General features: G+C 43.0%; 1 protein-coding gene across 2 annotated transcripts; it reads left to right on the forward strand.

The window, feature by feature from the left end:
• The first annotated feature begins 42,577 nt into the window (after positions 1 to 42,577).
• On the forward strand, positions 42,578 to 120,795 carry ITGA6 (integrin subunit alpha 6). Of its 2 annotated transcripts, XM_082629992.1 has the most exons (26): positions 42,578 to 42,970; positions 80,209 to 80,333; positions 81,743 to 81,822; positions 83,230 to 83,485; positions 85,112 to 85,243; positions 88,373 to 88,583; positions 89,290 to 89,483; positions 89,628 to 89,716; positions 90,432 to 90,550; positions 95,635 to 95,733; positions 95,983 to 96,044; positions 100,369 to 100,529; positions 100,695 to 100,838; positions 102,248 to 102,363; positions 102,481 to 102,670; positions 102,759 to 102,842; positions 102,940 to 103,019; positions 103,170 to 103,247; positions 103,335 to 103,437; positions 104,832 to 105,005; positions 105,395 to 105,493; positions 105,594 to 105,704; positions 105,802 to 105,900; positions 112,603 to 112,728; positions 115,862 to 115,991; positions 118,166 to 120,795. In XM_082629992.1, exons 1-25 carry the CDS (start codon positions 42,789 to 42,791, stop codon positions 115,967 to 115,969), a joined length of 3,222 nt encoding a protein of 1,073 aa, XP_082486118.1. In that variant the 5' UTR covers positions 42,578 to 42,788; the 3' UTR covers positions 115,970 to 115,991; positions 118,166 to 120,795. The 2 variants fall into 2 exon arrangements, with proteins under 2 accessions (XP_082486118.1, XP_082486119.1); XM_082629993.1 differs by lacking the exon at positions 115,862 to 115,991.
• Positions 120,796 to 134,296: the final 13,501 nt, after the last annotated feature.

A 134,296-nucleotide genomic window follows, 5' to 3' on the forward strand; every position in this document is an offset into this window, starting at 1 on the left:
GGAACAGCTGCCTGGACAAACATAGCTTCGCATCCAGGCTCACCACTGTTCTCTCCTGCCTGTTGACCAGAAAATAATTCATCTACCTGCTGTCCAGTACAATAAACCAGGCAGACAGGATTCCTTGCAGATAATTCCCTAAGATAGTCCATACTATGTTTGGAATCAGGAACATGAAGGCGAGAGGAAGGGAGTGAGTGAAGGCACAGGAGTGGAAGGGGGCTGGTAACCAGGGCCCTGTGTAAGGCAAATCACATGGTATCATGTGATAGTAAAAAGAGTTCCCATTAGCTGTTCTTATGCCCTGTCTCTAACGTCCCAGAGGTTTCCTCTAACCTAAAATTTTAGTCTTGAGGACCATTTGTTTGCTTCTTAGAATTAGGAAGTAGGAGAGAGAATGGTGGCGAGATCTTTCCCCATTGCCACCTCTCTCTCTCTTTATACATATATATGTGTGTGTATGTATACATATGTATGCATGTACATGCATACACACATATGTGTATGCAAATACACATGCATACACAAACCTACACTTGTGTGTATATATGTGTAAGTCCTGATATCAGCGTGTTTCTGACCATGTTTTGCTTTTAACAGATATTTCTCTGGATCTCTGCTTGCAGAACACTGTATTATGCTTTTGAATTGTGACCTAAGTTCTGTGATCTTTCACCTCCGTGTTTATTTTGAGCCACTGATCCTTGGCATTAAGTTTTACATATTCTACATTTTAAATTCCATCAGTTTGTTCCGTGTCACAGAACTTGTTTGGGTCCGACACCCGTAAAGATAACGTTTACTTTACAATAGAGTAAATTCTGTTTCCTTGTTGACTCACTTTGAGCCCTAGAGAGTGGAATGCCTTGCTCTCACAGGCTGCCTGATAAGCATCAGAGTCGCCCTATTTGACTAGGAGGATGGGGGGCAGACACAAGAGGAATATGGTACTTAAGCTGTGATGGTGGAGTCAAGTCCTTCCCTCAGCTCAAACTGAGAGACAGTTCTCTGTGAGAAAATGCAGGGGTAGAAATTTTCAGTGAGATCCAGAGGAAGAGGAGGCAAGTTCATGAACCGCAAGTGCTCGGGAGGGACAGACAGAACTGCGGTTTGAAGGAGTTGGGCCCGAGACCAGGGGTCCTTGGGTGGGAGCCAACGGATGTGACCGCTCCTTTCACCAGCTGGGGAGGCCAGTGTCCACTCCTAGGTCAAGTACTTCCTATGACCAGTGCCCTGCGATGGCACCATCTTTGAATCCCTAGAAGTCCTGCTTCTGGAATGGCTGCCCAGTTGCCTACAGCCTTGAGCATTTCCTTACCTGCCTTGAAGAGGTAACCCGAACCCCATCATTTTTCACTCTTTACAGCCTTGTTTCTGAAGTAATGGAGACGAAGCTAGGAAATGTGTGCGGCTGACATGGTGCCAGAGGGTCTCCATAGCTATGAGCTTCTTTGTCTAGACTAACAGACACCACTACCCCTCCCCTGAGGCCCGAGATAGTCCTGAAGTCCAAATGGCTGGGCTCCTAAGAGACAGCTCCCAGGGACTGAGCCGTTCAGGAGAATTCAGACGCGGCAATGAGCAGAGACCCCTAAGTTTGTTAACAGCCTACGAGGTAAAGGCTGCTCATTCCCAGCTACAACTTTCCCGTATCCACTGGCCTTTAAAAACTAACAGATGAAACTCAAATAGCGGGGCTCTTTCATGCCACAGTCCCCCAAAGCCCTGAAAGCCTTGCATGAAGTTTTCCCTGCTGGTGGATTTTGTGCCTGGAGGTGATGCCCCTAGCGTGCGTCATCTGCGATTTCTATTTAAAGGCAAATCCCGGACAGAGGAATGTTTGTCGTAAATTATTACAGCAATGTGACACATGGCTTTTCTGCCACTAAGGTCACTCTGCCATAGGTCTCTCGCTTCCTCCTCAATTGCCGTTCATTCCAGGAGGCTTCCTCAATTTCAGCAATTCTTGTGGTGCAGAACTGCCCGCCCAGCCATTCATCACTGGTAATAACCAGGAGAGCTGTGATCTTTTACATCTCCACACAATGGTCTGAGTCTTGGAAGGCTTCCTAAACTCCCCGGCCCCCTCTGCCTGGCTACGGCCTCTGTTCCTTTCCAAGTGCGACAGACTGAGTTCAGAGGCTGGGCGCTCCCTCTCCTAGAATCCCGTAGATCGACCGTTGAACAGGTTCATTAACGCAAGAGGGAAGAGATATGGGAACATATGTATATGTATAACTGATTCACTTTGTTCTAAAGCAGAGACTAACACAGCATTGTAAAGCAATTATACTCCAATAAAGATGTAAAAAAAAAAACCAAAAAAACCCCATAGCAATCACAGGAAAGAAAAAAGGCTGGGCTATTCCAGTGAATGCTGAGCCTTGTTCTAAATCCTCACAGAGAATCTTTTTTTTTTTCTTTACCATTGCATTTTTTAAATGTATTTATTTATTTATTTATATTGGAGTATAGTTGATTAACAGTGTTGTGTTAGTTTCAGGTGTACAGCAAAGTGATTCATATATATATATATATATATATACTTTTTCAGATTATTTTCCCGTGTAGTTTATTACAAAATATTGACTATAGTCCCCTGCACTCTACAGTAGGTCCCTGTTGTTTATCTATTAGTAGTATGTATATGTTACCCCCAACTTCCTAATTTATCCCTCCCCACCCCACTTTCCCCTTTGGTAACTGTAAGTTTGTTTTCTATGTCTGTGAGTCTGTTTCTGTTTTGTAAATAAGTTCATTTGTATCATTTTTGTTTAGATTCCACATAGAAGTGATATCATATATTAGTCTTTCTCTGTCTGACTTACTTCACTTAGCATGATAATCTCACATAGAATCTTGATAAACTCGTGAGCGAGAGATTTGAGGCACTGCTCTGCAAAAGAATTTCAGAAAGCCAGAAGCATGGAATGGAGCCATCAGGACAGAAAGTCATGCGTTGCAAAGCCCTACTACAATAAGCTCTGCTCTGGGGAGAGCTCTTAACTGAAAAAATAGCACACAGCCGTCATTCCAACTCCATTCCAACTCCATTCTAGCAGGTGAAAGCACTTAAAAATTTTGAATGGAAGCAAGAATTCCTTTTCTCCCCATCTGTGGTTCCCGTTACTTATTCTCTCAGGACTCAATGCCTTTCTCCAGCCCTATCTTTTGGAGCCAGAGGATCTTCCTGCATCTTGTAGACATTTCCCTCATTTTTGATGGACCCACCCAGGCTTTGAGAGTGGGAAGCAGGGTGTGTCCATTAAATACAATCTCCCAGGGGATGCATTTCTTGAGGAAGCAGGCCTGCATGTGCCTGCATCTATTCCAGTTCTTTCCATGGATGTATCCTGCCTGTGAGTGGCTTTCCAGACAGTCACCCTCCGCCAGCTTGCACGGTGGCCTGTGAGGTGTTGCCTGCTAGATCCAGGACTCCACGGTAGTCCACAGCCAACAGAGAGGTCGGGACATGTAGGGTCTGGACAATGGACCATCCTGAACTTATAATTACATTTTGGGAACAAAAACTGTGCATAGAGATTTAAGAGTTCAGCATTCAGGTAAAAGACCAACGATGCTATGGGAGAGGGAGTGCTGCTTTGTCCCCACCTACCTTTTTGGGCGACAAATTCCAGAAAACTTCTGCAATTGCTTATTTAAAAAGTCAACCAGAAAAAAAAAGTCTAAAACATTTCCCTTTGCTGGCTACTTTCTCATAAATGAGTGCACTTACAAGCACTAGACCTGGAACATAAAACCAAAACCAACAAACCAATCACCTTTCCCTCCTTTGTGACTGCACAAAATCAAACACGCTAATAAGGTGCATTTTTCCTTTTCAAGTTACCCTGTTTCTTTCTCTTTACAATTTATTTTGGTAATGAGTTGCTGCAAAGAAATTTAACGGTAGATGTACTGATCTTCCCTCCTTAGCACCCTGGCTTCTTTTGATCAAAGAGCAAACTAGGTACCCACATAAGAGAGGAGCACCTGAGAAGCTGCCCGCACCCGCGCCCGCGGAGGTCGCCCGTCACATGCTCCTTACTCAGAGGGAAGAAGAGTTGCCATTTGTTAGTGGCTAAAAGTCATGCTCAGCTCATGCTCTGGGTCCCTCAAGTCACAGTACGAGGGGTTGTCATGGGGGCAGGTAGAGGAGGGCTGAGCCAAGTGACTTTGGCATTTGGAAGTGACCAAGGTGGCGCTCTCTCTTGGAAGCCCAGTGAGATGGCACAGTTTGGAGGTACGGGGGCTGGGGAGGGGCAGGCTCAGGTCTGCAGATGCTGTGGGAACATGCCTTCCCGTCGCTGGGCCTCCTAAAGGGCTGCCAGGCAGGGCTGACTTGTGCGACTCCAGGGGCCCCATTCACCCTGGAGCTGTGTAACGCTGGCTCCTGTGGCTTCTCAGCCTTGCCGCCCGAGGGGAAGAGGTGACAGGGGCTGGGCAGACCTATGACTCCATCCCTACTCCACCTGCCTGTCCCAGCGCCCTTCCATTCAGAGTCATGTGGCAGATTGTGCCAGGGTCCATCTCTGAGGGCCACAAGGTGCCCCACGTGGGAGAGAGTCTCTTCCTGCTTTGGAGATCCTCTCTGGCTGCCTCAGGTAATGGCAATGTTGTAAGGACAGACATCGATACAGAGATGGGGATCCCACAAGGGCCCAGACTAGAGGACAGAGGTCCTCATGGAAGAGGGCATAGAGTTCAGGAACTGGAAGGATCTGAGGTGTCTCTGGCGCCTGTTCTGCTGCTCCCTCAGGGCGACATTGGGAATCCACAAAGAGTCATGGTTGCAGAGCTCTTCTCGTCTTTCCTCGGATTTTCCCAGCATCTACCTGCCACCTGCATGGTGTTCCTGTACATCTTTTTTTCTGCCTCAGGGACTTCTGCTGGCCCCAGCTCAGGGGTACTCATGACCTCTGTTAACCCCTGACTCTGGTTCACTTGTGGACTCTCACTGCTTACCTGCCAATCAGTGCTCTTGTATCTCATCGTCAAGATGCTCCAAGAGACAGAATCTGACTGGCCCAGGTGTATCACCAACAATCCTCCGGGCAGAGGCTTCCATGCTGGGTCACCCACCCGTCTGTGGCCTGCCTGCCTAGTCCTGTCCCCTAGCCTGGCAGGGGATGGGGGTCGGGGGGCGTGGGGTTCCCCAGTGGAAGACTGTGGCTTGCAGCACTTGATAGTTCCCTCCGGAATGTAGGATAAAATGTGAAAAGGAAGAAAAGGAAATTTTCTATGATTCCACAACAACCTGAAAGTACCCCTGATGCTGAGGCATCTTGGGAGCCTGCTCTTAGTAGGGTCCCTAGAACACATATGGCATTTCTACCAACAGCAGAGCCTGCAGGTTGCTGGCCTGAAAGCAACAGCCAGGCCATTATCTATCTGCCTGCCGTTTTGTAAAAGCAAAAAACAAAAAACCAAACAAAAACGCCCCCCACCCCCCAAAACCTTCGCTCAAGGCTGTGAATACTAAAATTTGCCAGAGGAAGTTGGTGGGAACTGCATTACTTAAATCCTTTCAAATTGCCTGAATAAGACACTTCACTCAGACCTAAGGAGAATAGACTGGCGCTGACCCTGCAGGGCATCCATAAGATGATCTCAGAAGTTATTTTCCTGTGTCTGGTTTCTATGAAGGAGAAAGACTGGAGCTGAACCAATGAAACAAAGAAGTAAGTTCATACCCCCTCCCACCCCCAAGCCCTTTAATCTTCAGTTGAGTTTTGATTCCAGACTGTCTCCACCAAAGAATTTTTAAAAGCGTCCACGCATCATGTCATCCTAAAATACTGTAAGATCATCCTTTCCACTTTGAAGAGAGAATTCGTTTCAAACAGCCGTTCTTTTTTTTCGTTTCTTCTTCCATAATTACTGCAAATGTCATCATGAGTGGACTCTGAATAATTCTCCAGATTCTCTCTGATGCCTCAACAGGCCCTCCACCTTACGACCGTCAAATTGAGCAAAATGTGCCCTTGCACGACTTTACCGCATCTGTTATGAAGTAACATTTGTTTGCTCTTTGAGATCCAAATAATCATGGGGCAGCTTCTCAGGCAATAGCTAGAATCTGAAAAAGTAAAAGCAGAAGGAAGTAGACATCTCTTGCAGGAGGTGTAGCTTTCTTTTTTTCTTCTTTTAGTCATTCTTTGTTTAGAAAGCAGATAAGGAGGTATTATTTATTGAGAAGGAAGTGTGTGCATTTGCTACCGTGGTAACTTATGTTACTATTGGCACTGTCCAGGCCAGTTAAGGTCCTTTCATAATGCTCATTTTCTTTCTAGGGGCTGGGAAAGCCACTCAAGTCAGAGACAGATAAGTATCTTCCAAGCCGTGAGCATCGGCCTTCGAATGTCCCTCTGTTGACTTTCCTGGAAGTCTTACTGGGCACGGTGGAGTTGCATTTACTCCCAGCCTCTGGGAGGAGCCTGCACCCTGGATGGCGCCCGGCTCTAATACTGGGCAAGGAGACCTCCTCTAGCAGGGGTCAGCCTTGCCATCACACCCTTCTGCACCTGCTGCCCTGCCCTCTGCAGTTACGTTTTAAGCCTCACTTGTTTCGTTCTATGGAGATCTTCCTTCCCTTTGCCCCTGGTCCCTGCTCTCATACCTCTTTGATGCTAAAACTTCTGGTCTGCTGATACCTATGAGTTTATCCATCTGCCCATCTACCCAGACACCTACCCATCTATCCATCCATCTGTCCATTTATTACCTTCCTACTACATACCAGGTGCTGTATTTGGTGTAGGGGATACTGAGATGAATAGGACATGGTTTCTGCCCTCAAGGGACTTATAGTTAATGGACCAGGCAGACAAATAAAAGGCCAGTGATTTTATATGTGGACATATAAAAGTCACATCATATGAAAGAATGACAATGAAATATTTCATGCCCACTCCTGCTGTGCAGAGCCCCAGTTTTCTGCCCCGCTAACTTCAACCAAGTTGTTGAAATCCTTCCAGGGATATGTGCCACCCAGGTGTCTGGGTCGGGTGGGCATACGGTGGATGCCTTCTGGACCTGGGGACTCTGGCTGAAGTGGTAAGTATACAGAGTCACTCCAGCAGGGTCCCGTGGGGCTGTGTCCTACTCCTGGTACACCGGCAAACACACTTTCATTCTTTTCAACTCTCATTCCTACAACTGTGGGTTAATCCTCCCAGGCTACTGTACTATCTGTGATGTGTGCCAATTCTGCTGATCTGGATACTTCACTGTTTCCTCAGCCACTTCTTTGGAGGTGGCATGAGGCACCCTAAAACTTGCATTCCAAATCCTGTGTGAGTCATTTCCATTGCCTCTTGGGAGGCCCAACGCCATCATTTCACACTTTATCGCCCGTGATGGATATTCACTGTCGCGTAAAATGGTGGGTCTGAAGAGAGGCCACATCAGGTTCAAAAGTGATTGTGTAACTCAGGGGAGTGTAGCTGACTGCTAGTGACTCAGGGCCTGAAGAAAATACACACGAATGGAGGGTGTCTAGTGGATATATCTTGTAGGTGTTCAACGCTTACCTTCATCTGGTATGCGCTGGGACACCTACACTGTTGGTTAATAGCTGGTATATTTCTGATCAGTTGGTGTCCATGCCATACAGATTGGAACCATTTCGATGATCAATAGTGTTAATGTAAATAAGTACTTCATGGGATAGTTTTGAATGAAGAATGCCTGTATCTTATGTATAATCAATCACATATATGAGGTCTGAGATTTTAAAAGCATTTTCTGAGCCCCATTAACCTTTCCTTGGAAATTTCTCAGAATGACCTCCTGGGGTAAGCAACGGGGCCAGGCAGGCAGGCCCTGGGTCTCCTTCCTTCTCCTGCCCGCACTTCACCTGCTCTGAGGTTTTGCATTAGGTTCTGAGTTAAGATTTCTTTTGAAGAAATTAGAAATAAGGCTGAAACCCTTTGAGACATACGATCCCAATACTCTGGTGGTAGTTCTGAGTTAAGATTTCTTTTGAAGAAATTAAAAATAAGGCTGAAACCCTTTGAGACATACGATCCCAATACTCTGGTGGTATTTCTATGGAGGCCATGGGGGGTGTATGGGGAAGGGCACCTAATCCAGTCTTGGGGTGAGGCATGGATTAGGGAAAGCATTCCATAAAAAGTGATTTCTGAGTGTGTGTAGGGTGGGGTAGGGCGATTATGTATCTTCTAGGCAGAGGTAGCAACACATGTGAAGTCCCAGAAGGAAGGCAAAGAGAGTTTAACTTCTTCAGAAAAGGTGCAAGGTGTTCAATATGGCTGGAGCGTTTGGTTTAAGATGAGACTGAAGAGCTGCCTGCCTGCCTATTCCACCTTGGTAGTTTCACATCCTTCAACCAATGCTCTGGACCCAGGCAGTGCCTCCCAAACTCCTGAACGTCAAGCCTAGTGAGGGCACCATCTGTTCCTCCCTGTACTCTGAGCACTGCAGAACTTTGACCCGACCACATTCTCAGAACCTGCTTCCCACGTGACTCAGTCTGAAAGACCAGACGCTGAATCCAGTTAGCTCACCTGTACATTTGGTTTTTTTGAAGTCTGCATACACCCATCAACTTTCCAGATTCCTGAGCCCAATCAAGCCTGGCACTTGATTTGTCTAAGCCAAGTGCTGAATTTCCACTGGCCATGACCTAGTTTTCTGACTCTCATTTGGTTTCTTAGTTGAGTCTTTGGATAAGAATGTTGCAATGGAACAATACAGTGATCTTCTGAATGCTCAACACCCTACAGCAAGAAGGGGCAGCCCCTTTAGGAAGCCAGCCTTTGGTTTCCTGAAGTCTAGCCAACCCTCGACAAATATGGTGCTTTCCCTCCAGTTTGCTAAGATGTCTTTAGTACCAAATGGTAGTCCAGCCTATGACACTTTAGATTAAAATCAAGTCTTTCGTTTGTGGGAAATGTTCTATTCTCTTTTCTTCACATTGAACTTCTCTTAGTCAAAGGGGATCTCCAGGTTGTGAGAATTGAAAATGCCAGCAATTTCTTCTCCTTGTGCAGAGTTGAGCACCGGGTGGGTGCCAGCAAGGGAACTTTGGGTTTGTCAAAATCAAAGAGCTCGGTTCAAAGTCTTTAAGGAACACTTTCTAGTGAAGAAACCATCACGTCCTACACTGCTTATTATGGTCTCCAAATTGTTGATTGTGACAAAGCAAGTTTTGTGTACAGGAAGCAACCACTTCCCTTCTCCCTTTGGAGAACCTAAAAAAAATTTTGATCTTAGATAAGAAGCCATAAATAATTAGATAAACAATTACTCAGCCTTTACCTTTTTTTCTTTTAATCCTATAATGGTACTTTAGCAATAACATCAAACACCACTCTTCCTCTTCAGTTTTCAGAGTGAATAAAAATAGGAATAGAATTTAAATAAGTACTTGGTTTTTAAGACTTTTGTTAGTTCTGAGAGGATACTGTTATTGATCCATTGCTAGCTCCTAATTTGCTAACCATGCATGACTACACAACTGAATGCAAGTTTTCCCTAAGCAGAGAATAAGACCATTTTTACAGTATGCCACAGGGGACATAAATTTCCCAGTATATGAAGTGCTTAGATTAAAATTATGCCTTTAGATGTGAACCATAGCTCCAACAGTTAGTTTTAACTATCTAAACTTTAACTTCTCCCAAGCCATAAAGAAGTTAAAAGCCAGGTCACTCTCTAAACAGAGGCTGGGCTTTCCAATATACTGTTATCTTTTATGGGAAGAAAAGTGTTGGCAAAGCTCCATAAATGTTAAGCTGGTTTATCCTATGTAGCTTTCTGGGGAAGACAGGAATAAAAATATGACCCATCAATGTGAACAATAAATATTTGCCATCAGGCTTCCCTAGTGGCACAGTGGTTGAGAGTCCACCTGCCGATGCAGGGGACACGGGTTCGCGCCCTGGTCCGGGAAGATCCCACATGCCGCGAAGTGGCTGGGCCCGTGAGCCATGGCCGCTGAGCCTGTGCGTCCGGTGCCTGTGCTCCGCAACGGGAGAGGGCACAACAGTGAGAGGCCCGCGTACTGCAAAAAAAAAAAAAAAAATTTGCCATGTACTTAGTGATAGGTTAGACATTTACTATTTGGAAATATTCTGGAAAAAAAAGTAGAAGTCATTTTAGCATGGAGAATATGACTATCCATTAACATGTGAAAAGAATTTCCAGGATTTGAAATCACTCAAAACAATTGATTTAATATTTAACATTGGCATTTTATGTATTTTTACTATTTTATAACCATGGCAATACCTGTTTGTAATTTGAATGGTATAATATTGGATAATATGCTCTGACCAGTAAAGCCTATTTCCTGAAAGTTTTCAAGGCGGAAGCTTCATTTAATGCTCTAAAGTAGTTGTGTCATTGTACCTTTTATTTTATTCAGCCTATTTGCCTCGCAAATAGTAGAACTGATTGCCACCCTCCTCTATGCCTCCCTATGATGCTTTTGTCATTCATCCATTCACTCTACTTAAATCATTCATTATTCATTCATTCTACTTAACAGCTGTTGAGCACCTACAGTTGCCAAGCTACTCAGCAAGGTGCAAGGGCCCAAAATGAGTAGGACCGGGTCTTTGCCCTCCAGGAGTAAAAAGCAAGTGGAACGGCAGTGTGTGACCTGCTCTGACTCAAGTGGTAACGAGGGAGGGGTTGGGTCTAGACAGGAGGCTGGTCTACACAGTTCTACTCCATGCAGGATCTCCCACGGAAGACGGACAAGAGGGTGTCATGAAAGAGTCCTGCGCTGGGAATTAGAAGACTTGGGTCTGGCTCCTCGTCCAGCTACTTCCTAGATTTGTGATCCTGAGCAATTCACTTCAACTCCCTGAGTTTTCTAACCTGCGAAATAGAAATAATAATAGCGGCTCACTCATCACACGGAATGGTGGTTTTAAGGTTCAAATGAGCTAATGCCTATAATTGTATTATATAATGTTATTTACATTTTGTATGTTTCATATTATGGGCACTACTTATTATTGTGACTGCTTCTGGACTCCATAATGAGACAGGGGGATGAAGAATTTGGAGAGGACTCGGAAGAGATGGATACGAAGGTAAAAAAAAGAATAAAATGGGAAAGCTGAGATAATTGGGCAGTGAACACAAGAGGGGCTCCAGGTGTTTCCTGTATTTACCAAGAGCCAGACAAGAAGAAATGGATTTAAGTTGCAGCATGAGGGATTTAGGTTAGGAATGAGGATGCTTTTATTTTCTCTAAAGAGCTGTTAAAAGACTAAAATGGCCAGTGAAAGAAGGTTCTGGTTCTCCTCCTCTGGGAGTCTTTAAAAATAGAAAGAACAGAACCATCTTACAGTGGGTCAATCATCAATGCAGAGGATCCAAACAGAGTTTAAGTACAAGAAGTGCCCTGGTAATGCTTGGAACATGCACAACTTTAAATTATTCCTTTGGGGGAGAACCAGAATCTGGAGAACTACGTCAGGGCCCCACTTACCTTCTGGACGAAGTGGATGGAAAAGACCTGCTTTCTCTTCTGCAGACTTGTTTCTCTTATTCTTTGTTCCTTACTTTGTATAACTGCAGATGTTTCACACCTATACAGCCTGAGGGCCATGAAAGTCATTTGCTTCAGGACCAACCAAGCAGGCACCTGGTTTCTCTTAAGCACTTGGGTTGACCCTCATTCTTCGTGGAATTCTCTGTTTTCATCCCAATGCCACGTGGAGTGCTGTACAGGCCTAGTGGACACTGGATTAACCCAAGCCACTAAGTTACAGCCCTCACCTCAGTGGAGTATATTTCAGGGATTCCTGATATGTGGCTGGCAGGAAACGAGCTACATTGGGACCTAAAGACCGTACTTAACTTGGCTATTTTCCAGGCTCTATAAAGTGAATAAAATGAAACCGAATCTTTAAAGCAACCAGGTACAGACCTAGTCCAGGCAGAAAGCAAGGAACAGTCTGCATCACTGGCGCAAACATTTTTCAAAGAAACCAATTGTCCTATTGGAGTTCTTCTGAAATGTTCTTGAACCCACACCATGATTAAACTTGGCTTTCATTCCCAAAAGAAATGAGAGCCTGGGGGCTTCCCTGGTGGTGCAGTGGTTGAGAGTCCGCCTGCCGATGCAGGGGACACGGGTTCGTGCCCCGGTCCGGGAGGATCCCACATGCCGCGGAGCGGCTGGGCCCGTGAGCCATGGCTGCTGAGCCTGCGCGTCCAGAGGCTGCAAATGAGCAGCGGTCTATGGTGGGTTTGCCTCTCTGGCTGTGGGTTCACCCTGCCATTCCTTCTTGCCCGGTCCTCCCTTAGCTCTGGGAGGAAGGATTCAGCACCAGACAAGGCTCCAATGGGTCCTCTACTTTCCATGAGTGATATTTGTCATTCCTGAAATCGCAGTTCTTTCTAAAATGTATTTCCCATCAGATTACACCATAGCTTGGAGCTGCAGTGATGCTTTCTTTTCCCTTTCATGGTTGGAGTCTGCCTCCGTATTTGTGTAGTCAACAGGGAAAATGGCAGAAGTAGGAGGGAGTTTCTGTTATAGCTGTCTATTTTTAGTGGCTCATAAACTTCCCAATATTCCTTTGGCCTGAGGCTACACATGCTTGGTCTCAGCCTAAAGGGAAGTTATCTTGGAAAGTTTGAGTAAAATTCTCTCCATTGCTGCTTGGTCTGGGTAAGGGAGATAGAAAAAAGTGGGCTTTTGGAAAATCAGGTCAGTAACTTTGGGGCTGGAGTGGAATTGGCCGCAGGAATTCTACGTGGTCCATCCTCCCCCTGTCCCCCATTAGAGGTGGGGTTGCTGGACTGAACACTTGGTGGGGCCCTTTCCTAGGCTGCTTCTTATCACAGGAAAGTGGCCACGCCATTGCCCCTGAGTTAAGGGCAAATAGCAGGGCAGTCAATGGGCCTCACTGTGGTATGAAAGAAAAAACTAGATCAGAACTAAGGAGACTCACAATTTGCCTCTTACTATTTGTGTGGCCTTGGACAAATCTAGTCCCTTCCATGGAGTTCAGTTCCCTTCTCTATAAGATGAAGTAGGCCAGCTCTCATTTCTAATTCTGCTCTGGAATAAGGGGATAGAAATATATTTTTCCTTGGAATGAAAGTACTCAAATAACTGGGGGAAAATGATCTTCATCCTTTAGGGGAGCTGCTGGTAAGAAGCCACTGAGACCAAAGGCTTTTCCTGTAGCTCATATTTGGGAGAATAAAAATTTGAGGCTCTGGAGTACAAATATATAGCGGATTTCTTGTTTGTAGAGGGTGGAGATGTAGGAAAGATATAAACAAAAATGAAGTGATGATTTTTTAAAATGTTCATTCCATGTAGTTCCCCAGAAGTGAAACTATTTATCCATCAAAGCAGATGAAAGCCAAGGTCAACTCTCTTTCCTTCAAAAATATGAAAAATTTCATTTGTTTATTTATTCATCTATTTATTTCTTCAACTAATATTTACTGAATGCCCACTAATTTTTACCCTTCCCTCATGGAGTGGGAAAGGAAATGGACAGGGGGAGGGAAAGGTGAGGATAAAAAAACTGGCTGACATCTGGTCGCAGAAGGTGGGCTTGGGGCCTCGGGAGTGCACTGAATATAAGAATGGTATCCTCAGGGGGGACCTAGAGCATCACTGAGCAAACAGAGTGTCCAGATGCCTAAACTGTATGTTTGTGCTTCCCACATGCTTCCGGGTTTCAGAGGCAAATCCCCCTCTCTGGCTGGCAGAGACGCCAGGGCTCTGCATTCAGAGGCAATTGGCAGGATGCCATAACACCTACATCAACCTTCTCGCTTCCTTGCTCCATCATCCATTCCCATGGGAAGCTCTGAGTTCCCACATGTCCTCAGCCAGGAAGGTCAGCGTGGACACATCTGTGTGCATCTCAGGGTGGGGCTGATAAGCACCAGCTGCTGGACCTTACTTGGCCCAGAGTACCACATCCCCTTCCATATCAGCTACCGCAGCAAAACCGCAGACCCCAGTCTACTGATCAGAGCCAGCTTTTATTTTTATTTTTTTTAAGTTTTATTTATTTTTGGCTGCATTGGGTCTTCGTTGCTGTGTGTGGGCTTTCTCTAGTTGTGGTCAGCAGGGACTACTCTTCGTTTGCGGTGTGCAGGCTTCTCTTGTTGCGGAGCATGGTCTCTAGTCGTGAGGCTTCAGTAGTTGCAGCATGCGGGGTCAGTAGTTGTGGCACGTGGGCCCCTAGAGCGCGCAGGCTTCAGTTAGTTGCGGTGTGTGGGCTCAACAGTTGTGGCATGCGGGCTGTAGGGCAGGTGGGCTTCAGTAGTTGTGGCGCGAGGGCTCAGCGGTTGTGGCTCGCGGGCTTAGTTGCTCCACGGCATGTGGGATCATCTTCCTGGACCAGGGATCGAACTTGTGTCCCCTGCATTGGCAGGTGGATTCTTAACCACTGCACCACCAGGGAAGTCCTCAGAGCTAGCTTTTAAGAAGGGCAAAGAGAAATAGCACAAGGAGCTTGATTGGGTTTCTTGCCAACCAGGCGAGACCAGGTGTTGGTACTGCTGCTGGTGGGTGTGGCAGAGGGGGAATGGTGGCACCTGTTTTCTGCGGCTTTGACATAAAACCAAGAGAAAGGAATACCTATACTCTCACCAACTGAGAAGGTAATACCAGAGCACAGAGCAGTCCTTCTCAAGCTTTTACGTGCATACAAATCACCTGGGGATCTTGCTAGAAGGGAGGTTCTGAATCAGCAGGCCTGAGATGGGGCCTGAGAATTTCCATGTGTAACAAGCTCCTGGGTGATGTCTACACAGCTGGTCCATGAACCACACTTTGAACAGCAAGGCTTTATTTTAGTCTCCCAGCACTCCTCAGAGGTAGCAACATGAACATGAACCAAGCTAGACCAATACTATATCAACACAAGTCAAGGGGTGGCGCATGGGCCAGTCAGAGTTTTGCCTTGTTTTAAAAACTGAAGGTTGAGGGTTCAATATAGACCCAAGGAAAGGAAGCCCTCCCCTTTCTAGTTGCTAAAGTGTGAGCCGGAGCTGCTACTGGCAATGAATCTCACCTCACAGAGGAAGGGGTCTGAGAAGATGCAGCAGAGGGGTGTGAAAGTGAGCAGGGGAACAGAGGAGATCTGTGTTCAATGTCCTGGTTCCAGTTGTCCCTAAGGTGGCTCCCCCGGCCCTTCCTGTGGTTTCCTTGGTGAGCCTGCAAATTACCCTCTGTTGCTTAAACCGGTGGTTTTCCACCTTGTACCCACTGGAATCTGATGCTGGCGACCCTCATCTGGGGATTATGATTCAGTCGGTCTGGGACAGAATTTGGGCATAGGTAATTTCTAAAGGTCCCTGAGTGATTCTAATGTGCTGCCAGGATGGAGACCCACTGTCTTTTTTTTTTAATTGAAGTATAGTTGATGTACAATGTTGTATTAATTTCTGCTGTACAGCAAAGTGATTCAGCTCTACGTATATATACATCCTTTTTAAAATATATTCTCTTCCAGTATGGTTTATCATAGGATATTGAATATAGTTCCCTGGGCTATACAGTAGGACTTTGTTGTTATCCATTCTATATATAATGGTATGGATCTGTTAACCCCAAACTCCCACTCCATCCCTCCCTCGCCCTTGGCAACCGCAAGTCTGTTCTCTATGAGACCCACTCTCTTAATGCTCATTCAAGTTGGGTACGTGTCAGCAGCACCTGAGAGAATCCTAATATGGGTTCTTAGGAACTACTGAGCAAGAAAGCTGGGACAGACTCCTGGGAGGACAGCATCTACAGAGGGCCTGAAGAAAGGGAGGTTGAGGACTACACTCTGGCCTTTGGTGACCTCTCTGCTCCCTAAGCTCTGTGAGTGCCATGGGATACCATCTCTGAATTATGTGTAGTACTTAGTCTTGTTTTGGTTTTTAATTGTTGCCAAGTGTTAGCTCTCGTTCCAGATTGTATGCTCCTCCAGGGCAGGGATGGCATCTGATGCCTCTTTCATTTCTTCCAAAGCACCAACCACTGTACATGCACTTACTAACATTCCCAAACACGAGGTGATAAATGGATATCCAAGCATGTGCCATGGTTGGCCTCATGCTTCAAACCCAAGTCTCCCCAACTTCCTCCTTGACTGTGAAGAATTCCTAAGGCTGTTCACCATGTTCTCAGCATGTGTTTTGGAGGTAGGGAGGGGAAGTGCTTATGTTATAGTCCAGACCCACATCTTAGCCCAGAGTGGATGGAACGTGCCAGAAGTGAGGGATCAAGGGGTTTGCGAACTCTCTTGCCACTTCAGGTTCAACAACTTGTTCTCTTGAAATGGAAAGTTTTGTGGGGGATTTTTGTTGTTGTTTTTTTTGCCCCAAGGTCAGGCCCTTTTCTCAGAAATGCAGCTGCCTGTGGAAAACTGACACTCCCTAATGGGCCCTTAACAGCTGTCAGCAATAGTAATTATTCTGCAGGCTTCTTGCTAAATACCAGCGGTGGTCTCTGCTGGGGCGGGGAGCACATGCACACTGGAGGTGGCGGGAGCTCCGCGAGCTCTTTGGGTGGCATCCTCTCCGCTCCTTGGGGAGGACTTGGCCTGGGCGGCTTCCAAGTGGACCTTCCACTGTGGAGGTGAGGAGATGGGGGAGTGCGTGCAGTGTTCTCAGGCTGAGCCTTAAGGCTGTTCTCCTGGAATCAAAGAACCTGAAGCACAGTAAGGGAGTGAGCTAATAACTAGGAAGAGACACCAGGCTTGCCAAAAAAAAAAAAAAAAAAAAGTACACGGAAGCTTGTTAATATATAGAAAACCTTTCACAAATGTAAATTTTATCATCCTTTCTCCTTCAGTATCATTGTCTGAGTGAGAGACATAACATATACAAGACACTTTTTGACCAAAGCCCTCAGTGAGGACTCCAGAGCTCCGTTGGGGTCTTCTAGGCTATTTTCTATCACCAACCTCCTGACAATTCAGCTAGTTGGTCTGGGCCTCAGAGTCCTCACGTCTGGATGTCTAGTTGTTCTAGCAACAACATTTTTACAACTGGACAAATTATTCATTGGGTAAGGCATGGACGGTCAATAGTCTTCAAATAACGTGTGGGAAAATAATTACAATTATTGGCAAGAATAGGAAGGGGCTATTCCCAAGTGACTTGAATCGTTTGGGTGTCAGTTCTTTATTTTGTGGAGCCATGGCCCAAATAAAGGGCTAATTGGGGAGGACTTGTAGCTCCCTTGTAGCCTTAGTGTATTATATGGCTCCTCTTTGGCTTAGTGAGATAGAGAATTCATGTTTTTAACTCATTTGAGAATTTCTGCTGTGCTCTGTTCCTCCCTTCTCCTTTCCTCGGTCTCAATGACTTTCAGGGATGCTCTTTACCAGAACACCTGGGAAAGGCACGTGGGTGGGGGATGTCCTAGACCAGTCAGCTGCTGCTTACAGCACATGCTAGAAGGGCTTTAAGCAAACAGTGCAGGATGCCTATCCAGAGGGTGCCCCTCCCAGGCCATTCCATAGAGCTGGAGTCCAGCCAGTTCTTCCCAGCTGGCTCTGAAATCCGACGCCTCAATGATTGATTTCACCATCTGACTCCGAAAGACTTGCTCGCTGGGGTAAAAGGGACATCTCTCAAGAGTGTGATAATCCACACTTCCTGATAAGGTTTCTAAACACCAGCTTCCCAGTTTTTTTCTCACTTGGTTGTAGATTTTCTCTTGATCATCTGAAAACATCATTCAATGTTATGAAGTGGGTGTTGTACTTTTTTGTTCCTAGAACGTGAAAGATCGAGAATACGCAGTTTGGATTCTTCATGCCCACTTACTGTGTTCCTCTCTGTTGCCACATATCAGGATGTATTGTAATTATTTGTGTACGTCTTCATTTAACAATGATCTCTTCATGGGTGAGAGCTGGACCGTATTTATTCTCGTACATCCAGCAACTAACAACACATGGTTCTTAGAACACAGTAGGTGTTAACTAAATGTTTTTTGAATGGCTGCTTTGCATGAACTACATGAGGGCATTTTGGTGATTTCCAGGATGAGAGGAGACCATCAAAAGTCAAAATATAAAAAACTGCATGGTTTTAAGGTATCAGTAGGGGAAATATATTTGACTGTGAGTTCAGAGCCTGAGATAACTTTTGATGTCAGTATAATCCGATTATTGGCTAAATCGGTTTTCTGTCTTATGAATGACTCCAAAATCTCCTAAGATAACATGAAATTCTACGAGGCCTTAAATATATAGAAGTAAAAATCCTGTATCTTCATTTATCCATTCATAAGTCTTTGTCAAATGAATGAAAAAATGTCTCTTAATAAACAGAAGATATGTAAATTCCCTTTAATTTTCTTTAAACGCCATTATTAAAAAAAACCTCTACCTTTAAATGAGTTAATATATATAAACCTGGTATGATGTGTGGCACATAAATGTCAGCTATCTTGGTTATTTTAATGTGGGTAGTGAAGTGGCATGCTTCCCCCTTCAGTACAAATCACAGCTAATGCCAAGAACTTCCCCACCCTTATGTTATATTAAAAGCAAATTAAAAATAATTTTTGGAAAATCCTATAGCTAAATATACAGAATAATTTCTTGTATCCGAAGCCCTTTTTGTTTTGGAGTCTTTTTTTCTTTGGGAATGCCTCGATATAGCAAAGCCAGAAATACATCTTCAGTTTGCAGATGAAAAACTGGATGGGTTAGGAGCAGAATTTGGCTAGATCTCAGGTCCCAGCCTGTCTTCAGCGACCTCTGAGTCGGTAGCCCATTAGTTTTTTCCGTTTTACTCCTACCTCATTCCCTTTGCTTTGCATGGAGCCTGGTGAGGACAATCCTATACCTGGCCTACTTGGCCCCAAAGGCTCCTAGAAAATGGGGCTGGAGTGAAGGATGGAGGAAAGAGGGAAAATGGGGGAAACTGGGGAATTTCATTACTTACTGGTGTCTTCAAAATTCCTGGGAGGATTTGGTTAATTCCATCAGGTCATCACTGTTCAAGAGGGTCTGATGCTGTTTTTAATAACCCTGGTGAGCGAGGCCTTCTTATAGGACACACAGCCTCCTCACCCTCTACCCAAGCCCTCTCCCTATCTCAGTAGCAAGACTGGGTTCCACGCTCCACACCAGCTTTCCCTCCTCTCTGCAAGCGTCCATAGGTGGAGGGTGCACCTCCCTTCCTTTCTCCCTCTCTCTATAGGAAGCAAAGTTTGTAGGTACAGTTTCTGGCTTCACGTTATCCTGTTGTCCCCAAATATGGGCACATGAGTCATGCCCATTTGGAGGACTGTTTTACTGTTTGGGACAGGAAGACAGACAGGAGATGACAAAGCTTACGAGATGCACAGAACCCCCATCTCCGGAGCAAGGCTGGAGTTAAAGGGAGGTGAGTGAGGCTGAGTCACGCAAGGGCAGGGTCTGATCCAGTCTTTATTTAAAATCGGGATATTTTGTTTACCCTGGATTTTTTTGCATTAAAATTACAATTGCCTTGATTACTGACTTCTTTGCCCCCCATCCCCCTTACATTTTGACTGAGTCAGCAGTATTTTAATCACCAAGACTGTCCGAGGAGTTAGCTGTTGAACTGTTCCTTGAAGGTCTCAGAGCATATCGAGGTCCTGGCACTTCTGTCATGTCACAGAGCACCTTGTCTTCTGAGTTAACACAGATACATAACCATGCCCTGCGCAGGGTGGGAACTCAACAAGTACAGCTTCCCTTTCTTTTAATTGAGTGTGAAAGCATGTCAAAGCTAGAGGGGATCTTCTCCGCCATAACTAACACGTTTCAAATGAATGTGGTAGGTGAGCCTGTCTGCGATCTATTCTCCACTGAAACGGAAGGGTTGTTTTTACTTCAGAGGGGAGGAAGCTGTTTGCTTCCTCCTTTGGGCTCCCACAGCACTTTGTTTCTCCCGGATGACACCTCTTGCCCTGCTCACTTTCACATGTCTGTCTCCCCAGACTGTGCATCTTTCTACGTGGGGATGCCTTCTGTTTCCTCCCAACATCAAGCCCAGTGCCTGGCCCCGGACCTGCTCAATGTTTCTGAAGTGAAGGAATCCATTAGGCAGATTTTCTGACTCACAAAATATTTTTGGGAGATACTTTAGTGCAGTGCTTTTTGTTGGCATAAATTTTTGGTACCAGGAATTCTGTAATAAATCAGAACCAAGTGCTTTCTGTGAATGCTCTCTGGCTTTCACTTCCAATATTTCCATTGGTGAGAGTTCAATGTAAGATCTAGCCCTTTAGGGACGTTCTTAGGAACTGGCCAGAACGCCTGTCACTTAAAACCATTATTTTAGTGCCTGAAAATTTACTTGAATTAATCAGGAACTTTTCGGTTGCAAGCAACAGACTCCAACTTAAACTGGCTCAAGCAAAAATGGGAATTAGCTCAAATAACACAGAGGCCCAGGGATGGAGAGGCTGAAATGATGTAATCTAGACTCCATCTCTCACTGGTGAAGGTGGTTTTCAGCATCTCAAAGTTCACATGCAACCTGCTCCCAACTCTCAATGAGGAAGAGTTCCTTCCTTTGAACTCCATCAGGAAAGTGCTGGCAGAGACTGCCTGGCTGAGCCTAGATCACTTGCTCACCTGTGAACCCATCCCTGGGGCCTGAGAGAATGGGCTACCTTCACAGGCCTGGGTCATATTCCCATACCCGTGGCAAAGGGAGGACCAGCCGGTCAGGTCCACCTGAACCACATGGCCTGGGAGGCTCCGTTACAGAAGAATGGGGGTGGGTCAGGGCAGGCAGAAGCAACAGATGCCTGCTATACTTGTTACACTGGATTTACTCATTTTCCATTTATTTTTCCATTCAGTCTTATTATCTTATCTTTAGTTAAGTTGTGAAATAGATTATTTTATTTTATTTGTTTGTTTGTTTATTCATTTATTTTTGGCTGCGTTGGGTCTTCATTGCTGTGCTCAGGCTTTCTCTAGTTGTGGCGAGCAGGGGCTACTCTTTGTTGCGGTGCAAGGGTTTCTCATTGTGGTGGCTTCTCTTGTTGCAGAGCATGGGCTCCAGGCACGCAGGCTTCAGTGGTTGTGGCACAGGGGCTCATTGTGGCACACAGGCTCAGTGGCCATGGCTCACGGGCTTAGTTGCTCCGTGGCATGTGGGATCTTCCCAGACCAGGGCTCGAACCCGTGTCTCCTGCATTGGCAGGCAGATTCTTAACCGCGGCGCCACCAGGGAAGTCCCTGAAATAGATTATCATTGGAGCAGTTTTATGGTTCGATCTTTACCTTTTTTCTCTTTTTTTTCCTTTGGGAAATGTTTTCAGGCCTTTCCTGAGGTAGCCTGTTTTCTTGTTTCCCACTCTCCATCCTCCGTCTGCTTTCCTTTATTTACCAGTCTCTCCCTTTTAGTGCTTGGCTCAGCGTTAGTCTTCATCATCCAGGACCTACCTTGGGCTTCTGGTTATAAACAGCAGTGTCGTGTGTGTGTGTGTGTGTGCGTGTGCGTGTGCGTGTGTGTGTTGTTTCCAGTCCTGACTATCTTCAAATGTCACTTCTGATGGCTTCTAGATGGTTTCAACAAGCAGGCTGTCTCATTTCACAGGGCCTGACTCTGATAAGCCCCACGGGGTGCTCACGGGGGTGTTTGGTGAAGGCATGCCGATTCTCCTGGTTATGCACCGCGCTCTCACTCCACCGAGCATTTGTGCTGTCATCTCTGTCTGAAATGACCTTGCCTGGCCAATTTCTACTTGTCCTTCAAGTGTCTAATCAAGCATCACTTCCTGATTTTCGGGAAGCCCCCTGGCCATCCAGACTGGGCTAGGGACAAGGTTCTTTCCTAATCAGCTGGTATAGCCATTTATGGAGCCAATCGTTCACGGCTGGAGTCAGTTCTGATTGGTCAGTTGCATATCTTGAATCACTATGGTTGGACCTCCTTCTCTGAGTTCTACTCTATCCCTTATATATCCCTATTATACCCTGTATCACATTGCTCTATATTCATCTATTTATCTTGCTCTCCTAGTAGATGGTGAGCAACTTGAAAACCAGGACTGTCTTTTTGTGTGTGTGTGTGTGTGTGTGTGTGGTACGCGGGCCTCTCACTGTTGTGGCCTCTCCCATTGTGGAGCACAGGCTCCGGACGCGCAGGCTCGGTGGCCATGGCCCATGAGCCCAGCTGCTCTGTGGCATGTGGGATCTTCCCGGACCGGGGCACGAACCCGTGTCCCCTGCATCAGTAGGCGGACCCTCAACCACTGCGCCACCAGGGAAGCCCCCCAGGACTGTCTTTTAACTCTATTCCTAGTGTTGGGAACAAACTAGGCCTTTGATAAATCTTTGGAGAATGACCTAACCCCTCCACTCAGGATCTCTTAAGCTCTGCCATGGGTCCCCGCTGTCCTCAGGGCTCACATCTATTAGAGCACCACTGCTATTTGTTTATGTCTCATTTCCCCTATGACATTGTAAAGTTCCTGGGCTAACCAACTGTGTCTTCATTCACTTTTGTTATCTGGTGCCTAGTCCACCACCTGGCATATAGAGTAGGTGCTAAATAAGTGTAGAAAAATATTTTAAACTCTAATTTAAAAGTTTCAAAGTGGCAGTGTATTATATACCTTGTTTTTTTAAATCTACTAAAGTGCCTGGCTAGTTTCATAAAAACTGAACCATGTGATTTTTGTCAACACTTGGTTTGGATATTCCTTAGATGTCCTCAGATACCAGACTGTTAAGTAGCATGACTAGACTTTTGTTACTCTTGATATTAGGATGAGAACAAACTCTGAGACAGTGATCATAATCTGGGTATTCTGTGCATCCCATCGTCTTACTTACATCCTGAAGCGTGTCTTTATTAGGCATCTGGCAGACGGGGCCCAAGCCTCTGGAAGTGAATGGGCTAGAGTTTGTGTCCAAAACTGAAGGTAGGGTTGGCATCAAGTCCACACAGGTAGAGGGAGAGCAAGAACTGGATTGCATGTAGAGAATCCAGAGGGCAAAGAAGCTAGAGAGACCCCTGAAAGGAGGTACTGGAAAGACTTCAGAGGCAATGGGATGCAGCAAGGACCTCGTTGCTGCAAACCTACAGTTGGGTCTGTGGGTGGAGAGGCATTATTTGGGGCAATGGGTGAGCTCTGAAAGAGGCGGAAGATGTTGGATTCTTGGTTTATGCAGTGGCGAGCTTGAGGGCCACCACAAACACACCATGTGTGTCAGAAGACACAATGTAGACAGAACACCCTGGATGAGTGTACCCTGAATTGGTCTTAGCCAGGGGGCCTGTGGGGCGTGATGTGGTGGAGGAGAAATGGGGTTTTTGCTCTCCTCTGTGTTCTGAGCAGCTCAGACTCGGACAGCAAAAGCTCTTCCTCATCCTAGAATGAGGACAAATCAGCTTAAATAAATATGATTAATAATATGTCAGAAGAGGGCTTCCCTGGTGGCGCAGTGGTTGAGAGTCTGCCTGCCGATGCAGGGGACACGGGTTCGTGCCCTGGTCCGGGAAGATCCCACATGCCGCGGAGCGGCTGGGCCCGTGAGCCATGGCCGCTGAGCCTGCGCGTCTGGAGCCTGTGCTCCGCAGCGGGAGAGGCCACAGCAGTGAGAGGCGCGCGTGCCGAAAAAAAAAAAAAAAAAAATATGTCAGAAGAGTCCAGATAAAGGAGCTCAGACCCAACCCTGGTTACTCAGGCCATGATTCACACTGGCTCAATGGCTGTGCTGGATAAATGAGGGGAGACAAGGATGAAACTCCAGGGAAGAGAAAATGGTAAAACTCGCTTCTACGTTTTTATAATACCAGTCAGGTGGGGCAGGATTAGGTATGGAGAAAACAGGCTCGATCCACTTTCCTCTTGGGAAGGAGACACTTTCTTTCCTAGCCAGCTTACGTCAGAGTAGAAGATGAGGATTTGATAAAACAATGTCTTTATTTCCTATGTATATTTCTTTGTTCCAAAAAGAGCTCTAATGTGTTTTCATGTTGGGTTCAAAGAAAAGATTGTCCTGGAAAATCACAGCTCCTTTGGAAGGACAACTGGGATGTGAAAGCCCTTCTGCTAAACCTTCACCCTGTTAAACTGAGAACTGAATGCTCTGGCTCAGGTGGTTTTTAATTAAAGCAATTTATATTCAAAGAATGTGCACACATGCAGGCTCACACAAAATCAATGAAGTCAAGAGAGGAAACAGAAAAAAAACTGATGTAACCAAGAAGTACTTACAAGGAAGGGCAAAAGAAATTTTTTTGGATTTAATTTCTGTTTAAAGTATTTGCACACCTTGCCTTATTTCAGCCAAAATCCTAAATGTGCTGCACAGTATTTACTATTCTCCCCCTTCCTTGCTGCCCCCCCCTTACAAAATGAGGCTGAGTTTCATCCTAGATTGGGCATGGCTTCTTATTTTTCTTACATTTAAACAAGTACGCAGTTTGAGTGATTAATAGAGCACGTGGAATAATTCGCTGCCACTCTCCTTCCATCAGCTCAACGGGAGTGAGGTATTAATGAGAATGTCCACTTAAACAAGCTGCACAGTTTTGTCATTTCCATGAGGTTTGCTGGCATTTGAATATGACCTCACATTCTTTTATGAAATACATTAATGTAATCAAATAGTTGCGTTGGTTTTTTTCTGGAGGCAGAAGGAGAAAAATGTCAAACTCTCATTGTTCACTGTTTCTAACAGACCTCTTTTGTATAAATGCTATGACTTTCCCGCACAAAGTTCCAAACTGCAGATAATAGCTTAAAAGGCTATCTGAACCCATTCTGTTATGTAGATGAAAGGAAGTCTTTACAATTAATCTATGGCATCTCTGAATAAAAAAGAAGGGCACTCGTCCAACTCATTTCCTTGGGCCAAGACAGTGAGCAAGCAGAACGAAAATGCCAAATTCTGCTGCTCGAAACCAGAGTTTGACATGGCACAAGGGCAGCCGATTAGCAACCAGATTTTTGCTTTTGACCTGTCACTGTTTGGAAATCTGAAACAGTGTGTTATTATTCAATGTTATCACTAAATTAAAAGTTAATGTAAGGCATCTGACTAAGTAAAGTGTAGCATGAATATTTTAGAACCTGTTACATTGCTGTTTTATAATAAAATATTTTGCGAAATTTACATATTTAATAGGAGATGAAATAATCCTAATTTAAAAATTAGAAAACTGTTTTAGGAGTTCCCTGGTGGTCCGGTGGTCAGGACTCGGCACTTTCACTGCTGTGGCCCAGGTTCAATCCCTGGTTGGGGAACTAAGATCCCACAAGCTGCCCTGCACGGCGCCCCCCCCAAAATAAAACAAGACTGTCTAAACCAAGGGGAGCAAGTGAAAAACGATGTTTGTCAAATTGGAATGAACATACTGGGAGATAAGCATGACAAGTCATCCTAGAGAATCAATTTTATTAATAAAATTGTTTCTCCAAATTTGTTTATATTACAACAAATACCATATTAAGGAATCAAATGCAAGTAATGGCAAAATAAGAGATTTAATGAAATTGAGTTAATTACATCGGTTAAAATGGCATCTGCCATTTGGGGCGTTCAGGTGAAAAGACTTGGGATTACTCAATTATCAGAACTAATAAGCATTTAGGGGATCAGTTACAAAATAATTATGCAGATCAGTACTGTTCTATATGCAAGCAATTAATGGAAAATGTAATAAAAATTGAGATCCCATTCACAAGACATACATACAAAACATAAAATACATGGAAATAGAAATGTGCTAGACTTATATTTAGAAAAAAACAGTTTCTTTTTGAGACATGGAAAGGAGGATTTGAATACATGGGGAAACATTTTCTATATTTCTACCACTGAAGACACAATATTAATAAGCCAGTCTCCTCAATTAAGCTCTGATTATTAACACATTCCTAATGAAAAATGCCAATGAGATTTTAGGGAGAACTTGACAAAAATGTTCTAATGTTCACCTGAAAAAAAAAAAACATGTAGGAGTATCTAGGAAAATCCTGAAAAAGTAGAATAAGAATGTAGGACTTGCCCACGTTTAAAAATATATCATAAACTTTTTTTGATTAGAACAGTATGGTGCTATCATAGGAATAGGTGAATAGGACAGGATTAAATAACATATTTGGTCATGCCACTAATAGGGTAGGCACACTCAGAGGTGAACACGTACCATTAGAGTTTTTCTCCCCAAAGAGGTGTCTACTGATTTCCAAGCAAACAGATTTCTACTGGGCATTTCTTAGGTTTATCAACTATGCTGTGAAGCCTGAAGGTAAAAATACTACCATATTACTCATTCTCATTCCCGCACAGTGCCTGTTAACAGTAGATATTCAATATTCGATGAATCAGTGAGTGACTGTATGAATTAATGTGCATTGAAATGAATTAATGTGCATTTGAATAACATTAGGAAGATCCACCAGCTTTAAGTCTCTGCTTGAAAGTTACTGACAAAACTCCTTTACAATAGCTAACATTAGAATGAGATTTTCTATTTCATATACAAAACCCAGCTAATTCCTTAATTCAGTGTTTTTCAAATTAACGTACGGATGGCTTTTCATGGAAAAAGTTCTTAGTAGCCCAAGTGATGACTCAAATTACTATTACTTTTAAGTAACATTACTTAAATATAGACACACACAAAACTAGGTACATACTTCTTAGGTTTATGACCCTTAAACAAACATAGCACCAAAAGACATTTCAATTAAACATCCATATTTATAAAATAAGTAAAATTTAAATGAGCAACAGATGGTATGTTATGGAAACAAAATTGCTGATGTTGGGTTTAATAACATATGTGTTCAGTTGTTTTACATTTCACTAGTTGACTTGATTCTTTCCATCTTGAACATGATGGATCATTATTTGATGCTTCATTGTGGTCACTGCTGTTATTTTTAGCTTTTATGGTTGGGTTTCTATCCATTGATCCATTATATTGGTTATCCAATCAATTTAGTACTTTGTCTTGTATACAGTGTGTGTACAGTGTTGTATAATATATGACACTGAGGGTTTAGCACAGGGTCTCTCGGAGACACAAATGCAGATGCTGAATTCTGGACAGCGTTTGGTCATCCCAATGGTTCAGAAGACTCTTATATTACTTTTCTTAGATCATAGTCTTAAGGAAAACCCCAAATCAAAAAATTCTTTCAGAACTTGTGAGTCTCAGTTTGAGAAACATTACCTGAGCTTATTTCAAGCTGTAATTGATTTTTAAAAAAAATATTCCAGGATAACAGAAGGCATTGGGAAACCTTTTGTGATTGTCGTAATGAGATTTTGTGACTGTTGATCGATATTTTCAACACCTATCTCGGGCTTGAACCAACTGATTCTCCTTTGGAGACAGGCACTGAGAACCCTATTCTGTAGATGAAGAAATCAAGGCAGCGAACAACAGCACTCCAGGGGCACAGAGAACATTGTGGTGAAATTTAGAGGTCAGAGTTGTGCCCAATTGAGAGGAAAAGTGAAGGGTAATCACACAAATTGCTCAGCCTTTGGAGCGCTTTGACAATCATTTAGGCTGTACCTGTCTCCTTCTGCCTAGGCAGGACTCGTTGGTATCTTGCACCACAATGCACAGAGCCTCATCGAGCACTTGTGCTAAATACACACTCCCTGTGCCTCACCCCCTGTGTCCGATTCAGCTACAAGGGACTGAGTGAAAGCTAATTGCTTATCTGAGACCATGAGAGCTGGCACTCAGCTTGCCAGGTGTTACGGCTTCTACTTATAGGTCTTGTGCTTACCATGGGAGCTACTATTCCTTCCCAAGTATGGGTGTTCCTTCTTCTTGAACAGCTGCCAGGAGCTCAGCAGCTTGGGAGCCCTTCAGATAAATAGCACCTGAGGTTACGTTATCTCAATTGCAGCGTGTATGGGCACAACCCTCAGGTATTTGGGCGCGGACTTGCCTTAGTCATAATGAGACTGGAGAGGATGTTCTTTCAAATCAGACCAAGTTATAAACCCCTCCCCCAATATCAGGGGAACATCACCCTAGCCATAGTGACTCTTATAACCAAGAGAAATTACCGAAGAACATAGAACACCGGAGAGATTGTGTCAAGTAGATTCTTAATGAGTGATAAATAAGACACCATGTAGTATAAAACAGAGCTTTCCTACACTTGAAACCTTTCTGTGACTTTATTTCTGCCTCATTCTCCCCTCTAAACTGACTACCTTGCTCTGTCTGCTCACTCAAAGCTTCTGCTCCCCTTTAGCTTTGGCTTGCCTATGACGTGGCCACAATGGCCTCTTCTTTCCTTTCTTACATCACAACTTTTCACCTTAAGTTACTGTTGCCAACTGGGTCGCTGTTTTCCAAAGCAAATTCCCAAGAGTGGGGATCTGATAGGCCCAGCTCATCTTTTCATTCCAGCCTGTGGACTGACTGTGACCCAAGGGTGATCCAACACCCCTGGGTCAGGTGTTCACCCATGTGCAATCATCTGTGCTGGGCATGGGAGGTGGTCATTCAAAGATCACGCAGAGGGCACTTCCCTGGTGGTGCAGTGGTTAAGAATCTGCCTGCCAGTGCAGGAGACACGGGTTCAATCCCTGGTCTGGGAAGATCCCACATGCCATGGAGCAACTAAGCCCGTGCACCACAACTACTGAGCCCACGACCTAGAGACCTTGAGCCACAACTACTGAAGCCTGTGCACCCTAGAGCCTGTGTGCTGCAACTACTGGGCCAGCGTGCCACAGCTACTGAAGCCTGTGTGCCTAGGGCCAATGCTCCGCAACAAGAGAAGCCACCGCAGTGAGAAGCCCACGCCCCGCAACAAAGAGTAGCCCCTGCTCACCGCAGCTAGAGGAAGCCTGTGCACAGCAACAAAGACCCAACGCAGCCAAAAATATAAATAAAAAAATTAAAAAGCAAACCAAAAAAAAAAAAAAAAAAACCAGCAGAAAAACTAAGAGCACGCAGCGGGGAGTGGCTGATTTGGCCCTGTGATTAAAAAACATCTTGGTACGTCTGGCACATCTAAATTGAGTGGGTTTTTTTGTTTTGTTTAGGATTTTTTTTTAACATCTTTATTGGAGTATAATTGCTTTACATTGTTGTGTTAGTTTCTGCTGTATAACAAAGTGAATCAGCTATATGTACACATATATCCCCATATCCCCTCCCTCTTGCGTCTCCCTCCCACCCTCCCCATCCCACCCCTCTAGGTGGTCACAAAGCACCGAGCTGATCTCCCTGTGCTTTGCGGCTGCTTCCCACTAGCTAGCTATTTTACATTTCGTAGTGTATATATGTCTATGCCACTCTCTCACTTCGTCCCAGCTTACCCTTCCCCCTCCCCATGTCCTCAAGTCCATTCTCTACATCTGCATCTTCATTCCTTTCCTGCCCCTAGGTTCTTCAGAACCTTTTTTTTTTTTAGATTCCATATATATGTTAGCATACGGTATTTGTTTTTCTCTTTCTGACTTACTTCACTCTGTATGACAGACTCTAGGTCCATCCACCTCACTACAAATAACTCTAAATTGAGTAGGTTTTATAGAACTATTTTCCCCATTTGCTGTTAGTTTGAATTTCTATTGCCTTCCAAGATATTAACAATTTCACTAAAGTCATTATCATGTAAAAATTGAGAGCATATATTCTAACTCATTTTTCTACCTAATAAATACTGATATTGAATGAGATAGAGTCTAAGAATGAACCCCATGAGACTCTCCTCAGAACATCACAGGTGGACACTGTTCCATTGAACACTACCACCTTCTGACTTTAATCCGTAAGCTCCACTCTAACTCGGACCAAAATAAAACCAGAAGATAACACTTTTTCCTGATTGATAAAGAGTCACGTAATTAATTGGTTGGGTGTGTGGGTCATGCATACAGGCTTTGGAGCCAGCCTACCTGGAATCAAAATCTGGCTCCACTTCAGATTTATGTAACGTGGGGGACTTATGTGACCCTGCTGCTCCTGACTTCCCTTATGTATAAAATGGGATTACTAAGAATATTAATGATATGGGTTATTGCAAAGATTAAATGAATGAATCAATGAAAATGGGTGCTGGGAACAGTACCTACTACAGAGCAAATATCCCATAAATGTTAGTTATTATTGTTATAATTAGTTCCATAAACTTTGTTGAATTTTAATTGTATAGCTTAAGCTAGTTTCAGGTGGGAGCCTATGAATTTTACAACCACAATGGTCTTAATCAAGAAAATGCAAGTGGACTTCTTGTCACTTTCTACCAGTTTATGTGGCCATAATTTTATTATAGAAAGAAATCAGAGTGGTTTGTTATGCAAAGCTCTTTACAGAATCATGCTGGTAAGTTTCTGTCATCTTCATATATATTATTTCATGAATTTTCTGTTACGAATATTATCAAATGCCTGGGATCAAATTGAGAGCAATTGCATGATTTTTGTTGTCTTCCAGAATAGTAGATATTTAATTTATACCAATTAAAGTTCCCTTAATTTAGTAAAAAATATTTTACAAAGCTAATTCTTTGACTCTTGTAGCGACATTGTTCTTTGCATTTTCCCCCCTGTATTACTTTTGGTTATAGTGACTTGAAGCTGAGAATATATTGATGTGAGAGAGTCTATGCTGAAATAGACACGAGTCACTCTCGAATCCAAGTTCATGAACTGTGAAAAGCCTAATAGGCAAAGAAATGTGGTATTGCTCATGTTCATCTTGAGCTAAGCTGAAAAAGTTCTGCTTCAAGGTTCTGTCACACCAAATACACTCGACTTGCTAAGTATATGTATCAAGTTCACTGCCTCTAAACAGGCAGCCTCTCCTAAACTAGTGGTAAACATTTTGATTAGTGAGAAGTGTTTTCACATCTGCTTATTTCAAGCATAAGTGCTTTTCTCCTTCTCACAGAAAAATTGAGATAAGGCAAATATCATCATCCCCCATTCATTTCCACTTGCAGTTTCAGCTAGTATGTAAATACAAGTCTTGGAGGACCAGAAAATGTCTTAAATTAACACAGTACTTAAACTGCATTGCCCAATGCTAGGGAGTGATGGGAAATTGGCATTCCTGATGGAGCTGTGGTGAATATTCATTTTTCCATCTGGAAACTTAAGCACATGCGATTTAGCAGATTGAAAACTGGTGTGGCTTCGGTACTGTAACTACATAAACTTTACAATCTTGAGAGTGTCATGCACATTAAAAAAATAAATGTGTTGCTGTAAAAGTATACAGATGAGATATAGAGCTGAATTGGTTGCTGAAACTAATTAAGTCCATTTTTCAGAGGTAACCTGGGGCACCGCCATGTTAAGAAAACTCTTGGGTGGGGATTCAGGACCCCACTTTGTTCACTATTATGAGGGGTCAGAGGAACTCGGAGATGTTCTTTGCTCATTTTTCCACAGGATTCCAATTTCAACAAGAATTGCCAGGATCTTCTTAGAAATACAGAATATTGAGGAAATGGAAAGAAACTGAGTAACTCAAAGACATATCTTATGCCATAAATAAAATCCTGTAGTTAGAGCTTGGATTGAAACCCTCCCGAGGACTGACAGCTTGTTCCTCTGTTAGAACCACTCTCTTGAAATTAATGGGCTTGGCTTTGTATCTCCAACTGTTCTGCACAAATGAACCACACTGGGAATCAGTTGGAGTCACTGAAGCTTAACACAACTCCAGCTATTGTTTACATGGCTCCCATGAAACCCCTATGCCAAAGTGATTAGATTTACAGTTCATTCGATAAGCTTGTCTGCTCATGGCACATAAGGCGGTGAACCTTTTCACGAAATGAAACTAGAGTTGGAGAGAGAAAAAACAAAGCCTTTAATGAAGAGGGAGGCTGAGAGACTTTGGTGGGGGATCTTTTAAGTTTCTAGGAAGCCTCCATTGTGCTGAGGTTCTCCTGCGCAGTGTTGGCATGATACTCTGGGATTTGTCCTCCTGATTAACAGAAAGTCTTTAGTGCCATCTTCAGATTCGTTGTGATGATGGGTATGTGTAATGCTAATGGGAACTAGGGACTATCTTAAAGATGAAATGGGTCAGGGAGCACCATATGGATCCATGGAAGGCATCACCAACCACACAATGACAGAGCTGCTTTTTGTTCTTCTCCTTTCCCCATGTAGAGGCTGGGAGAAAATGTATAAAGCCTACCTTATTTGCTCATGCTTTGGACCTGTTATTGAGTGATTGGGAATTAGTCATGGAACCATGAAATCATCTCCCCCAAAACTCTTTCTAATCAACTTTTAAGCAAGTATAACTGATCTCATTTCTCCAAGAGCATGACTCAGTAGCTTAGTCAACCACATCCTGGCACTGTGGACTTGCTCCCGCTGAGAAAGATGGCAGCAGATGGGTCAACTGAGTAGAAGCTAATGCTTACCTTTGGAGGAGTCCCACACAGGAACTTTATACTGCATCTGTTTTGGTTATCTATCGCTTCATCACAAACGACCCTGAAACATAGTGGCCTGAAACAACGTCGCTTTATTAAGATCTGTGGGTCTGGAATTCAGGTAGGGCTTGGATGGGTGATTCTTCTGCTTCATAAAGTGTCAGCAGGGATTACTTGGTGGTATCCAGATGGTGGCTGGATAGGTTTGTAGGCTCCAAGATAGCTTCAGTCCCATACATGGCACTTTGGCGTGGACAGCCAAAAAGCTGGGCTCAGTCAGCCCCTTCCCTCTCCATGTGGTCTCATGGCTGCTTCACCATGGAAGGTGGACTTCTTACATAGTGGCTCAGGGTCCAAGAATGAGTGTTTCAAGAGTCCCAGGAATGAGCTGTAAGGCTTCTTAGGCTTTAGCCTGGGGAGTCCCAGAATGTCATATCTGCTTTCTTGACCAATTTTTATTGGTCAGGAAAGTAACTGAGGCCAGTTAAGATTCAAGGGTAAGAGAAGTAGACCCCACCTCTCAATGAGAGGAATGTCAAAAAAATCTGTGGCCATCTCAAGTTTGCCTCAAACACTTTCATGTGACCATATAGAAAGAATTCATTATTATAAGTCATTTCTCAAATCCCTTATCCAAAAATGGGGAAAAAGTAGAGGAAAACTCTTAAGAAACCATTATGCACACACTGAGTATGCACTGAATGCTTAATAATATTTAGTAAACCCTGATATGCATTGAGTGCTTAATAATATCAATATTTAGTAACAATTGGGGGATCAGTTCAATGAAATATATGATTGAGAGTAATTGCACAGGTTTCAAGTAGATAACACTTGGCTGACAATTTTACTGTCAACCTTGAATAAATCACAGAGAACATTGATGTTTATATAAAACAATATAGTCTGTATGTATTAAACTCTGGGACTCTCACATTGGATGCCTTTTCCTATTCACCTTGTAGTCTTTTATTGCTACAACCATACTCCTTCACACACTGCCCATGGCTCCAGGATTCTATGTAAATTATAATTGTGCCTTGGAACCACATTATATCATCTTTACAGATGCAAACAGAAGCCTATTCCCTGCAGTGTTTTTTCCTTGCAATAAAAAAAAAAAAAAATCACATCTGTGGTATTGCTTCACGCTCATAAGCCTCAGCTGTGTCTGCTGGATACTCAATGCATGCTTTCTCTCAGAAGTCTTTTCCTGAGAATGTCTAGCTGACATTAAGCATCCTCCCATGTAGGCATGTGCAGTTGGAATGGGAAGAGGGCAGGGTGCAGAGCTGACCCAGTTATATACTATTATATACTATTGGGTAGATTGGGTGGTGGAGTGGGAGGTTAGGGAAATCTACCACCTGAACCCTTCCTACTTCATGTCACCATGTCTTTTCTTTCTCTGGTGACTAAAGGACAAGATAGACTGAAGGTGATAACACTGTTAGCACTTTGGGACAGTAGACCAAAGAGTGAATCAAATGTGTTTTCCAATTTCAGGAACCTAGCCTTCTTAGGATGTGCCTGCTTTCTTTGTTCAAAGGAGTTCTGGGTTTGCAGCCATCGTGCCCCCCTCTGCAATCCACCCTCCTCCTTTCCACTCTCCCTCCAATCTCCCCAAAATCCTTTGTTAAGAATTTCCACTCCAGGTTAGGCAGTCCACTTTCACTTTTTCTAGCTGTCTTTGAATTGTTGGCAGGATTATAGTATCAGAGACCTTGAGTCCAAAATGGCGCCTTGTTAATTGGCTGACTTGTTGCAGGGGTTTTCCATTTCCATGAGAATTACTTATCTTTAGAGGAATCTGGGTGGGGAGGATGTGCCCTTTGAATAATGTGCACTATTGGGTATGCTCGGTTTTAAGTACGTAATGCAAGGGTGACACACTTTCTAAAAAACCTCTCTAACTTCAAAGAAGTCTTCTGGCATAAAAGTGATGATTGATGAAAACCCTTAGGTACCCTAGTCAGTCATTTTTTTAGTAGCTTCCATGTTCCAGGCCTAATTATTGGTACTGGGGATACAAAGATGAGTAAAGCATGGCCCCTACTTTGAAGGAACTAACAGTTTAGCAGACAGTTATATAAGCATATAAATAACAGTATTATTCAATATGAAGTAGGAGAGAGGTGTATGCAAAGTGTTGATGGAGTCTGAAAAGGGAGTGCCTGGGCAGATGGATATGGTGTCTACTTAATGCTACTCTCCCTTCTTTGAATATTTATTCTAAGTGGCTTATGACTGGAATATATATATATATACACATATATATGTGTGTATATATGTATATATATACACATATATATAAAACATTTAATATATAATTAACATTTGAAAATATTTCAACTTTGGAATATGTTTTAAAAATACACATAACTCTCAAACCATTTTTCCTGCATTTGAATTATTTAAAAACTACAGATTAAAAACTGTTTATAACCCCTAAAGACATCGCTAGATGACTGCAGTCAACACATAAAGTCTCAGAGAAATAGATGTACGTATTTTGGTTATTTACAGAGAGTAAATTAGGAAATTCTAATAGCCCTTCAAAATCAAAGAGCTGACTGTCTCCCATACTCTCTTACCTCCTTTTCAACCAGTACAGCATTTACCCAACCATGTCTGTAACCAACAGCAACCGGGGATGAGTTGGCTACTTGGGGAAAGTAAACTTCTGGAGCAATGGGGTGGAGCCTCTATTTCCTAGTAGGGTCCAAGGCTGAAAAAATTCACCCTGGTTCATTGGACGTGGTAGGGCACAAACCACCCTGGTTAGCCTTTCTACGCTTTCCGTCCTCCTGTGAGCAGCAAGAACAAGCAACATGAGTTCATGTATGGACACCCCCCCCCCAGCCTAACTGATAAAACGTGACTGCTGGCTTTTTTTCCTGCCAGAGAACAGCTTTGATCAAGATGACATTTTGTGAGCTGCTACAATTCCTTGTTTGGGAGTCAGGAAATTTTGTCTTGGTGGACTATTCGTCAGCCAAGGCTGAAAAAGGTTGGTTATGAACGTGTGGTGTTGGTTATGAAATCAGAAGTCAGGATATCCTGAGTCTTAATTTGGTCGGAGACCCTGACACTGTCTCTTACGAAAAGTCCCTGCTTCGATGTCTCCAGACATAAAATAGGACAATACCTTTTGCCTTGTGGAGATGCACTGAAAGGTTTTTGAAAATGAAATGTGGTGTAAGTATCCTTTTCACCAGGGAGCATCCAGAAACACCTTGTACAATGCAGAACCATTCAGCCCCTCACTTTGGATCACGTGATCTGGGACAGCAAAGCCATTGTTACAGGAACATTCTTGGCTGTTAGGTGGTCCAAATTTCTGCATTCTTTTTCTCCTTTCTTTGCTTTTTGTTCTTTATAGTGGTGTGTTCACAGGGCAGAATGTATTACATTGCCTTCAAATGTGTTAATGCGACAGGAGAATCAACTTGTTAAATATACTGAGTACTTAATTATTTGTGTGCAAGTGGCTTGCTTTCCAGATTCAAAAATTTTGAGGAAATTTTGAAGTTCAGGATCTGATTTCCCTGTGAAGTGTCATTTTCTCCTAATTACCCTGAGGATTCATTTTAAGTAGTAGAAGCTGCTTTAATATTAGCAGCAAGATGTATTCAATTAAGATAAAGCTTCAAACAAAATAACAATGATTTTTAAGTTGGCCATGATTTTTGATAATATTTAGCAGTTACTTTTCCCCTGGCTGATCAGATCGTGGAAAGAGGAAGATAAGGATGTGTTTGGGCACATATGTCCACTTTTCATCTCTTTCTCCTACCAGGCCTCCTGGCTGGCGAGTCCTCTGAACTTTTTCTCTTCCAAACTTATGATACTGAATTTGGAACCCATTGTTGCTTCTGCAAAGACTGGCAGGAGATAGAAGTGGTCCAGAGCCAGGGTGAAGCACAAACTTGCTTCCATCCAAACCTCAAGCACTGAGAAGTTATGATATGAGAGAGATTATTTGCCAAGCTATGATGGGAAGGAATGGTTTACCCTGACCACTTACATTAGGTGAATGTGGGGCGCAGGTGACCTCATTCACATGCTTCCTCTCCCTATGTGTCCCTGATCTGAAGCCCTCCTTTGTTTTATATTCTAGTATATTTTCTTCTCCTTCATTTTCACAGCTACTATTTTATTCAGCACATATTTAATAGCAGACACTGTGCTCTGTATCTCACATATATAATCTCATTTAATCCTTACAACAACCTGGTGAAGTAAGATTTCTGGCCATTTTACAGACTAGAAAATTGAGTCCTGGAGAAGTAGAGGAACTTGCTCCAGGCCCTCAGCTGGGAAGGCTAAGCTGCCTTCCTTGAGTGCTTGCTTTGACCTGAATTGATACACTCCAGAGATCACTGGGTTAAGTCCTAACTCAGAATCAGCTTGTCTTTTTTTTTTTTTTTTTTCCAGTTAAGATATTTTTATAGAAAGCAAGAAAAAATTTTAAAAACGTCTCCTCCAAGTTTGGCCTGTCAAGACTGCATTTATACGGCATGAGATACACAGAGATTCATGTTTGTTTCTGATGATGGTGGGGATGGAAAACCAAATTTTCCAGTAGGGGTTTCACCTCAGCCTTGGGAGCTCAGTTTTAGATTTAACTTGATTCATTTAAAGTTTGAATTTATTTCTGGCTGGCTGGCAAAATGTGCCTTCTTGGCTTAGAAAATTTCCCTCAAAACAAATTTGAAAAAAAGAATCCCACCTAAAATGGCAACATGAAATACTGTACAACATTTAATGCATTCATAACAAGCAAATTAGAAACATTCAACTTAAATTTACTTTAAAATAGATCTGGTGGGGCTTCCCTGGTGGTGCAGTGGTTAAGAATCTGCCTGCCAAGGCAGAGGACATGGGTTCAAGCTCTGTTCCGGGAAGGTCCCACATGCTGCAGAGCAACTAAGCCCGTGTGCCACAACTACTGAGCTACTGAACCTGCGCTCTAGAGCCCACGAGCCACAACGACTGAGCCCCCATGCCACAACTACTGAAGCCTGCGCGCCTAGAGCCCCTGCTCCGCAACAAGAGAAGCCACCGCAATGAGAAGTCTGAGCACCGCAACGTAGAGTAGCCCCCGCTCACCGCAACCAGAGAAAAGCCTGCATGCAGCAACGAAGACCCAATGCAGCCAAAAATAAAATAAAATTTTAAAAACCATCTTTAAAAAAAAAAAAAGATCTGGTGAACAACGTAAGGGTCTATTGATGGATGAATGGATAAAGAAAATGGGTAAAGAAAAAATATATATATCACATTTTCACATATATATTACACAATGGAATATTATTCAGTCATAAAAAAGAAAGAAACCCTGCTGTTTGTGACAACATGGATGGACCTTGAGGGCATTATGCTAAGTGAAATTAGTCAGAGAAGACAAATATTGTATGATCTCACTTATATGTGGAATCTGAAAAACAAACAAACAAACTCATAGAAACAAAGAACAGACGGGAGATTACCAGAGGCAGGTGGTGGGGGAAATGGGTGAAGGTGGTCAAAAGAAACAAACTTCCAGTTAATAAGATAAATATGTTGTGAGGTTGTAATGCACAGCATGGTGACTATAGTTAACAACACTGTATCGTATATTTGAAAGTTGCTAAGATAATAAATCTTAAAAGTTCTCATCACAAGGAAAAAAACTGTAACTCTGTGAGGTGATGGATGTTAACTAAACGTATTGTGGTGATCATTTCATAATATATACATATATCAAATCATTATATTGTATAGCTTAAACTTATACAATGTTCTATATCAATTATATCTTAATAAAACTGGAAAAATAAATAAATAAAATAGATCTGAGTGTTAAAATAAGGTAGAGCTGGCAATTTGGATTATCCTGATCCAAACCAAAGGCAGATTTGCCCCTAGAAAATGTGCTGTGACTTACAGCAAATAAAATATCCACACAAAAAGCATTAAGGTTCAGTGGGGAAGGAAAACCCCTGAACGTGTATATAGAGACAAAAAAAGCAATTGGGGAAAACTCTATTTCTTTTTCTGAAACACAAAAAAATCTGCCACTGAACAGTCTGAATCCCAGTTTGGAACAGTTTGCTATATACACCTAGTTTATAAAACTGTAGGTATACCATGGGTCAGTGCATAACTTGTAAAAGCCAAATTGTGAAAGCCTGTACACACGGGTGGAAGTTCTGACACAACATTTTAAGTGCTTCAACTCACGCTAACTTTATTCATCCTCAAGGCAAGGCGACTCTTTGAGGGTGGATACTATTATCCCTACTTCATAGCTGGGGAAACTGAGGTGGAGAGAGATTCAATGACTTGTTTAAGGTCACCTGGCCAGTGTGGAGCAGAGATGGGATTTGAAGTGACTTGGGTTCCACGGACCATGTGCTAACCACTCTGACAAATGGCCTTCATTAAAGGGCTGCAGGGAACATGTGAAACTGTTGATATGGTGATGTAACACAACCACAGAAGAATAAAGAGATGTTTTAATAGTTTCTACATTGCCTAAAAGCAGCAAATATGGTATCTATTGATGACAAAGTCAATAGAACAGGGAACCTGAGAGCAAAAATGATTAAAGTAGGTCCCAGGAAATGGAAAATATATCAGACATGACATGAGTTCCTCAGACCTTTGCATGGGTGACCCATAGTTTAAAATTATTTACAAGCTGCTCTACCAAAAGTGGAATATAGAACAAAAAAATTTCTTTTGAAAAGTGTATTGGTAAAATACAAGAATTCAAAAGCTGTCAACTGAGCAAATGTTTCTATTCATTGCTTTCAATGCCTTTTTACTTAAAAATTTCAGTTTGTAAAATTTCTTCTCTGATTATTGTATCATTTTCTTAGGTATTCCATTTTGTTTGTTTTCTAATGAGGCTTTTTGGGAACATGACACAATTTTGTCATAACTGGATTTGTAGAGCCCTTTGGTTTTTTCATACACACACACCCCCCATGCCATCTAATGGTCAGCACACCTTTATCATCAAGCTATCTCTCTCACTTTGGTTCCAGACAAGTGTCTTTTTGTTCCAGAATTTTTTTCATTATAACTATGTACCTCCCTCCTCAGGTCTTTACTTCATAATTTTTAGAGGTCTTGATTCTTTCATTCCTTTGACCCTATAGACTGACATTATCCTCAGCAGATCCTGAAGGACCTCTAAACCTCCTTTCTCTAAGACACTTCTTATGTCCGTCTTAACTATTTACCACGGAAATGACAACTAATTCACCAACCTTGATTGTTACAGTTAATCAGGAAGCGCTGCCAATCTTCAAAGAGCTTATTATTAAGAGCCTGGGTTTGACTCAACTTCAAGTATGTTTGGCATCGTAGCCAGAGATAGGTGGAAGGCAAGAGTGTGGGTCATCTGTGATGGGCACTTGGCACACTCCAGAACAAGTCTCTCATCCTTGTTTTTATCCCCTCCTTCTCCCACACAAGTAGTACTCAATTCGGTAGCACTATATTTAAATTTAACATTATGTAAAATTTCAATTTGAGCATAATCAGTATTTGGGATCAAGGAGCTAACTCTGGCTATTCAAATGTCATCGACTAAACATATCTTTGGGAGGAAGCAAGAATTACTCATGGAAGCAAGGGGTGATATTCAGTATAGTTAACAGTTGGTATGACATGAGCACATCCAATCAGAAGAAGCCCTTGTAGGGCTTCCCTGGTGGCGCAGTGGTTGAGAGTCCGCCTGCCGATGCAGGGGACACGGGTTCGTGCCCCGGTCCGGGAAGATCCCACATGACACGGAGCGGCTAGGCCCGTGAGCCGTGGCTGCTGAGCCTGCGCCCACATGACGCGGAGCGGCTAGGCCCGTGAGCCATGGCCGCTGAGCCTGCGTGTCCAGAGCCTGTGCTCCACAACGGGATAGGCCACAACAGTGAGAAGCCCGCGTACCGCAAAAAAAAACCCAAAAAAGAAGAAGCCCTTGTAGTGCCAGGCAGGGCTTAAGGGCTCAAACCTTTCAGCTGCTGAATTGTGGGCAAGTTGGCGGGTCCTAGGAAAGTGGCCAGGGTGGGGCCAGTTGAACTTGGGGAGCTCAGGGCATAGCTTTTGGCTACTAGTTCAAAAGTATTTCAACAGCCATTACAGCCCCATCAGTGGCTCCTGCTGAGTACCAGCCTGCAGTGAGGTTCGTCGTGCTCTAACTATAATAGCTGGGACCTGTCCCTCTGGAATAGTATGTGTTTAACATGAAGAAGAAAGGCTAACTTGCATGAAAAATCATATTGCAGATGTTTCTTAGCTTACTAGATTATAGTCTCCAACGGTTTCTCAACCTTATCAAGGTTATCACGTACTGGTTAAAACAGTACGATCTTCAAGATTGTCTACTGAACTTGAACTCACTGTACCCCACTTTGGACTATATTTGACTGGAGTTATCGATTGGGAGAGAAGTGGGACATACCCCACTCCTGGCAGCTGTTACCACCTGTGGACCCTTGATGATGTTCAGGTGGCTTTTCGGTGTGGTACAGGCTGCTCCCTTGGTGTAAATACCCCTTGAGGCGAGATGGCACATGACCCCTACCCCCCATCACCACATGCACACACAGAGCTCCAGCTCTTCCCTGGGACTGCACTCTGCTTCTCTTTCTATGTCAGATTTCAAGGCAGGCTCCCCAAGGCATTCCAGGAGCCTTTGGGCTAGCATTTTTGGCAGACTGCTGAAGACCATGGACCCCTTTTCAGAACAAGGTTTTTATTATTATTTTTTTAACCTTTTGGCCATGCCGTGCACCATGTGGGATCTTAGTTCCCCCGACCAGGGATGGAACCTGAGTCCCCTGCATTGGAAGCACGGAGTCTTAACCACTGGACCGCCAGGGAAGGCCCAGAACAAGGTTTTTAAATGCATAAAATAAAATAAAATACATGGGATTACAAAGGAAACCAATTATATTGAAATACAGTTAACACAATATTTTTTAAAAATTGTGTTATAGCACTATTATATACATTTTAATTGACATATTACATAACAAGATCTAGCTGAGGGTCTGATAACTACTGTAATTTAAGATATTTGCAGCAACTGTGATGTGATGTAAAAAACCTATGGGTTCTACTGGAGACTAAGTCATGGATTCTTACTGCCACCGTGGTGTACTGCCTACCTTCATAATGGAAGGAAATGCTAAATGTCCGTTAAAGGATTAGTGAAAATAAAAATGTATTTTTTTTTTTTTTTTTTTTGCCATTCAAATTCACAGTAACCTGAATTCTCTCTCCCCGGGTTAACAACCCCTGCAGGATAAAGTTACCCCAGGGGTCAACACCTCACTGGAGGCCCCACCCCTTGTGCTGGAGGCTGGAGCCTTTAGGCCACCCACACCGAACTCAGAGCGGTCTCTTGGCAGGGAAGTACTCCTCCCAACTACTTCTGGGAATTTGGGGGCAGGAAAGGAGGGCTCCTGAGCTCGTGGGTGCCACTTTAAATAACTCAGCCTTCACTGTTGAGGACCTTCTCAGTCTGAGAACACCTGGAAACCAAGTGTGAAGTTGCCTACACCAGTGTGACTTCTCCCACAAACTCTCTTTTCCACCTGGACGCAGATCCGTGGATGCTCTGGGGCAAGGCTGAGCTTCAGTTTTCTCATCTGCAAAAAGAAAACACCCACCTCAAAGGATTGTTAGGAGTATGAAATGAGATAATAGCTGCGCGTTGTCAATTGCACAGCCCTATTTGTACTGTTATCCTTTTCGACTGTTAGGTCTTTGAGGGCCGAGGACAACCTATGCAGCTCCATTCCCCCAAGTACCTGGCCCGCGTTAATCGCTCCATAAACACTTGTGGAATGAATGAAGGAAGCCTGCATTTGCACGTGGGCCTCGGTCGGCGAGCGCCCAGGGCTCCGGGCCATTAGGGCCGGCGCATCACCAGCACTTGTCTTTACTAACAGGTAGTAAACGCCTTTCCGGCTCTGCGCCGAATGGCAACCACAATTCAAGTGTTTCTCTCTAGGAGGACACCCGAGCTGGGGCTGCCCGGCCCTCAGCTCTACTCCGGGTCTCCCCGCCGCGGCTTCCGGGCCAGGTGCGGGGCGGCAGGGAGGGGCAGCGCCGCGCCGCACCGCACCGCAGCCGGGCCGGCCGGGAAGGTGCCGGCGGCGGGCGTGCGAGGAGGGGCCAGGGGGTGGGGAGGGCCGGGGCGGGGCCGGCGTCCTCGTCACTTGATAAAACGCCTGCGAGTCTCCAGAGAACAACGGGCTCATTCAGTGGTCAGGAGCTGCCCGCGAGGGGGAGCGGCCAGGCGGAGAGCGCGACTCGTCCCGGGGGTGGGGCCGGGCGAGGCGGCGAGAGGAGACCGAGGTGGCCGCGGCGGCAGCGGCGCGGCAGCCTCGAACCCAGCCCGGAGCGAAGGGTGGCCGCGCAGCTTCCCGCTCCCCTCCCGGTGCGCCGGCCCATGGCGGCCGCGGGGCGGCTGTGGCTGCTCTACCTGTCGGCGGGGCTCTTGCCGCGGCTCGGCGCCGCCTTCAACTTGGACACGCGCGAGGACAATGTGATCGAGAAAACCGGGGACTCCGGGAGCCTCTTCGGCTTCTCGCTGGCCATGCACTGGCAGCTGCAGCCCGAGGACAAGCGGCTGTGAGTTCCCCTATTCTGTCCACCCCATCGGGGCGCCGGCCCGCGAGCGAACCGGGGCGAGGGCGCGCCGCGTTCCCGCCGGCCGGCCCTGCCCCGCCCGGGACTCCGCCGGCCCCCGGGGGAAGCGGGGCCCGACGCCCCGCGCGCTCGCCTCCGGCCCCGCCCGGCGCCGCGCCTCCCCCCATTCAGCCCCGGAAGGAGGAGAACCCGGGGGCCGACCCCTGCGGACCGCGGCCCCGGTCCAGGCGGGGCTGTCCTCGGCCCCGGGAGAGTTTACTTTTTTTTTTTTTTTCAAACAAAGTGCTTTCCGGCGGTCCTTCCCTCTGGGCGTGTTTGCTGGGAACCCGCAGGTGGCATGCTTTGCTGAGCTTCACGTGTGTGCTAGGCGGGGGTGACGTGGGGTGGAGGGTCGCTGTACGCTGCGGTGAGGTGACTGGGAGGGACGTTCAGGGAGATCCAGGCCGTTCCCAAACTCACAGAGAGCACCGTGGCCCCCCGCAGACTCGCGCGCCCCGCAGAAGTTGGAAAGCCACCTTTTATCACGTCCTGCGAGGCTTTCCCCGAAGGGCGGGTGCTCTAGTAGGAGAGACTTTTACATGCCTTTCCCCTTTTCAAAAAGATGGAACTAACCACGCACCTGTTCGCAGGCTAGATCAGCTGAGAAAACAAGACCCTCTTAATGGTGTGGCCGACCCGTCGCCCAAGCCCCAAAGCGTCCGGCGCCACCCGAGACCCTCTGGGCCCCTGCACTGGGCAGGCCCTGCCGAGGGGTGAAAGCAAAATGTCCGATCTGGGCTGGTGCTTTGCAAACAAGGTTTGGAAGTGACAGCCCCGCACCATGGCAGAGCGGTGCTCTTCCCTGGAGAAAGTGGAGACCGGCACTCTTAGCCTCTCCTTTTCTTTGGAGACAGTGTTTGGTTCCCACATGATCAAACTCTTTAGGCTGGAGAGGGTATTTGGGAGCTTAGTCGCCATAATCGCTGTGGGCTACATTCTTGATCTGTGCTACCGAAAAATAAACTCACAAAAGGTCCCCCCTCCCCCCAGGCCTTTAGTTGAACTGAGGTCCTTCCAGGACCAACAGAGCGAAGAAAGCAAAGTGCAGCTACAGGAAAGAGCACTTTGTGTTTATGAGAGGGGAATGGGATTTTAGGGCTGGAGGAAACCTCTTGATTTCAGCAATTGAGAACTTTGGAATTGGTGAATGTTGCGGGTCCCTGAATCTTAAAGTCAGATTCTTCTGGTAACACCTGCTAGTGAAGCAAAGAAATTAGTTGGGGTGGTCTGCAGGCCTGGCCTGCTGCTTATACTCTGCTTTCTCTCAGTAGAAATAATTGTTATGCTGTACATTTGAAATGGAAGGTGGTTTCTGGTAACTCAGTGAATGGATGACATTTAGTGTCTCTGAATACTTGAGCATATAGATGTGCATCTACCCATATGGAGAATGAACTTGTTAGTGCAGAAATGATCGAGGGCCCGCAGAGGGAATACATTTTCCTTAGCATTCTCTGCGCCAGATGCCTACTGAAGCTGGTGGTTTCCTTGAAATACTTGTTCAAGCAAAGATTGTGAAGGGGAAGTACTGGGGCAAAAAAGTGTCTTGGGGGTGGACATTTGCAAAACGTGACTTCAGCCAGGATCTCTGTTGTCACTATGGTTAGCCGCATGCTTGCTAAAACTTGTTCTCTCTGGTGGGCTTCTGTATTAGAGCTGCTGCAAGTAAGAAGCAGCCTGTGTTTGGGGTCTGATACCTTCTAGAAATGCTCTTCTTAGGGACTGAAGGAGAGGAGCGGCCCACTCTAAGGGGGCTGTACCTTTCCTTAGAGCTCAGAGTGTGGCAGTAACCACACTCTAGGGGGCTGTGGTTTATGTCAAATGCTGCTCCCCGCGCCCCTCCCCCTGCGCCCCCCCCCCCCCCCCCGCCCAATTGCTTCTTTTGGTAAAGTATTCCAGCAGCACTGGCCCGACCAGGAGAACCAGCACACACAGGCCATATCCACATCAGTTGTAACCTTTGTCAGTAAAGGATGTGTGTGTAAATAACAGCCGGTGAGGCTGAGACCTTACAACTTCTGGGCCAGCTTCCTAAACTCTGTACTTGATGGAAAAGCTCAGTGGGAGTATTTCAGGGAACTGGTGAGAGAGACCTGAGCTCAAAATTCCTTCTCCGCGTTTAGCAGCTGTTACTTTGAGCCTTAGTGTCTTTATCTGTAAAACGGAGATATTACTGCTTGATAGGGTTGTCGTGAGGATTAAGAGATAACATGCAAAGTGCCTGATTCCTGCCTGGCATGGGTATTTGCTGACTACACGGTGATGCATTTAGAAGCAGTAACTGAATTCCTACTGTGTGCCCTGCCACAGGTGTTAAGCATCCTGTGATTCTCACTCTGCCAAAGAGTAAAGTCGAAGGTTATTGTAGGCTGGGTAATTTAAACTTAGTCACATTTATGAAACCCATTTTCAAAGCAATTTAACTTTAATCCATCTTAGACTTATAACAAAAGTTAATTTCTTGAACAGGGGACTTTATTGAGGCAGGAGAAGTAAAATTTCAAAGATGTGTGGGCATAGCAGATGAATGCAGCATTATGGGAACAAACCATAGATTTTTGTGGGTTAAACTTTCTACGATGCCATTTAAATATTTAATAACATCTTAAACTCTACTTAACATCTTATAACAGAATAATATTGTATCTGAGAGCCTTAAAACATGCTGGGTGTTCCTAAAACTTTGGGGACTGTAAAACTGAAATAGAGACTGTAAAACTTTCCTCGGCTGTGTATTAAAGAAGTTTCAGACTCCGAAAGGTTATTAGATGGTTGGTTGAGTTACTGAGGTCTGAGGACCTTGGAATCTTTCATTTCTCTTAGGTAGTTAAGGTTGAGTCACCCTGCCTAGGTAGAAAGTAGGGGGTGGTATCTGTGGGTATGTCCATCCTGTGAATCATCCCTCTTAGCTCTTCTGGGAAGAGATGGACCTGTGTATGACTGCAGGGCAGAATCTGGAAGGAAGAGATAAGTGATATCCTCAGGGAGCAATCCTGGGTCTAATCCAATTGCCATTTTCTTATTTTGGGGAACTTTCTGATCACTGCTGTCTTCCTAAGGCTCTCCAGGCCCACTGTCACTTCTGTTCTGACTCTTTAACATTTGCTCTTGGTTTTTCTCAGACTTGTGATGCTCCCGCTCTTAAAATCGTGTTTACTGAACTAGAGATCATCTAGCCCAACTAGCTCCCTTTATAGATGAAGAAACTGAAGCTGAAAGTTAGGAAATGTCTGAAGTCTCATGAGTGCTTAAGCAGAATCTTAACAAAATCTGGATTTGAACTTGGTATTTCTGACTCATGCTCATTTCACCTCTAAAAGGAAAAGTCAGAAGTGTCTTTCAGACCTGGAGAAATTGGCCAGCATCTGAATTTTGGAAATGTGCTATGTGAGGTTGATTTATTAAATTGCTCCCCATGTGGGTCAGGCTGTCTATTTAAATATCTGTGCCTGGACTCTCTTCCTATTGACCCTTATTCCAGCTGGCCTTGGATCAGCTTCCGGGTCCTTCTTTGCCTGTCACTCCTTCCCCTTCTGAAAAAGCCCAGTGAGGGGTGACTGGAGCCAGCTCAGGATCAGAACTGTGTCCAGGATGTGTACTTAAGTACTTGCTTCCTTGCATTCATTCAGAGTGCCATGTGGCCCAGGGCCATCGTCCAGGGACTGTCTCGGTCACCTTGAGTCCTCAGAGTCAAGAAAGAGCCAAAATGGGCAGGGAGACTTGGAGGAGATCTTAGGACTCTGCAAGAAAGCAGAAATGGACAAGTTTAATTTGAACACAGGCTGGTGTGAGCCCATCCAAGTAATGACTTAGGGGTCAAAAAAGAAAAGTATTTTTGTGGTATAAATAATATGTCGGGAAAGTCAGGTGAAATCCTCATGTAATAAAGTTTTACACTATTGTAAAGAAGCAAGTACTGTGTTCTTAGTTGTATAATTTTCTATTTTAGCATAACAGTAATATCAAGATTTAATTTAAGCTTTGTAACCAAATAGTACTGGAACTATGGTGCCTGGTTCCCCTAAGAACCTTGACTTAACATATTGCTATGGACAGAGTGGCAGGTGAATTATCTGGCACTTTCAAGATAGAAAGTGGAGACATAATAGAAAATACTATCCTTTGCTTAAGTGACAGGGTCAGTTTTACCTGGAACCCTGGTTGGTTCCGAGTCAGCCCACCTTGAAGAACATAATCATGTTGTAAGAACCAGTTTAAATTTCTCCATGAAAGCCTTTTGAGCCCAACCCATACTACAGCACTTCTTCTTCCTTTGAAGGTCCGTATCCCTTCGTATCATGTTCTGATGGTTTTATGTTTAACGGTTATCTGCCATTTTCAGAGGATGATCTAATCTCCCCCAGCTGGATTATAGGTTATGTGAGGGCAGGGGTCTCAACGTTCATTTCTTTGCCTGATAGCAGGTAGCATATGCCTTGCAAGTACAATGGAGTCATATCATACACTCAGTTTAACTTGTGAAATCAATTTTTCCAGCTCAGGGTAGAGACGGAGAAATCCCTTTATTTAGCCCCCTGTCCTTCCCTGCTCACCGTAGGCATTGGTCTCTGCTGCCCCCAGGGAAAGAGAAGCTATGGTGGTAACGCAAAGATTCCACAAGACCTTAATTCTTGGTTTTTGAGTTTTCAGGGGCCCAGGTCCCAGCTGAGGGATTTTTATTACTGATTTTTTTTTTTCATGGGTGATTTTTTTTTTTTTTTTTTTTTTGCGGTATGCAGGCCTCTCACTGTTGTGGCCTCTCCTGTTGCGGAGCACAGGCTCCGGACGCGCAGGCTCAGCGGCCATGGCTCACGGGCCCAGCCGCTCCGCAGCATGTGGGATCTTCCCGGACCGGGGCACGAACCCGTGTCCCCTGCATCAGCAGGCAGACTCTCAACCACTGCGCCACCAGGGAAGCCCCATGGGTGATTTTTAATTACACTTGACTTTTGCCTTAAAGGCAGGCTTTAGAACTTAACCCCAGAAATACAGGCTGACCTGCACTGCAGTGCGTACTCAGGATCTGCTGGTTGTTAAAACGAGACTAGATAGAGAAGGATGGCCATAGCTTAAGATCCTGGAAGCTACTTGACAAGGGTGTGGAGGGCAGATGGAAGTAAGAATGTGGGGGCACTTGTGAATTGATGGCTAAAGCTTTACTTATTCATGGTTAGTAAGGGAATCTTGGATACATGTAACTCTTAAGTGCAATGGTGAGGAAGCTGCTGACCCCCTCCAGTGGGAGCTGTAGAATGGTGAACCGAGTGGATCACGTGTCTCAACCGAGAGCTAATGGCCTTTTGGAAGGGTGGTCAAGGTTGAGCCCTGCAGTAAAGGGCCCTGGGAGCTTTACTGCTCATCTTACCCTTGTGTTTTTGGGTACAAGTTTAGAATCAAATAACTATATTTGCAAGGAACCTTAGGGGTTCTCAAATCTGGCTGGTCATCAAGGTAACTTGGGGAATCTCTTTATAAAAAATATAATTCTAGACTCAGTTCAGATCTATTGTACTAGTTTCCATAGATGTGATCTAAGAATCTGTTCATAAAGTTTTCTAAGATTGAGCTAGATGAGCTTTCCTTTTTCACACAGAAGGCAAAAATAGCGTAGTGGATAAGAGCAGACTCTAGAGCTAGAGTCTAGATCCCAACTAGAGTCTAGAGCTAGATGGGATCAAATCCTGCTCTGCCATTTACTAGTTGTGACAGTGTGCAGGATACCTATAATTCTGCTCCGCATTCCAGCGTGTAGGGGTTTTCCACATACACCGCCCAGCCATTCTCAGATACTAGTCAACTCAATTCTGACACTCTGTACCTGGAGGTGGCATCAGATCCCACAGATTAAGGGTTCAGTCCTGCAAGACTGCCTCTCCCCCACTTCAGATGCCCATGTCAAGTCCAGGTTGTCACCTGTGCTGACGGACTGGCTATAAATTGGAGGTTCCCATGACCCCCTTCTTGGGTTTGATTAATTTGTTAGAGTGGCTCTCAGAACTCAGAGAAACATTTTATTTACTAGATTACCAGATTATTGTAAAAAGATATAACTCAAGAACAGCCAGGTGGAAGAGGTGCATAGGGCAACGTATGGGGAAAGTAGAGTTTCTGTGCTCTCTCCTAGCATGCGCCTCTCCCCAAATCTCCACGTGGTCACCAACCCCGAAGTTCTCCAGACTCCATCCTTTTGGGGTTTTATGGAGGCTTCGATACATAGGCACAGTTGATTAAATCATTAGCCATTGCTGATTGAACTCAACCTCCAGCCCTTCTTCCCTCCCCAGAGGTCGAGGTCGGGAAGGTGGGGCTGAAAGTTCCAACCCTCTAATCAAGTGCCCGGTTCTCCTGGCAACCAGCCCCCCTCCCAGGTGCAGTCCCTTGGCCATCTCATTAACATAACAAAAGACATCTTTGTCGCTCTCCTCACTTAGGAAATTCCAAGGGTTTTAGGAGCTCTGTGGCAGGAACAGTGGAAGGAAAACCAAATATATTATTATAAATCACAATACGTCATCTCTCTGGGTCTCTTTCCTCAGCTGTAAAGTGAGGATAATTGCACCTTAGACTAGTCCTGACTCAGAGTAATAAGCATTTTGTGTGTGTGTTAAATAAATGTGGAAACCAAGGCTGTGAGAGGTGAAGTGGCCATGACATGTTGGGCAAGTTGGTTCTCAGTCCACCTCTTCCATGCTTCCCGGCCTGTGCAGTGTGTGCTTTCTCCTTTGGGGTTTGATTTGGGTAATGTTCAAGTGTCCATCCTCCCTTCGCATCCATTCTATAGCTACATGTTTGGAAAGTACACCTCAGAAGAACCACGCCTTGTGTCCTTTTGGTAGCTGCCACGCGGTAGATAAAACACCAGCAGGGTTTCAGTAAGCAGAGGAGATGAACGGGCAGACTGGTGCGGGGATGATGAAGTTCTGGACGGCAGGGACTTCGGGCCTGGGTACCCACGGAGGGTGGATTGTGCAGTTACAGGGTGGAGTGATTCATACTGTCTGGTTTCCAGATCTTCTCAGACCTCTGTGACTTTGAAAGTCTCAGCTCCCCCCTTATTCCTGGTAGGCTGGGTAATGTGCACTCCAGCCAGGGCAGGGCTGATGACGATTTATTTTTCTTAGTCCTTTGGCATTAATGTATGGTAGGAAGGAGCTTGTGCAAAGCTGGATCTGATTTGTTGATGATGAAGCTGCCTAAAGTTGAAAGATGCACGGACAAAGTGTGAAGGTCATGTTCTAGCAGATTTTAGTTTGTCTGTTAAACTGGCGCTTAGAATTGCATACAGAGATCTCTTGGAACTCAGTTGAGGCTAATTGTGAATTAGTTGTGAACTGGGACAGGTCAATTGGCTCTTCAGCAGTGTAGGTCCTTATTAGCCTAGTAGCAGGGTAGAATGATCACCATCTAAACCACTGCTGTCTGGCTTTTCCGTTTCGATAAACAGGGCAAGACAATTCTAAATCAGTTCACCTGATCCGTGGTTGGTGTGTTTGCAGAATGACACCTTCATAGGCCACAGTGTAGCAGCCCACCTTCCCCACACGGCCACAGTACTGGATTCCAGCGTTGGATATTGCTGTCACTTCATCTAATCCCAAATCGGCAAAAAGACTTTAGAAAACTTCAAGTCTCGAAAACCAATTAAATGGTAGAGATGACTGTTCCGAATTAAATTAGGAGGAATGGGGAAAGTGCCACAAAAGAAAGTGCAGAAGGCAAAGACAAGTGACATGGAGCCCTGGTTGTCTGCTCGCATGTTTATTTGCCAACCAGCTGGATATGTTTTACATGTCATACAATCCGAAGATTACTTTTTTTGAAAAGCCATTTCAGATATAAGAAAAACCTTTTAGAGAAATTGGCTATATACGTAGCCAATGGGAGTATAGAAATAAAAATAAACTTTGGTATGCTATGCAAGGGGCACACTGGTTAGTGATATGAAGAATAAACAAAGCACAGGGTAATGCCTATTTACCTGTGGTGTGTGCTTGCTTTGCTCGGTGATATCAGTGTTGCTACACTTTCTTCATTTTGAAAAGGACATTCATTTGTACTGAAGTTATTTTAATCGTGTGTGTGTGTGTGTGAGAGAGAGAGAGAGAGGGAGGGATACACATGATAATAAATTGTTTCAGACCCAGAGCGTAGGATGTCACTGAACTGTAGGTCTCCTGAGCCAGTTAACCTTTTGTCTTTGCAGAACCAGAGTCCTTGTCTTCAGGGTTTACTGCCATTGATCAAGTGGTCAGTCTTCTGTGGTCCCGATAAAGCAACATGATATAAAGTTAACTAGAGGATCCCATTAGAGTGAGCATAGTGTAGGTGTGGAATGGTCGCTCCTTGGTGTGAATGGCCCATTCAGTAGCACTGCGAGTTTGAAGTTCTGTACTCCCTCTCTTTGCTGAGGAGAGTAAAAAAAATCTTTCCTGGGTCCCCTTCCCACTGATACCTCCGGTCAGGTGATGGCTGATCCCCCTCATCCTGGCAGTGTAGTTTCATCTGTCCCTTGAGAACAAAGGTATTTTGAAGTAGTGAAATGGAAATGTTTAGAATTCTACAAGGCTCTGGAGAGATTGGAGATAGGTAGGAAAAGATATTTAAAATACCTGGAGTGAATGTGAGGTTGTTGAAAAACTATTGATTGGGCATATGGAATTCACCTTTGCTGGGACACAAATAAACCTAAGAGTTTTTAAAGAAGGAAAAGCTTAAAGAGGTTTAGATGTGCTCAAGTGGATATGCAGACATGATTCTAGGAAAATGGCTTTGCCACTGAGGCCTCATGGCTGCTACTGAGAGTAGGCCCACGGGCCAACTTAGGACAATACTCAGAAAAAGTTGAGATCTGGCTTTCAGATCTGCGTGATGAAGAGTCTCTGCACGAACCCACAAGTGTAAAAGGAGATGGCCCTGGACTCTGTTGGGCCTTCTAGAGGATCAAGGATAGGGTCCTGGGGAAGATCGAAGGAGAGACCCACTGAATTAGATGGTCCAGACCTTAAGGGAAGACTTTGGGGGCCAGCTGGAGAAGTGTTTTAATGCACAGCACGTGGTAAAGTCTTTTCACATTCCATGTCAGACCAGCCAGTTTAGAAAGAAAAGTACTTTCTAAGCCGTGTATTCAGAAAGGGCCCAAGGCTGCTACAGAGATGAACTGAGAAAGCGTGTGGGAGTGTGGAGAAGCGTCCTGGGGACCCTCAGAGGATGATCCCCTCAGCTTAGCCACACCACCAACCAGAAGCCAACAGAGAAGGTTTTTCACTACATAGGATAAGAAATTGGTCTTTTGTAAGCTCGTATATTTCTATGTATTTGCATATATGTTGTATATTTCAACCTAAAATATATAAGGATTTTTATCCTTACTTGAACATGAGGACCAAGTAAAAACTTGGAGGGGAGTATGCTGTGGACTAGCTAGAGAAACCATAACCAGCTTCTTCTTTTTCCCATATAAAAGTTGCTAATAAATACTCAGGCACCGTTCTAGGGCTAGAGATACAGCAGCAAACAAAATAGATAAAATTCCTACTTAGGTTCTGATGGAAGAGACTAAATAGGGGTATTATGTTAGATGGTAATAGTGATACAGGGGAAAATGAAGTGGAGAGAGGGACCAAAGAGTGGGAGTGGGGTAGGGAGTGATTGGCCATCGGGCAGGGAAGACTTCACTGAGAAGGTGCAAGCCATGTCAATATTGGGGGGCAAGGTATCCCTGGTGGTGAGAACAGCAAGTGCAAAGGCCCTGAGGCAGAAGCATGCCTAGCATGTTCAGGAACAGCAAGGAAGCCTATAGTCTCCTTGGAGCCAAATTGTGTAGAGCCTTATAGGTCTTTGAAAGACTGGTTTTTACTCTCGAATGAGATGGAGAGCCATTGGAGGATTCTGAGAAGAGTATGACATATTCTGACTTAGATTTTAAATGGATTTCTCTAGCTGCTACATTACTGAGAATAGACTCAAGTATATAGATGTAGTGATCTTAATGAGGAGGGTCCTTTTAATCATAGGTAAGAGATGATAGTGGATAGTAGCAGTGACGATAGTGAGAAGTGGTTGGATTCTGGATATATTTTGAAAGTACAGTCAACAGGATTTCCTATGGACTAGACATAAGAGAGAGAAAAGCTGGAAGAGAAAACCATTGTCATTCAATGGTTTAGGGTGGACTATAGAAGAAATGGATTTAGGGTGAAGAGCAGGAGTTTAATTTTGGAGATCCTAGGCTTGAGATGTCTAGACATCAAGTGGAGTTGTCGAGAAGGCAGTCGAAGAATATGAGTCTGAAGTTTAGGTGGAAAGGTTTGGATTGGAGATACAAATAGTAGAGCCCCGGGCTTCCAGGTTGTATTTAGAATGGTGGGCTGAATGAATGCGTTCACCAAGGAAGTGAAGATAGAGACTAAGGACACAGTTGCAAGGCACTCCCCACGTAGAGGTTAGGGAGATGGGGGGACCAGCACCAGGCACGGAGAGGGATGGCCAGTAAGATGGGGAGCTAGGTGATGTGCTATCCTGGAAGCCACATGATGCAGGTGTTTCAGAGAGGGAGTGATCAATCAGTTGTGTCAGATGACGCTGAGAATTGATCCCTGGCCTAGCAGTATGGAGGCCATTGGTGACCTTATCAGAAGCCTTGTGGAGTGGAGTGGGAGCAATGCCTGGTTGGAGTGGGTTGGTGAGAGACTAGAAGAGGAATTGGAGGCAAAGAATAGGGACTCTGGGCTTCCTTGGTGGCACAGTGGTTAAGAATCCACCTGCCAATGCAGGGGACACGGGTTCGAGCCCTGGTCTGGGAAGATCCCACATGCCGCGGAGCAACTAAGCCTGTGCGCCACAACTACTGAGGCTGCGCTCTAGAGCCCGCCAGCCACAACGACTGAGCCCACGTGCCACAACTACTGAAGCCCATGCGCCTAGAGCCCGTGCTCCACAACAAGAGAAGCCACCGCAATGAGAAGCCCGTGCACCACAACAGAGCAGCCCCTGCTCACCACAACTAGAGAAAGCCCGCGTGCAGCAATGAAGACCCAACGCAGCCAAAAATAAATAAATTAAATAAATAAATTTAAAAAGAATAGGGACTCTGAGTTTTGCTGAAGAGGGGAGCGGAGCAAGAGCTGGAGAGGAAACTGGGGTCAAGAGGGAATCTTATTTTTTTTTTAAAGGGGAGGAAGTGACAGTGAGCTGGTCTGCTGATGAGGATAATTCAGTAGAAAGGGAAAAGTGAAGGCAGCAGTGGGGAGAGTGGCCGGTGTGATGTCTGTGAGTAGGTGAGAGGGGGATACACCAGTGGAGAAGTTAGCCTGGTTACTGGAGCACAGGTAGCTCATCACACCACAGAATAAAGGGGCCCGGATGCAGGTCGGTGGGTAGTGATCTTGGTGGGAGACTGTGAGGTTTTCCTGGTTGCTTTTAATTTCTCAGTGAATAGTAATAGATCATTAACCCTAATTTACTCAGTACCTGCATAGAAGTTTGCCTTGTAGGGGTAAGAACTCCATTCTAGAGGCAAAGCAGTGTGGAGTTTGAATCCCAGCTGCTTCACATTCTGTTGACTTGACCTTGGGCGAGTTGCTTGTGCTCATCAGTAAAATGGACGCACTAATGATAAGTACCCCGTAGAGTTGTGAAGATGGAATGTAGTGAGTGTGAAGCCCTTAGCGTCATGCCCATCACGTCCAGTAACACTAGCCTTTCCTGTTGTGGCTGCCTTAGAGTAAAATCGTACTATAATCCCCTCACGTGGGGGAGTTTTGTAGCTATCTTATCTTTACTGTCTGGCAGACAGCAGAGGTTACCCTTTGGGGGTCAGATGAAAGGTGAAGTTGCCCCCAGAGTCCGGGGGGAGGTTCACAGATAGATGGGAACTATCACATTGCCTTGAAGAGAGGAAGGGGAAATACGGGACTTGGAGGAAGGAAGAGAAGATGGAAACAAGGCAAAACCCTTTAAGGATTTCCAGTTTCTTATGCTATATTTGAGCTACAGAGAAGCACAGCTTCTTATTTTGTTAAATTCTTATAAGGCTCACTTTATGTGTTGGGTGGACGTTTCCCATGTAGGAGTGTCTGCAGCTCCGGAATCTGGTTTTGTCTCAGACAGCACAGCATCCGTGTGTCCTGCAGGCTGGGTGGACATGGTGGGGGTGGGGCATTGGCAGGTGGGTGGGTACCGTGCTGGGTGAGAGTGAGCGGGCAACACACAGGGGTGCCGAGGCCCGGCTTCCTGTTCCCTGGCCGGATTGATTGTCTTGGTGATCAAGGTCAACGTATGCAGCATTTCACTGCGAGCATTGAACAAAAATGATGTATGGCCTTGTTGAGTTGTCAGGGAGGTAGAAAGCGAGACTAAGTGGCACTGTGGCTTCTAAAATACTGGCAGTTTTCAGTCTCTTCTTTCAAGAAAAGTGTTATTGGCTAAAGAGGTAGCTTGAGGTAAATCTGAATCCAAAAGGATATAGAATATCTCTGCAGTTACGCAAGTGTGGCTCATCAGGACCTTGCCACCCTCACCCTGGGGTGTACCACAGATTCATTAGGGAACATCTTTTGGAGGTGGCATGGTGGTGAGTTATTAAAAAAAAAAAGTTATCTCAGTATAGTGCAGAATGAAATATGAGTAAGTTTTTAATATAAAACACAAGGCTTTAAAGACAGTTCAAGCTTTTGGCGGTCATCTTGGGCTATGCCCCCATACTTGTTCATCTCCCCTGTCAGTCAGGGCTTCTGAGAAAATGGTTGAACCACTGACCGGCGCAACCCTTTCTCTGCAGAGGGGTGACTGACACCCAGGAACGTCGAGCGACAACTAGGTAGTAGCGGCATGAGCCCTGGAACCCAGCTGCCCAATGCCCAGTTCACCAGGTGCTATGCCATACACATCTACAGCTTGGTAGGCGATTCCTGTAATTGAACCTGTACCCTGTGGTCTTGCTCTTAATAGAACAGTATCTTACATTTTTAAATGTCTTTCCCCCATAATGGCCTGGTATAGCGATAGCAAATACACAGCCACTGTTGCCCTTTCCCCCTTGCCAACTGGGGGCACTCCAAATGACCGTAGCACTTCTTCCAGCTGAGTCTCAGAATTCTCCAGGTCAGCGTTAGTTAGCCTCTGCTGATGTATGTATAGGTGCTTGCATGTAAGACAGCATCTGTTTGCCCTCTTGGCCTGGCCAAATCCCCTGCATATGGAAGGCACTCTCTAAATGTCTCCCTGATGGACATTATTCCTGCTGGATTGTGAGCTTCTTAAGAGCAAGGCTGATGGCTTGTCCATTTTTGGTTCCAATCTGATAGACAGAAATGGGTACCCAAAAGGCACTTGTTAAGCCCTTTGAGTTAATTTCCCAAATACACTGAAGTCTTGTAGAAAATAGGAAGTGGGATGACTATTTCTTTAGAATGATCCTTTATGCCCTGATATTAGTACTACTACTTATTTTTAAAAAAAACTGTGGTGAAACACACATAAGATTTATCATCTTAACCATTTTAAAGTATACAGTTCAGTAGTGTTAAACACCCACATGGTTGTGAACACCCCTGTACTCCTTAAACTTCTTCTGGAGTGCCCTGAAATTAGGATGGCCCTATTTTTTTTTTTACATCTTTATTGGAGTATAATTGTTTTACAATGGTGTTAGTTGCTGCTTTATAACAAAGTGAATCAGTTATACATATACATATGTTCCCATATCTCTTCCTCTTGCATCTCCCTCCCTCCCACCCTCCCTATCCCACACCTCTAGGTGGTCACAAAGCACCGAGCTGATCTCCCTGTGCTATGCGGCTGCTTCCCACTAGCTATCTATTTTATGTTCGGTAATGTATATATGTCCATGCCACTCTCTCACTTTGTCACAACTTACCCTTCAGGATGACCCTATTATGAGGCCATAAAGTATTGATAAACCAAACTTAAATACCTAAACATAGAATTGTGCTAAATCATATCATCTGATATGATATTCTAACATAGATTAGTGGCAATGGAATTAAAATTTTAACAAATTTATGATGTTAAAAATTCCATCTCCTCGATCAGCTCCGTGCTTTGTGTCCCCCTAGAGGGGTGGGATAGGGAGGGTGGGAGGGAGATGCAAGAGGGAGGGGATATGGGGTTATATGTATACATATAATGGATTCTCTTTGTTATACAGCAGAAACCAACACACCATTGTAAAGCAATTATACTCCAATAAAGATGTTAAAAAAAAAAATTCCAGTCTCCTAGCTTAGTATGTCTTTCCAATCTGGTAAAGGACGGCTCCTGGTTGATTTCAGCAGCTGTGCCCTTGACTCCATTTGTGGAACCCTAGGGCTCCTCATGCATATTCTTTGAGAAACCAAAGTAATTTGTTTTCAGTTTTTTGCTAAGTTATGAGGAAATGGCAACAGATTAAAAAAAAAACCTGGCTGTTTCTTTCTTTTATCTTGCTACTCTTCCTACCTACCTCTTAGTAGCTTTGAAGTGAAACCGATTTCAGTGGTACACTGCGTGCAGGTGCAGCTGAGGTTTGATGTGACAGTGGCACCTTCACGGGTTGATGTTCAGGAGGAAGTGTGTGTTCGGGAACATCAGATTAGACTGACAGCTGTCCCTGTTGGTAAGGCCGGCTTTAGCTTGTCTTGCACATACTTTGTTCATACCACCCTCCCTACCCACCCACCCCCTGCTTTCTTTAGAGCCCTGTTAAAGTTGCTCCCAGGTATTCAATTATCGTTTTCCCTTGTTCATTGTCTCTTTGGATTTCTAATGACTAATTTCCCAGTCACAAGACTAATTTTCTGTATTGCCCAGAATCTGTTGAGTTTAGTAGGCTTTCTTTGTTCTTATTGATGTTTTCATTATGAAATTTCTAGTAAGCTATTTGGGAGCTGTCAAAATAAAGCTTACTGGTGGTTCTGAATTGTGGGCCCTCTGAAGGCAAGAGGTTGGGACTGATTTATCTGTGTTTGCTTTAACGTGGAGCCTGACGTGCGTCATTCTTCACAAATAAAACAGAAACGTGCTTTAAAAGAAATCTGACCCCCACACATGCACAAAGAGTAGTCATATTGCTTTTGTGTCTTGCTTTACTACCAAAACTACTTACCCCCTGCAGAAGTTAGGAAGGAACCCAGGGAATGATCTAGAAAGGTAGTCCGTCTCTCTCATGTTATAGATAAAGAACTGGAGGCCTAGGATTTGTTGTCAGTCATGCAGCCAGCTACCGGCAGAGCTGCCCCTCCACCCCTCCTTCCCCTAGTGTCCAGAGCTCTCTCCACACTTGAGCCCCTCCCTGTCTTCGACCTCCACTGCCCACCCTTGCAGGGATCAATCTAGCCAATGTATCTGTTTTTATAAAATGTCACTGGAAGCTTAAGCTGATCTGTTCAAGTTCCACCAAATTTCTTTGAAAATCTGTACTCATCAAAAAGAGTTGCTGGGCTTCCCTGGTGGCGCAGTGGTTAAGAATCCGCCTGCCAATGCAGGGGACACGGGTTCGAGCCCTGGCCCGGGGAAGATCCCACATGCCGCGGAGCAGCTAAGCCCATGCACCACAACTACTGAGCCTGCGCTCTAGAGCCTGCGAACCACAGCTACTGAAGCCCGCACGCCTAGAAGCCTGTCCTCTACAAGAGAAGCCACTGCAATGAGAAGCCTGCGCACCTCAGCGAAGAGTAGTCCCCGCTCACCGCAACTAGAGAAAGCCCGTGCGCAGCAATGAAGACCCAATGCAGCCCAAAATAAATAAATTAATTAAAAAAAAAAAAGTTGCCATCCCGAGTTTCTGAGATAACCGTTTCTCCATGAGGAACCGGGCCTGGGATTGCGGTTGAGCACGCAGAAGCGGTTGTGTGTTCCCCATGGGGAATCCCTACCCCCTCTGTTTCTTTTTTTTTTTTTTTTTTTTTTTTTTTTTTTTTTTTGCGGTACGCGGGCCTCTCACTGCTGTGGCCTCTCCTGTTGCGGAGCGCGGGCTCAGCAGCCATGGCTCACGGGCCCAGCCGCTCCGCGGCATGTGGGATCTTCCCAGACTGGGGCACGAACCCGTGTCCCCTGCATCGGCAGGCGGACTCTCAACCACTGCGCCACCAGGAAAGCCCCCCCCCCCCCCCCCCCGTCTGTTTCTGAACAAGCCACCCAGGCTCCCTCCACACCTCTCATTCATGCTTTAGATTAGATGTAAGGTGAGGTACTGCCTCAGGCAGTGACTCACTCCCGCTCTTCCCTGTGGCAGGTGGCTGCTGTGGGCTGGGTTGGACAGTGTCCACAGCATCTAAGACAAAGGCATTTATTGAACCCTGCAGCTATTTGTCAAAGGTACTTACCGCACTTAAACCCTGCAATGCTCCTGAACTGGGCACATTCATTCCCTTCTAAAGGAAGATGTGAGGGGTGAGCATTTTGTGTTGTTTCTCCATAGCTGAGATGTTCCCCTGAATGCTGTCAGTTTCGTGGACTTTTATAGCCAAATGACAGTTCCTCTTTCTAATGTCATTGCATTTTATTCTGCATCTCACTTGACTGTGGTGGAAAGTTTGTCCACCCTCTCAGCTGGTTGGATTTCCTCTCTTCACTATGTGTGTGTGTGTGTGTGTGTATAAAAAATTTTTTTTGGAAGAGTAAAAAGGAGTAGCTTTATTAGTTTGCCAGGCAAAGGGGGACACAGCGGGCTCCAGCCTTGAAAAGCTATGTGTCCTTCCTCAGTATATTTCAGCCTCTGTTCATTACAATACATTTGCACTTGATTGTAACACCCAGATGGCTGGCCAGCACAGTTCCTGGTACACAGTAGGTACGGGTTTATGTGCCTCTTTATTGGTGTGTCGTCACACCTCTGGAATGGGCTGTGCAACTCAGTCTCTAACTCTTGCCTGCCTGCAGCTGCCTACAGAAAGCACGTGTGAGCTTGTCCTATGCAGTTATGAGGTTGGCCTTTTCATGATTTCTGGGCACTGATTTTTTTTTTTTAACATCTTTATTGGAGTATAATTGCTTTACAGTGGTGTGTTAGTTTCTGCTTTATAACAAAGTGAATCAGTTATACATATACATATATCCCCATATCTCCTCCCTCTTGTGTCTCCCTCCCACCCTCCCTATCCCACCCCTCTAGGTGGTCACAAAGCACCGAGCTGATCTCCTTGTGCTATGTGGCTGCTTCCCACTAGCTATCTATTTTACACTTGGTAGTGTATATATGTCCATGCCACTCTCTCACTTCATCTCAGCTTACCCTTCCCCCTCCCCGTGTCCTCAAGTCCATTCTTTACATCTCCGTCTTTATTCCTGTCCTGCCCCTAGATTCATCAGAACCATTTGTTTTAGATTCCATATATACGTGTCAGCATACGGTATTTGGTTTTCTCTTTCTGACTTACTTCACTCTGTATGACAGACTCTAGGTCCATCCACCTCACTATAAATAACTCAGTTTCGTTCCTTTTTATGTCTTAGTAATATTCCATTGTATATATGTGCCACATCTTCTTTATCTATTCATCTGTCAGTGGACACTTAGGTTGCTTCCATTTCCTGGCTATTGTAAATAGAGCTGCAATGAACGTTGTGGTACATGACTTTTTGAATTATGGTTTTCTCAGGGTATATGTCCAGTAGTGGGATTTGCGCACTGATTTTTAACCTCCATGACCATCTATCTCTGTCATTTTCTTTGCAAGGCTTTTAATAAGCCAGTGTCCATCATCCAACATCATTTTTTAAATTACATTTTAAATTTACCTTTGAATAGGTAATATACTCACATGGTACAAATATAAAAACTAAAAAAAGATTACCCTTGCACTTCTGGTCTCTAGTCGTCCTATTCTTCCTGGAGACAACAGTTGTTTTACTAGTTGGTTGTGTATGTTTATATTTGCTTATAAATTTGCAGACACCTGTGAAAGAATTTACTTTTTTTTTTTTTTTTTTTTTTTTACACATGATAGCATGCCACGCGTATTCTTCTGAACCTTTTTTTTTTTTTCCTCGGCATACTTTAGAGCTTGTTTGATGTAAATAAAGAGCTTCTTTAGTATTTTTAATGTCTGCATAGTGTTCGTTTTTAAGCATGAACCATGATTCACTGAACCAATCTGGATATTCAGGCATTTTCTAATCTTTTGCTGTTAAAAGCAGTGCTGCAGTGAAGAATTTTATACCTTCCTCCTTTCACCTTAGGTAGAGGATCACTTCCTGGTGCAGTGGCTTGCTCAGCATTGTGTTAATGATCATGGCTGATTCCGGAGGTGTGTCTGGCTGCTCTTCATGAGTTTCTGTCACAAACTATATGCTACCATCTGATATTATTATAGGCTACTCAGCTAGCAGAGTTGCTGGAATCTTTTTAACAGCTAGAGTTGACAGTCTTAAGCCCAAGCTGTTGGGATTCCTCATGCCTTCAGCATCTGTGCCCCACCCGGACCTATGCTCGTTAAAATGTACTTGTTACAATTGGAATGGCTTGTTGGAATGTGTGCTCACCAGATACTGATAAGATCACATGTAGTGCTTCTTCCCTGCACCGGACTTAACAGCGTTATTTGACGTTTCATTTGACCCTTGCAACACCCTATGGGAAAACTTAGGTAGCAGCATTTCACAGATAATCATACAGATGACACCCAGCTAATAGGTGGGACAGCCAGGACTTGAACCCACCAGGTCTTGGTGGAACTCCCTCACATTTCTGATTACGGTTTTGGCTTACCAGTCTGTTACCAGGCAGGTAAGAAGGCGTGGGCTAGCTGGAGGTGGTAGCTGTGATAAGCACGTACCATATTATCCCAATAATGACAGGCCCAAGTAGGACGGATGTTTAGCCAGTGCATACCAATGAAGTAGTGCTAGTTGTTAAACTTTCAAAATACTTCTGGTTGGTAGGAGCTTTCCCCCATCTCCCGAGCGTCCTTCGACACTGCCCTGGCCACTCTTCCCATAGGACACCCCCCCCCCATATTTTGCCACAATCCAGCAACTAATGGGGAAATGTCCTAATACAACAGGGCGCTCTGGGATGTAGCTCCAATACTACACCACCATCTGTGCTGAGTAATTGGTTTCCAAGTCATATTGATGGCTCAATATTTTTTTAAAATTAATTAATTAATTTGGCTGCATTGGGTCTTCGTTGCTGTGCGCAGGCTTTCTATGGCCCTATGCCCAGCTAAAAGTTATTTTACTATGGAAAAAGGGGGAAACCGGCACTGGGTGCCAGCCAGCAGTCTCTGGCCCAGCTACTAAGCCCGTTGCTTCAGTTATCTCATTTAGAAAATAAACTATGTGATCATATTAATTTCCTTTTCAAAACATTGAAAAATCTGGATTTCCTAAGCTGTTGGAATAGTCAAATGGATATAGTGACCTACCAGGTATGTGCTTTTTTTTTTTTTTTTTTTTTTTCTTTTTGCGGTACGCGGGCCTCTCACTGCTGTGGCCTCTCCCGTTGCGGAGCACAGGCTCCGGATGCGCAGGCCCAGCGGCCATGGCTCACGGGCTCAGCCGCTCCGCGGCATGTGGGATCCTCCCAGACCGGAGCACGAACCCGTATCCCCTGCATCGGCAGGCGGACTCTCAACCACTGCGCCACCAGGGAGGCCCTGTGCTTTTTAAATATACCTTTTCTCTCGGCTTTTATTAAAAGTATTTGACTGAAGCATGATGGAAATTGAAAAGTCACTTTTCCTTTGCAAATGAGCTATTTGGTAACAGCCTTTAAGAAATGAGTCTTTTTTTTTTTTTTTTTTTGAGTTAGCACTGACGATATGCTCAGTCCACTTGGCATAGAAAAACCATATGGTAACAACATACTTGAATTTAAAATTATGAAATGCAATGATAATTATAAAATTTCATTTACCAGAAATTTGCTAAATGCCTGTGTACCAAGCACTGTGTGAAGGTCAAGGATGGGAGGGTGGGCTCACAGTCCAGTTCAGACAGGTTTCTTAAAAGGACAGCTCACTAGAAGGACAAATGTGATTTGATTTGGTAACTGGAAAGTCAGGTATCTAATAATTCAGAAGCACAGGAAGTGATCCAGTGCCACATTGGACAAGCAGCTGCTACTGTGAAACTGAAAGAACAGGATTGCTTGGAGATTTTCATTCTTCCTTTTCTTACTGCAGTAGATAAAAGCATTTTGGTTTTTGAATTTTATTTATTTTTTATACAGCAGGTTCTTATTAGTTATCCATTTTATACATATTAGTGTATACATGTCAATCCCAATCTCCCAATTCATCACACCCCCACCCCCACCCCCGCCCCACTTTCCCCCCCTGGTGTCCATACATTTGTTCTCTACATCTGTGTTTCTGTTTCTGCCCTGCAAACCAGTTCATCAGTACCATTTTTCTAGGTTCCACATATATGCGTTAATATACGATATTTGTTTTTCTCTTTCTGGCTTACTTCACTCTGTATGACAGTCTCTAGATCCATCCATGTCTCTACAAATGACCCAATTTCGTTCCTTTTTATGGCTGAGTAATATTCCATTGTATATATGTGCCACACCTTCGTTCTCCATTCGTCTGTCGATGGACATTTAGGATGCTTCCATGTCCTGGCTATTGTAAATAGTGCTGCAATGAACATTGGGGTGCATGTGTCTTCTTGAATTATGGGATAAAAGCATTTTTATTATAACTCCTTGAGTGATGTCTTACTGGTAATCAGTTGCTTGGTCAGCTGAAAAGCCCTTTTCAGCTCATGATTTTATTTTTTAAAATGAGCTAGTTATATATTTAATTAATTAATTAATTATTTTTTTGGGCTGCCTCCCCAGCACTGGAAGCACAGAGTCTTAATCACTGGACTGCCAGGGAAGTCCCTGGTTATATATTTATACTTTATCATTTTTTGTTGAATTGAAGTGGAATTCTTGGCCGTTCTGAATATAGGCCAGTATCGTGATTTTATCTTGTTGGGTGCTAACTATATTCTTTTTCCTTCAGATTATTTAAATCTCTATTGTTGGGAGGTTAGAAGCAAGTGTTGAACCAAGGTCATTCCAAAAATTGATGCCGGGCTGGAACCAGAATTCCTTCCCCACCCGCTTCTCCATGTTGCTGATCTGACCGCCCTTGTTGGCATTCCAGTTAAATAGTTGAAATTGATGCTGTGATTTCACATTTTTTCCCCCAGTTGATGGTTGAGGTTCTGAGCCGGAAGAGGAGTTGCGTGTTGTGGATAATAAAAACATGTTCTGCTTTGGGTGTTCTTTTATTGTATGAGCTTCCTTGTTCTTAGTCAGAGACACACCTGTAGTAAAATGTACTGAGTCAAGTAAGAACTAGAACCCTCAGGCTCAGATGTCACAGGAGTTTCATAGTCACTGGAGATTGAATTTAGTTCCAGCATGTTTCTCCAAGGAGACAGGAAAAAAGTCTCAAGAAATGTTGGGAAGGCCAGGACAAGATGACTGGTTTTGTGATCCACATAAAGGCCACAAGTATCCTTTGGGCCCCTGTGGCATGGATCTTAAAGTGCTTTATAGACCTTAATTATAACTCTTGAAAAATAAAGACTTTTTAAAATGAAGCAGAAAGAAGAATTTGGGTGTAGTGATATAGAGCAAGATTAGGGAGTGTTGGGCAGAACCCCTATTTCATCAATTACCAGCTGTGTGACATTGGACAAGTTACTTGTCCTCTCTGAACCTGCCTCCATATTTGTAAAATGGGTGGTAGTAACAGTGTCTACTTCTTAAAGAGCTCATAGCAGATTGCCTAATACATTGTAAGAGCATGGGAGATGATAGCTCCAGCGTATTAATAATAATTGCTTATTTGCCCTGATTTGCAGGTTAGGGTATGTATTTCTCATGTGATTTCTTGGAAGGTTATTAGAAATCTAGTCTTTTGAAAGTGAGATTGTAGTTCATAGAGAAAATTTACCTTTCTGTGTAAATGTGAAAACCCAAGTCTGGGAAGTGAACAGATTTGTTCCACTGTGAATTTTTGCTCAGGCTTGCCCTACTGGATCAACCAGTTAGTATAGTTAAATAGGGTTTTGGTTTTTCTTGGCCAAACACCCCTTGAGGTTATTTTAAAAAAAAAAAAAAGGAACCAGATTCCTGCCCTCAAGGCGTTTGTAGTCTAATTAAGTGAAGTTGGGAGAAATCCTGGTCCAGGGAAGTTTACTTTGGAGAGGTGAAACTTGAGACAGGGTCTTGATATATAAAGCCTAGAGCTGGAGTTTGGAAGTTGTTGTTGAGGAGGATTTGGTGGAACGGGGGCAGGATGACGTGAGCCGAGGCACCAAGACCTTTGTGTGCTTGGCAGGTGAGGGGCAGAGGGGCAGCTAGGATGGATGGCTAGTATGGGGACAGAGAGCAGGGCGTGGCTGCCACTGCAGTGGGAAGAGTACGGCACGTGGGAAGCCCTACCCATGCCAGGTGGTGTCTGAGCCTCCGCTTCTTCATCTCTGAGATGCAGATACCTACCTCCCAATTGCTGAGACATAGCTGAATAAAAGTGTATGTTAAGGACTTTGTAATTATAGAGTGCCGTACAAATGTGAGTAGTTAGCACACCTGAGGAGGGAGCAATCTCTTTTGCTAAGGCAGAGCCTGGGATGCATGAGCAGTATCCACCTGCCAGGTACTGCTCTAGGTGTGTGTTCAGGGCGCAAAAGAAGAGCCCCCGCGGGCTTCCCTGGTGGCGCAGTGGTTGGGAGTCCGCCTGCCGATGCAGGGGACAAGGGTTCGTGCCCCGGTCCGGGAAGATCCCACATGCCGCGGAGCGGCTGGGCCCATGAGCCATGGCCGCTGGGCCTGCGCATCCGGAGCCTGTGCTCCACAACGGGAGAGGCCACAGCAGTTAAGAGGCCCGCATACCGCAAAAAAAAAAGAAGAGCCCCCGCACCCTTGGAGCCAGTAGCATTCTAGCGCAGGGAAGATGGGCAGTTGACCCCAAGTGCCAAACCTCGTCATTTCAGGTACTGATGAGGGCTGTGAAGATCATTACATAAGGAGAATCTGTAGACAGTGACTTAGGGAGAGCTCTAGGTAGGATGAGTAAGGAGGGCCTCTCTGAGGAGGTGACTTTTGAGTTGAGCCCTGAGGGATGTGAAGGGTGCATCCCACAAAGATCTGAGGCAGGACTGGTCTCAGCCGAACGAAGTGACTGCAGAGACCCTGAAATGGAAAATAGGTTGGTGTGTTCAAATGCCAGAAGCCAGGCCAGTGTGGCAGGAGTGCACACCGAGGTGAGTGAGGCTAGAGTGGCAGGTAAAGGGCAGTTCACGTAGGGCCTTGTGCAGCATGGCGGGAGGTTGCATTTCATGCCAGTGGCCATGGGGACCCAGTGAGGGCTGTAAGCAGATGGGTGATGTGATGTGACTTAAGACGTAGAAAGAGCAGTGGTTGCTCTGTGGAGATGGGCTGGGGTGGGACAAGAGTGGAAGCAGGTGGGACCGGTCAGAAGGGTATTACAGTTGTCCAGATGTGACCAGATGGAGGCTTGGACCATCCTTACAGCAAAGGAGCCACTGAGAAGTGGGTCAGAGTGAAATGTGGGGGCAGAACCAAGAGAATGTACTGATGCCTCGGATGTGGAAGGTGAGGGAAAACGAGGAATCAAGGATGGCTCCTAGGTTTCTAGCCTGAGCAGACACGTGGGTGGATAGTGTACATTTACCGGGAGAGGGAAGGCTTGTGGGGAGCGTGACTGGGGGAATGCTGAGTTCTGTGTTGAACACATTAAATGTGAGATGCTAAGTGCCGACGTCTAGTAGACAGCTGGGTGTCAGAGTGCGGAGCTTAGCGGAGAAGTCTGGGCTGAAAAGATGTTCTGAGAGTCACCTGTTAAATGAAGGTGTTTCCAGCCCCAGGACAAGAGTGTAGCCAGAGACAAGGAAAGCCTCCAAGATCTATTGGAAGGGGAACCACCAGCGAGGGGGAGGATAAATCTGGCAAGTATTGATGGGCTCGTATCATAGGCCTTGCTGCTTTTCCTCCAGCTGCCCTGTCTAGTTCCTAATTGGACGGGACTAGAAGATCAACACGTAACTAGACTTGGGCAGTCGCAGAGACTCTTGGGTCCCTCTCCTCTTAAATAAGGGACGTGAGCCCACAGTTCAAAGCTCTCTGCAGGGTGCTCTCCTAGAATTATCCTGTCAAGTTCTAACAGTGAAGAGGAGCCCCTGGTGCTTAATCTTACTGCTAAGATTGTGGAGGAATTTGATATCCTGGGGATTCCTCTCAAACAGTGAATGAAATACGGCTTTAGAATTTGATTCAGAAAGAGGTGGAATGTAGTCAGTTTCCTTGTCCAGTTTCCCTCCATCTTCTAGCTGGATCACGGGTTAATTGTTTTGACTATTAAGGTCTTAAATGCAGGCTGCGTAATTGACCACAGGACCTGAGCAGGTCCTCTTTGAACCTTTATTCTTGTCTCCCTAAAATCAGGGGCTCAGATGAGATCAAGCTGGGCTCCATGAGCTCCTCCAGGAAACCAGGGCCTGATGGGGGTCGGTGGGCATTGGGTCTGCCCAGAGGGATACCAGGGCTCAGCTACGTTCCACATGGCAACCAACACCTGAGGAGGCAGAGAGGGCTGGGCTTCACTCATGGAGGTGATGCTGGAGTGGAGTGGAGGTCTAGGGAAGAGTTGGGCATGGGGCAGATGTTCTGCGGGGAATGGACAGCGTCTGCGCAGTGTGGAAGCATGAACAAAGAGCCTGGCGGAAAGGATGAATTCAGGTGGTCGGTCCGGTTGGAGTCTCGGTGGGGCGGGGAGGGGAAGTGATGGTGGTAACAAGGTAGCAGTGTCATAGGACCAGAGCCACATGGTGACCCCACATACAGGAACAGGGCAGTTCTCCTGTATTTTCTCATCTGTAATTGCCCTGTGGAAAATCCAAGTGGGTTGAGTAAAGACATTCAAAAACATTAGGGTTTATGGGTTCTGCATGTTTAAAACCAGAAACAAAGTTGAAGCTTCATTTGACAAGTTGATGTTTTAAAGCTTTCTCCCAAAACCCATCGTATGGGCTCATTTTGTGTGTGTGTCGTTGCAGCTGGGCCATGGGTACGAGCACTGATGTTAAAGCTACCTTTGAACCCTCCCAGCCCCTCCTGTGGTTCCCAGATGCAGTGTGGGCCACGGAGGCAAATTGCTGTCTGTGTAAGGTGTTGCTAAGACCAGTTTCCTTTGTGTCTCTTGGGAAGGCATTAATTGGTAGGGATCCTGGAAATCGGAACCGCTGACTGCTCCAACAGGTCCAGCTGAGGCGCGGAGGCAGCCCGGTCACAGCGTGGGCAGAGCGTTTCCTGCAGCAGGGAGCTTGGGAGATATTTGCTGAAGGAATGAAGGAGTGAACAGGGGGATGATTGAAAGGTTGTGCTCTCAGACTGGCTGCCAGCATTTCACCAGCATTTACTCACATTTGTTGGCATAACTGTTCTGAAACAATGCTACATGATGCATTATAATCTAGCTTTTACATACAGTTTAAAAATCACTGTACAAAACAGAATACTGACATATTTTGAAGACCAACTGGAGTCCTCAAAGGAAAGTCTGACTTGTTGGAAATAGGCCAAGGGATGGGGGCTGGCAGCAGGCAGTGCTGTCCCCCGTTTTCCTCTACAGGGCCACTTGTAGAAATAGTGGAAGGTGTCTCAGTTTAGTTTAAATCTGCTGTGTTGAAATCATTAAAAGTGAACTTCACCTTTTAGCTGTGTAAATTACTATGATGAATTTGGTTCATTAAAAATACCTGTTAACTGCTCGCCCTGAGCTGGACACTGGGGGACACAGCAGTGAACAGAACAGACATGGCCCTGCCCCCATGGAGCTGACCTTCTGGTGAGGGAGGTGGCCAGTATGCAGTTCCTCTGACATGTCATTACTGACTGTGGTCGTGCTAGGAAGGGAAGGTAGATGAGGACTTATAAGAGGTGGGGCCCGGCCTAGCTTGGAAGGTACATGAAGGGTTTTAAGCAGAGGCCTGAAGAGGGACAGTAGGAGGATTCCAGGGGGAGAGAAGAGTGTGTGCAGAGGTTCTGAGCCGGGAGAGAGCATGGTAGTTGAGGGATTTGAAAGCAGCCCAATCTAAAGGGTCGAAAGTGAGGGAGAAGGTAAACCCAGAATGTGCTCCTGACATATACTTAGCTTCAGCAAAAGTATTTTAGGTTATCATTGCAAATTCAAGTTCTTGGTGTCTGTGTACAATTCAATAAGAAAGAGACTGTTTAGATTTCCTGCTGTAATAGGCAGAATAATGCTTACAAAGAGTCTATGTCCTAACCCCCCAAACCTGTGAATGTATTAGGTTAAGCAGCAAAGGGGAATTAAAGTTGCAGATGGATTAAGGTTGCTAATCAGCTGACTTTAAGATTAGCGAGATTGTCCTAGATTATCCGGGTGGGCCCAGTGTGGTCACAGGGATCCTTATAAATGTGGAAGAGGGAGGCAGAAGAGAGATCTGAACATACTTTGCTGCTGTTTCAGATGGAAGAAGGAGCTGTGAGTCAAGGAATGCAGGCAGCTTTAGAACCTGGCAGGGGCAAGGAAACACTCTCCTCTAAACCTTCAGAAAGGAGCTGCCGACACCTTGGTTTTTCAGTCTAGTGAGACCCATTCTAGATACCTGAACCACAGGAACTGTAAGATAAGAAATCTGTGCTTCAAGCCACTAACTTGGTGGTAACTTGTTATAGCAGCCACAGAAAACTAACACACCTGCCCAACTCAAGGTCTCGTTGCGTAGATGGCTGTTGCCACCAAGTCACTTGGTAGTAACGACCTCTGCTACTTGCTTTGCTGTTCAGGGCAGTAGAGAATGGCTCTTACACATCCTACCTCGAGGTGCTTGGGCTGTGGTCATTCTTCAGTGAATACTTGGGCATCGCCAAGTATCGCTGGTGCTGGCACCAGCTGTAGGAGCTTGGGATAGGTTCGTGGGTTAAAAACAGCAAGATGTGTGCCTTCATGGAGCTACATTCTAGATGCCTCATAGCCCTGACCTATGCAGAGGGCCGGCGAGGGCAGAGAGTTCATGTCCAGACACTCAGCCAGGCACCCGGGCACTGCTACGTGGTTGTGAATAGCAGTGACTTTCCCTGAACAAGACAAGTCTGTTTCCTATCTTGACTACTTATAGGAAAACTAGAGTTTTATCCAACATATCTATACTTAGTTTTTGGGTTGTTTGGAAATGATTCCTCAGGACTAACAGCACACATTAAATACAATAATATTTGCTAATGCACAGCTCACTGCTGCTGGATATCAGGGTTTTTTAAATAAATTTATTTTTTGGCTGCATTGGGTCTTCGTTGCTGCGCACTGGCTTTCTCTAGTTGCAGCGAGCGGGGGCTACTCTTCGTTGCGGTGCGCAGGCTTCTCATTGCGGTGGCTTCTTTTGTTGCGGAGCACGAGCTCTAGGTGCACGGGTTTCAGTAGTTGTGGCACACGGGCTCTAGAGCGCAGGCTCAGTAGTTGTGGCACATGGGCTTAGTTGCTCCGCGGCATGTGGGATCTTCCCGGACCAGGGCTCAAACCCGTGTCCCCTGCACTGGCAGGTGGATTCTTACCCACTGCGCCACCAGGGAAGCCCATGGATATCAGTTCTTGAGTGCAGAGTTCCCTTGTATATTTTTAGATCTTCAAATAACCAGTCATCAAAATAAGAATAGTCTTTTTAAGTTTTATAACTTTAATAATGTATGTACTTTGGAAAGTCTAACATGGGAGTTAGTCTGATGATTGACCGATTTTCTGGTTCCAAAGGAGAGAGAAGCAGGCCCTTCCTCTGAAGCCGTATGACTGAGAGGCAGAGATGCGGGGTTTAGGTTAAAGCACAGGCAAGCTGTAATGCCTGTTCTTCTTTTCACCACGTAAAGAAGGAAGGGGAGGAAAGGACAAAACTCCTTAGCAATCCTTAGCAAAAACCTGGCAGGTTACCAGGTTTGCTCATGGTGGCTGGGGATGGTAGGTGGGGTGTGGACATTCCCTGTTGACTGCTCGTCCTTGGAAAGCAGGCACCTCCTCCTCCAGCCAGAGGAGGGACAGTGCTTCTGCCGGTGGACACCTGGAGAGTCAGCCTGGCTGCGGTGGAGAGGGGCTGTCAGAGGGCCATTGGAGCTTCGATGACCAGACAAGCTGCCCTCGGCGAGCCTGGTCATGTGGAAATTGACTGCAGGGCCTCCCGGGCCGAAGTAACTCCCCGGTACCTGGGAAACTGTGCCATATCCAAGCACACAGTTGGACTGTCAAGGATAGCGTTATTAAATTCAAGTTGTTGCCTCAGTCAGGTTACATTGCTAGCTTTATACCTGAGGCTGGGATGACTATATAGTTTATCTACCAAACTGGGACATTTTTGAGAATGAAAGGGGGCTCGGGACAATAGGTGTGAATCAGGAGTGTCCTGGGGAAACCTGGACCTATGGTCAGCCCAGCGAAGTGTTGGAAGCTTTAACCACTTTGTGGACAGTCTGACCAAAAATGACTCAGTACAACGTGGCCTTTGTGTGGAAGGGCCTAGACCTTCCAGAGGAGGAGAAGGCGTGACCCAGGGGCCTTTCTTAAGATTCCTGTTCACAGCACAGAGAGCTTTCCAACTTAGAGGCTTTAGAGCTATTTTCCATACACCTTTAAATATAAGGCAAGATCTATTTTTATCCCCAAATTATCCCACCTTATATTTGAGCCCTTATAAAGTCATTTTCCTCGGAGAGCTGCCCTCGTGATTACTTTACTTGAGCAACAAAGTTTTGTTCGCTATAAACACATTAGCCTAAAGGGACCTCAATCAATTATAAGTGTGGGTGCTGATAGAGGTTAAATTTGTTTTAAAATATTTTAAATAAAATGATTTCAAAAAGGAAGCAAAGAAATTTAGCTCACACTTAGTAATAATTCCTCAGGATTTGACACGATAATTGCAAGTCTTAGGTGTGGTTATAAACTTTAAAATGTCCTAGAAATGCCCTGGAAAACTGGGTTAGACATTGCTTTTCAGAAAGTAATGTCAAAGCAGCATATGGAGTTTGAATACAATTGCTTTGAGAAATAAGCGTAAAACTACTGGATGAATTTTTAATAAGATGTTATTCAAAATGTTTGCATAAATAATCAAATGTCAGTGGACTCTTTCATCTACATTCATAAAGGCTTACATATACAAATTGGCCAAAAAACCCTTTTTTGGATTTTTTTTTTCCCCCATGCACGGAGTTTTATGAGGAATCCCTGGTATGTGAGGGGTGATTGTAATGATAGAGATGTTGTGGTAACAGCTGGGAAAAAGACATTCACCTTCAAACTGCAAGGAATCCAGGCTGGGATGAAAATCTGATTCCTTCAAGAAATGATTGGATTTTGACTTATGGTTCCAGATGGCTGACTAGATATACAGGTTTCCCTGCAGGCTCCTCAGGGCTCTGTGATGGCTGAGAGATTATTACTAAAAGGCAGAAAGCAGATGGGATCTGGCTTATGGCCTTAACAAGGGAGGGAGCCACACTCAGGAGTATATCATGCAGGGACTGGGAAAAAGGGGGCAGGTGGTCTGCCTTGTGCCCACCCTGAGAATCATCAGGTGAGGCAGGCTCTGGGAATCAGGCGTGGATCTGGAAGTAAAGGTCTATATGCTGGACCACAGATGCCAGATGACACCTTCATTCCCCATCTCTCTGTACAGAGTATAGGACGCTGGAATTTAACACTCTGGCAAAAACAAAAAAAAAACATAGTGCTTTCTTTTTGGGGGGGAAAGGGGTGGGGATGTTGACAGGTGCATGTTTTACAAAGCTTGAATGATTACAACTCAAGAATGGATTCTTGTAGAGGTAAGCAAGGCAGTTATAGTATTTAAAAAACAGCTAGGGAAAGCTGGGGCTTCTAGTGTGAACACTGGCAGCCCAAGAATTAAGCCTTCCTCCTCCAGCATTTCAAGACTGGTTTTCAGTCTTGACAGCAGCTCCCTACTCACTCAGCCTAAAGTGATTCCTCTGTCAGCAGGCCCCACCCAGGACTTCCTTTCAGAATTCCTGATCGGGGTGAGACCCAGCCAAAAATGGAACTTTTTAGGCAACAGCAAAACAAGAGAACCAAGGATTATCCGGCATATGATGAGAGTTAGCAGCATGAAAGGGAATGGCTGAATTAAGCCAGAAGAAAAATTGGAAGAAACAGAAAATCCAGGGACAGAAGGAGAACAAAGGAAAAACAAAACCAAAAAAACTTCTAGGGAAAATGCTTAGAATATGAGAATTTGAGAATGTGTTAATCCACAAAATAAGAATAGGGTGCATTATTATGTGAAAGGCACAGTCCAAACAAAGAGCTTTTGGAGATTACAAATATAATTGCTGAAACTTAAATTTCATTAGAAATACTAGAAAATTAAGTCAAGTCTCAGAACCAGAGAGAGGGAAGGAAAAAGTGAGAAGATTAATCCAGGAGGTCCCACACTTGACTAGCTAACCGAGATTCCAGAAAGAACAGAAAATGGAATGAGTAAAATGACCGATGCACCATAAGAGTTTCCTGGAAGTTGATGTCCTAAGTCTCTAGATTGAAAGAGGCCATGCAGTGCACAGTGAGCGAGAAAAGGCTCACGCACAGGTACTGTCGTGCTGTTCAGAACGCCTGGGTTAACATGCAGAGCCTAGAAGTTGCCTTTAGGGCTTCCCTGGTGGTGCCGTGGTTGAGAGTCCGCCTGCCGATGCAGGGGACACGGGTTCGTGCCCCGGTCCGGGAAGATCCCACGTGCCGCGGAGCGGCTGGGCCCGTGAGCCATGGCCGCTGAGCCTGTGTGTCCGGAGCCTGTGCTCCGCAACGAGAGAGGCCACAACAGTGAGAGGCCCACGTACCGCAAAAAAAAAAAAAAAAAAGTCGCCTTTAAAGGAACGAAAATATGACTTAACATCAGAATTTTCATTGGCAGCACTGGATACTAGAATAAATTAGAGCAGTTCTGAAGAAAGTGTTTTCCAACCTAGATCCTACACCCAAACTATCAGTCAAGAGTGAGAGCAGAATGACATTTTTGTGTATGCAGGGACTCAGTTTACCTATCATGTACTGTTCTTCAGGATGACATTTAAGAAAACCAAATAAGAGGAAAACATGAGATGCTAGGTCAAAGGAGACCAATCCAGGAGGGGGCAGTAAAGGGAAGTGCTAGGATGACCTCGTACAGCAGACCCAGAAGAACAAGTCAGTCTGTGTGGTTCTAGGAGGTCCAAGGGCTCTGAGGAGGACACCTGAGCAAAGAAGAGATCCTGATTTCAGGTACAATTGGGAGCTTAGAAACAGCTGAGGCTGGAATAAAAGCAAACAACGTAAGGGAGAAAAACTGGTAATGAGAAACGCCAAGAAAAGCAGAAGTCATGGTCCAAATGTGAAGTCCACCAAACAACTGATAGAATGGAAGGAAAGCAAGTCTGTCTGACCTTGATGCTAGGAACAGTGTCCTTGGAGGGCAAGAGCTTCTGATACTGGGCCCAGATAGAGGGTAATTTCAATGCTGTTTGGTTCAGCACTGAATAATGTTTACCTGGTTGTATAAAAGAACAGGTGACCACAATGTGGTTACAAGACAAATTGTAAATGGTAATAGCTCTGGTAATAGTGTAAAAGTATAGCCAATGGATGGTAGGACTTGGAGGCACCAAGAGGAAAGTTGGGGAGACAGAGTGCCGATAGCATCATCTCCCCAGCTGGGGAATGGAGAGATTTTGTCAGAAATTGATGAAGGGAAAATAGAAATTAAAATATATTACTTAAAACTTAAAGCGTAGCAAATAGAAGAACTAAAGTAATAGAGTTATTAAACATAGGAGGGAAAGTAGCAAGTAGTTTAAGCTCTCCCCTTTTCATATTGTGGTGTCAACAGTTAATTGCCTAAAGCTGTTAAGTCAAGAAATAAATGTATTAGCATACTATCAATATCTAGCATTCTAGAGAAGTAAATCCAGAATTTAAAAGGAGTTCTGCCCAGAGAGTGGGACTTGGGATGAGTGTAGAATCTGTTGCTTTCCACTGTAAGTTGTTTTTGATTTCTTGCCATCCGTATTTATTACTGTTAAAGACTGAGCTCAAAGATGGATTAAATGTAGAGGTGACACAGTTGAATTATTAATGCCATCTTCTAATTAAGGTTTAATTTGGACAAACTAAGAAGGCTGTGTTTTAAATTAAGCAATAATAGTGTCCTTGTTCTAATGAAGCAGTATTTCACATTTCCTGGGACAGAGTTGCATAGCTAGAGGCAGAATCTTTAATCCTTGAGGCAATGAATTATCGCCAAAAACAATGACGCAAAGCTGCTATTGTCCTTAGAGTTTTAAAAGTACCCCAGTGTTTAGAACTTTTGGTTGATGTAGTTATGCAAAAGTATACTGGGTCTGCTTGGGGGAGAACTAGACTATAGGAAATAGGAGTATGGCTTGCTTGAAGTTTGAAATAACCTTGTGGTTAATAGCATGATAAGGGTCCTGCATCTTTGTGCCAAGAATTTTGATCTAGACTCCAAAGACCTGAATTTATATCATGTCCTCAGTCACTGCCACACTTGTGCAATTTGCCTTTTACATTGTATTTTACTATTTCAAATTTCATTTCTCATCTTTAAAGATGATGTGGTTTTACACATTTTGAGTTTTGTATTTTAAAGGTAAGTTTCCAATATGTTGGAATCCCAAGGCAGTTTTTATGTCAGTACAGCTTGAAACAGTGGAGGTGATTGTCCAATGGCCCTGTGGAAAGCAATTTGGGAAGTAATTTTTCCTGTTCCTTTGAACTGACAATCTTAGTTCAAATCCAGATTCTTGCCCTTCCTTGATTACAGTTTTTCTTTTGACCTGATATATGGGAATAGGTTTCTAAGACCCTGTTCTGTTAATTTCCACCACTTCCCTTCAAAAGCCGTAACTTCATGTTCCCTGGTCCCTGTCACTCTGAATGTGAGGTGTGACTGTAGTTCTGAAATTCCTCCAGTGGTACCGGGCCGGTCGGTAAAAAGCAGCTGCTGCTGCTGCTTCTTAAAAGGAAATGAACAGCCTGGCAGCTGCTTCCCCGGGCCCTAGCAGTTGCTGTGGGCATCCATCCCTGCAGTGCCCAGAGTTTCTGGTGCTCACATTAAACCCAGCCTCAAAGGGAAAAAAGTGGGATTTGAGCAGAAACTGGATTTTGGTGTGGCCTGAGTCTCCCCCCAGATGCAGTCTGTCCCTCCTAGAGCTGCGCCCGCTGTGCTATCCCAGGAGCTGGCTGGGTTCTGAAGGGCTTAGGCCAGTGCCCAGGCCCTAAGGACTTAATGAGGAAGTCGGTGGGTTGCACCGGGGATGGTGTCATTGACTGGATACAGCTCTATTTTCAATTCTTTATCCTTGCCAGACATAGCCTCAGCTAATGGGCTGTGGCGTCCTGTGATTAAGGCTGGTTCTAAGCAGAAATCAGAGTTTGCTTATTTCCTGAACAGGAGACGGTGACTTTATCTTGAGGATTGAGACACCTGCCACTTGTGGACTTTGGTTGGGGGTACCGTGTTCTTCCATCAAGGTGCTTCCTTACCTTTTCTATGACTGATTGTGTCTGACTTAGCTCTACCTGCCCTCCCCATCATTGTCTTCCTGTAAGTGTGGTCCCAGGGAACGGGGTGCAGCTAGAGCAGGGGCACCCCCACTGATGGGTGTCTGCTCTTCCCCCTCTGGCTGCCTGTGGCCTGAGGCCCCAGAGCACCCTGCCTCCTCCCTCTGAACTGGGACAGATTCTGAAGCGGGACTTATTGTGCTAACTGTCCAGGGACCTGGGAGGAAAAATAGTGCTGGGAACACAAGGCAGTGTGACAGCTAACATTATTCTCCAGAGGTACATTTCTCTTATTTTGTCAAGTTCCCTTTTCCTATGTGTTGTCCCCCCCCCCCGGCCCCGCCAAATCTTCCAGCTGCTTCCATCCTTGTCTGTGGTCAGCTTTCAGATGCAGTAGCCACCACAAAGAATGCGGGGGAACTTCTGCAAGAGCTTGGCATTCGTAGCATCCGGGAAATTTTGTCGTTACAGCCCTATAACTAGCCAGCCAACTGATGTCAAAGGGTTCCTGCATGGTAGAGGCCCGCCCTTTGAGGGCCTGGGAAGCAGTGGAATCTGCAGGTACGGGAGAGGGAGAAGCCCTCCCACTCAGTCAGGGGAAAAGGGGCTGGAGGGAGCGGCTGGCTCTGAAGGACTGTCCATGTAAATGGAATAATCTCCGCAGCTTTTTCAACAACAGGAAACCCGGAAGCACCTGTCCCCTGCTGGGGACAAACGGTCAGCGGAAGCCAGGGGCTCTGAGGCGCTGCGCAGGTGCGCATCTGGGGCCTTTTGCACCGGAACGTGGAGCTCCGCAGATCAGGCTGCCCATCCCCAATCCCGTCTTGTTGCATCGCCGACTCCTCCTCCTCCATTTCCTCCGGCCCCTTCCCTCTCAGCCTGTGCACATGCTGTGCCCCTCACTGGGCCACCTCCAGCTCCTGTCACCTCTAGGTGACACTCGCTCCAGGGCGGGTTTAGCGCGGCACTCTGCCCTGCCCTCCCATTGCTTCTACATCCCTGTGGTTTAAAGACCCGATTATGGATCTGGCTCCCACAGGGCCAGGGTTTGGCAGGAAGGGGGCAATTCTTACTCACCCTAGGAGGCTCTTGAATGTTTGTGGAATGAATAAGTGAACAAATGAGCGAGGAAGGTCAACGGGAAATAACAAGGCCCAGTACCTGCCTATGGTAGCTTGCCAGGCTCCTTGGGCGGGGATGAGGAGGGGAAGTGGTCAGAGAAGGTGCACTGTAATAACCTTGGAACTCCTGGCCCGCTCTGCTCTTTATAGCCTTCCCGGTTGGAGTCATTACCTTTACAGGAAATCTCCTCGCGACCTTCACCCTACCCAGCTGCAATAATGCTTCGCCTCTGCCTTCCCTCACCCTTTCTGAATTAGTCTTAGTCAGTAAATGGAACAGTTCTTGTTTCAATGTTTCATTTGTGTAGGTTTTGCCCTTTCATTTAAATTGTAAACACCTTAAAATCCTGGGTTTTATTTTCCTAGGAAGCAGTTTAGAGGAATGGAGAAAACATTGCTCCAAGGCAGTTAGTTTTTTTTCCCTGGCTCCCAGCTAGCTGTGAGGTCTTAGGGACAGGGTACTTACCCTCCTTCCCAAAGCCTCTGTTTCCTCTTCTGTGAAGTTAGAGGGCTGGATGCATTTTCCGGTGCTTCCAATGCCCACATTCTGTGATTTTGTGCTTCTGACCCCAGCACTTTTGCTTATCCCTCGAAGTACTTAGACAGGGTTCCATCTCCACACTTGCTGGATAATTGAGCTTGTTCACTCACAGTGTAGACTAGTTCACCTCTCAGCTCTTTGTCAGAGCTCCTGGGATCAAAAATGACATTAGCGGAATAGGTGGGGGACAGCCCTTGGCCTTGCCTCTGCCCAGAAGTTCCAGGCACAAAGGACCCCACCTTGGTCCTGCAGTTCCGTACTTCCGGTGTGTTTTGTTTCATCCCTTAAATGTTGGACGGATTGGAGGTGGAGGCTGATGGTGATCCCACCCAAGGGTCTGGGAGGAAGGGCTGGTGCTAGGGATGCATGTTCCCACCCAAGCTAGCCATCGTTCTGTAAAACCCGCCTCACTGGCTCTCCCTGGGCAGAGTCTGGCTCCCGTCTCTATTTTCTGAGTGCATTTTCCTTCCGTTGTACCCACTGCATTGCATTGGTTTAAAAAAAAAAAAGAAAAAAGTTAAATCCTTTATTGGGATCACAGCAAAGACAAAAGTGGTAAGGACTGTTGTGTGTGTGGGGTTGTTTATTTGTTCTTTTGTTTTTTGTTTTTGGCATCTGAGATTTGTGAGTTTCTTGAAGGCCAGGCGTGGCTTTTCTGTTTTGGGAGTTGGTTGTTGGTTCACATTTGTGTTCCCAGCCCTTTTCCCCAACTCCAGCCTGGTTTCTCTTTCAGCTCTGTTTTGCTGTCCAGTCAGGTGTATGTTCTTTCTCTTTGTTTCTTCTCCTCGTGTCAGTCAGCCAGACCCCAAAGACTGTAAAAGTGATGGTGAGTAAAGGGCATTAAGTAAAAAGAACACAGCAGAAAGGTAGTGGGTCTCTAAAGATCCCTCTGGCTGGGAAACAGATTTTAAGGCTTGTGGGTTTGGCTTAGGAGCCCCTCTTACTGGAGATAGCAAGAACCCTGAGGTGGGAGGGGAGAGGGAATATTAGGATGCCTAGTACATAAGTGGTATCCCTGAATCCTTGGTGGGGATTAATTGGACGATAAAGGAGGAGCTTGTCGAGATGACCAAAATGCCAGGAAGTAAGAACTGATGCAGAAAGAGGCTGCAAAAGAGTAATTCAGTTGAGTTGTGTCTTGGGCAAAGGTTTGGTTCCAAATCTGTGTTGTTAAAAGGTAAACTGAGGCATATTAAAAACTCGACGAGTTTGAGCAGAAATCAGTGCGAACCTGGCAGCGTCAAGCGGAAGTGGTTAGCGGTGCTCCACCAACAGGAGCAGGGAAAGACACAGAGAAAGTAAGGAAGCAAAGCAAGGAAATGATTTGATGGGATGGACACAGTTTGTGATTGGTTGCCCTTAGGGTTTGGTTTTGCAACCTTGAGGCGTTTACAGGCTGAGATTTTGGTTCGCTTCCGTAGGCTGCTGCAGCGTTAGAGCCACCTCAGTCTAATGGCCTCCCGGTTTAATTAATAACTGTAAAAACTGGAAATCTGGGGGACATTCAAAATTACCTTTGAAAACCACCCCTAGGAAGGCACAATGTTGGAAATGGACGTATCATCGCTTGTTGAGTTATGTGACCATTTTTCTTCTCCAGTGTGGGAGTGTTTGTTGTGTCTAGGTTCCTTATAACGTCCTTGGCTTAGGTGCAGGGGGCAAGCTCTGTGCAAAGCGTGGCTTCTGAAACACCAGAATCGCGCTCCGCAGGAGAGCTGCTGATACGATGAGAGACGCGCGTATCCTTCACCTTGTTTCAACAACCCTTCTTCTTGTGCTTGACTTGCATCGTTTTGTGTGTGTGTGTGTGTGTGTGTCACAGGGCTCTGCTTTTGTTCTCCCTCACCACCTAAACTGGCAGAGAATTAGGGGACTCCTTGATAAAGAATAACCCCAATATCTCCTGGTTCTGACTGATTGAAACGTTAAATGCGTATTCAACTCAAATCTGCAAATTCTCTGCTTCGTCAACAGGTTGCTCGTGGGGGCCCCACGGGCAGTGGCCCTTCCGCTGCAGAAGGCCAGCAGAACAGGAGGCTTGTACAGCTGCGACATCACCTCCCGGGGGCCGTGCCCACGGATTGAATTTGATAACGACGGTGAGTTCTTCTGCACTCGCTCAGGGTTCCCTTGACCAACTTGCCTTGTATCCCACTTGCCCTTTCCAGGCGGAAGGAAAGAGGGGGACAAGCATTTATTCTTGGAGAGAGAGCCTCTGTTAATTGCATCAGCCTCGTCTGTTTCTTGCTTGCCCTGAGCACATTTACGTTTTAAGTCACTGGGCTGCAGCGTAGTTCCTGCCCGCCCCCGCCAACTCTGCTTTCTAAACTGATATGGTGTATCGATGTCGCCACCTAGTGATGTGTTGAGGTTCTACGGGAGGGAGAGAAACTGTATTCACAGCCGCGAAGAAAATTGAGTGTGTATTTTGTACTCAGCGGCCAAAAGTTCTCATTTGCTGTTAAAATATTCGGGAGAAAGACTGTTTAAACATCATATCTCTCTAAACTGAAAGCTGGCCAACATGGATACAGTTTGCCCTACTATCTCAGTTAGAGGCTTGTTTTGCACAGACTCTGTGTGGTAGGCAGAGCAATTGGTGTCCCGAGAAGCTGCAACCAAACCTAGTTTGACATTCTTGGTCTAAGCAGATTTGCAGATTCATGTTTATGTGCTTCTCTTGCTTTTTCATCTTTTTAGCAACAGCACTTGTTTGGGGTTTTTTTGTTTTTTGTTTTTTGTTTTTTTTACTGATTAGAAAATAATACATGTTAATTGTGGGAAACTTGTAAATGACTTTGAACTGTAAGGAAAAAACCCAGACCCACTGATAATGTAGGCATAATTGCTCTTTACTTAACATTTTGGCATTTTTTCCTTCTGTCTACCTAAAGTTGTTAGGTTTCATAGTTTTGTAATGATTCAAGATTGGAAATCATGCCTGCCTTCTCATTGGGGAAGGCAAAAATTTGGATGTAGGATCAAACAGTAGGCTCAGATTGATACTGAAATGAGCACATGGTGAGATTTATGGTTTCCCTCTCTCCTTTTTGGAGGAAGGAGATAAAAATAAATATATCACTTTCCTTTTCTGCATTGATAGGAAGATATAAAGTGAGTCTGAGGCCTTGTCTTCCCATCTGCAGTAAAGAAGAGGTCATGCTATTATGTAACAAATTTGGGAGTATGTAGAGAAGTACCCACTTTTTGTTAGTTTGGATGGTAGTTCTGTACTCGGGACCCTGGATGTCAGAGAAAGTGAAGGGCTACCAGGTAAAGGTATGTATTTTATATAAAGAATTTTATGAATCATTCATACCAATAATCACTCACCCGTTTTCTTAAGATGAGAAGTAATTTTTCTGGATTGAGTAACTAAATTTACTAAGTGTTTAGACTTGGAGTCAAGGCAATTTAGAAGCTGTTTCTTATATTTTTGTTCATTTCCTGTTGCAATGGCTTTGAAGTCCTAACTGTGTGTGTGTAACCTGTGCTGCTTTCTCCACAGCTGACCCTTCATCGGAAAGCAAGGAAGATCAGTGGATGGGGGTCACCGTCCAGAGCCAAGGTCCAGGGGGCAAAGTTGTGGTAAGTGTGGAGAAGTGTCTCCATTCTACAATGTCTGAGTGCCTGTTGTGTGCCACTGCTGGGCTTACGGTATTGAACAAAACAGGGAGAGCTTCTGCTTGCATAGAGTATACATTCTAGAAAAGTGACTGCTTTAAATCAGGAATTGATGTCAAGAAGAAATGAAAGCATTATTTTTCCTGTGATTTCTGATCTATTTTGAAACAGCTCTACAATCTGCTTTTCTTTAGAACTTTCAGATTCAAAAAAACTTATTTAAAAACCTTTACCAATGTCCCTAAAACTCTAGATGGTCTTAAAACAAGAAGCAAAGCAAAACTAGAGATGCTTCACTTTGTTATACAGCAGAAGCTAACACAACATTGCAAAGCAATTATACTCCAATAAAGATGTTAAAAACAAACAAACAAAAAAAACTAGACATGCTTTTTGTCTCAGGAACTATGTAGCTATTATAGATGAGTTATAAAAAAAAATATGGGAATGGTCATGGAAAGTAAGGATCAGATAATTTTAAACTCTTTTATTATATATTCTGAGCTTCTTCAAATAGAAGTGGTAACGAAGAAAAAAGGGTTTGTTAGATGGATTGTGCGAGGTGGCCTTGGAGGTGCCAGGCTGGATTATGATGATCTTTCTGTCTCTTTCAAAATCTGGTTGCTGTAACAAATTTATGTAGAATTTTGAGAAAAGTGAGAATTTTACCAAACACTGAATTTTTATATCTAAGGGGATGCATTATGGGAAATTGACTTGGACATTGTAAAGTGTTTTCAGCCTGTTATATGGAGGGTGGCCATGAATACCCTGTAAAATTAGAGATTATTTCATCTCTCCCAGCAGTGTAATTGTCTCTGCCTTTTAAAATAAATTTAATCTCAGAGTTTAGAGGATAAGTTAGTTAGTATTGATTATAAGGAAATAGTATAGGTAAAAGGAAAATGTCTTTGTTTTAGCAGTGTTAGCCTGATCCCTGTGAAAATATGTCCATGATTTCTCTCCTCTGGAGTATGAGTACTTATTTTTCACAAACATACTGATGTGAAGGTTTATATAGCCACTAAAAACCAATTAAACTGAGAAGATGAAATCGGGTGTTTCCCACTGTTTATGTGACAAGTAAATTTATAAATAAATTTGCCTGTGGATTACAGATTGGCATTCAGTATTTGGTTTGGAGCATTATTCTCAGGCTGAGGGCAAGACAGAAGCCCTGTGCTAGATAATGGTCTCCTTGCAACTTTGGGGAGGAAGATTTGCTGGTTTTCAGATCCAATCTCAGGAGGAGGCCACATTTAACATCCCACTTAGAATTAACCTCTTGATTATTGACAATTTCATCAATTTGTAATGAAAAACGTAAGGTTTGCTGACGTGTATGGGCTACTTTATTCCATCTGTTTGCAGACATGTGCTCATCGATATGAAAAAAGGCAGCATGTTAATACAAATCAGGAATCCCGAGACATTTTTGGAAGGTGTTACGTCCTAAGTCAGAATCTCAGGATTGAAGATGATATGGATGGAGGAGACTGGAGTTTTTGTGATGGCCGATTAAGAGGTCATGAAAAATTTGGTTCTTGCCAGCAAGGTGTAGCAGCTACTTTTACTAAAGACTTTCGTTACATTGCGTTTGGAGCCCCAGGCACTTACAACTGGAAAGGTATGACGTGTGTATTTATAGAAATAGAGATTAGAATTATTACATAATTGCTATTATATGCACCATGATTTAGTACATTTTAAATGAAAACAAAATGTGTTATAAGGCGCTTTTATGTTGTAGAAGTAGGGTAGGATAGCAAAGTATCTAAATTCTGATTTTTAAAAACAAATAATGTTCAAAATGTATGTTTTAAGAGATTTTTTTCTCTCTGCCAGCAGTTTACATTAATATAATTAACTTTCTTCTGTAAGAATATAATTAACATTAGTTTTTGCTGTTTTGTGTTTGCCTGTTTCATGAAGCTGAAAGTTTTAATTTTAAGGCAGGGATCTGAAAACTGAAAAAATTGAGTGGTGTCATGTACAAATAACATTGTATTAATACAGACATTTTTTCATTATTTAAGGGTGTGTTTTGCTAATAAAGCAGTATAGTTAGAAGCGTAGATGTCAAATTAGGGAATTTTGAGATGATTTTGGATAACTTCTGGAAAGATTGTTTAATGGTATTGTTTAAATAATTTCGTGATATAGGTAAAAGGAGACACCGGGAGGGAGGGAGGGAGGGGGAAGAATGGCCTGCATTTTTTGCCTGGATGAACATGGTCAGTGATCCTGTAGTAAAAGTTCAACTTCTCTGAAGAAATTAAGCAGGTGTAGAAAAACCACTGTGTTATAAAGGACAATTAACCCTACTGTAATCCGTAGTGAAGAGAAACGCATCTGATCTGGAAATAAGACTTTTTTTTTGAGAAATTTATTAAAATAAATCCTGTGTTATAACATTTTCACTAGTCAGGAAAAACTTAGGAAAATTTTCCCTTTTTCCATTCAGAAATTTCCCATTAGAAATGATCCTTGAGAACACCTTGCTCGATAGCAACCTTTGGGAGGAATTTCCTTTGGCCTCCCCAGCCCCAACCGAAACTTCCACATAACAGCATTTGTCAGGTTATCTTGACCTAATCGAAATAACACATGAATTTAGAAATTGTTTTATTTTAGCAAGAATAGAGGCCATACATAGTAAAACAAAACAATAAAAACACCCATCAATTATGTATGGTTTAATTTATGGGAAACATGTTTTATCTGCTTTATAAATTCTGACTTAAAATGTTACCAATTATAGTGGACTATGTGAGATCTTCTCTTTTCAATTATTAGCTGTGAAACTTTTTTAAAGCTTTTAAATCTTTGGTTAAAGTGATTGGAAGAAAAGATCAAACTACTAATCTTACTTTCACAGTATAGTAAAAAGATAAATTGATTTAGGATTATAGAAAATGTAAAATATATCAGGTTCATATAAGTTAAAAGTTTTTTGTAGGTTTAGTTAACTAAGTAAACATTCCACTTTTCCATCTAGTGTCATGGCATTATAAAGATAATTCATGAAAATGCATGGGCATCTTGTTTTATTACTAGAACAAATTTGTTTGATGTAAAAATCTACACGAACATTATTTTTAACTTTAATAACCTCAAAAGTCATCTTTCTTCTCCTTTTCTTCCTCCAGACGTTTCTTTCTGTGCTTAATGATAACACGAGGAATGTTTATTAGGAACCATCTATTTTATTTTGTTTCATCTTCATTTTTTTTTAACCATTTCATTCTTTTAGGGATTGTTCGCGTAGAGCAAAAGAATAACACTTTTTTTGACATGAGCATCTTTGAAGATGGGCCTTATGAAGTTGGTGGAGAGAGTAACCGTGATGAAAGTCTAGTTCCTGTTCCTGCTAACAGTTACTTAGGTAGGAACGAGAGTAGACGGCATGCCTGCCTCTCCAGATGCCTCTGTGTGACACCGCTGTCACAGGACCCTGGACTGCTAGGCTGAGAAGAGGCCAGGTTGGAGCCAGGGGACTGTGGCTGCATTTACTGGAATTTAAGCCTTGGTGATCCCAAGGTAACCTGACTGATGCTTGGGATCCTTCCCGTCTGACCTGAGCTTGCTCAAAGCAGGAGGAAACCTACCACTATCTCCTAAAATCTTCTGTCCTCCCATGTGGAGGTCTGTTTCCTGAGCTAGTGTCGGCCTCTGTAACCTGAGGCAGGCTGTTCATGCATGGATGTTAGCACGAGGCTGAAATGCCTTCCCTCTCCCTTCAGTGCCTCTTTTTGGAGAGAGACTCTTTAAGAGCTGCATTTATGAAGTTACTCTTAAGTGGCAGGTCAAGACCTCCAGGTCCATCCTCTGTGATTGCTGTTCTCCACGGGTTGGCCTTGCCCCTGGATTGGGGCCCTCTTGTCACAAAGCCCCTGGCGGGTGGCACGGAGGCTTTACAGCTGAGCCTAAGCAGGACTGCTAAGGCAGCTGTTGAGGACACCCGGATTGTGTCTAAGTGCCAATTCCTTAACTCCTAAGGCTTGTTTGCATTACTAATGGGTGTCCTAAATTATTCATGTGCATTATGGTAATTACACAAAGGCTTTTAAAAGCTTTAATTCTTGGTATGAGTTGACATAAAGAATAATTACTGTGCAATTCTTGGAAAAAATGTAAAAAATCTCCTAAACCTAAATAGTAACCTATTCTTTTTCAAAAACAGAGACGTACCCATATGCTAGAGATATTACTAGAACAATGGAAGGTTAAAAAAAAAAAGAGAAAAAATAGGTGTAGATCTAAAAATAATTCTAAACAAGGTATTAGTAAATGTATTCTTCAAAAATTTTTGTAATTACATAGATATGTATGAACAATACTGTTAATTAAAAAAAAAAAACCCTTCAGAAACTTCCCCACCCCCAAATTAAAAACTTGGTGTGAAGGCATAGAAGGGAGAAAAGTTATACTTATCACTTGTTAAGCACCTACCATGTGCTATAAATCACACACTATACTTACGACTTTATAGGTCTTGTTTGATCTTCCCAACAATATAAAATAAGTATTATTGTCTCTCTGTTGCTGATGGGGAAAAAAAAACTTGTGCCTTAGGGACATTAATTTCCTAGTCTAAGGTCACACAATTTAATAATCCCCTAGCCAAGGGAAGAAATTCTTATGAAAATGACTGGGGCAGGGTGGGAAGCAGCTGGGTGTGTGAATGTTGTTAGTGGCTTTGCAGGACAGGAAGGGAACACAAGGCCGAGTGGTTTGCAGTCTCAATTATTAAATAGGCTTTTTCAGGGTAAAATCCTTTCCAAGGTAAATATTATCAACAAACCAATATTTTATTTGAATAAATTTTAACAGACAACCTCTCTTCAAATGGGTTATTTAGGAATTAGTTTATGATATTTCAATTTAAAGGCTTTGGTCAAGAAACCAACGCTTTGGTCTGTAAGATAGATGCCCATGGATTTTATAAATTTAGTTTCTATTGGAACATTTGAAAATATTAAACATTTTTTATTGAACGCATTTGCCACTTTTGGAATGGATTTCCTCAAAAATGGTTGCCTGGGGGGAAAAAGTGTCAAGTTTGTACTGTTACATTTTGGTTGTCCATGCTGTCTGTGCATCTGTCATTTCAAAAAAAATCAGTAGGTTTTAGGAATAAAATGATCTGCATGAGGTTTGGAAGCTGGCAAAGAGGGTGGCTTGCCAGATGCAGTGGTGGCCTCATCATCCAGCGAGCACGGCAGTAGCTGGCGTGCCTCTTACCGAGTATAATTGCTTTTTCTTCAATCTCTTCCGTCCCGTGCATGTGTACAGGCCTGCTGTTTTTGACCAGCATTTCCTATACAGATCCCGATCAGTTTGTTTATAAAACACAGCCTCCCAGGGAGCAGCCCGACACATCCCCTGATGTGATGATGAATAGCTACCTAGGTTTGTGACCTCTGAGATGACAAATAAATTGTCTTGGTCATGGTCATTTAAGAATTTTTTTTTGATCCATACAGAGCATACATCTTTTTATTTTCTATTTCATTTCAAGCGAAGCACACATAAAAAGCATGCCGTGGTTGAGGCGCTGCAGACAGATGGCTTCCAGAGCTGGATTCAGTTGTATCGCCCTCTTCTAAACTTGTAGCTCATCCTATTGTTTGACTCACTTCACAATTTGAGAACTGCAACAGTAGTGGTGAAGCTTTTTGTAAATAAAACCCAATAAGAAGGGGGCGCTTATAGTATTCTGCACCCGCCTCGCCTTTACATAGGAAGGTCGGCTTAATTTGAATGATTTTGATGTGGGCGTTTGCGTTTGCTTGCCATTTAACCTCAATATTGGTAATCTGACATCCTACCTGATGCTTTATGGTGAGGTGTTCTACCGTTTTTCTGCCCTCTGAACAAGTATGTCATTGATACAGATGACAACTTGCTCACCTCTATTGTTTATACTAGGTTCTCAAACACTCCAGCTCATCAGTCATGGTTTTGTTTGCATGTTCGTGTCTGAGAACTGAGTTGACCCCAAATAGTGAAACGCTGTCTGTGGTATATTAATGTTGTTAGCATTCTTATTCTTGCCTGACGACCAAGGAGATTGAATACAGAAGTTACTAACTACTACGTTATAGCAAAACCCTATAACATGCACTCAATTACACTATGTCAGGTTGTATCTCAGTATATAGTATGTAACTTTCCCATGATAATTTAGTATCTAGCTTGATCTCCTTTTACAGCAGTTTCAGTATTAAAATGGGGTTCGAACTGATTCTTAAGATGCATGACTGCTTCATGATTCAAGTTACACAGATGCCAAATAGCATAGGTGCTTTTCTTTAAAAGTCTTAATACATTCCCATAGAAAGCAATGCAGTAGCCTACTACTTTGTACTTGTGTCAAATCTCTTGGCTCTGTGACTCTTATCGTAGATGTGATAGCTGGTGGGGGGGAGGGTCAGAAGGAGAGTGGTGGGAGTAACCAGTGTTATATACCTCCTGAAAAACAGAGTTGATATGTACTGTTTTGTTTTTCTAGGGTTTTCTTTGGACTCAGGGAAGGGTATTGTTTCCAAAGATGAGATCACTTTTGTATCTGGTGCTCCTAGAGCCAATCACAGTGGAGCTGTGGTTTTGCTTAAAATAAAGGAGAATACTACGCACCTTCTCCCTGAGCACATATTTGATGGGGAAGGGCTGGCTTCTTCATTTGGCTATGACGTGGCAGTGGTGGACCTTAACAAAGACGGGTAAGAGCCTCTTAGGTTATTTTATATTTGCAAAGAATTCATTGCCGCTCTGGCTTCTGTAGATCTTGAGAAGAAATATCCTTTCAGGTTAGTTGATGGAAAAAAGATTTCTGCTGCCAGATGTTTACCATTCCATCACTCTTCATCACTTATATTTTGGCAGTAGGCGTCCATTACCCTCCCCAGCGGGTAGGATTACATTTTCAGTTTTCAGTTTTACTATGTGCTGGGATCATGGGTCCGTGAGAATTAAACTTTAACTCAAAAAAAAAAAAAAAAAAGAGACACCTATGAGGTTCTGTTCTGTGGTTTCTTGAGGGGCTGTTGGAGCATCCAGAATGTCCTGTTGAAAGTAGGGATTGGTGACAAAGTCAATACAAAGGTCCCTGTGGCCGGTGGTGCCAGTTTGGGTCTCGTAGAGAGTTGAAGGTGGAGGGGAGTGGAATCTTTACTGGGAGTCTGCGCACTATAGATGTAACTTGGGAACTGGCTTCAAGTTCTTACCCTTGATATTTTTCTTTGGGTGTTTATTAGAGGCTACCTTGGTTTTTTAAAAATACTTTAATTGATGATATATAAATTCCAGATTTGAGGTCCTTTTATCATATCTCTTAGTGTCCTTAATACCTGGGCATGTGGGATTCTCCCTAAGCTCGCTGGTATTTTAGCCAATGGTTCACAGTTCTTCCCCTCATTATGTTTTCAGGTGGCAAGATATAGTTATTGGAGCCCCACAGTATTTTGACAGAAGTGGAGAAGTTGGAGGTGCAGCGTATGTCTACATTAACCAGCAAGGCAGATGGAATAATGTCAAGCCAATTCGTCTTAATGGAACCAAAGATTCTATGTTTGGCATTGCGGTCAAAAATATCGGTGATATTAATCAAGATGGCTACCCAGGTAGACAATGGATTGTGAATTGGTCATGATTTATAGATTATTTGATTGTCTAAAATAGTGAGTGCTCATGGCATCTTATTTTAAAACATTGTATTGGAATGCTTTTAAAATTTAATGTTTGTTAAACTGTGGCGTTGTCAACAGATATTGCAGTTGGAGCACCCTACGATGGTAAGGGGAAGGTTTTTATCTATCACGGATCTGCGAACGGAATAAATACCAAACCAACACAGGTAACCAGATAACCTGGATTTCTACAATAAAGGTCTCAACAGTTTGCTTTCTAATAGAATGTTTAGGTTTATGTGAATTTTCACACTAATCATGTTTTATTTACAAGTCTACAATAGTATGAATTTTGTTTTTATAAAAAATGTATTATTAGGAGATAGCTTGTAAATAGATATAAATGCAATGACCTGGTTGTTTTAAATTGTAAAATTTCTTTGGTGAATTAGGAATCAAAGTAAGCCAAAGGAAAAGACTATTCTACCCTGACAGCATAAATAGATGGAAATGTGATATATTCCTTTTAGTAGCATACTAAATAGAGATGAAACTGGACAAACATAAGAGATGATTGTAATTGAATAGAATTCCGATACCAAAAACTAAAAATTGCTTTCGAGAAAAACAAGACATTTGGAGAGCAGGTAGAGAGATTTGGTTTGAAATACACTGATCCACTTAATATAGTACACAAGCTCATCAAAAATTGTCTCTTTTGTCTTTTGAGGTACAACATAAATCAGATGACTTTTATGAAATAAAATGTATGAAGTGTTGGATCATATGTATACTTATGTATGATTTAGTTTTGACTTAATGTAATTTATAAGTAAACTTTTAATCTTCAGTTCAAAAGAGACGTATGTGCCTTTTTCAAAGCATGGATAAGAGGCTCATTTTGGTGGCCCAGTGTCCATTCTGATGCCCTGTTCCTTTCAGATTCTCGAGGGTAAATCACCTTTTTTTGGATATTCAATTGCCGGAAACATGGACCTTGATAGAAATTCCTACCCCGATGTTGCTGTTGGTTCCCTCTCAGATTCAGTAACTATTTTCAGGTGTGTAATCTCTGACTTAAAGCATGTTTGGTAATCTGCTTACACTAGAATTTTTTTACCTTTGAATTGAAATTTGTTAACAACTATACTTCAAAGGCAAAGGCTTGTATGAATTTTGAATATTCTTTTTCTCTTCAGAGTAGTGTAATGATGTAATAAAAACCTATTTTGTAAAGTCTTGCTGTAATTTTGAACTAATTTTTTTAAAAAGGTCAGAATTGGTGGAAAATTTTTACTTTTGAATATATTTCAAAAACCTTTATTTTCATAAAAACTGAAACAAAATTTGATAGTATAAAGAATATAAAGAAGGAAATAAATGTCCTATATTTCACCATCCATTATGAAACTCCAAAATTTTGGTTTATATCCTTCTAGTTTTTAATTTTCTGTGAATATACACACATGTTTAACAAAATTGAGATCATAATGTACATATTGTAACCTGCTTTTGTTGGTTTGTAACGTACAGTGGCCTTTTTCCATGAGTGAGTTTATAATGCATAGTGGGCTATCTCCCTGTCATTGAATACTTTTCTGAAATGAAGTTAATGGTTGTCTGAGATATCCCATGGCCGGATCATAGTTTACTTAACTACTGCCATACTGTCATTGGACACATTTATGTTGCTTTCCAGGTTTGGTTGTTTGCCTCTATTATGATACACAAAGCTGTGGTAAACATCCTTAATTTTCTTTGTGTCCTGGATTATTTCCTTATGATAAATTCCTAAAAGTGAGTTGCTAAGTTGAAGGGCCATGTGTGTTTTAGGACACGTGATTCAGGTTCACAAGTGAAATGACCTCCAGAAAGGCTGCAACAGTGTGCCCATCAGCTGTGTCTGAGTCCCCTTATCCCAGCAATTCCATCACTGCTGGAAATCACCAGGAAAAATTGTTTAAAAAAATTTTTTTTATTATTTAAAAAGTAGCACATTCTTAAAAAAAAAAAAAAAAAAGGTTAATACAGAATTTCAGTTAAGTGCAAGTTCCCCAATATTCTCTTCTTCCACGAAACAGCTTTTAATAGTTTTGAGTCTCTCTCCAGTTCTAGGGTATCATCAAAAGGCCATACTATAACTGCTGTTTTCTCTTCTGGTTTTTAAAAATTAATCTCTTCAGTTGTTAATGCAGATACATCAATCTTACTCTTTCTAACAACTTAATATTATTCCATAATATGCATTTAATGAATCCTCAGTTGATGGAAGTTTTAGACAGTCTTTGACTTTTAGCTATTATAAACAGTGTGCTATATAGTATATTGTATGTATCTCTGGTAATGGATTTTTTTAAAGAAAAAGTCCTAGAAATAAAATTGCTGGGATAAGGTTAGCACTTTTTGTATTAATACATATACCCACAGAAAAGTTGTAGCAATTTATGCTCAACAATAACAACCTACTAGAGGGCCCATTTTCTCACACCCATACCAACATTGAACAGGATGAATCTATTTAATTTTTGCCAGTGTGATATGTGATCTCATCTTTTGATTGAGTTTGCATTTCTTTGCTCATTGGTGAGAGTGAACCATTTGGGTTTGTTTTTTTCTTAACTATTTGGCTTTATAGTCATTTTTATCTAAAGAATGTCTTTTAAAAAATGGGCAGTGATGTACAATGAAACCCTAAAAGAAAAAAATCTGTGCCATATGTACACTTGGTGCCATATTGCCCTTTGTTCTTCCAGAAGGATGCCAGTGTAGATGTGGCCTCTATGTCTAAATAGAATCCTAAGCAGGACCCCTGGGGGTAAGAAAACGACACCAGGACACTTCTGAAGAGAACACTATATTAAAAAACTAGAATATGCTGTATGTTTATATACTGTAGTATAGAATACTGTAGAAAAATAGTTTTCTAGTTAAATGGCAAGATCTATGAAAGCCATTTTATATGAAAACTAAGAACCACAAGAGATGTTACAGATGACAAAAGTAGGAGATGTGAAGATAAGTGGAGAAAAATGTATCTGGGATATTAGGCCAAAGGAAAAAGTAAAAAAAAAAAAAAATTTAGTTAACTGAATGAATGTGTGTTACTACCTTTATATGCCTGTTTCTCTCTGTATATATAAGTGTTAGGTATTAACCTTAAAATAGTCAACATTTTTAAAAGGTGGAAGAGTATAGCATAACATTCAAGTATTTTAGCAAGTTTCCATCAAAAAGCAATTTGAACTTCTAGTTCTAGTTTGAGTTATAGACCGCAGGTGTCAAGAAGACTTGAATTCCTATAACAAAATTTGGTTACGACGTCTTTCCCAGCAGATAACCTGACTTTAGCCAATTAAATACTTGCCTCTGTATGTAATTGATATTTTAATATCCTTACTTTCCTGTCCTCATAAGTAGGTTGACTATGAACCCTGTAAATGTGTTCCTTCATTCCTCATAGATAGTATGAAAGTAAATTTCAAAAGCCTTTGATAATAAGATAATAAGAAATAAGATAACTCCCTTATTTTACAAACAAGGAAAATGGAGGCCCAGGACTTGCTTGAACTTTTAAGGCTGGATCCTGTGAGAACAGGGCGTGGTACCTAAATCTTCCCAACTTCAGTCCCTGGGCATTTCTCCCCACTAAATTATACTAGTACTTCAGGGTACTTAATAAATAAATGCTAATTAAACATGAGACAGCTGAGCCATAAGATTTGCTTTATGTGTTAAAACATTTTTTATGATTCATATATAATGTGCACTCAAAATTGTGTGTGTATGTTGTGTTTAAAAACAGAAATAAAAATAGGATTTAGGCAGAAGTATGTGTTAAAATATTTCCTTTTGAAATTTATGCTGCACTAAAGCCTTAGTACTATTGTATGTAAAACACTCTAGCATCTGTAGCAACTGGTTTTAAAATATTTGTGAATTTTTGCCTTTTAAATATGCTCTCAAAACTTTAAGAACATATCTACAGGCGTACTTCGTTTTATCGTACTTTGCTTTATTGTGCTTCACAGATACAGGGTTCTTGGTTATTTTTTTAACAAATTGAAGGTTTGTGGTGAGGTGCCATTTTTCTGATATCATTTGTTCACTTCATGTCTCTGTGTCACAATTTGGTAATTCTTGCAACATTTTAAACTTTTTCATTATTATTATTTTCATTATGGTTGATCTTTGATATTATTGCTATGACTTCCTGAAGACCCAGATGCTGGTTAGCATTTTTTTTTTTTTAGCAATAAAGGTTTTTTTTTTTTTCTTTTTTTTTTTCTCTTCTTTCTTTTTCTACAAACCCTTGTGTCGAGGGCTGACTTTGAATAGATCGCAGTGAGGGAGCTGCTCTGCTAATAAAGTATTTTTTAATTAAGGCATGTACATTTTTTTTTAAGACATCATGCCATTGCAACTTAATAAACTACAGTACAGTATAAACATAACTTTTATATGCACTAGGAAACCAAAAAATTCAAGTGACTCCTTTATTGCAATCCTTTTGCTTTGTTGCCATGGTCTGGAACCAAACCTGTAGTATCTCCGAAGTATGCTTGTAGTTAGGATCTTAGAAATTAGTAGCTGTCTAAATGTAAAATAACAATAGAAAGGTAGAGAGTTAAGATAAAGGGAAATGAAGAAACAAAATGTAGGCAACATTTGCCCTTTAATTGGCTCCTGGCTTCCCCAGGATGGTACTCAAAACCTCTCTGGCCTACTGATAGAGGGATTCCAGAAGTTCAAAGTAGCTGTTTGGAATTTGGATACATTTTCTTGTCGAAACACTGTTCTCCAGAATGGCTGGGTTTACCACAAACCCACTAAAGTCAGGGTGACTGAGTCCCTGTGGTAGTGGAACAATAGAACCTGCTCTGAGTCCGTGCTGGAGAGCGACGGAGCAGAGTGCTACGCTGTCTCCCCAGCCACCATACACTTGTACTTCCCTGCCTCTGGGGCAGGGGTTAAGCCACAGGCCCTTGGTGATCCCTTGGCTGTGGGAAGCCGGGAAGAATATGTAAGGGAGGAAGATGATGTTTTTACATGGTGAGAAGGGCTAAAGTTGTGGGACTCAGCTTCTTGTGTGCTTGTGAGGTTGGGTTAGGCAGAGCAGAGAGGGGAAAAGATAAAGGATCCAAGGTTTTGCTTATAGAGATATTGTGCGGGTAGAAAAGTTGTAGTCAGTACTGGCAGCAGGTGGACAGAAGCTTAAGGTTGGGGGTGGGAGATTCCGCGGGAGGATAGGAAGGGCAAATGTTTGTAAGATGGGGACCCGTAAGTTCAGGATTTGCCTGGCTTACTAAAATTCACATGTGTGTAGAAATCCTGACAGCGAGCACCCCAGGTGTTAGGTGTATGTTGGTGTAATCTTTCTTGGGCAAGATTACTCAGAATTAAAAATGCATGTGTTCTTTGACTCAGCAATTCTGCCTAGGAGTTTATCCTACAGATAAATAGATGTATGTATTTAGGACACATACATGTGCATGGATGTATATGCAAGGATGTTTGTCAGAGCAGAAAGCCTTAAAAAAATTATCAATGTCTGCTGATTAAGGGCTGGTTAAATAAATGATGTTATGTTGACACATGGAACACCACCAGCTGGTTTGTGTGTATAGATGTGAGAAGACCTCTGAAATGTTAGTGCATGAGAAGAAGTAGCATGCAGAGCGATGAGCATGAAAAGCTCCCGCTTAAAAAATAGATACATGTTCTTATATTTAAGTTTAGATAATATTTTTAACTGAAACAGACTGATACGTCTGGAAGGACATGCAAGTCTCCTTAGGGGTTTAGGTGGGGACGAGACATATTTGCCTGAAAACTCTGGAACTTTTACATGTTGCCCATATTATTCTTTCAGTTTAAAAAACTCTAATATTAAAATTGTTAAAACAGTCTATAACTTTAAATAAATCATATTTAAACATTTTTATAAATATCGTGTAAACAGGTTTTAAATGATCTCTGTTAACAGTTGTTTTCTTTAGCAGTGTGGGAGCACAAATCACATTGGGGAACATGTTTTTTCCTGTGGTTTTTAAGATGCCACATCTGAGGATGCCTATCTAGTATGTGAGTTCATCTTACCTCCAAGCAGCAAAAGGCTGAACTTGTTTTTTCACTCCTTTGTCTTCAGATCCCGGCCTGTGATTAATATTCAGCAAACCGTCACAGTTACACCTAACAGAATTGATCTCCATCAGAAAATGCCCTGCGGGGCGCCTAGCGGGATATGGTGAGCGTTTGCGCTGTGTCCACTCTTCCCCCAGTGTCATGTCTCTGCTTCATGATGGCCCTGTTACCCTGAGGAGCCACAGGGAAGATTAAGAGAAATGGGCAAAGGGAAGAGGAATCTGTCAAGTGAATATATAACATTTTACTCATCAGTCGTCACTGGGGGGATTTCAGGGTTGGGGAATGTGTTGGGATTTTTTTCTAGGGCAATAACGCATCTCTTAAGAAATATGTGTTTGATTTTATACAGCCTGAAGGTTAAGGCCTGTTTTGAATATACTGCCAAACCCACTGGTTACAATCCTTCAATAAGTAAGTACCCGGTACTTTTAAAATTATATCTTTTCTGTCTGCCAGGTTGAAAGTTGCATAAATAATAGAAGAATAAAAAAGTGTACTGGCCAGAATGGATCCATAAATTCTGGTTTAAAGAACTAAGTCTATCTGTTGTCTCCTCTTTAATCAGGAGGGTGAAGCCCAAGGGGAAAACTGCATTTGGTCCCCATTTGAAGTTTCCAGAGCAGATGGTGTAGGACAGAATGAATGCCTTGGAAAAGTACTCATTTGCTTTCACAACCGTTTCCTCCATTTCTGTCTTTGAAAAGCAGTGTGGAAAATTGGTTTTGTACTTGTGAGGTGGCGGGGGTGGTAGCTGTAGAAGGGTGACCGCAGGAGCCCGCGTCCTGCTCTAATAATTGCCAGTTTATAGTCTCTTTGCTGCCCGGTCCCCTCCCAGAGGCCTCTGTGACCCAGAACACCCAAGCTGTGTCCCCGAGGGTGGGCCCTGGGGGGACCTGAAGGCTGGCCTTGAGAACTCAGAGACTTGGGCTCTGCTTCTGGTTCCAGCACCGATGCTGACTGACCCTTCAACACAGAGCAAGTCCCTTAATGTTTGAATTTTTATTTTCCTATCAGTTAAAAAAAAAATGCTGGGCTTCCCTGGTGGCGCAGTGGTTGAGAGTCCGCCTGCTGATGCAGGGGACAGAGGTTCGTGCCCCGGTCCAGGAAGATCCCACATGCCGCGGAGCGGCTGGGCCCGTGAGCCATGGCCGCTGAGCCTGTGCGTCCGGAGCCTGTGCTCCGCAACGGGAGAGGCCCCAACAGTGAGAGGCCCGCGTACCGCAAAAAAAAGAAAAAAAATTCTTCTGATAGGAATTACTACATAGGATTGTGGTGGAGAGCAAATGAGATAAGGTGGGGAAAGCAGGTTGTCATTTATAAGGTCTAGTCCGGTTCCTTTCTTTATAACCCGAATAGGAGTTTTGCCACAGAGTTTGACAAATTTTTAACAATACTCTCACAGTAGTGATGATCACCAAGACCTTGTCTGGTATGTTTTAGTAGCAGCTGTACCTCTTCAGGAGTAAGCCAGAGTGAAGTTGGGGGCCTAGGAATTTAAGAAAATCTTTTCCCCAAAGAGGAAGTACAGAGTGAGGGTGATTTCCTTCCTGGGTCGGCCGTGGTCCCAGCAGCTTGGTATTCTAGTGCAGCAATTTCCCCAGGAGAAGCTTTCTGGAAGGACAGGGTAGTCTATTCTCATGGCTTTCAGTTTTTACTCTACCTTGAGATGGAGTGAGTTCTCTTAGGGTTTGTTCGTGTTACCTAAAATATTACTTTCTTTTCTTTATTAAAAAATGTCCCTTTATAACACCCCAGAATTGGACAACTAAGTCTGCTTTCACCCAATCCATGCTGTCATAGGCTTACTTGGCCTTCAGCTTACCAGATTTTAAACTGTCCTCAGGTGGTTTCTTCATCTCTTTGACCTTTTTAGGCCCCTTCTTCTGGGCCACCTCCTGCTGTACGGTCTCCCCACAGGATCTGTGGACCTTGCATGGAGTGTGCACGGTATGCGTGTATTAGGACTTTCTACACCGGAGGAGCTGTGGCCTTTCACTTTACTCTTGATGTAGCCGGTATTTTATTGAGTACAGAAAATAGTTTTTTGTGTGGCTTTCAGTGACGACGTATTTTATGATTTCTCACAATCTGTCATCCTCTCAGTGTAGTTTGTGTTGTTTTTACCCAAATACAGTGCCTTACCCTTGCTGGCTTGGGTGACGGGCCTTTTACCATTATGTTTGGAAGTAGCCTAGAGAGACCAGGAGAAACAGTGGTTCTTTGACTGGGCAAGGAGAGGAAACGGAGACACGTTTTTATTCTATTGGTCATGTTCTCAAACCACTCTGTTTGCCTATAGATGTGAAATCTCACCAGAACACTCCGTGTCTTCCCCCAGATCAATCATTTATACAAAATAAATTACAAACTTTCTTCTAGCTTTAATGCTGCACTTGATGCCATGTAAATTAATTTTATATTATATAACTACTCCATTAACCAAGTGTTTATGGATGGCCTACTATAGACAGAACTTTTTTTTTTTCTGAAGCCATTGAGAGAAAACCTGTTTTCATTGCCTTTGCTTCCACGGTATTGGGAAATTCTGAATCAAATAAAGCAGAACTTGCACAAAGCTGCAGAAGTTAATACCTCTAAAATCTGTGTTCCCAGTGTCAGAGAGTGTGAGCTTATTGTTTGACTAGGCTGTTTTAACTCAGCAGTCCTCAGATGTGGTTGGTGTTCCATATGTACAGATATTTATAATTGAACCTTAATGACTATTCTACTTGGCTTGCCCCTCAAAAGGTCAGCAAAGGTGGCCGGCAGGGATTTTAAGATGATGTGAACTGTCTGGAGGGTCAGAAAAGGTTAGAGTGGGTTTGGTAGATAAACGGTTTTAATGCACCCACACCCTCCCCTGCTTTTGCTGTGAGGGGCACTCAGCATGTGAGCCTTCGTCTGGTTCATTGTGAAGTTAGCAGGTCACTGATAAATGGATGATGTCAAGGTTCACAGAGGGCCTAAAATGGAGGCACATTCCATTTGGCAGCCGTGACATTTAAGAATTCTTTAGATGGACACAGAAATTACTATTGAAACTGTCATTTCTAAATTTTGGCCTTCCATATTGGAACAGCTATTGTTTCAGCATAAGGATAACATCACATTGTGTGTGTGCAAATGTGCATTGGCTGTATGTTGGCGTGTATGCTTCTGTTCATCTATTCTACCAATTATATTTATGTCAGGTGTTGTGCTGTTGCCAGGCAGTACAGTGGCAAACCGACCGAGGTGATCCCTGGCACGGCTTTGCCTGGGAAGATGGTCAGGCAGTCACAGCTCAGCAGGCTAAGTGTGGTTATGAGAGGAATACTGTCGGACCCCCAGGAGGGGCGAGGAGAGGCTTCCTAGAGGAAGCGATGTCCACGCTGAGATCTGAAGGAGGAGTAGGGTGAGTCAGCCAGTGACTGGAGAGTCAAAAAGTAGGGGGTGGTGCAGCCTGCAGAAGGGGGAGAGTGACTTGTGCAGAGGCCTAGGGGAAGTGGGAACCTGCATGTCTAAGAGGCTTTGTAAGGCAGTCATCTTTTGTGTGACAGAGACTTTAGGAGTTGCCTCCATCCCTCACTGTAGGACCCTGGGCCAGCCACCTAGCTCTGTGGGCCTCCAGTTCTTCATGTGTAAGAAGAGGGGATTAAAATAGAGGCTCTTAAAAAGGTCTCTTCCAAACTCTAATGTGAATATTAGAACATGGGTTATTCATTTTCTGTATTTTCTGGAGCAGATTTTTTTCCTTGAAGCTACCTGCTCTGGCCCTGTACACACTGGGTCACTTCCTCTTCTGATGGTTAGTGAGTGATTTAATAAATGTAAGTCATTTAAGTATTGGCCCATAAAGAAACATAGTTAGAGTTAGCAGTTACATATAGCGAACTGGCAAAGAATGCATTCTGAAGTCAAGAAATGAGATTTTGATCATCCAAACCCTAGCTTGTCTCCAAGCTCTGTTAGTGTAGGTAATCACAAGCAAGATGTGCCTTCTGGGGCTTTGGAAGTGGAAACTTTGGTTGTCGGAGTTTTATTAGCTGACAAACGGGCCCTCTAGCCCCTGAAAGGAAGTATATTTTACCTTTTAATTCTTTTTCTTTTTTAAGTGAAAAGTCTCATCCTATTGTCAAAAGACATCTCCATCTCTAATATATATATTGTTCCTCTTTTAGACAACTATCCTGTATCAAAGCTTCTTAAACTTTAATGTGTATAAGAACCACCTGATGATCTTGTTAAAATGCAGATTCGGGTTAAGTAGGTCTGGCTGGGGCCCAAGGTTCTGCATTCCTGACACAACTCAGGAGAAGCCCCTGCTGCTGATCTAGAGAACTTTCTTGAATTTAAGCATAGGACTGTTGAAGGGGGAGTCAGTTTAGGCGCTTAGGGAGTGTTGGCTGCCCTCCTGTTGTCTGAGGTACTCTGAGTTCTAGAAACACAGTCAGAAACTGATTCTTAGATGCTGCTCTGAGGTTTTGACTTACTCTCGAGCTCCCCCAGGTGGCCCAATGGAAATGTAGCTTTAAAACATTGTTCACAGCAATGGATGGGAAAGAACAGCTTGATTTGAAACATCATAATTCAGTCAGAATGTACATTACCAGGAAATATGAAGGAAAACAATGGCAGTGGGAAAAAGTGTTCTAGGAGGTATTAAAATATATCAGAAAGGAACTCACCATACTTTATAGCTGCCTTGTGTATGAATGCACTTCTAAGTTGCCATGATTTTGTTGATGTCACCTAGCCATTGCGGGCACACTGGAGGCTGAAAAGGAAAGAAGAAAATCTGGGCTGTCATCAAGAGTTCAGTTTCGAAACCACGGTTCTGAGCCCAAGTATACGCAAGAGCTCACTCTGAGCAGGCAGAAGCAGAAGACGTGCATGGAGGAAACCCTCTGGCTCCAGGTGAGGGCTGCAGACAGATCGGTTCTTTAAAGGGGGTCCTTGGTGACGTGGAGATTTCTGACATTTATGCTAGCAACCCATTTTCCAGTACAAAGGAAAGCATTGTTTCGGAGTTCCCCAGTAGCATGTATATCATACTTAACTGTATCTCTGCATACTTTCCAGGAAAATATCAGAGATAAACTGCGTCCCATCCCCATAACAGCTTCAGTAGAGATCCAACAGCCAAGCACTCGGAGGCGAGTGAATTCACTTCCAGAAGTTCTTCCAATTCTGAATTCAAACGAACCCAAGTCTGTTCATACAGATGTAAGTCTTTCTGACTTTCATTTTGCCAATTGTTTGCCATGTTATTATGCTAAATCAGACATCTCTGAAGGCAATAGAACTAGTGATTGATTTGCTCTAAAGGCCATTCCTTTTCAGTAAATAAGCTTTTTAACATATGCAAGGTTTGTTGCAGAAAATGTTTCCCAAATCAGCAGTGAACATACAGGGTACAATTTGGAGCCAGAGAGTATTGTTCTTAATAATTTTTGGCCACTGCAACTTATTGAGACTATAATTGACAGAACTTATTATTCTCACATCAAGTTTCTCCTGTAGCTGTATGTAGGAAGAAAAATGCATTGTATTTTATTTACCACTGAGAACATTAAAATGTAGAAAACAAACTGTTGTTAGTCTGAATGTTAAAATCAAGGAGTATCAAAATTCAGCAAGGCAAAAATGTATTAACAGTGAAATAGTCATTTAGTGCCTAATGTAGCGTCTGTAATCTTAGGAAGAAAAATTTATATTGGATGGCTTGCTGTATACCACTTATGAAGTGCGGTCTGTTTGCTAGGGTTTAGGATGGCTGAGATGCCAGATTAGGCTGGGAGTGGTGACATCTTGATTTGGCGTTTTGTACTTGTTGTTAAACTCTAGTTCATACTGGAGCGTCCACTCTGAGGCACCTGGTTCTAATGGCTCACTGACGAAGGTTTTCACGAGTGAGTTAGGCTTGGGGGCTGATGCCTAAATCTACACATTGTAGTGTTTATTGTCATCAAGCATAGTTCCTTGTATACTTTTCAATATACTCTCAATGTCATAGTCACATTAATATTTCTTGTGTATATTCCCAGCTCCATGGTCACGTTAAACGTGACAAGCAAGGAGACTGTTTTCCTAATTATTTATCAGTGTGATTATTGAGCACCCCTTAGCACAGTGCAAGATACTCTGCCCTTTGCTTTCCTGACCTTGAACTCTGTTTCCCCATCTGTGCAATGGGGCTCTGAATAGTATATGCCTCATAGATCCCTTGTGAGGATTACATGAGTTAAAATATGTAATCATGTGTTAGTTAGGTAGCACTGTCATTATTATTGGTAATTCTTACAGTAACCCTGTATAGTAGGGAGGTGGTATCCCGTGTCACCTGTGATGAAACTTAGACTCTGAAAGGTTAAGTGACTCGCCCAAAGCCATACAACTAAGTGAGCAGCAGAGCCAGGTTTACTCTTTACTATCCTACAGCACCTCAGTGCCCTGGCCAGAGTGTTCTGAAAACACAGTTTCATTAAAGGACAGAGTGGGCGTTTGATGCAAAGTATGTTTGTAGCTTGGATTCTGCTGTGGCAATTGTCACACAGGGAAATGAACTGTATGGAAACAGTCACCTATTTAGAGTCCTAAGTGATGTAAATTACAACGATTTTGTTTTCCTACAGGTGCACTTCTTAAAAGAGGGATGTGGAGACGACAACGTATGTAACAGCAACCTTAAGCTAGAATATAAATTTTGTACCCGAGAAGGAAATCAAGACAAATTTTCTTACTTACCAATGTAAGAATTGCTCCATAGCACTAGCAAAAATGACTCTGGCTTTGCAGTGACTTTTTGTGAAGGGTTATTGAAAATGTATTGAGAACTTTGTCATTTTCCTTTTTTTTTTTTCAATAGTCAAAAAGGTGTACCAGAACTAGTTCTAAAAGATCAGAAGGACATTGCTTTAGAAATAACAGTGACAAACAGCCCTTCCAACCCAAAGAATCCCACCAAAGATGGGGATGACGCTCATGAAGCTAAACTCATTGCCACTTTTCCGGACACTTTGACTTATTCTGCATATAGAGAACTGAGGGCTTTCCCTGTAAGTATTTCTGGAGACCGTGTTGGACGGAAAAAAACATTGTGTGGCAGGTGCATGTGCTGTGATCTGGTATGTTCTTCTGTTCCAGGAGAAACAGTTGAGTTGTGTTGCAAACCAGAATGGCTCACAAGCAGACTGCGAGCTTGGGAATCCTTTTAAAAGAAATTCCAGTGTAGGTGATGCCTTTACATACTGTATTTTAATGTTTTAAATAACATTACAGTGTCGATATGCTCAGTCTGTGTTTAACAGCTATTTCTGTTTTGTAGGTTACTTTTTATTTAATTTTAAGTACAACTGAGATCACCTTTGACACCACAGATCTGGATATTAATCTGAAGTTGGAAACGTAAGAGTTCTTTCAACCTTCCATTCAGAATTGTTTCATGAAAACACAGCAAGTCAATGAATTGGTCTTTATCTAAATCATAAAAGAAGTGTAATTTAATGAGAAACTGACTGTTAAAATAAAACCCTATTGTTTCCTTTTCATTTCCAGAACAAGCAATCAAGATAATTTGGCCTCAATTACAGCTACAGCAAGAGTGGTTATTGAACTGCTTTTATCGGTCTCCGGGTAAGTGTTTGTGTTTAGCACAACAAATCAGTGTTTGAAAGAACCATTTACAATCCTCGCTAAAACTGGTGTTTTTTAATTTAACAGAGTTGCTAAACCTTCCCAGGTGTATTTTGGAGGTACAGTCATTGGTGAGCAAGCTATGAAATCTGAAGAGGAAGTGGGAAGTTTAATTGAGTATGAGTTCAGGGTAAGTGGCTGCAGTTGGCCCTTCTGTTCTATGTACTGAAAGCTAACATGTGCTGTATAGGGTCTTGAATATGTAATTTTAATAAATAATAATAAATAAACATGATAAAGTGAGTTTGCCAGCTTTTAAACACCATACTGGCTTAGTGTAAAAATCACGTTTTCCAGAATGGAGAACCACAACTGTCATTCAACATAAGATTCTGTTCAGAATCCAGTTCAGTTTGGTCCTAGAGAGTTTTAATGTACATGTGGTGTAGAGAGAAAGGAAGAATCGACTTTTCCCCCTCCAGAGTCTGTCTATAAAACAAAAATCTCAAAGTAATTTCTATCTGGCTTTAGAATGTGTTATGATTTATTTCTTTCTCTATTATAAGGTCATCTCTCCTATTGCTTGTGGTTAATGTTCACGACCTTTCCCGAGCCCAGTGTTGTGATGGTGAATGTGGGTTTCGCGTATGCCAGTAAGGAAGACTAGTGGTTGCTCTGACCCATTTCAAAGTAGGCAATCCCAGTGGCTCTTGGTCCCGTTGAATGAACATATTCTCGTGGTACAGAGGTGGCTCCTAAGTCATAGGCAGGTTTAGGTCTGTGTGGCTCCAATCATGTTCCTGAAAACACAGTGACCGTTGTTGAGGTGTGAAAGTCTGAAGTAGCAAGAATGGGCCCCCCGGTGACTGCAACAGGGTGAAGAGGCAGAATTCTCCTCTGAAAGCCTCTGTTAGCTCTGCAGACATGGATGGGACAGGTAGTGGGTGGTGGTCATGGCACCTAGGCAGATGTGGCTGAAGAGAGGTTTGTGGTTTCCGGAGCAGCCCTCCACACAAACTCTTTCGATTTCTGCTGCAGGGAGTTGCTCCCTGCCCGCCCCCAGCTTGCATGGGTTCCTGGCTGCCAGAAGGGTCCTACTCCGGGTCTCTCAGTTGTTATCCCAAGCCTCCCCTGCATAGTAAGGACGGGGACAGCTTCATTTTTGCAGCAGGTGGGGCTTCCCAGAAGCAGGTTGTGGGTGCACTGCCACCACGCAGGCTTTGTCACCTGCCAGGCAGTGTGGTTACAGAGTGATACACAAACACACATGTGACTTTTTCCTGGGTCTGTTGAGAGCCTGGCATATCTACACCACAGATTCTGTTACAACAAAAGTTGTTCCTGGATTGAATGAACAATTATTTCTCTTTGATCTCTTTTTTCTTTCTATTTTTATTGACAGGAATCTTTAAGCACGAATCTCTATTTTTGAATGCCCTATCCATACTCCATTTTTGGAAACTGTGCTTTAATTGTAGTATTATGCCAGATATTTTGGCTTTTTTCTCTTGGCAATAGGAACTGCTTACTTAATTTTATGTTGAGGGAATTACACTGAGATAATAACGTGTTATTTTCTAACAGGTGATTAACTTGGGCAAACCTCTTAAAAACCTCGGCACAGCAACCTTGAATATCCAGTGGCCAAAAGAAGTTAGCAATGGCAAATGGTTGCTTTACTTGGTGAAAGTAGAATCCAAAGGATTGGAAAAGATAGCTTGTCAGCCACAAAATGAAATAAACTTCCTGAAACTAAAGGTAGGTTGGTAGATTTTACACTTAAATTATTTCTGCGCCTTTGGTGATGGGAGAAGGGTGAAGATTAATTGTCAGTCATGTGAATTTGGCAGTATTTGGGAGGGAGAGCTCAAGAGGTTTGTACAGTAGTGCCAAAAAATTAGGTGGAACTATTTTGTTTGTTTGTTTGTTTGTTTTTGCGGTACACGGGCCTCTCACTGCTGTGGCCTCTCCCGTTGCGGAGCACAGCCTCTGGACGCGCAGGCTCAGCGGCCATGGCTCACGGGCCCAGCCGCTCCGCGGCATGTGGGATCTTCCCGGACCGGGGCACGAACCCGTGTCCCCTGCATCGGCAGGCAGACTCTCATCCACTGCGTAGGTGGAACTATTTTGGATGTAATTCTTTTCAGGAGGCTCACAACTCAAGAAAGAAACGAGAAATTGCTGAAAGACAGACAGACGATGGTAGAAAATTTTCTTTATTTGCCGAAAGAAAATACCAGACCCTCGTAAGTATTTTTCAAGAGCTGTGAGTGTTTGACAGGAGGTGGCGGGAAGGCCTTCCCCAGACCACTGCGCCGTAACCCCTGCTCTTCCTTTTCTCCCCAGAACTGCAGCGTCAACGTGAACTGTGTGAACATCGCGTGCCCGCTCCAAGGGCTGGATAGCAAGGCCTCCGTGGTTCTGCGCTCGAGGCTCTGGAACAGCACGTTTCTGGAGGTGGGCTCCGCTGCCGGGCTGTGCCCCTCAAGTTGTCTGCCACCTCCCAGCACATTTCCCTCTTCACTAATGCTTTCACTAACTTTGTCTCCGACAGGAGTACTCCAAGATGAACTACCTGGACATTCTCGTGCGGGCTTCCATTGATGTAACGGCTGCCACCGAGAATATTAAGCTGCCCAATGCAGGCACTCAGGTGAGGGGTCCCCGGGCTTCATTCAGCTCAGAGCAGATCTCTCTCCTCCACCCCATGCCCGTGGCCTGAGGACGTGCTGCTCTGGATCTCATTTCCCTCACGGCACTGTTACCCCCTTTAAGGAGAAAGCAGATGGTGTCTTAAGGTGCGGCCCACCCCAAGCAGTGTTTCAATAGAATCATTGCAGAAAGAAGTGATTCCTGGGTCATCTCGATCTGTGGTGCATGGGGTAGATTTGAGAGCTCTTGGCTCAAGGAGAGAATGGGTGCACCTCCCAAGTCTATAAAGACCCCACGTCTTGTACCGCCCCTGATGCTTGTCACCGTTGTCGGCGTGCCCCCAGTGACGGTAGCCTCACTGCATTATGGGGTAGCTCGTGGCATGTGTGGCCAGCAGCAGTTACTAGAAATTATCTCTATATAGGAATCCAGAGTTGAATCTTATAAAATCAGTCTCTGGTTATGGCCCCCTGGAACAAGTCCAAAATAAGTCCTCTCTCTCAGCCACGTGGCAGCCTTTGAAATAATTGAAGGAAACTGTAATGCCTCCTTGGACAGGTCTCTTCAGAGCTAAGCACCCAGCTCTTCAGTTTTCCGTCCTGCCCTGGCGCAGCTGAACTGGTTCCAGGTCTCTGCCCTTCCTGGGCCGTCCCCAGGCAGGGCTGAGCGGATGTGTGGTCTGCCTCCTTCAGCTTACCCGAACCTGCCTCCCAGTGTCTCAGACCCAAGCTTCTGTTAGTTCAGCCTAAAATTTGGTTTTTAAATGGTTGCTGAGGATTGTTTGCATTTCTCGCAACTGCCGTTTTTACGTCTGTGTTCTGCTGAAACTTCCAGGTGTTTTCATCAGAATGTGCTGTCAAGCTGTATTTCCCATATGCCACCCTTGAGCAAATTTAAAAAATCTAAAGGCATGCCTTTAAGTGTATCCTTGCATTTTATGTGATTTACTTTTGGTCCGTTGTTTGGATTTACAACAGAATTCTGAGTCTCGGTCATTTGCTCTCTGTTAACTTTCTATCACTGCAAGCTTTATCTTTTTTAAAACCAAGAAGCATGCCTACTGTGTCTTCCTCCAGGTAATTAAGAAAACTATTGAACAAGAGTAGGAGCTTGTGTACCACTAGTCAGAGGTTCCTTGTGGGGGTCTGGCACCCACAGGGGCTTGTATCAAGCTCTCAAAGTAAATGCCTACAGGTTACAGTTGGGAATGTTTTGCAAAAGAGAATGAATGGAGAAGGAAAGATTGTGAATTACTGTCCTGAAGCTGATCTACTGATGTACTTATGACAGTGTCCTGGCTTCAGTCCTTTCACCAGCTGAAAATCCAGTGAGTCTCCCTGATCACCTTGGTTTCTGGGATATAGTGGCCCTTAGCTGTTAAAATTTATCATCCAAACCAGGACACGTTTATCTGGGCAGGATGCTGGGGCATCTGGTGCAAGCCAGGACTGTCCCAGGCTCACCAGGACATACCCTCACCCTGGCCTTACATTATCTTTGCAGGTTACTCCAGCCCACCTTTCTACCTCTTATTAATAAGGCATCATAAGGACTGTCAACTAAGCTACACCCTCCCTGAGAATCCTTTAACTCCCTCTCTGACTGAAGGCAGTTGCTATAACTTTCTGTGACTTTTAATCAGAAACCCTGAGAATCACTGAGTTTTTAGAGCTGCAAAGAGAAAGAACACTTTAGGGGGAAGGGACTAACAATAAAACGTTAATTAAATGTCTGCCATCTACTAGATGCTTTACCGATATGCTGTCATTTAGACTGCAGAAGAATGCCAAGGTAGACATTGTACCCACTTTACAAAAAAGGAAGCAGGCACAGAGAGGGGATGTCATTTGAGGTCCTGGATTGAAATCTGTACCTGTCTGACTTCAGGGCTCCTGTTCTTTGGCTCTGTGACACTTGCTCCCCATTAAGTCCCCAAATCTCAAGTTTAGATGAGAAAACTTGAGTCCAGAAAGGAAGGTTGTCTCTCCCTCAGGGTCACAGGACCAGCATGTGGAGTTAAGATCAGACCTCGGGCTCAGAGCTCCTCATCAGGTGCTCTTGTTTTCTCGAAGATAATGGAACTAAGTCCCCTCATATCCAGTCTAATGGCTGGGTCACAAATGCAGATGAGGTTCTCTTGGGCATTTCATGTTCTTCGGGCTTTGAGAGCCCATGCCTACCAATGGGAATTGGAATCTTTGCTGTAATCCTACTTGATTGGTTTAATAATTGGTAGATTTGAAAACGGGTTATTAGTCTCATGTCTAGAACCCATTTCTTTTGAAAACCGAGACTGTTTTTTTAGTCTCTGGTCTTCTGTTACCTCTTCTATTAACTGATTTCTGAGATACAATAGTAGCTCAGATATCATATCTACACGTTTCTTTAGATTTTAAGGTGCAGTTTTGGGAGGCCTAAAGATTCAAGCTTACTTCAAGTGTCAGGATGCCTTCATTTTTTATTCCCTCACTTACTGAGGGTTTCAATTTCATTTATATCTTGGTTCCTCTCTCTTTTCCAGTGTCTAGATCATTTTTCTTTGGAGATAGAAGCAAAGGAGGTTGAGTAATTCAGTCTTGTCTTTTGGTGTTATTATTATTTTTTTTTTTTGCAGTACGCGGGCCTCTCACTGTTGGGGCCTCTCCCGTTGCGGAGCACAGGCTCTGGATGCGCAGGCTCAGCGGCCATGGCTCACGGGCCCAGCCACTCCGTGGCATGTGGGATATTCCCGGACCGGGGCACGAACCCATGTCCCCTGCATCAGCAGGCGGACTCTCAACCACTGTGCCACCAGGGAAGCCCTTTTGGTGTTAATATTGAAAGATCTTCCCATTGCTTTTACTCTAATCCTGGCTTTAAAAAGATGAAAAAAAATCCTTTGTTTCCTTATAACCCAACTAATTTCAAGAGTTTTGTGTTCATTTCTTAATAAAACACTTTCAAGATATTGTTACAACAAAGTCAGAGAGAGCTGGTCACCTAACTGAAACAGCTAAGATGGTTACTAAAATTTTAGTATCAATTAAATTGATCCAGTTAACAATCCAGTTAGCCATGGACACACCGCGTGCCTTCCCTGCAAAAATGCTAGAGAAGCAAAGTTGAACAAGATAGTGTCAATTGTGAAGAATTTCACGGTCTAGGAGATTGCGAACTGGGAGAGAATTGTTGAAGTAAGCCAAGGAAGAAGGAGATTACTTATGGGTTGTACTTATATACCGCCATTTCATTCCTAAGGAAGTAGGAAGAGAGTGTCTAAGCTTCCTGACTGGCAAAGATGAGAAAGAATGTGATAGGTGAAAGTAGGTGCCTCATTTTTCAGGGGGAGGAGCTTTTCTTTTTTTGGTTCTAAATTCAGAGAAGAACTTGAGATATGGATCCTTTTATAAGATGGATTTCTGATATGAAGAACACTCACTAAGGGGATGGTGTCTTTAATAGAGAGTTTTGTGAAAGATAGGAAAATCCCTTCATCGGGTGGTTTCTTATACTGATCTTCAATAAGAGCGTAGGATATTACATGACAGAGTGATTTAGGGAAACAGTTTGGCTGGGGGCAAGCTAATGTGGTCTCAGCACTGCTCACTGGTGATGGAATTTAATGCATCAGCAGAGTTAAGCCCTTTTTCCCCTTACGGGCACATGATGGATGAGGTTCACATGCACAGGTCATCCCTATGGAAATGCCTAGATTTTAATGAAACCAAAAAAATTTTTTTTGTTTTTGGAGTTGGAGTAATTTCTACTGGCCTGAACCTGTCATTGTCCATCAGTAACAGTTGCTGTGACAAGATGAGACAAGGCTTCCCGCGCTCTGGGAGTCGCAGCTCACAGTTGGTCTCCCCTCACCCGATTCTAAGGCCAGCTCCACACAACCCCCATTCTCAGTCCCAGCTGGAGAATGATTGTCATACACACACACACACACACACACACACACACACACACACACACACAGTTGACAATTTAAGGAAACAAACAATAAAATCTTGCTGACTGGCCTCTCTTGCCTTCCTGGACTGCACTTTGGCCTTGCACACACTGGGTTTGCAGAGCACATCTGGCCTTTAAATGTGTGGCCCAGCCCCTAGCATCAGTCCTCAGTCTTTGATGCACAGTGAGTTGTTTTAGTTTTTAAAACTACACACCACCCCAGCCCCAACCCACAAAATAAACTACCTTGTTCAGCCCTTATGCTGTTGGATTGCAGCCTTTTATGGGCATGGTTTCCCCCTATGATCAGCCATTTAAAAGGCTCTGGTATGCGGTGTGACTATAAGGCTGCTTGCCCTTGCCATGGACCAGTTTCCACTCTCCACTTCAAGGTTTCATCAGAGCTTATTCTTAAACATGAGGATGGCCCTTCCAAGTCATCACCTTGCCCCAGGGACACACTGTGTGGCTTCCCTATGCTACATACTAGGGAAGCAAAGTTAAATGAGATAAAGCATAGGCTAATTGAAATAATCTTTTTATTTTAGAATAGTCTGGCTTAGCAGTCACACCAACTATATTACTTCTTCACCAGTCTCTCACCATTCTTTCTTCCCTACTTCGTGGGTACCCCTCTGCTTGAACCAGTAATCTCAAGAAAGGGTTGTTTTAGCTTAAAGCTAGGACACCTGTTGGGGGAAGGGAGGCAACAGAAGTGAGCCATGAGGCCCTCCCTGGGGCTGGGAGCTTGAGTGAAACCTCATTGAGAGCATAACAGGAAACATAGTAGCTGAGAAAGGTGTTTATGCTAAAAACTCTAAAAGTGAATTCTTTCCTATTAAATGTTTAAAGGAAAGCAGTTCTTGCTTTTAAGTATATTCCATAAGCCAAAGGAGGTTGAGAAGCTGTTTTCTAGGATAAGTAGGAAGGGAAGTACTTTAAGAGATTTTTAAAGAAAGAGTTCTAGTATAGTAATATTGAATCACAGTGTAGACATAGAAGCATTTTTAGGCAGCATCCAGAACTCAATATTAATTTAGAATACGTGAATAGAAACATTTCTCAGAAATTAAATTGTTCCCTCTAAATTTTCTCTACCCTTCACTTTATATTCTCTAAATTCAAAAATATCAGAAACTTCAAACTGGTAGATCTCTAATCAGTATAGTTTACAAAATCATATTTGTAGCTTTCACCAGGTCTTTTATGTGCTTTGAAAAATCATCTCCTGGGGAAAAAAAGTCTCCTGGTGTTACAAAAATCCACTTGAATTCTAAACCCATGTAACCAAGTTGTAGCAAATTGCCATAAGCAACTTTTTAGATTTCTAAATAAACACTATTTCTATTTAATTGGTATTTGCCAGCTATCAAATGTTTAGAACTTAAGCTTCTCATCACCTGCCACTTAAAGCTCTAAGCTGCCTCTGAATGAATCCAGAGTCTAGTTTGTCTATACACATTGTTGTAGAAGATGACACCAAGCCATTTCAGGATATTTTATTCTTTATGAGGATCCTTAGTTTGCTATCCTGTTACTGAACTCAGGTTTGGCTTCTTGTCACTCAAGAATCCAGTTGTGAGAGAGAAGTGTTAGGTAAAAGAAAAGATAGCTTTGTTGAGGAAGCTGGCAATCCTGGGGAGAAGGTGGACTTGTATCCCAAAGAACCAACTCACCAGGTTTTGCTCAGAGATTATGTAGGGAAAAGAGGGGCTACGTGCTGGAGAGGAGGTAATCTTCTATGTTCAGAGATGACCATCTCAGTCCTGTGGTTCCAAGTAATTGTCAGCTGGGGGCGCCCTGTAGGGTCCTGCTCTGTTTCAACCCTAAGGAAGAATTAGAATGGTATCCATCTAATCCCTCTAATACCATCTAATAGCTCCATCCCTATTTTTGTATTTCATAATGTCTTTAAAATCTGAGGGAGGAATGTAGGCTTATTGTGCATAAACAGACCCTTTTGTTGCCATTGTTGGATGCTATATTAAGAGAGGTGACCATTCTCAAAAAGATACCAGGTTATATAGATGTAACAAGATTGAGGTTGTGTCCCTATTGATAATTGTTGAAACTTGGTGATGAATAAATGATGGTTCATTATACAATTTTCTCTACTTTTTTTGATTACAAAAATTTTAAAAACATAAGTTAGCAAAGAAATAATTACTTTGTCAAAACACAACCCAGGACTTCCCTGGTGGCGCAGTGGTTAAGAATCCATCTGCAAATTCAGGGGACACGGGTTCGAGCCCTGGTCTGGGAAGATCCCCCATGCCACGGAGCAGCTAAGCCCCTGCACCACAACTACTGAGCCTGCGCTCTAGAGCCACGAGCCACAACTACTGAGCCCGTGAGCCACAACTACTGAAGCCCACATGCCTAGAGCCTGTGCGCCACAACAGGAGAAGCCACCACAATGAGAAGCCCGTGCACCGAAATGAAGAGGGGCCCCCGCTCGTTGCAACTAGAGAAAGTCCACACGCAGCAACGAAGACCCAACACAGCCAAAAATAAAAATAAATAAATAAATAATTTTTTAAAAAAAACCCACAATCCAGCATTTTCCAGGTTCTGGGAAAAGATCTCCAAGAAATGTCTCTTAAAGCAGTATTCCGTTACTAAAGGAAAGGATCTCACATCAAAAAGACATCTCGCCTGTCCATAGGCTACATTGACCAAAATGTGTCTGGAAGCAGAATTAGTAATATAAACTCATGGTTTAATTCTCACCTCAGTTTATAATGATATTGCTTTCTTTTATGCCCCATAGGTTCGTGTGACTGTGTTTCCCTCAAAGACTGTAGCTCAATATTCAGGAGTACCTTGGTGGATCATCCTAGTGGCTATTCTTGCTGGGATTTTGATGCTTGCTCTATTAGTATTTTTACTATGGAAGGTAAGTCATATCTAGCACTTGAGTTTTGTGATACAAACTTTATTTCAGGTTTTTTAAAAAGTAAATTAACACTGATAGTATATACATTTTTTTCATTGCTTCCTTTTCCCAACATTTTACTATGAAACTTTTCCAACATACAGCAAACTTGAGAATTATACAATGAACATCTGAATATCTGTCTAACATTTTGTATTTAAAGATATATAGTATTTGTACATTATAAGGAGCTTCTTAAGTGTGTAAATTTTGGTGTTTTTCACATGTAATTTAGCACGTTTGGCAAATAACAATTTAAAAAATTTTACCACTATGACCTTTTCTTCATCTAAGATCAATTTCTGAATCTAAGCCAAATTGTTGGGTATCACATTAATCAGAATCTGTATCCCGGTTAATTTCAACTTTCGTAAAGAAATGTTCATGGCAGCAGTTGGGACTTGTTATAGTTACAGCTAGATTAGGAATAGGAAAGCATGAAATTAATGAATCCCAGAGTAGTTATCATAGCCTATATCAAACATAAGGAAGATCTGTGTTTAATATAATGTTCTTCATTAGAATTTGGTCCTGCAAATATAATGTAGTATCTTCCTCCTGCTTTCTACCAGTAAATAGTCTACATTACAAAAAATGTATGAGATGTTGCATACTTTTGTTGCCAGAGATTATGACCTATAGATTTTGGATTATTCTCAGTGAGTAATGGAGGTTCACAGACCTTTATCAACCTTTGTCAACAATCACAACTTGTAAAAAAAAAAAACTGTTTGTAATGACTTATTTGGCAGCACAACCTGACATGATGTGAAGAGAGGCTCTTTATGGTCTTTATCCTTTACTCATTAGTCTCACTGCAGAAATACTAATGTTTTGATTACTGTGACATTATGTATGCAGTGTATTACTTTTCTAAAATGCCAAAAATTCTGGGTTTCCAAACACATCTGGTCTAGAGGTTAACAGATTATGAAACTCGACCGACAGTATCTAGGATCAAACTATCCTTATCTTTTCCTTGGATCCAAGAGTATAATGGACAAGGGCTCAGGATATTCTCACTTTCAAATATTGGGCATCTCTTTTTAGCTTTATTTTTCCAAGTAACTTCCTCTTGCCAAGATAATTTTCCTGCGTCCTCCAGTTGTGTGATTGAAGCTTGGTATCTGCTCATGCCAAGACCCATCCTCCCATGGGATGTTAGCCAGTCCTACCTCTGATGTTTACTTCAGGTAGTAGGTTTGTCTGATGAGCACAGCCAGCCAATATAGGAGATGCTCTGGAGATTATTTTGATATCAAAACCTGAATGCAAGTTTTGATATTTGAGGATGGCCTTCTGCTCTCCAGAAGAGGTCACAAGAACAATCTTTTTCAGAGCAGATCTTATTGGCAGTCTCTAATGAGGGTAAGTTGAGAGTTAAGAAACCCAAGCTATATAATCTTGGACAAATCATTTCACCTCCCTGGGGCACTGGTTTGCCTTAGCTGCTTAGTAAGTGGGTTGGACTAGATGATCTGTGTCTTCTTTTTTTTATGTTCTAAAGTATCCAGACTCACAAGTGAACTCTAAAGTAATCAGACAACTTCTACAACCCCCCCATGAAAATCATTTTTATTACTTTATACTTTTCTTTCTGAAGCTGAACTGTTTGCTTTTATGTGCTAAAATAATAGACTTTGAGGACCAGAGAGGACTCTGGTTCAGTGGCCTTTAAATTGAATTTTGCACATCCACGTAGGTGCTAAGACGAAGCTACGCAGGTGGGGCTAGGGGCAGTATCCCCACTTCAACCAGAGCTGTTGTGACTTTATCTGCTTTGAACATAGGGATTCTGCATAGCGTTTTGTTTGAGGATATAAGAGAAAAGTCCTCCAGCCTGGTCCAGTCACCTTCATTTAGTAAACAAAGATGCTCATGCCCATGGATATTAAGAATGTTGCCAAGTTAGAGGCATAACAAGGACTCTTGGTTTGTGGTTCATTCCTTTTCCCACAATATTTACTAGCACGTGTTACTGAAAGTTGGCTGGGTGTGCTCACTGTATAATAAATTAAATGTCAGAAATAAATATCCAGGTAAATAGCCTAGATCAACAGGCTGGATCAACGCTGAACAGTAAAACTTTCTGTAATAATGGAGATGTTCTGAAGCTGCACTGTCCATTATGGTAATCACTAGTCACATGTGGCTGTTGAGCACTTGGAATATGGCTAGTGCAATGGAGGTATTGACTTTTAAACTTAATTTAAATTTGAATAGCCTCACGTGGTTAGTAGCTACCACATCGTACAAAGCAGATCAAGATTTGTACTTCATGAGTTGCCAGGCTAGGCTGCAGAATTTTCCAGGAGGGCAGAAATTGTTCAATCAAGTTATATATCAAAGGGCAGTTCCATGGCCTTATGAACTAGATAAAAGTAAGTAGAAAACGTTCTCCACAGTTGAATGAGGAAATTATAGTAGAAAGTGGAATTATACCTTTATACTCATTTAGAGTGACCTAACCTGAGGAGTACAGGTTCCTACCACTTAAGTGTTACATGGTGGTTCAGAATTTGGGAAAATGACAGCTGTCGTTGTTTCATGACAGTGTATTTGAATTTATATTGTGATTTACCCCCACCAAGGCCCCAAGCAAATGGCATTTATTCCATAACATTCACTGCGAAGGGCAGAAAAATGTTCACAGAGTCTATTTTATTTGGATTTGTGCTAAGCCTTAGAGAATTTATTCCTTAAACTTTGAATCAGTAAACTGTAGATGTCAATCTTTTGCCTATTTTTAGACTCTGTATTCCCTGCAAGAAGAAACCACCCAAAGCTGTAATCAGATGTGTATATATTTTCCCTTTTAGGATGATTTTGGTCCTTAGGATTTGTTACAAATAGAAAAATCAATCAGCTAGTGTCATCCATATAAATATTTGACCAGAGACCCATGGTAATAGAATTGGGTTAATTGCCGTCACCATGTAGTATAGCTCAGGGGCTGGTCCCTTTCGGTTGATCCATAGTGGTCTCTTTGTAAACAAGCTGTAAGTAGAAAACAGGTTAAAATCTGAGATTTTCTTTTGTTTAGCTTTTATACACAAAACTGTTAACACTGACTAAATACCTTGCTTCCTTGTAGTGTGGTTTCTTCAAGAGAAATAAGAAAGATCATTATGATGCCACATATCACAAGGCTGAGATCCATGCTCAGCCGTCTGATAAAGAGAGGCTTACTTCTGATGCATAGTATTGATCTCCTTCTGTAATTGGTAATTGATCAATGTTTTTTAATTGCTAGCTGTGGGACCCGCTATGGTTGTGGTGGCTAACTTTAAAAGCAACAGCTTGCTGTGTGTGTCCCATTAACAGATGTTTCCAAATGTCCACACTGGCTTGCCTTGCTTGGATTTATTTCATTTATTTCACTTGAAAGCTTACAGTTTTTTAAAAAATGCACAAAGAATCTTTCATTGCAGGTGAGTAATTTTGTGTTGTTGTCGTTGTTATTAAACATTACCCACAGCAATGAAGAAAACAGCAATCTATGTATGCACAAAAGGAGGCTTTAGACCTCCACAGTAGCCCAGTTTGCCATGTGTTGTTAATCCAGTATGTAGCATCTCACTTGGAATTTCAAAGATGCATAAGAAATCATCCCAGATTTCTTGTCCATTTTGGAATTTCCCACAGATAGAAGCTTGTGTTGACTGCCTCATTAACCTATTGCATGTTGGAAACATTGTGTTTCTCTTGAAGAGAAGCCTTTCTCACTGTCATCTTTTTGATCTCCTTGCTATGAAGTGATGGGGAAGGCTTGGAATGCTTTTATTGTTGCTCAGAAATTGTTTTATGCTAGCTAAGCATGCAACTTCCTTTCCCTGCATATCTACCATGGGTCAAAGACCATTGCAACAAACTCTAACTATTGGCGTGATGGACATTATGGTCAACTTCAGATGATTCTTTGCCAAACATGGCCTTCAGTATACAAAATTCTAATATAAAAATGCCCTGGACAGTTTATTTCAGAACGTTGTAATGGAGTTTGACCTTGTTCCTTGTTCCTAGAGTTTTTTTTTAAATCTTGGGTCTCAGTTGATTTTAAGTTTGTATTTGGCTTCTCTTATTTGTAAATCCACGGAAATGGGAATGGCAGAGATTCCTTTTTCCATTTCTGTGGGCATGAGAGGGTAGAATTACCCCTATAATCCCTTTCCGTGGCACTGTCACGATGAATCCCAATTCCATTTCAGTTTTATGTATCACCCTTGATTTCTTCTTTGTTTAAATGGGGCAAGAGCCACATATTGTAACAGATAGGTGTTTTGGCTTTTTTGCAGAAAATAGAAAAGGCCTTAGAACAAAACTTCTTGGTCCATTTTTCCCATTGACTCAGTGATAACTTCGTACATTATTTTGCCCCGTGCCATTTTTATAACTTAACATCATTCAAAACAAATGTTCTGTTCCTGTTGATGTCACATAGTAAACACATTAACCAACCATTCTAAGTATCTTCCTCATCCACCTTTTAATCTGCATTTTTAAATTAAAAACACATCTTTTTAAAAAATACATATATATTTTATTCACTTAAAAAATTCAATCTGATTTTTAAATTTCCAGATATGTTCTCAATAAAAATCTACTTTGGATCAGATTGAATATTTTTTTAAAGATCAATAAAATATATATTCATTAATAATTTAAATGTAAATGTTGTCTTTTCGCCAAAAAAAAAGAAATTATGGGATGCTCTGAAATTCAGTCAAGTGATAGTTTCCTCAAATTCCTTGCAGTACATAAATGATTTTATTGCAGGACACAGTTACTACATGATTTATTAATGAAACAGCTTAGTTTGGAAGCTTTGTTTGGAAATCCAGGCAGTATAAATTACCTTCTAGCTATTGAGAGATAAGTACTGGAGCCTTGGAGGAGAGATTTCTTAAATTGACCCACTTCAAGTAGTAATTTATAAAATATTTGTGACCTGATTTCCATTTTGTTAGTGGAAGAGGGCATCAAATAATCTTTGGTGTATGGCCTTGAAAAAAATGTGTTCTTGAAACTAACATGATGTTCTAATAATCTGAAAATTAGATCTTTTACATACAGTATTGTGATTATAAAAAATGGAAGCACTGTTTCATAAGCTCTTCAACTGTTAGAGGCAACTAACATTGTTATAAGATGGAAAGACAAGATGGAAAAAGGGACTTTTCTTCCGGTTTTACAGCTGTTCTCTTCCGTTTATCCCCACCGGCTGTTATCATTTCTTTTTGACCTATTGGTTCCTTCTTAAAAGAAAACCATGTGTTATTCTTTGTCCAAGTCCAAAGTTAGGCATAGCTGAACAGAAAGCTTAGACATTGCCATCTAGTGGATTTGCTCTTGTTGGAATTATTTAATTTGTTTCTGTGTCTTTCTCCCCCGCCTCCAGTGTGGATTCTTTAAACGCTCTAGGTACGACGATAGTGTTCCCCGATACCATGCTGTAAGGATCCGGAAAGAGGAGCGAGAGATCCAAGATGAAAAATATAATGATAACCTTGAAAAAAAACAGTGGATCACAAGGTGGAATGAAAATGAAAGCTACTCCTAGGGGGGCCAAAAAAGCTTGACAGTACCCAAACTGCCTTTTTTTTTTTTTCCCCAACCCAGAAATTCAAATGGATTGAAAAGCCTGTTCAATACCTGAATATAGATTTCAGACAGACTACACACAGTACAAGCCTACAGTTTTAACTGTGGACATTGTTCTGTAGCCTGAGGCTCCTGTTTTGCACGGCCAATTTGAAGGCTGTTGGAATGGATTTTTCTTTAACTGCCTTAATTTAATGTTCCGGGTTGCCTTTGTTTTTGGTGTGACTGACTTACCTGTGCTGGGGAAGGACCTGCCACATCCTCTTGATGGTATAGCTGGAAGAAGCCACCACAACCACTGCGCCAACAGAGTGACCGTCCTGACCTCGGCACCACCTCTGCAAATGTTCTTCTCGCGGGACCAGAGAACCTACAAGTCAACTGTCCTGTGTTACAAGACTATGCCGCCAGGGTAGCTGGGTTCAGTTTAAAGTGCTCCCGTAAATTAAGTGTGCAATAGAAGGTGATGCCGCCATCCTGCCATCTTTTTCCATTTCCTAGATGTGTGAATACCTGCTCACACCAAATACACAGGTTTAATTCCCCTTTCACTAAAACACACAGGCATAACAGATTTGAATGCTAGTTATACTTATTTGTATATGGTATTTATTTTTCTTTTTTACAAACCATTTTTTTATTGACTAACAGGCCAAAGATTCTCCAGTTTACCCTTCAGGTTGGATTAAGCAATCAGAATTAGAACACGAGAGGTCGTTGGTTGGACCTAAATTATTGACTGCCTAAAGAAAACAGTAATTCTTTATAAATGTATCAGAGTTGTTATACTTTACAGATAAGTTTAAGTTATTAAAACATCTCCCTTCGTGGCAGCCCTCACCCCCTCCCTCCAGACCCAAAACATTTAAGAAATAGGATTTAACTGTAAGATGTTTAATTCTTAAAGACAGCAGATATTTTTTAGTTTAGAACCCTGTGTGATATTTCTGAATTTCATGCTATAACTTTCAGGAACTCTTGGAAATGATGGGATTGTTTGTTGGACTTTAGTGCAGTTTAGTCACTGCTGAAAATACTGTATATTCAGGACTTGAAAGAAACGGTGAGTACCTAGGGTGGACCCAAACCGATCCAGCGTAAGACTACTGAATACCTAATAACCAAAAGTCAGAACATCGTGGCTTTGACATTTTTAAATGTTACTGAAAGCATTTAATCAGTGAGTTGATGTTCTGTTTTTTGCTTTGTTTCCTCTCCTGTCTGCATCCCCCAAAAGACTTTGACTACTCTAAAAAAGAACTTTAAATTGTTTAGTTTTAAAGATGAAGGGGAGGGAGGAGGAAGATATTATTATATAATACCTTCAATAGAGATTGAATAGATATGAAAACTAAATTTTAAAAAATCACTGTACTTCAAAATGTTAAGTTATATGGGGCGCAACAGCAAACAGGTGCTAATTTGTTTGGCTATAGTGTAAGCAGCATCTCAGAATCTTTTTTTTTTTTTTGCGGTATGCGGGCCTCTCACTGTTGTGGCCTCTCCCGTTGCGGAACGCAGGCTCAGCGGCCATGGCTCACGGGCCCAGCCGCTCCACGGCATGTGGGATCCTCCCGGACCGGGGCACGAACCCGCGTCCCCTGCATCGGCAGACGGACTCTCAGCCACTGCGCCACCAGGGAAGCCCCCAGAATCTTTTAAAAGAACAAAATACAGCTACGTGTGCCATTGTTGCTTTGGAGTTTTAATTTTTTTTTCTTTTCAGAAATGTTGTGCCCTTAAGATACTAGTTGTACTTTGGAATTTTCCAAACAAAAATAGTTTTATAAGTGATATTTTGTTTACAAAGATTTCTCTAAAACAGGTCATAACAGTGTTTAAAATCTCAGTTTCTTGCTTAGGTAACTTGCAACCTAGTGCACTGGCGTATAGGTTGCTCAGAAGCTGATATTTTGAAAGTGTTTATAGACCTTTGTTATAAAAGTGAATGTCCTAAAAGGGGGGGGGGTACAAGGGTGGTTCAACAACAAAAGAAGCAAGAATGTAGTGGTGTTTAAATTTATAGTTATTAAAAATGTCATCTCAAGTCAAGTCACTGGTCTGTTTGCATTTGATACATTTTTATACTAACTAGCATTGTAAAATTATTTCATGATTAGAAAAATACCTGTGGATATTTGTATAAAAGTGTGAAATAAATTTTTTTATGGACGTGTTCATTGCTTAGTAACACAGCATTGTATATGTGAAATTATAAATAATGTGAATTGCCTTTTTATTTCATCAAACTAAACTGTAAAGTTTTTCGTGTTTTTATTTATATGGGACACTAAGAATAATGTCACATCAGCCAAAGATATTAGTGCCCCCCCCAAAATGCAATGTAAATGTGATTGATGGGGTTTTTTCCCCCCTTTTGGCTCTACTGTTCAGTTGAGAATATTTTCAAAAGAAAATGATCTTAAAGGTGGTTTGTTCAAGATACCTACAAATTGGGAGATGTCTGTATGTGTTGATTCATTTGCTTCAAAGGCTTATGATGCCTGTGAAGGATAGCGCGTCATTTAGCAATGATACCATGGCATGAAGTGAAAAGTTCTTATGGCTAAGTTGCTTTCTTCTTAGAACACACTTTGGATGTGAGAGCAGGCCAGCTGTGACATGACTCATTATACTGGTCACCAAGGACTGATTTGGCAGAATTGACAGGTCAGAAAATATTTTCCTCACCAATGGATTTCGTTTAAATTTAAGCAATTTTACGAAACTTCTCTAGCTGTATTATCACAATTTAATAAATATAAGGTATGTATATAGCACCCAGACAATATAGCATGCCCTGGCCTGAATAAATTTCCAATCTAAAATGTATTATATGCCCAGGCTCTTAGGTAATAGTTTTCCATTGTACTTGGTGTAACGTGTTAAGTCTTAGCTTTCTTGGAAGATCAGACAGATGTTATCACCCAAAGAAATGAGTGATTGGCACTTTTTAGTGATAGGCCAGTGGCTGTGACCCTTTATTAGCCACAGTCCTATGGGTATACCCAGTTTAAATCACTGCAATAATGTGTAATCAACATAACTGTTATAAAAGTGTCAGTAACTGTGGTTTGGCTAGGCTATGGCATAAATGCTCTTGGCTGGAGGTCGTGGCAGTGCTTTATATGACTCCTGTGATTCTATTCACTTCTCCCCCCTCATAAAATATAGGGACACCTAGGAGTGATAGTGGTATTATTACAGGGGATCCTTGGACCTGTCTGCAAACACTGACGTGTCATTGCCACAACCTCACAGTGCATCATGGCTTATGTTATGCCCTTGTGGTTCAGAATATTCTAGAATGTGGGGTTGATGTCAGTGGGGAATGCTTTAAGTTGTCCAGACCAGAGAAGTAAGGATAAGTTCTAGCCTTCTACCCTAAATGAAAACAATAAGAAGCTCATCTCTAGTACCCTAACCCACAGAAGGACAATGTGGGAAGACAGGCTGGGACTGACGGACTGTTTTGTTTTAAAAGAGGAAAGAGTGAAATGCTGTAGGTGGCTGGCTTCCACATAAATACATCCCCAGAGCTGAGAAAACAGGAATGTGGAAGGATTGTTTGATCAGCTTGGGTAGCATGAAGTAAATGATTAAAGGCAGTTCCTTGAGACCAAAGGATGGATGGTCCATCCTCTGGTTGGACTTCCGTGGTCCAGCCACGTGCACTGAGCTTCAAAGAGATGGAGGAAACAAACTGAAGAATGATTTCAGAAGACTGGCTATTGCAGAGAGGCTAGTGGGCATCTGTTCCTCCACTAGTTCCTGATTATAGTCAAATGGCGAGTAACAGTTTCCTTTCCCTTGTACCTTAAAACACAGGTTTTGCTGACTCTGACCCAGCTGTTAGATTGTGAGAGTGCTGTGCGCTAGTGGCTGAGGCCAGGTCTGCAGAGGTGTTACCAACAGACCCATCTAGGAGGGAGGTGTTATAAAGCGATTCCTGGTTAAATCCTCTATGGGTAAGTGAACTGTAAAACACAAGTCAGAGTGAGAAAACTTGTCTAGCACAGTGCAAGGTAGACCAGGCACCACAAAAGGAAAAGCTAACCGGGTAATGGTCCATGGCTATACTGGAATGAAGGAAAGCAAGTGTGATTTTTGTAGCAGTCAGCAAAGCTTAAGTGCCTCAGTCTCTTTGCCTTGACCCTGGAGCATCTCTCTGTCAGGCTGCCTGTGCCGGGGTCATGGAAATAAGCAGAGACATGTCGTATTAGCAGAGGTTAGATAAAATTTCTCACACACTCTTCATTCTTTGAGAACATCCCCAAGAAATCTCAAACTACAGGGACAGTGTGCTGCTTTTACTATCTCGAAGCCTAGCAGATAAGAATTCAGTTCAACAATAACCAGTAGATAGATTTAAGATTCTGTTATTGTCACTGTAACAGATCCTGTGATTGTAATATGGAGATGGTTAGTGTGGTTTCATCATTTTTTTCCCAATTAGAAATAAAATTTCTAGGATGTTACTAGGCTCTGGGGATACACATACAAATAAGACATGGGCTCTGACCTTTTATTGGAAGCTTATCTAAGATAACAGATGGTACTGATGAACACAGGTAAATTTACATAAGTAGCAGATTAAAAATCTTGCAACAAGGTATCAACGGTTGACACATAAGGTCAGTACCTGGTTCTGTGTGGGTAGAACTTGCCTTCAGAACAAACCCCATTCCTGGAAAACTGGAAGTAGTCATTCTCAATCTGGGCTGCTTATTTGAATTCCTAAGAAACATTTTTTAAAAGTCCTAGTGCCCAGACCTCATGTTAGACTGACTTTATCAGAATCTCTGAGGGTGGGACCCTAGGCATTAGTGCTATTTAAGGCTCCCCAGGTGACTCAAAGTGTAGCTCAGGTTGAGAGCTGCTATAGAGGTCGTTGGACGGCCTGAATATTTATGGCAAGGGGTCCACCCTCTATGTGGAAATGCCTCATCTCTGTGTGTGGTGCTTCCAAGTAGTGAGAGCTTGGAAGCTAGAGGCATATTTGCCATAAAGTAGGAGGTGATAGAACAAGAATGCGGTTGCAGTCACGACTGCCAGGGTGTGACTTAGCTCCCCGTCTTAGAAATATAACCCCGGTTAGTGACTGACATGTCTGTGCCCCAGTGTCTCCATTTGTAAAGTAAGATTGATACTAGTACCTATCTCGTGGATTTTTATAAGAAATAGATGATCAGAAAGTGCTCACTAAATGTTAGCTTTTTTTTTTTTTTTTTTTTTTTTTTTTTTTGCTGTACGCAGGCCTCTCACTGTTGTGGCCTCTCCCGTTGCGGAGCACAGGCTCCGGACACGCAGGCTCAGCGGCCATGGCTCACGGGCCCAGCCGCTCCGCAGCATGTGGTATCTTCCCGGACCGGGGCACGAACCCGTGTCCCCTGCATCGGCAGGCGGACTCTCAACCACTGCGCCACCGGGGAAGCCCAAATGTTAGCTATTTTTATAATCACACTTGTTACATAGATTCATAAAATGTTAAAATAGGAAGGAAGCATGGAAATCTAGTTCTACTTCCTCATTTTACAGATGGGGAATCATAGTTTAACTGTCGCTGGCCTTTCGTTTCCTCACTCTCAAGGTCTATCATACTCTGTGATTTACCTGTTATAGCTACAATCTGCAAGTCCAAGTACCCGTAACTAAAAAATACTGGGAGCCTAACTCTTAAACTGCTTATCAACATAGGTCATTTTGTACAACAAGAGTGACCTTACTTCTGTGTTCAATTGTTTCAAGCCCTTAATACAATGACCAAAATGTGGGTTGGGGTGGGAGCCTGCGCACAAAGTCAGTCTGTAGGCATCTTGAAATTGCTATGTACTGATTCTTCTTGATTTTTTTTTTTTTCTGAAATGGAAGAGTGTAAAAAGAAAGGATTATTTTTTTTGAACCCTTCCTCAGTTCTTCACCCACACTGTTGATTCTTTGGTTCCCTGTAATGGGAAGGCATGTTGTAGCTTTGTTGCTTATACCTTTACTGCTACGCAGAAGAGGATGTGCTCACAGAGCCCATCTCGTGCTTGAGTTACATCACTTACAGTAGACCAAGTCTGTCATTGGAAGGACAGTTGGAACAACTCCCATTTCTCCCTCGCACATGTCACAATGCATTGACTGAAAGACCTGATAAAGTCCAAAAAAACAAAACAAACAAACAAACAAAAAAAGGCACTTTTCCCTAGGAAAGCTGGGGGTCTGTTTGATTCCATGGTGTCATCAAATTGCTAATGGAACAACTTCTAGGGCACTTACCAAACTGAGAAAGCCACCCTGGTTAGGAAGTCTTAAATCAACAAAGTGGTTAAGAGCCGTCCTCATCACACTTTAACATGCCCGAGAATCACCTAGGGATCTTAAGATGCAGGTGCTGCTTCAGGCAGCCTGGAAAAGAACTTGAGAGTCAACATTTCTAATGAGCTCCAGGTGCTGCAATGCTGCTGGTCCACGGATGACACGTTGGGCAGCAAGGGTCTGTGGAGTCGATCTTCATTCAAGGTTCAGGTTACTTCTCTGCCACTTCCTACTTGTGTGACCTTGGGCAAGTTTACTTACCCCGAATGGTTTAATTTCCTCATCTGTAAAACGGTATATGGAGTAAGCAGGATTATAACCTAGGCCTCTAGGAAATAGACACCAATCTACTCACTTTATACAATTTCCAACCCCCTAACATCCTCAGACTTGTGGATAAAGTGCAATCAGGGCACATTTTAGTATTTGTTATATGTGAGTCTATAGCTTTCACTGTCTTGACAGGATAGATAACATTCATTTTAGGCTACTTTTATGGGTCATGCCTTCAAGACACCTGCCCTGCTAGAAGCAAAATCCCATTACAGTGAATCCCATTACAACTGAATGGGGAACAATCTTCCAGTTCTGGTGGCTGACCCACAGAAGCAGTGATATGTTGGTCTGGTTATAGTGACTTCTCTAAATCAGTAACAAAAGAAAAAGACTGAAGTAAGGGTCAGGCTAACTCTAAGAGTTAAGTTTTTGAATTTGACTTTTCCTTTCTCAAGCAGCAACAATTCTTCAGTTTCCCTTTGCCTGTTGCCACCACAAACAACCCAACTACTCCTGCCAGAAAACAAATGAATAAGATGCCTAAGACCGTTGTGATAGATTGGCTTGCCCAACCTCTATTCCACCCTTCTTCTAGTTAGAAGGGCTGGAAAGCTAAAAATACTTTTCCAGACTCCCTTATAGCTAGGGATTTTGCACGTGAATTAGAGTCTATGAATTACATTCCTTCATTTGAGATCTGCAAGGTGGACTCAGTGGGTGTTTCCACAAGCAAACATGGTTGTGGAGGTTCAGTGTTGAGTGCCTTCTAGCTTTAAGTATCAGAAAGGATTGACTGGTGGTGGTCTCTTTTCTCCTGTTTTTGACCGTGGATTGCAGCTACAAGTATTTGTCTTCTCAATTTCCAGAAATTCCCAGATGGGTCATTGTTCTAGAAATTATCCTCAGAGGCCCAGGCTAGAGCCTACTTTAGTCTATTTGGTAGACATGTAATTTCCTGAATTAATTCCCTTCATGCCAGCAATATCTAGAATGATTTCTATTTTTATGCCCTGAATTCCGACTGATATGGTCACTCACCCAAAGAAAATGGTAAAAGATCTAGGAAATTAAAAGAAAATACATAGAGGGGATGTAACTGCCTTCTTCTAGCTAATGCTGGATTCAGAATACTTTTATTACTTTTAAGATCAACCTGATTCTCCAAGATATATGTCACATCAAGGTGAATCTTGTTTCTTTTTTCTAAATCTCCTCTAAAAGAGGGTAGAAATGTGTATGCACATTATCTGACCTAAATAATCTGGAAATGAAGGGAATAAAAATAGAGAAAAAAATCATTATCCTGTGAGAGAATGTCACATTTCATGGATTGAATGTCTCCATTAAATCCCAGTGTTTAATAAGAAAACACATTACCAGTCTGCAGAACATGGAAATGATGTGTTGTTTCTTTACCTGCCCAGCATCCCTTCAGATGAAAGAATCTGCTGTTTCCCTTTCTTCTAATTCAGTCCCTGATGTTGGATAGGTATAGGTGTGTGTGTACCACCTCTCCACACCTACTTCCAGTTTCCAGGGCTGGAAACATGGCCCCAGCCTGGCCAGAGTCAATCCTAGTGTTTTTCTAGAGCAATGAGGGGTGCTCACTACTGAGCTTTTGCCCATCAGGGACTAAAGCCTGCTGCTACTCTGTCCATCTCTAAAATAATGCAGGGAGTCAGCCTTGTGAAGCTTCACAAGAAACCCCAACACCAAGAATAGCAGAGCTGAAATATGGGAGGAAGAAGGAGGAAGAGGAGGGCAGGACACACTCTGATGCTTTGGATGTACCACTCAAAGAATTTTTCAGTGACTTGAGAAAAAAATGGTCTTTTATTTAAGGAAGTTTGAACTAGGTTTTCTGTACTTGAGTCTGCAAGAGTCCTGCTTAATACAAAGTAAAATCCATCAACCCTAACGCATCTCTAGAAGGATTATCAAAAGAAGGCATAGTTATTCTGAACTTCCTTTCCTTAGATGGTTTATCCAGTGAGCTTCTCCCACCTTTCCCTTTAGCTTCAAGCACACTATACCTCCTGCTTCACACACACAAAAAATGCAAATTATTGTATAACGATTTTCTCAATTTCCTGACTAGATTTGAGCCCTGGTCTGATTTAACACACAATGTTTTCTCCACTAGGCTATACAGCCTCAGCATTCTCTGTTAAAATAACTGCTTCATTGGTTAGTGCCTATGCCACAGAAAGAGAAATGGCTGTAATCATTAGTAAGAGTGAGGAACTTAGCCAAGGTTACCCATTTAGAAAGTGGTGGAGCCTTGATTCCAGCCCAGGTCTGCCCATATCAATGCCACACATTTCTTAAACATACTGATAACGCATCCCAATCAAAGATGTGTCCCTCCTCCCATCTAAGGCAACGCTTCCAGTCCTCCGGGACCCTATTCAGGCACTTAACCTCTCCCTCTTCTTTATATCCAGCTTGCTTCATAAGTTCCTCACCTCCAGCAGTTAGACATACTCAAGACTTTCCCATTGTAAAATATATAAATAAACCAACTCCACAGTGGTCCTTCCCAATGACTATTTATTTACAGTTATCATCTCTACTTCCTCATCACTGTTCTCATGAAGCCACTTGTTCCAAAGCCACCACCAACTTTTTGGTTATTAAGTCTAAAGCACACTTCTACGTTCTCATTTTACTTGACTGCTGGAGAATATTTAACAATATCGAATGCTCCCTCATTTTTGAAAGCGCTTTTTCTTTGGCTTCCACTATTGTCATGCCTTAAATATTTTTGCTGTGAGGGATTGTCTCTGGCGTCCTGTACCCTCCCCAGGTGATCTCAGTTCCAATTACCAGTTGCATTAGAGACAGTTTATTGTCTCCTGATATTCCTTCTAGTAAGAATTTTAAAAGGTTGCCAATGACAATGCTTTCTTATCCCTTAAAATTTTATCTTACTAAGAGCTCTAGATACATTTAGACAGATTTTAATCATTTTATTCCTTATGCATATAATAGGAAAAAGTAAGTGAAATAAATTGGTTAAGATTCTCCAAGAACTTCTTTATATTTACAGTTTGAATCTAAAATTAACCTTTAGCTCAAAATAATAAATGTCTTTTCCAAAAAATAGTATTGTGATGCAGCATTTCTTAAGAGAGCGCTTCACTCTTCAGGATTTTCTTCCAGACAGCTGATACCCAGTCTGCAAGTTTTGATGATCAAAAACATAGGCAAGGGCTTCCCTGGTGGCGCAGTGGTTGAGAGTCTGCCTGCCGATGGAGGGGACACGGGTTCGTGCCCCGGTCCGGGAAGATCCCACATGCCGCGGAGCGGCTGGGCCCATGAGCCATGGCCGCTGAGCCCGCGCGTCCGGAGCCTGTGCTCCGCAACGGGAGAGGCCACAACAGTGAGAGGCCCGCGTACCGCAAAAAAAAAAAAAAAAAAGGCAATGTCAACACCTGTTCTGATAGGAATTGTAAGACCTTATTGATTTGTGAAGTGTTAAAATGTGAAAGAAAAAAATTCTAAGTATCAGTGAAATATGGCAACTCACATTGTTCTGAAGAGGACATGGCTGTAGCTCCAAGCTTTTTACAGAATCTTAAGTTATAGTTTCCTGACAGACAGTGGGGGGCACCTCCACAGGCAGAACAAATGGAAAAGGACCTTTGAAAAAGCCTTTCAGTTGATCTCCTGAGAGTGGAGGAGGGGGCTGGAGAGGACAGCGCCCAGGAAGCAAAAGACCAGCGCCTCAGCCTTAATTCTGTGCCTTGCCCGCGGTTATTTGCAAGTTGAGGTGATGACCGTAGCCAGCTATGTGTTTTGAGGGAATCATAACAATCATAATCCAAAATCTCACCTAATGACTTTTTCGCTGAATTATGAATGAAGGCCAACAAGCTTAGGGATTTTTTGTTTTGTTTCTTGCAGTAGCGATGATTGGTTTTTTTGAGGCTCATGGTGGGAGGAGTCACATTAACATCTTTTTTTTTTTAGGGCCTCTGAAGGTCCTAATCTCAGCCTCCATACAACACACACACACACACACACACACACACACACACACACTACTCTTGTTTATTATTGTTATAGCCTGTAGCACTCTCTGAGATAATCTTATATATTTATTCTCTGTCTCTTCCCCTTATCATGGAAGCCCCATGACAGTAGGGACCTGGATGTCTTGTACGATGCTGTATCCCCAGAACTTAAACTAGTGCCTGCCCAGGACACAGCATGTCTAAAGAAACATTTACAGAATGAGTGAACCCCAGAACTAGGCAGCTATAAACCTAAGAAGGAAAGAAATGAAAGAAAGAAAGGGAAATTGATGGTGAAACTAGAAATTTGGACGCCCTCCCCCACAACAAAATTTTAAAGAGAACAACTGTGCTGATGGCATATATAATTCAGACATCAGCAGACTACTTGCCCCCAGAATTAGCTCAAATGGCTAATTCCAGTTTGTCCAGGTCCAGAGTTCTGTCAGGTCTGTAAACTCTTAGGGGTTTTTGACCTCAGAGTCCCCTTCAACCCGACCACTGCTTAGGCTCCTCAAGTGCAAATGCTGCCCCCAATTCTCATGCAAAATTCACCCCTTTCACCAATTTGCACAAAGGCACAAAAGACCCAGTCTCAACCATCTTTTTCTTTTTCTAGTGAACTTTACTGAGGGTTCAGGGGGCGCTCTCATTGTGAAACAGCCTTTGCAAATGCCACCTCCCCTCCTCCTGAGCTCTGCGGAGTGGATTCCTCTCCTAGCTTCCTGCAGGGCTGTTCTGTTACTCGTTGCCTGGGGATCTCCCTCTCAACTCCAGCAGCACATCAAATACCTACACCAGATAAATACGGGGATTTCTCTAAAACAAGTCCTGGTGAACAGGATGGCCTCCACATCACTGCACAGGTAATCACTTGAATGACGGTCCTCCTTAAAGAAAGAAGGTAAAGGTAGGTAGGGGGAAATCATGCCTCAGTAAACTACCATGCATTGTTCAGAGCACAACTTCTTAGGGTGTCTGATTCTGACTCACTGTCTTTGAGCTATTTATAACTATGTAAATTGTAGGTAACTGATAATGCAAATAATTCTTGCCTATATCCATGCAAATACGTTCTGTCTGGTGGAGGTGGAGGTGGAGGGTTCCGGACTCGTAAGGGGAAAAGCCAGTTTTACAGCCCTTTACAAATTCATCTCTGTAATCCTATTTTTTGGCTTCTCCTTTGAACTAGTTGTAATACCTTTTCTGATTCCCTCATTTAATGAATGTGTTAATTAAAATTTTGGTGTGTTCATTTTATTTTTGCAGCTTTATTGAAGTATAATTGATAAAATCATAAGATGTTAAAAGTACACAATGTGATGATGTGTTCATTCTGTAGTTGCATGAAAGTCATGATTTTTATCTTTTGTTTGAAAGTTACCTTTGTAAAGCATCAGAGTTCTGGGACAGGAAATGGTAGCGTATTCAAAGGGGAAACTGAAGAGTGTGTGAAGGGACTCTTTACAGAGGTGTGGACAAGAGTAAAGAGACAGGGATCATGAAGCACCCCCAATTAACAGGAGAAGGAAACTGGTACCACCTCTAGGGCTCACTGGGCATGGGGAGGGAGCTGTGGCCACGCTTAAGAGGGACACAAATAATGGCCCAGCAGGAAGGGGCAGGAGAATAGTCATAACTTCCCTCCTGTCCTCTGAGCCCCATGAAGCCAGAGGGTAAAGGAAACAGGGTGAACATAGTCCAGCTTGTTTCCATGATTTTCAGTCAGATCAGTCCAACAAGAATCATAAAATCTCAGTGAATTTAGAGAATCCCGCCCAAGTCTGCTATAAAGATTTTTATAGAGCCTTACATTACAATTATACTTTATATGTACATAGTTAAATAATATAGCCCTTTGGTAAAAGTTCGTAAAAGAGATACCACCCTTTGATCACTTTCTACCTTTGATCCCATATCTTACAGTCTTATGCTCCCATGGCTCCCTCTAAAATATTTTTACTATAGTCTTAACAACCGTCATGTTAACAGATACCTGAAAAAAAATCTAATGTTCTCTCCAGTTTCTGGACCCTAAGCCTCTGACCAAGAAGTGAAAAGTTGATGTAATTTTAAATCTATTTTTATATACTCATTCTCTGTATATTGGGTGGAAGCTTGGTGAATATACTTTGGAGAAAAGAAAAGTTGGATTGGTTTCTGGGTGAAAGAACCTTGATATGATAAATCTCAAGCTTTCCGCCCGGCCTTTGTGCTTTCACACAAGTTAATGATCAGTTGAGCATCTCGACATGCTCGGGTGGAAAACAGCACAGTTGCAAATCAGGGCTGAGGAAGCTGAATAAAACTGCATGATAGTGTGAGAAGAATTTAGAGCTCAAGGAGTGATCTGGAAGGAAGGGGAGAAGAAGGAAGGCAAACGACTGGAGGCTGCAGCAGAATCGCAGAGTAGTTGAGGGACTATTTTAAGGATGGCTAATATTCCATTGTAAATTGTTTTCTACCAAATCTTTGGTAAAGTTGGCTTCATGCAAAACATGTATGTGAGTGGTTCTGATCAAACCGTAATAAGGAAATAACTTTTAAAAATCACCAGTAATGATAAAAAAAAAATAGAGGGCATTTGAGTGTTTAGTATGTCCTGGGCATTGTGCTAACACAGATGGCTAAACTATCTATGTTACAGTCACCCCCAGTGACACAGATATTATACCCTCTTTTTAGGTAAGGAGGCTGAGGCTCAGAGAGGTCAAGTAACTCACCCAAGGCCACATAGCCAGTTTATGAAAGAGCCAGGATTTGACACCAGAATCCAGTCTCTTTTCATAGCACCAATTGCTTCCTAATCATCCTCCCCACAGTGTCCTTAGAAAGCTGTCCTCCAGACTCTAACAGTCACTGACAAGAACCCCCTCCTCCTCTAAGGTTGCCCATTTCACAGTCAAAGGGCTGTAACCAAAGTTTTTCCACGTGTGAGTCAGATCTGTCTCCCTACAGTTTCCACGCACAAGTCTTCCATCTGCTGTCTGGGCCACTCAGAACAAACCTAATCCTTCTTTTATGGAGCAGGCTAATATTGGAAGACAACATGTAAAATTCTTCTACCATGTTGGACTTTGCATAATATGCTTTGTAAAAGCAGGCATATGTGCAAGGGATCCTATCTGAATTGCACATGGCTTTATTCCCAGCCACCTAGAACATGACCTGGTACCTAGGCATTCAACAAATATTCATAGAATGGATGAAGGAAGGCCACATTTGGAGGGTACAGAGTATGGTTGATGGGGCAGCAAACATATAAAAGAGATACCACCCTCTGATTACTTTCACTACATATCTCATAGTTTTATGTTCATACTGCTTCCTCTAAGATATTGTCACCAAAATCATAACAACCACCATTTTAACAGATACCTGAAAGAATTATTAGAGGCACCACTTTTGGAAAATATGTTTGAGTGCTGCTTCCACCCCATCCCCTCAACTGCCTACGCTTGTTTCCAGGTGGTCAATGTTCTCCTTCAAGCTAAACCTGTGGGATAATGAAAGCAAGGGCAGTCAACAGATCCCTTAAACTACAACTTGCTTAATCAATCATATCACGTAACCTGCCTTCACTGATCAAACCTGCCTTAACTGTTCCTACAAATTGCACACCCTTCAAGCTTCACATAGCTTAGACAATATATCACAAGACTCCTTTAACCGCCCCCTATAGATAACGCCTCTGACGTATGGATCACTATAGTAACGGTTTCAAAAGTTGTTTTTCAGGAACATGGAGTTAGTCTTGCCCAGTTCATATTGGTCGAGACCACCAACTATTCAATTGGGCCTTCTGCACTATTGGATAGATGACCTTTTGACATCAGAAGGCCAAAACACTCCACCCTCAGATCATACTAACCCCTCCATTTTCTGAACAAGCATCCCATGAAAAAGCATGTAGCTCAGTTGTGCATGCGCAGAACATGGGTTACTTCACCACCTTACCTCCATTCACCTTTCCCCAGGCCTCAGACCACCCTACTTCTTTATCCCATAAATATCCCAAGCCCCTTGCCTTAGGGTAGGTGGATTTAAAATTTATTCTCCCTTTTCGTGAATAAACCTTTCCCCTGCTGCAAACTTCGGCATCTCAAGAGTTTGTCTTGCTGCACATTGGGCAAAGAACTCGGTTTGGTAACACCAATACATCTTAAAAAGAGACTCTCACTCATTCTATTTTTTTATTTGAATTTTATTTATTTTTTTATACAGCAGGTTCTTACTAGTTATCTATTTTATATCTCATTCTTTGTTTTTAAATAAATAAATATATTTATTTATTTATTTATTTATGGCTGCGTTGGGTCTTTGTTACGGCATACGGGCTTTCTCTAGTTGTGGAGAGTGGGGGCTATTTTTCGTTGCGGTGCGTGGGCTTATTGCGGTGGCTTCTCTTGATGCAGAGCATGGGCTCTAGGCGTACTGACTTCGGTAGCTGTGGCTCATGGGCTCTAGAGCACAGACTCAGTAGTTGTGGCGCATGGGCTTAGTTGCTCCGTGCATGTGGGATCTTTCCGGACCAGGGATCGAACCCGTGACCCTTGCATTGGCAGGCGGATTCTTAACCACTGTGCCACCAGGGAAGTCCTCATCTCATTCTTTATACATATACTTTTATACAACCCAAGAACTGACCATATGGAGAAATTAATTATTCTATACCCGTAACTGCTGGATATATATACACATATATACGTATATATATACATATATATGTATATATGTATACATATAAAATTTTTATTGTATAATTATACAATAAAATTGATAAACTATACACCCATGGGAAAGTATTTTTGTTGCATCTAGGACATTATAAAGCACTGTGGTTCGATAATATGGGGAAGTAGCAGTGGAGAGAGTAGGGACAGTGGTGATTTTCACTGTGACTCAGCCTTTGCAACTCTAAGGGATTGAATCAAAATTAGAAATTCTCTAGTCTTATATTACATTTAGTCTTATATTATATTTAGAAACCTGGAAAGGATGGGGCAACCAAACTGTGACGCTAAGAGGACAGAGAGAAGGGCAATCGGAGTGCAGGGAGCCTTTTTTAATACACTGCTGCCCAGGCCGAGAATGCCTGTAGATAACGCTTCAAGTTGGGCTGCCAATTCTCTTCTCCTGGGACGGCGGTCGTTGTGCTATTATTTAGGGCCACACACTGCAGTGATCACCATTCGTACTTTTGTCCCACTGTTTGGCAACGGTCTGCTCCTGAAACTCTTTGGGTCTCAGTTTCCTCCCCTGTAAAATATTGGGCTTACATCACAGAGGAGGGTTTCTGGAACACGCTCACAGCAGGACACCTTGGCGCCTGG

The sequence above is a fragment of the Mesoplodon mirus genome (genome assembly GCF_964341445.2).
Source record: "Mesoplodon mirus genome assembly, chromosome: 8".
NCBI classification, from domain to species: domain Eukaryota; kingdom Metazoa; phylum Chordata; class Mammalia; order Artiodactyla; family Ziphiidae; genus Mesoplodon; species Mesoplodon mirus.

Coding starts and splice junctions, on each gene's coding strand:
- ITGA6 (XM_082629993.1), top strand. CDS start 42,789: ATGGCGGCCGCGGGGCGGCTGTGGCTGCTCTACCTGTCGGCGGGGCTC. Junction 102,364..102,480: donor AAATTTTCTTACTTACCAAT/GTAAGAATTGCT, acceptor TTTTTTCAATAG/TCAAAAAGGTGTACCAGAAC. Junction 102,843..102,939: donor CTTTTAAAAGAAATTCCAGT/GTAGGTGATGCC, acceptor TCTGTTTTGTAG/GTTACTTTTTATTTAATTTT.